The sequence below is a fragment of the Nilaparvata lugens genome, chromosome 11 (assembly GCF_014356525.2).
Source record: "Nilaparvata lugens isolate BPH chromosome 11, ASM1435652v1, whole genome shotgun sequence".
Taxonomy (NCBI): domain Eukaryota; kingdom Metazoa; phylum Arthropoda; class Insecta; order Hemiptera; family Delphacidae; genus Nilaparvata; species Nilaparvata lugens.
In genome coordinates this window covers 20,130,020-20,266,736 of record NC_052514.1, presented here as the reverse complement: position 1 = coordinate 20,266,736, position 136,717 = coordinate 20,130,020, and the positions used below count along the sequence as shown (strand labels likewise).

At 34.3% G+C, this 136,717-nt stretch overlaps 1 protein-coding gene and 1 long non-coding RNA gene across 2 annotated transcripts; both read right to left on the bottom strand.

Moving 5' to 3' along the window:
* Window positions 1-10,673: 10,673 nt before the first annotated feature.
* LOC111063650 (probable basic-leucine zipper transcription factor N) lies at window positions 10,674-11,465 on the bottom strand. The gene has a single exon (XM_022351332.2). It carries the CDS (start codon window positions 11,463-11,465, stop codon window positions 10,674-10,676), a length of 792 nt encoding a protein of 263 aa, XP_022207024.2.
* Window positions 11,466-39,406: 27,941 nt separating this feature from the next.
* Window positions 39,407-115,232, bottom strand: LOC111056338. The gene is made up of 3 exons (XR_005572479.1): window positions 114,920-115,232; window positions 76,020-76,064; window positions 39,407-39,516 (listed from the first exon to the last, which is right to left on the bottom strand). It is a non-coding gene; the product is annotated as an uncharacterized LOC111056338 (long non-coding RNA).
* Window positions 115,233-136,717: the final 21,485 nt, after the last annotated feature.

Here is a 136,717-nt window from a genome sequence, read left to right as displayed (position 1 = left end):
AATTTTATGAGTTGTTCTCTATATGTAGGCCTAAGCCATCTATCTGTCTTTCTCCTTTTTTTTTTACTTATCGTAGAGATGAACAAAATGATAACTATATGGACGGTCTCAGGCCTCAGCGTAAAAGGAAATAGGCCTAAGTCAAATTCTAGCATTTTTCAGAAAAAAAATTATTTCTTTCATCCCATGGAATATTTTTTGTTTTTTCGTGGATTAATTACTTTGTGTTGTATATTATCACACACACATATACAATCTTTGAATTAGTTTCAAAGTTTGAAATTAAATCAAACTTTGAATTAGTTTCTCTTTGCAGATGACGCTGCTGTTCTGGTTAGGGGGCCTGACTGGGAATCCGTACTGAATAGGGCAAAGAGAGACTTGGCGTCATTAAAAACATGGTTTGACCATAATTTATTGACACTCAATGTCAGTAAGACAAAGTTCATGCCGGTCTCCCTGAGAGATGCTAGCGACACCTCAGTTGAAGGGGTCAAACTGCATACATGTGGTAGAATTAACAATACCTCTTGTAACTGTGAGTCAATTGCAAGGGTAGACTCTTATAAATATCTAGGTGTGATTATTGATAATAGATTCAACTGGTCTGCACACGTTGCTTATCAGAACAGCAGACTAAGAAAAATGATTTATGTTTTTAGGAAACTTAGAGAATATTTGAACAAGAACGAAATCCTAACAATTTATTACGCATTTGTTCAATCAATTATTGAAGGAGGGATCCTAGCTTATGGAGGAGGATTCAGATCTATTTTGAATCCTCTATTCATTACACAAAAACTGATTCTAAAGGCTGCACTTGGGAGGCGTTGGGACTACTCGACTGAGGCGGTTTTCGCGGAGATGGAGGTGCTTGATGTCAGGCAATTATACATTAGAACTTTGGCAACATACATATTCAAAAGCTATTCTGACATATTCAATACTATCACTCATAATTATACAACAAGGAGAGTAAATTCATAACAATATCCAAATGCCAAGGGTAAATAAAACCATCTTCACTACTAATTCATACTACATAGCCCATGTTCTGTTAAAAAACTTACCTATAGCTGCAACAGACTTCATTAACTATAAAACATCTGCATTCAAAATAGCAATTAAAAGGTGGATTCGGGGTATCGGTAGAGGCGAGAGTTGTGAAAGATTGATTACTTCAGAGTTTAGATTCTAGGACTGGATTCAAATGAGCTAAAAAACTAATAAAATCATAAGTCTTTACACATTCTATCACCGGTCACTATTACGAATTTTAATCATTATACTGGCTATTTTTCTGAATCTCCTGATTCTCTCTTTTTGAGGTGTGTGTGTGTGTGTGTGTGTGTATGTGTGGGTGTTGGCGTTTTCACGCCTTTGTGGGTGATCTGTTTCTTCGTCTGTTTGTTGGGTTTGGATGGGGGGAACGTCACTTATGGGGGCGGGAAGGGGTTTCTTGGGTTTCTAGGGGGTGGCATAGGGATAGGGGGGAGAAATTTACATTTACATTTAATGTAGTTTCATTCTCAGGGGGGGGGTTTAGTGTCACTATTATTGAAATGTCAACAAGCTTAACCGATCTGTCAAGTACTGCGAAATATTTATATTATGCCTATTCCTACCTTAGACTCATTCTCGCACACAGGCAGTAATGCCTCTGCGAGAGTAAATATTTCTTAATATTTATTTGTATATCGCTGTTATTTCTGTGGTGCTTACATTGTCTTATTTTTATTGTAAAGTGTATTCTTATTTTATGATGTAGGCTACCACTGTGATTGCTTGTAAGACTTGTGAAATAAATAACTTTTTGAATTGAATTGAATTGAGTTGTTTCCAATTAGTTTAGTGACTTGTTCCCTTTTACACTCCACATAACTTTTCCATGACTTGATAGCTTGTTGACTTCTTACTTTTCAACAGCAACTCCTGAGGTATCAAAATGAATAATTACATAAAAAATTTAGAACCTTAATTCATGCAATCTTTGTAAAACAGGATGTAGGCCTACTTAGGTACTTGAAACTGCTTTAGCATTGAATAAAATTATTTATTAGTGTACCGTACTGAATATAACAATGTCTGGCATTTTTCAAATGCTATAAACGTCAGGAACATTATGGATTTTAGAGTTACCGGTATTGATCTTTCATGAATGTGTCATTAAAAATTTATATTCAAGTTTGCCATTAAAGTTTTTTTTTCATTTTATCGTTTTATAATTATTGTTCTTTCATGAATTTGGGTTACTAAAAGTTTATATTCAAGTTGGCCATTACTGTAATGATATCTCTCATTAAACTTAATTTTCCAATCATTCGAACAATGTAATTTCCTCATAGCTTAGTATAAACACTTCTCATATTTTTTATGTAATTTTCAACTATTCTTTACTTTCCCCTATGCCTTCACTCTGCTCTTTTTCTTCCCTTCCTCACTCACTTTTTCTTTTCCCTATTCCTTAATAATATCCCATTATTATTTTCTTGTACTGTTAAGCATTGAACACTCGGCCTCTGCGCTCAGGTTCTTCGAACCTTGCAGGGACTTTCCGTTTTTAATATACGATAACCCTATTAATGGTATTTTTATTTTTCATTTCATATTGTACGGTACTTTACTTTTTTCATTTATAACCATTTTTGTCATTGTAATTATGTTTTTGGGACAAATAAAGACTTGATTTGAATCAACTCATATTGAACTTGATAAATATAAAGATACACTAACACACACACACTTCACTTTTTTTGAAGTCCTAACCATCATCTTCTGAGTCAATAATAGGGTCCGCAATACGACCACTTGGAATGCCTGAATAAAAGTTGTGGAAAACTGGTGGTATGTATGGGAAAAGTGACAGAATGTCTTTTTTTCTTCTCACTAATGGGAAGTAAGTTTTTATAGCATGAATCAGGTTTTAGAGATGGATTGGCTCAACCACGCCGGGATACATCGATTATAATATAGAAGGGATCTCCTTGTTGAAGTGAAGTCTTGTAGAAAAATGGTGTGTTTTTATTCTGGCCTGGACATGAGTCACTGTACAGTATCACGTGCTCAATATCGTTATTTGAATCTTGCAAAAAATTGTAAACGCAAGATGAGATTTCATAAGAAGCATGAGACCTTAATATCGTCTTTCATATGTTATGAACAGTTGGGTCTTATAATTTCATAAATAAATTCAAAACATCTGGTGTGGCGCACTCACACAACTTTCCTTGCCGTATGAAAATTGATCAGCTAGTGTTCACGCGCATCTCAAGTCTACTACTATTCGAAGATCTGAGCCAGCTGGTGGCAGGACTATAACGCTGGAAGCACACGAGGTCTGCTAACTCTTCATAGTGGATGATTTAATAAAATCAACAGTTTCCAATTGAAATAATCACATTTTCTCGAATTTCGAGCTTATTTTCAATTTTAGGTGAAAATGTTACTGAACATTAATTGTAGAGATTTTCATGCTCAATCTTTCCCACTTGAAATATTCCGTTTAAATTGTATCTGAAGCCTGATAATTGGGAATCCAAAATCAAACTTTTCATAGATGGGGCGGAGATCCTGAAATTTTTAGATATGGGACTTGTGGCAGTTGATAGAGCTCATCAATGACTATTTCAGGTATGAATTTGATCAAAATCGTTGGAGCCGTTTTTGAGAAAATCGCGAAAAACCCTGTTTTTGACATCATTTTCGCCATTTTAGCAGCCATCTTGAATTGCATTTGATCGAAATTGTTCGTGTCGAATCCTTTAAAGTGTAAGGACATACAAGCACACATACATACACACACACAAAAACCACTTTTTTGGGCTCAGGGGACCTTGAAACGTATAGAAATTTACAAATTGGGGTACCTTAATTTTTTTCGGAAAGCAATACTTTCCTTACCTATGGTAGTAGGGCAAGGAATGTAAAAATTAATGACAATTCCCATAACATCCAATTCAATAACAACTATCATAAATTCAATTCAATGATAATTCCCATAATATCGAATTGGAGGATAAATCCAGTTGGATTTCTCGGGATGGAAATTGTTTATTTGTGCTTATAAATAAGTTTATTGGACATGTCTCCCAACTTTGGACAATTCATTTGACGATATTTTGGGTATTGAGAAGTTTTGTGCTGGTGCCTGTTTCTACTTACGTTACCTTAACATCATAGCTTAATAGTTCTTGATGCAATAAAAAAATGAGCATTCAAGTAACAACTATAATGCATAACTCCAATGTGGCGGTGAACTATTCTAAACAGTTCACATTTTAGTAGTTGAATGTTTATTCAACTGCATTCAGTATGTGAATTTTTATTATCAACTATATACAACATTTCTTGATAAATTATATAATTTTCTCACTCAATTGCCACTGCAAAATGGTTGCATTTCATTGTTGTTCAGGAGCTTTGTCAACCTCATTGCGTTTTCAACAGTTTTCTACTTGAATCAGTAACTTGAGGCCAGGACACACCTGACAAGCAGCGTTCCGATCCAATCACGGATGACAACGGCCTAGAATAATGCATGACACATATGTTCTGTTCTACCACTATCCTTCAACACCACAGAAAAATCGGACATGAGTCGGATCGGAATGTTGCATAACAAGTGTGTCACGGCCTTAATGCTAGCAGTTTAGTTTTTGTAGCAACTGTAGGCTAACGAAGCTTCTCACTTTGCAAATTTTTATCAAAAAGTGAGTGAATTTTAATAATTATCAAAATACACTTGCTTCTTCAGTAGAGTTTCGTTCACCAATTAACGCCAATTAACAACAGTGTTACAAGAAAATAAATAAATAATTTTTTGTTAAATAAGTGGCGTGGCTAGAAAAATAAATCTTGTGCTCTAGCCACGAGTTCAAACATTCCTCACTATATTTAACATACTTTTAGAATTAATGCAGCTCTTTATAATATAATCAAGGCCAGTACAATATGGTTCAGTTAAGTGTTTCGTCACAGAAAACAATAGCATTGCTCTTTTATTAGATCAAGACGAATGTTTGTTGAAAACAGCACTAGAAATATTCAATATAGATGTAAATAGAATATTTTAATATACATAATGTAATAAGTAATGACATTTTTAACAGTTCATGAAGGAATAGACGAGTTTCATATATTGATTTGTACAGTGTTGCTGGTTGGACGCCCAGTGAGATCGGACTCTTCAATCAGTTTTAGCCCAATCCAGATCCAGGATAGGTTTCTAAATCCAGTTGGGGATGGATCCCAGGTTGGAACTGCTGGATCAGGTATTTTTGTCTAATTTCTAGAGATGTGTGCGTTTTGATTTCATGCTCGTAATATTTCCATTCAATAACTTTGGCTAGTGTTTCCTAATGAATTAAAAGTAATATTCATATTCAAACGCAATATTCCAAAAAGTTTTTAATGGAAAAAATGAAAAATATGAATTTTGATTGTAAATCTTCTCATAACAACGTTCAACTTTAATAACCTATTTTGTTCTTTGTTTACTCTTTCCTTCATTATCTACTTTTTATGAAAAGTTTCCACAGCATGTAGATAATTATGTGCTGTAGAATTAAGTGAATTAATTAATTAAGCTGTGCTTTTTGAATTAAGTTTGTTTTCCGGTAATTCTTCAAAACTATATTTTTAATATGTGAATATTTCCTATTTTAGTTATAATAGTGTGAAATATTTCTTCTTTTATCTTTGAAGCATCCAAATTTGAAAATCTACTTTGTGAAAGAAAATTTCACTACTTGAGGACTGAAAATTTTGTGAATAATTTCTTCAAGTATTGAAGAACTACAAGGATTGAACTACTTCGGACTATGTGTTATCTAAATTTGGGAGAGGAATAGCACAAGGTTACCTCATTCCTCTCCCTATCATTTTGATAATGTACTTATTGTATAAATGAATAAAGAATATAAGATAGGTTTCTACCTTTCCAATTTGCAGTTGTTTTTGTTGATGATTCGTATTCTTCTATATTTCATTGCCTACGGAGGAGGCAATAGAATAACTTCATGTTACTTCACAGTAATAAGTCATTACTTTTAAGCCCTGCTGATAAGCACTGCTATTTTTTACTTTCCTTGCCCTATAATTACCATAGGTAAGGAAAGTATTGCTTTCCGAAAAAAATTAAGGTACCCCAATTTCTATACGTTTCAAGGTCCCCTGAGTCCAAAAAAGTGGTTTTTGGGTATTGGTCTGTATGTGTGTGTGTGTGTGTGTGGTGTGTGTGTGTGTGTGTGGTGTGTGTGTGTGTGTGTGGGTGTGTGTGTGTGTGTGGTGTGGTGTGTGTGTGGTGTGTGTGTGTGGGTGTGTGTGTGTGTGTGGTGTGTTGTGTGTGTGTGTGTGTGTGTGTGTGTGTGTGGTGTGTGTGTGTGTGTGTGGTGTGTGTGGTGTGTGTGTGTGTGTGTGTGTGTGTGTGTGTGTGTGTGTGTGGTGTGTGTGTGTGTGTGTGTGTGTGTGTGTGTGTGTGTGTGTGGTGTGTGGTGTGTGTGTGTGTGTGTGGTGTGTGTGTGTGGTGTGTGTGTGTGTGTGTGTGTGGTGTGTGTGTGTGTGTGTGTGTGTGTGTGTGTGTTGTGTGTGTGGTGTGTGGTGTGTGTGTGTGGGTGTGTGTGTGTGTGTGTGTGGTGTGTGTGTGTGTGTGTGTGTGTGTGTGTGTGTGTGTATGAGTTTATGTGCGTCTGTGTACACGATATCTCATCTCCCAATCAATGGAATGACTTGAAATTTGAAACTTAAGGACATTACACTATAAGGATCCGACACGAACAATTTCGATCAAATGCAATTCAAGATGGCTGCTAAAATGGCAAAAATGTTGTCAAAAACAGGGTTTTTCGCGATTTTCTCGAAAACGGCTCCAACGATTTCCATCAAATTCATACCTGGAAAAGGCATTTATAAGCTCTATCGACTGCCACAAGTCCCATATCTGTAAAAATTTCAGGAGTACCGCCCCATCTATGCAAAGTTTGATTTTAGAACCCCAATTATCAGGCTTCAGATACAATTCAAACAAAAAAAATTAAGTGGAAAAGATTCAGCATCAAAATCTCTACAATTTATGTTCAGTAACATTTTCACCTAAAATTGAAAATAAGCTCGAAATGCGAGAAAATAAAATTATTCAATTATTGCAAACTGTTGATTCTATTAAATCATTCACTATGAAGAGAGAGCAGACTTCGTGTGTCTGCAGCGCTTTTGTACTGTTACCAGCTATCTCAGATCTTGGAATAGTAGATTTGATATGCCAGGGAACACTAGCGTCAGTTGATCAATTTTCATAACGGCAAGGAAAGTTGTGTGAGTGCGCCACACCAGATTTTTTGGTAAAGTGATTCCTGCTCTCAATCTCCATATGGCTCCAGATTTTCATTTTTTTATGATAATACAACCAATTATTCATTCTCAAGGCTTTTTATAGAGCTCATTTTATCGTTCTAGAGTATGTATTCAATGATTGTGCTATCATTGAACTGGTGGATGTGCACTAAGTTTATAAAAAAACTTGCTTTATCACCCAGCAAAAGTTGTATAAACTCTGCTAAGAGAGCATGAACATTTAAATGAAGTGAAAATCACACAGTACCTTTTTACATCCTATTGATGAAAAAGTGAATAAATATTATCATAGAGAAAGGATAAGCGTAAGTTTACACTACTACTTTTACTACATTACTAGTACTTTACGCTACTCTTTTCACTACTTTTACTTTGCCTACTTGTTTGTCTCTGATAATATTATCATATACATTGTAGCCTATAAAATATTTAGCAAAATATGCAATAATTATTGGAATTTTTTTTCAATGATCTACAAAATAAGCTACACTTCTGAAGGTCTACGAGATGACAATAGATCTCCTATTGGGTACTAGATCCCTGTTTTTTCCACTTAATTGAAAATAATTGGTAGATGTAGGTTCAAGTTTTCATCTTGAATTTCAATGATTGATTGAACTAAAAAGTGTCCGGTTTCTTGAATAATTTTCCATTCGATAATATACTCACCTATGTAAACCATCAAATTCTTATCTTGTAATAATTTACTTAGATTGTAAAATCTGATTCAGGATGAAGAAAAGCAAAAGTACCTATTAATTGGCACATGTAGTTTTATTGATTTTCAGATTAAAAAATATACTTTCAGATTTTCACAAATTTTAACTATATAAATTTAGTCTCTTCTTTGTTGTAAAATTAACATTTCTTCAAACAATAAGGCATAAACTTATTCTACAATATTTCTTTACTTTTACCATGCAGGAAACTTCAAGGCCATTCATGATTGGAAAAATATCCTATAATATAATTATAATCAGATCACTCTCCGCAGATTAAAAAATATACTTTCAGATTTTCACAAATTTTAACTATATAAATTTAGTCTCTTCTTTGTTGTAAAATTAACATTTCTTCAAACAATAAGGCATAAACTTATTCTACAATATTTCTTTACTTTTACCATGCAGGAAACTTCAAGGCCATTCATGATTGGAAAAATATCCTATAATATAATTATAATCAGATCACTCTCCGGTTTAAGCATTGAAGATCTATTATTGTATGGCAATTGATCAAGTTATTTTAAACATGCTTTCTCATGATTCTTGTGCACATCAACTCATGTTTTGAATATCGGAAAATTCTTTAATCTACTAATTTACAAAGTCTATAAAAATTACTCATCATAGAGGTAGAAATAATATTTACAAGAGGCATAATTTATTTACATATCTAAATTACATTAATTATTGTTTAAATTTGTTCCCAAATACAATTTCGAAACATCAATTTTGTGTAAAGTGATTCAAGATAAAGAGAGGATATTCATCAATAATTAATTAAGATTGAATATTGTTCTGTCACAGTCCGTAATAAGTTCAGGATCAAGATTAATCGATGTCAAAATTAGGTGGAATTAATTCGTAAAGATAAAAAATTCAGAAATTTTAGATTTTGAAATACAGAACGGGGATAGTTTCATAAACTATAATTATAATCATAAACTATAAATTATAATCAATCATACTGGAGATGGAACAGTGGAGATGAAAATAATAATTCCTGCTATTATAACTTGAACACCAAACAATATCAAGATATAATTGAAGTTGAAAAGTTCACTAATCTTATAAATTACTACTAAATCTACTGTTAAAAATAATAGAAATTGGATAGTCCATATTCATTTAGAGAAGCTTCACATTCTACTCCTCATATTCATCTTCATACATAATTATTCGAAGAAAGTTTTAAAGCTGAGAATTTAAAAAGTAATCATTATTTTCGTGAATCTTCTTTGATGGAAAAAACATTTTTTTACAGGAGTCAAGAAGAACTTCACAAACCAGAGAATGTTTTGAAACAAAATTAAGACTAATGCTGTCATGGTAAGATGATATAATTATATTATTTTTATTTACGGATTATATAATTGAAAATCATAGTTGATAATAATTACTGTTGTTTTCCATCAATTGAAGGGTCATTCATGAATTTTGAATATAGATTTCTGAACTTAACAATAAATCATAGAGATGAAGAGGTATTACTTGCTTACAGGTGCTCACTGTATTGTAACAAATTGATTTTGAATATAAAAAAGCGGTTTGGCTCAAAATCAATGTTCACTCATAATAATAAGTATTCAATGTAATAAAGTTCACAAAAAACCGAAAAATGTAGAATCAATAACCAGCAATGATTTTCAATTATAAAAATACGTTTCACCGATGGAAATAAATTGGAAATTGCATTTGTTCAAATGCTAATCAATGAATAATTATTATTAAACGAAAATCCCAAGAGTTGGAGAGTTTTACAGCATCTAATTGGGATTCTCGTTTAATAATAATTATACTTTTTATCATTGAAAATAATTTTTCGTCAAAAATTATAGCTGGGAAAGTCCAATTCAAACTTAAATACCTACCTATTGGCTTTGAACGCTTTAGAACAAGCTGCAATTTAGTTGCCAGAACGTAGTAAACCACTGTAGTCTATATTGTTCTACGAGTGCATCCTGTGGTAAGAAAATAAAGGTCCTTCTTTGCGAGCCTCATAAGTTATTTATTACATAACATGGGAATAAGTAGAACGTAGGCTACTCATAACCTACTCTATAAGATATTAAATTTTTTAATTGAAGAGTTATTATAATCATAATGAAATAACTGCAAATTCATAAAAAAAATGTTCTGATTTTTTTATGTGTATTCTTGGGGATGAACAGTTACAGAAAAATATGATTCACTATAATTAAAATAAGTGGGTAGGATAGAATAAAATGTTATGTATTTGCTAGACTAAACGATTTTGTTCATATAGTTTTTTGGATAAATGACATTATGCAATGAAATGACAAACTAGAACTGAAGAAGGCAAGTTGTCATGGACAGTTTTAAAGTACAGTTGTAAAAGTTAGTAAAGGAGAAAAAACAAGTTTTAAAGTATAGTTGTAAGAGTTTGTAAGAAAACAAAAAACAAATGGTGGGGAATAAAGCAAAAAATGTTTAAGACACTTCAGAAGTCTTCAACAAACATCTAATTCAAATAAAGAGAAAATCGAAAGGAATAGAATCAGTCCAAATGTTTACAAGTTTGATGAGAAGGGAATTTGTGTAGGAGGCTGTTGTTGGAGAATACTACAGTCAGCGGGTTCATCAATTCTGTTTGACATAGTAAGTGTATTTACTGGCGGTCTGCTCGCTCATGGCCTTTTTCGGGTAGACACTGGTCGGCTTCTTCTCTGACTCTGAATGCTCAGTCTGGTACTGTCCCTTTGTGTAGACGGCCTTCTTCTTCTGGCTCGGATAGTTTGCTTGCTTCTGGATTTTCTGAGACGAGAAATCCTCGTAGATTTTCTGTTGGTCGGCTGCCGAAGGGGTTTGGGTGGAGACGTTACTTGCTGGCGCATGTCTTTGAACCTGCGATGATTTGTTCTGCACTGGGTACTGTTGAGTTGGGGCCACCTGTTGGGGAGTCTGCTGGTTGTATTGTTGGGGAGTTTGTTGGTTGTATTGTTGGGGAGTTTGTTGGTTGTATTGTTGGGGAGTTTGTTGGTATTGTTGGGGAGTCTGCTGATTGTATTGTTGATAAGTTTGTTGGTATTGTTGGGGAGTCTGTTGGTTATACTGTTGGTAAGTTTGTTGGGGAGTCTGCTGGTATTGGTTGTATTGCTGAGAAGTTTGTTGCTGTTGGTAAACCTGGTTGGATGGTTGCTGGTTGTGCCAGTAGTGGGAAGTCTCCAGTGGTGCCACTACGATGGGCTTCCTCTTTAGTGAGGCGTAGTCGAACTCCTTGATTGGCACGTTGAAGTTGACCGGCTTCTGGTGGAAGTTGAAGCCACCCTTGTAAGTCACGTAGTCCGACTGAGGTGTTTCTGGGTAGTATGACGAGAAGCCGTTGGGGTGCTGCTGATAGGCGTTGCGTATCCGCAGAGGTACCTGCAACATTGCAAAAGTAGATTTATTATTATTTGAGAAAAACGAGGATTGTCACTTGAAAAATTAAGTTTTTAAACAAATATTAAGATGTTTTAAGATGTCAATGAATTAAGGTAAAATAAAAGAAATATTGTCAGTTCCACATCATTTACAGTATATTACATTGAAAATAAAAAACTGGATAATCCAAGAATATTATCTTGATATCAAAATAATATAGCTTCCACTTTGAAAGTCTCTTGCAAAATATTTTTTTCACATATTGTTGTAGGATCCGTATGTTTAGAATTACGTATGTTTAGAAATCCTCGAGTGCAGCATTTATTTTATTTTTATTCTTCATTCATTTTTTTCCTCTCTTAGTATTGGGGCGCTACTCCTACTGGCGGACAATAAGTTCTCACTTATGCCAGTAGATTTCCACCAAGCAAGCGTATGCTATTTGAAGTGTTAAATAATAATGTAATGATAATCCTCAATCCATTCAGTTTTATTGTGCATTATAACTCTTACTAGTTAGGAATAGAAGTATTAATGCTATTATTGTTCAATTTATTATTTTTTAGTTAGGAATGTTATTTATATGAATTGCATTTGTGTTTTATAGTTAAATGTTTGTGCCTACTTTGTGGAAATAAATTTGAATTTGAATTTAATTGAGCAACTGACATCAATTCTTCTATTTCACTTTAATATGGAATTAATATGAAGAGATTCCACAAAATCTCTTCATAGTGTAAATTTTTCAATGAATTAATTATTGTGCTGCATTTTTAAAAGAAAATGAGTAGGAAAAAGAAATAGTAGGCTAGTAACTGAAGTGTGTTCAGTTTAATAGTGTAGTGTAGAATAGAATAGAAAGTTTGTTACAAGAAAACATACAAATACAGAAAAATATAATGTGAAAGATTAAAAAAATGTAGTATGTCGTGGTAGTGTAGTGTAGAAACAACTCACTGCAGTTAATCATTATTATTATTGGTTCATTTTTTATAGTGGTTAATCGAAAACTCGATTCTAGTTCGGTAACAATCCAACAATAGTCATGGTTCAAATGTGTATTCTCTCATTCCTAATGGCTGGCATTGTAATCTAAGTCAATCCTCATTTTAAATTTGATCAGCCGAAATTGCATGATGTAATCGCCGTTTCGCTAATGGCTTGCAAACAGAAATTATTTTCGATAAAATGACCGGCAGCTGTAATTTCATACGCAAGGTTAGGCAGCCCACTTAAAAATCTGGTTTCGAATAGTATTAGCAGAGCCAATCGATGCGCTTCACTTATAATAAGCATACAGTCAAACAGTCTTCCTCTTCTGGCAAGGTCGACTGTGCCTGTGCCCTGTGCGGCTCGGAACTGATCCTCTTATTTTGAAATTTGCGCGGGAAAAAGTACATTTGAAAGACATACAATAAGGTTATAGTGAGACTCACGTTATAGAGTCGATGGAAATAATAGGAAGTAATAGTTGCCAATTCTGTTTTCCCACCGCCTTCTATAGGCTACTGTAGATAGCTGTGATTCAAATCATCATCGTATATTTCATATAATATAAAATGTTGATTCTAGTTAATAATGATCAACTCTATCTTAAATAGATTTTATTTGTCATTAAGTTATATTCTTCATGATTTAATACTGTGATGCATTTTTATACTTGAAATGGAATAGTTTGATAGTTCATCATTTCTACAAGGGAAATATGAAAAAATTGGCAACGGTGCAGTACTAGTAAAGGAAAAAGCTATCTGCTTTCTTTAGTTACAGACTAGAATAGTGGATGACAAGTAGTAACAGGCAAGGATAACAGAGTGACTTTATGACGTGAATCATACTATAGTTATAGCATTCTATTGAATTAGCATTCTTCGTTTCTGGTATGAAGGAAGATCATATGTCTAGAAAATTATTTTGCATATCTATAGAAGTTCAATAAATTATGCTTCTACTAAAAGTGGAGGTTATCATTATTCAACCAAATAATAAATAATAACTGTTGCCAAGTATCAGCTTAAATTGGAACTATATGCACATCAACTATTCACTTGATAAACTCCTTAGATTTATTTGATATTGTTATTTTTGATTATCCTTAATGCTTATCGTTAAACTTTTCATTACTCTCATCTCGTTCTCGTTGTACAATGAACATCTTCGTACAATACATTCTCGTACAATGAACATCTCCAATGTGAAATAATAACAAGTCTACTACAAATAAAATAGAATGAAATTTACACTGTCTACAGAAATGTTGTGGAACTTCTCCCTGATTAGGTGAAAAAGTGACTACACAAATATTGTCAAAAATGTTTGTGCATTTGACAATATTAATTTGTGTAATCACTTTTTCACCTCAGAATAGAATGACTTCTCTATTTTTATTTGTTGTTGTGACGAAGATTGGACAGTAATGTCTACTCTACCACTTGACCACGTCAAATATTAAAGATTTAACCCATAAGAACTGTCAATAAAATTCTACTCCAATTATCAGATAAATCTGGAGACAGATGTTATGTATTTGATAATATTGTATGTATGTATTTGTATTTAATCGGGATTTTCGTTTAATAATAACTATTTGATGGTCTTGCATTATTCTTAATGTATACACATCCACATGCTCTGTATAAACAAAGAGCTGACGATCGCCTCTGTAATGACATGACAAGAGCAAACCGAGAGCAGCTTCAATGTCACCTTGAAGAGTGTTGCCAAGGCCAAGTTGAATGGCGTTCATCATCTTGTTCTCTTATTGTAACTCTTCCACTGCCATTCAATGCTTATTAAATATTCAAACAGATGAATCTGATGGAGTCAAATCTGATGCAATAATAATAATAATAATGTATGGATCTGTAATAATATCTTATAGTTGGGAATTTCATTGGCTGTGACGAAGTGTGAGTAGTATATCAATGATGGGTTATTATAGTGAGATCCACTTTAAAATGTCAGAATTTCTTATCAATAACATCAATGCTTTCCATTCATCCAATACTGCCAGTTTCAAGTGCAGAATCCAGAAGTAGGTACTAATAAAAACTTGATTGTGTTATGAACACATGAATAAATTAATATTGGAGTAATTAAATTTTATTGATGGGTGTTTCTTATTCATTATCCTTAGGGATAAATTCTTTTTTTTAATTTTCTCAAGTTAGGTACCAAAATCTGGGTTACTTATAATGAAGTTATCTCATATAGATAGCTTTATTTGATTTTTGATGTAATGATTCAGGAATTATTTGAGAATGTACGGTATCTTCTAGAGCCACTCTCAAAATTTGTTTAGCTATCCAGTGTAAAGGTTTTTAACTATCCTTAATGTCCCTTATTACTTATATTCTTATTGAAACGAGATGTTCCGGCTATAATACCGTTATCGAGTGTTTATTATTCAAGAAATTTTAAATCGGTACCTAAGTTCAAAAAAATGTGTTGTTGGATCAGAAAATATTCTAAAAAAATACATAGAGCAGGATTTAGTTCTAGCCAATTTATACCACTATACACTTCTGAAGAATTTCGAGCCATTTTCTAGTTATAACATCAAAATACAAGCCTAGGGCCCGGTTGCACAAAAGCCGGTAGAATCATGATTGAATTCCACGAGAACCAATCAATGAAAGTTTTTTCAAGAAAAAGGCTCATCTGATTGGTTCTCGTGGCATTTAATCGGGATTAAAAGTTAACAGACTTTTGTTCAACTGGGTGTAGAAGTGTAAAAACTACTTTTATGCCCTCAAAATAAAATGTTGTTAAAGTGTGAAAGCCACTTATTAAAGTCAGTCACAACACTTCAATTTTCTTATTTCTTGGGACTATTGTTTTTAATCTTGATTGATTTATTCGTCATCATTAATTAGCATACATCATATCAATCACTAGAAATTCTCCCATTTGATTGGTAATTTGTCCAGACTATAAAATACAAATTTAAAATACGATCAATCAAATATCTGCCACCGAGTACTGTGGTAAGCTTTCTCAATCATCGTTGATGTTCGTTCCTGGAAAAGTAGTTCGAAATGTTGGTAAGTTCATCCACATTCACACAAACATCCATGAACAAATTAATTTCATTTCTGCGAACTGTGATCATGTGTGTATATATCTTGTGATTCCAGAAACAGTAATCAATCAGTCATTTATTTAAAAAATAGAACTCACAAAATGGTCCCGCTAGGCTAAGCCCAATACTATTATTGTAAAAACTTCAGCAACTTAATTAGTTTTGAATTTAAAAAATCAATGTCCATTAGATTCTTCCCGGCTGAAATATGACAGTCCAAAGGCCGAGACCAAAGGCCATTGACGGCTCAAATGATTTATTTAGGCCAGGTGGTTCCTTCCCGCAAGGGGCTCCCCGTCCCCACCAACAATAAGCCATACGAATTTAGTGTATATATTACGGAAAAATACGTTCATTAGAGAAAAAACACCAAGAATTACGTCGAAATTAACTTATAAATTGAGTTATTTATCTAAATTTCAAATCGCAATTATCAATCCATGATTAGGCCTACACTTCTAAATAATGTAGAGGTGAAATCGAATCCATTTATTTCTTGCAAATAATTATAGGAGCATATAGCTGGAAGGTGTAATTTAAAATCAATGTGTACTCTTATCAATGGAGTTTGGTCGAAGCAATCATCCATACTAATTAGATCTGTATAGGTGATCTGCAAACTCATTCGATTCAATTATCGAAGAAAACTGTGTTCAGAAAGCGCTTTGTTAGTTTGATATATGTCGGAGTCGGAGATGGGCCGTCTTTCAATTTAACAATGCATATCAGGTTATTAAACTTCACTGTAGATTGATGGTTATTTTATGCTGGAAGGAAAGTATCCCATATCAGTGACTAGCTTCAAATTTATAATAAAAAATCAATATAATGAATGTAAAAACTTGAATGATCTCAACTACAGTATGAAACAATAATAGCATCAATAAAATTATAAAGTACTACTCTTAAAGTAAATTAATTGGAAAACTCATTAAAAAAAAAAAAAACGTCTACATATTATTCTACATTAATGCTAATGTAGCTTTTACAAAGAGTAGAGCTTCTTATTTGGAAGCAAACTTCTTCTGTGTTGAATATTGTTGAAATATTATACGTCTATTTGAAAAACTAATATTTGAATGAATCTTGGACAATAATTAGTCTGGTATGTGTTAGGCTATTGAAGGAATGAAAAATGTAATGATTGATATTGATTTCAGTCAAATTGTTTTCAAAGTGGATTGTGAAAACATGTTGAACGACTGTGATGATGAAGAAACCATTAGCGATTTCCAGAAGCACTGGATGATTGAGAGCATTCTGTATTCACCTCCGAACAATTTTATGTCTGCAGATGTTCGATTATACTAATAGCGACATGAATCGAAGAGCGATTTGCGGTAGTGTTACAACATTCACTGCCAAGAGGCGAAAGATTCATTCATGGAGCGGCCAGATGAGTCTTGAAATTATTGCTAGTCAGCCATTAAACCAGTTCGTAAAGCGGGTTCAAGTGATGGTGAGAACCATTTTCCAATCAGAAAACTGATGAACAAACACCGAGACCTTTCAGGTAGATGGTGACATACGTGAGTTACGCGAAATTCATCGTCTATTTGGAAATTCCGAGAGTATGCATGATGGTTTATTTTCATATAGGAATTGAAGCTGTTCCAAACTCATAAACGATACCAATGTATCACTAAACTTAGTAGGCCTACAAACACCATCGACAGAAACTCCAGTCATCATTGAAAATGAAAATTATCATTTACATAACCTCTAGACTGTGTATTCCAAATTAAGGTTTTAAGCAGTTTTGAGCGAATGCCTGTTGTTTTTACCTGCATTGTATATATTGTCCATGAATAAATGAAATGAAATGAAAATACACTCTCGATTATTGAAATTAGTTTGTAGGCGGGAATCGGGGAATCTGTTGGTTCATAAAAAAGTATTTAATTAAGGATATAAAGCTGTCGTTGTTGTGTGTAATATTGGTGTCATGTTTTATTGGTACAGCATCGTACCATTCAGGTAACATAAAACTAGAATTTTAGACGAAAGTTCTAATAATTCTAATTTAACTGCTTTCATTTCATGGTTAATTAGTGAAGAGCTTGAGTCTCGTTTTTGTTTGTCAATCAGGAAATGAATGGAATGGGGAGAATTGTGGCATTCACTTTTATTCCCTTCATAACATTTTCAAAAATCTCAAAGTTTTGGCTTTACCAGCTTTAAATTTGAAATTCATCCAATTACTTTATTCACATTGCTTCTTGATCCTCAATAAGTACGATCACACAGCAATCATTAGCAGCATGTCTCAGCCTCAGGAGAATGGCAACGTCTCTTAGGTAGGTTCATTCTCATTCAGATGATCTCCCGCATTAACGATTAGCAGAAACTTACAATAATAGGTCAACATTACTATTGAGAAGGATATTTTTATGGATAATTTTGAAGGCTGTAGTACATTATGCCTCTCATGTAGTTATGCTATATTTCTTTGCTCACAATAATTTAGGTAATATTATTGAAGGTCGTATGTTCAAATAACTACTTCTTATTATTTTGTATAATATCCAATGTGCTCAGAACAATAAACTAGGTTAGATTGAATACTGGAGGAATCACAGGTTGCTACTAAATAAACGCGCATAGTATCATAAATTTTAAGAAGTATAATCATAAATTTTAAGAAGTATAATCTTAGCTTTTTAGATTCCATATTCCACTTTTCTAACCTTTCTTAGAGGCTTATTATAAATGAAATTTAAATTGATAATTATCAAATTCAAATAAATCTATTAACTGAATGTCAGTTCACCACTGATTAGCTCAGTAAGTTTCTTGTCAATTTCTGGAGATAGTAGTAAAAAGTTACAATAAATGCAAAGAAGGTTGTACAATGAAGGCTATCATATATTTCTCACAATGTTGGCAAATTGATCTCTTAAATAAAAAACCGAGAAAATAGAGTAGGAAACTGTTTTAAAATACTTTGGATTTTATGTGAAAACTCGAACTCAAGTGAAATAAAGCATGAAAAGGTTACCAAGAGTTGTAAACAGGCATTTTTTTCAATTTCAACATATATTACGGGTTGGTCAGTTGGTTATATTCTGCAACATTTAACTCATATGTTACCGAGTCAAGACGATGGTAGGGAGGAGAGGTTGGGGAAGAGGCTGAAGAGGCTCAGGACTTTTAATATAGCTGATGTGGAGGAGGAGGAGATGCAGGACTTGAATATTTTCTAAATGTCAAGTTGCCAAAATTACCAAGTACTTCAATTCTCGGTCATGTCACTTACGACAGGTTAATTCATTCGTGAAATGTTTTATGATTAAACATCATCTTGTTTGACGTGGTTGCATGTATGTAAATTATAACTCAATCCAGTTCCTCAATGATCTTATTAAATGTTCAACATTTTCTGTCTTTTTTGAATGATCCACACCATTTAAAGAAGTTGTATAACTAGGACAAGCTAGATGCACAGTTTTGGCAGATGTGGATAATAATCAATTTAGTTGCATAACAATCTGGAGCAAATCGTTTTTCCGCTTTATTGGGTTTACTCATTCTCATCGAAAACGTAATTCTGAACAACCATCATGCCCAGCGAAGATCTGTGATAATCTTCTGCAGCAGTAATCGAACGATCTCCTCTTCTTCGTGAATCAAAAGCTGGATCTGATAAGTGGAAGGTTGAAGCAGTAATTGCTGCCAGGCTTGGATTTTATTCAATCAGTTCAACTAGATTGTTATCAAATAATCTTGCCTTGAATCGTAAAAGTTTATTTCAAATATTATTTTTTAGATGAAAAAGTATTAAGAATGAGATTAACTAGTGACCCCCTGGTTTGGAGAACTTGCTCATAAATTGTTGTATTGTAATCTTTGAAACCCGCAACTTTTAATTATACAGAGTTGGTGAAAATTATGGAAACATCTTAATATTTATTTCTTTTACATGAATAATTTGACAGTAGGTTTCATTGGGGATCCTATTTGAAATGAGAAATTACTCTGTTGCTTCAACATCTTTGACCCTAATATATGAATCCAAATAAATTTTTCTAAATGAGAAGGTCGTTCCCTGGTTATGTGACACATGATTTCAATACAGAGTCCTAAGAGAAAATGAATGACGAAAACCGCACATTGGTATCAGTTCGTTGATGTAAAAGTTGTAAATTATGTTGTATATTAACCAGCTGAAATTATGTGTAAGCGCTTGAAGGACTGTCTGTGTGATAGATCCCAAATAGCCTCAGCTGATGTTATGAATGAATGGAAGAACTGTAGTAACTGTATTCAATGAATTTTTCAGCGGATTGAATCACAACAATTTTTTCTCATGCACTTTCAATGTTATTTATTATATCATGAAGGACGAAGGACGAAGGAGTGAGTCAATTTTGTTGCCCAAAGAACTTGACCTGTGAAAAGGTTCAAAGAATACGTGTACAAAAATTGAAGCTGATTGATCAATTCTTTCTGAAGTTATTGTAGAACATACAAACAGACGGACAACGACTTTGGCTTTCAGTAAGTCAAAAGTGAGAACTCGCTAACGCTGGTTTAGTTAGAATTAGAGGATGATATTGGATGTTTGTAGATTGAGTATGTGACTAACTCAAATTCCAATTCCTATGTGTTCAATATAATTCTACTCTTTTCAATTCCACCTATATGAAGTACATATTGGTTAATAGAAGAAAACAGAAAACTTTTAAAAAGTGCTGCATTTGAATAATTACACTACAATTACATTGAATTATCTTCATCTCATGCTATTTCAGCTTTAAACGTCTCATTTATATATTTTTTTCTCATAAACGTTTTCGTAGTTTCAATTCCTGGTTTCAAGAGACTCAGGATTACTACTGTTTATTCATTTGCTTTCTAGAACCTGTTTTTTTATAGTCAGAAGCTTCTAAAAAATTTATATTTTATTGAGCTTGCTTTCTAATACTGACCACTAGATATTACTTATCCAGTACCTATTATACAATCCACAATAATAAAGTAGGATTAAAGTCTTGTATTATAAGGCAAGCAAGTATAACAAACTGGAAGCAAGAGGAATTGAAAACTTGACAAACTGAAAACTCGAAGAACTAAAAATAGGCCTATGACCATCCTCGGTGAATTGAGAATCTGTATGCAAAATTTCAAGTTAATCAAATCAGTTCATTAGGCCTAGTTCATTCGTATATTTTCTATCATGTACATGATTGTATTAGCCAATTCCTTTCTTTATTATATTATAGACTTCAACGTTGTGATTGTAACACAAATACGTGAGTTTATTACCTTATATTGTTAACGTGAACAGATAATCCAATAAAAGACTGTTTAAATTATGAATATTAGGAATCCATGTTATGTAGTCCTATATTGGAGTCATTTGTTAGGCAAATGCTTATCGAATTTTTCAATCAGTTTCAAATACGCTCAAAGCAATGGTATGGTGTGAAGGATTATGATTACTCTCCTAATGACTTATTTATTGCAAACGCAAGACATGTAAGGCGAAAAATGGGTTAGTGACCGGTTAACAGCCATACAAACACATAATCATGTGATTAGACCAGAATAGTGATCACAATTTACTCCGTGCAACCCATAATCAAGTCCAATTCGTGGTAGAAATATATTTGGAGCTGAGATCTGGATTAGATAAGGATGGATCTTGAGAGTTGGCTATATTCACCAATATTCAGCAATATTGGTTGCTTCAAGAAAAATAGGAAATTGGTTTGTTTTCTATCATGCTTAAATTTTCCTTCTTTCCTAATTGAAATTTTCTTCGGAATTCAATAAAAATAAGGGAAAAGAAGGGATTGGTTTTATTAGTTCTTCGCGTGTTTTTCATGAATGTAATAAGAAAAAATAATATAAACTTTGTGTTTCTTTGATGTGCTCGGATTTGAAATGTTTGTATTTATTCTAGCTTGTATCCAATATTTATTAGTTTTCGTTCTATAAAGTTTGAATTCCAAATTGCAGAGAATGTGAATAAAATCATAATGGAAGTCTATTTCAAGTTGCTTACTATCCCTTCAATAATTACAATACAAGATAATAATATTTCAAGGTTTTTGCAATCAGGAGGATGCATAAAGTGAATCTTTATCCTGAGGGTACCGTACTGTAGTTCATTGTTGCAGCAATAAACTGGTGCAGTAGATTTATTATTGAACTCAGTACTGAATAGTGGTTTTAATGAGCATCATTAAATATAAATAATATTTGAGTCGCCTTTGCTTCCCTCTATTATTAGATACAGCAATCAGCAAATTCAAAGAAATATGTTATCAAACATAGATATATAGAAAATGCTGGTAAAGAAGTTCCAAATAGTGCAATAATGGGCTGTACACAGATATCTATAGTTCATTGTTCTGTCTGTGCTGTGGTCATGTTTGAATATTTTCAAGAGTAACTCCTTTCAATGGACAATTTCAATTATCGTGTTCAGTGTAGTTTTCACTTATTGTGTTAGAAAGTAAAGTTTTGTATTGTTTTCGAAAGTAAGGTAAGAATAAACTAATGGAAACCTTGAATTATGAGGGACATGTACTCTATGGAACTTATGTCGATTTGTGCAACGAGAAATCATTATTTGGTCACAAGGTTCTTGTTATTAAACAAATTGAACTTTGAAGATGGAAGATTTATTAGAAATTGCAGTTAACCACTGCTGGAATATTATTGTTGTATAATGTTTTTTTTTTCAAATATCAAAATGAAAGCTATATAAATCGAACTGAGGACTTCTGCTGCTGCAAATATTGACCGAAGTACTAAATAGCAGAAGGAAATTTGAATAATGAAACTTTCCAAAAACTTGGCCTTGAACTTTTTCCAAAGTCAATACTTATTAGGAACTGACTAGTCCCGTATTATATTCAATAGTTCGCTCACTCAGATTCAATAACGAATGACCAGTATTCCCGTTGAACATTCAACCATTGACCATTGATCAGCACTACATACATCACGTGCTACAAAATCATTTTTTGATAACACAGTAAATAACCTATCCTCTTTGAAAAGAAAGATCTTTTGGACTTGAGCTTGTCTATGTCACCATTGTAAGTAAAGCTTACCACTCAAATGAATAAATTAATAATTATTTTTGAATGATAAAATAATTCTCAGGCCCATGATGACGACCACATGTTGATCTATGTGAAAACATCTCAGATGGAATCTAATCCCGCTATCAGAGTCATCAATCATGAACTCTCATTTCTTTGAATGTTTCATCAGACAGCCAATCTTCTGCTAATGATTCGTCTAATTATAATTCGCAACAAGCGAATTGGATTGTGGCTTACTATGTTTTCTACGATGTCTCTGTTTATCTCCACTCCTGTATTTTTTGTCTCTCTCTGTTCGCCGCCCAAAAATTGGTTTTGCAATTGGATAGAATACAGGGTGGCGTCGAAAAGGTGTGGTCCTCCAATTGACAACAAAAGACGAATGCTAAGTGGTGCAAGTGGTCCTGTCAAAATACAGTCAATCGCCCACCATTGTCACAGCAGCCGGCTGCAAGTGCACGATATCAGTTACATATCACATTACATAAAAAGTGTATGTTATTGAACCAGCCAGTTGAGGAGGTTCAATAATGTAGCACACTAATGATATGTCCAAAACTGAATGACGACTGATACTGAGCGCCTTCCGTCTTCTTTCGTCCTTTTTTATTCTTCTTATTTTTCTCTCTTTCTTCTTCTTCTTCTTTTTCTGTCCTTCTTCTCCTTCTCCTTCTCCTCCTCCTCCTACTCCTCCTCTTCCTGCTCCTCACCCCCTGTTGTTCAAGCTCCTTTTATTCCTCCTTCTCATTCTATATACTATCCTGTTTCCCTGTACTCTTTTTCCACCCTTCCTTCTTCCTCTTCAATCATTCTCTCTTTCACTCTTCACCCTACTCCTCCTCTCCTCTTCCTTTTTCTTCTCTTCTTCGTTCCTCCTTATACTTCTATTTTCCTGCTGCTCCTCCTCCTCTCTCTCAACCTCAACCTTCTCCTCTTCCTTATTATCCCTTATTATACTTGTCATTTTTTGCTCCTCGTCCTTCTCCTCCTCCTCAACCTTCCTCTTCAACTCTTCCTCCTCCCGTTCCTCCTTTTCCTTCCTTACTCGTCCTCTCTATTCTTCTTTTCTGATTGATCTCAATTTTCGTCTAGTTTACTTGATTATTCATCAATTTTCTCTTCTTTCACTTTCTACGGTTTTCCAGTTGTTTCTTTTTTCTCGTTTCCCCCTTTCTTCTCATTCTTCTACTTCGTTTTAATCTTCTCTTTCTCCGCAACTGAATCTCTCTACTGCTTTCTACTCCTCCTCCTGTCAATTATCATAATTTTTCACTTGTCATTAGTCTCCATCTTCTACTCCTTCACATTCGCCTCCTTAATCTCAAATTCATCCTTCTCTTATTCTTTTTTATTTCCTATTTGGTTTTCTTTCTTTTTTGACCTCTCGTCTGTCCGAAAATAAATCGAAGGCTGTTGGCGCAATCTTTTGTCGCAAATGAGTCTGGACAGTATGAAGTCGGTGTGATTGAATTGGTTGTCCAGTTGAACAATAAAAGCAAATCGTAACCAGTCGCTTATCTCCATACGAATTTGGAGAGATCAACTGATCCAACAATATTATAATTTGCAATGGAATTGGAAACCAAGATTGAAATAAATTATGTTTGTTTACATCTGTGTTGAAAATCAATTGTGTCTGTTCATATGAACAGCCAAAACGCTTGGCCATTAATGATGTATGTGCATGTCAATTCCCAATTAAATCTGTATTCATTGTTGTGTGGTTGAGCTTATCACAAATAAGTTATGATTAAATTTGCAATACTTGATCAAAATAAATGATGGAAACATTATTTCCATCAAAAAGAAACAAAGTTCCTTTCGATTCGATCAATAAAAACCTGTTAATTAGATTAGGCCTATTAGAAACACACAATCAGCTGTTTGTTTTATGATGATTATGAAAATTTTAAATCTTGGAATTGCTACTTTCCTTTCAGACAATTGTCTGGGAAGTTCAAACGAAAATATACACATTAATAGTTGTGAGAATTGATGATTACAGTTTTCATGTGTTTCAAAACATTTCAAAGTGATTTTGAAGCTCTGTTCTCAGTCTTCTCCTTCCTTAGGACCTCAGAACTGAGAGTACTGCAACTATCAAAGCAGAGTGCAGAGCTATCTCAGTTCTATCTTGATACGATTCTATTATTGCAGTATACATTCTTCAAACACAATTCTTTCCAAACAATTTATCGTGAATTCGTTTCTCCAACTCAGCATTTCAACCAAAAGGAAGCCGGTACATAGGGACAATGTTAACTTCCACTAGCTGTCGCGGGAACACGGAATTGGAAATGTCCAGAACTGAAAAGTACTTGACATTTACAATTCCGTGTTCCCGCAATAGCTAATGGATTCTTGGTGGAAGCTATTGTATCTTGTCAGCGTTTTTATTCCTTGAGAAACCAACAGTTTTCTAGTCTGTCCTTCATGAATTTTGTGATGCATATTAGTTATTACAAATCAAATGAGACCAATTCAAATTCGATTGTTGGTATGAAAAAGGCGCAGTAAATCATATAATGTCTTGAATTGCAGAAATGAATAATCAACCTCAGTAAGGGCCCGCACATGAATGAGCAGAGGTAGCCACATCTGTGCAGGTGACTGGACCGCCTCGAGTGGCGTCTGGACCGGCTGCTCAGAAGAGTTCATTTAGGGCCATGAAGGCGCGACGTCCTACAACCTCATCCTCCCTATGGATAACCACATCATCACACCAGAAGACCCAACATTAGCAGCCTTAAGGCACATCCTCTATGAAGCACGTGAATGTACACATATGATATGGGAGGTGTGACAAGGAAGCCAAATGAATCATGAACTTTTCCAATTAATTATAATAATTGAGAATTATTTGATTGTATTTTAAAATGTTACTTAATTCCACTCTCAGAACTGCACAAATCTCTGGAATTATTTGATTAGACTAGGCCCTTAGGACTGAGGCCCATATTAGACAGACTATGTGTATAGAGCTCCAGAGCTGAGTTTTAAATCTTTAAAAGAACGGCCGGTAACTACAGTGTAATTCAATTCAAACTGTAGGCATTTCTTTCATGCTACCCATTCAACCAATGCTGGCAGTATGAAGAGGATCTCACTATAGAAATCTTAGCTGTAGGGCGAAAACACTGGCAACTGCCGAAAAATATAGTTAATTGAAAATCCAGTTTTCCAGTGATTTCACTCATTTCTGAGAAACTGTTATTTACTTTTTATAGTAGATTAAGTTTGTCGAATCAGCGTTCATAATCTCAGGATTTTGTTTGATAAAATATAATATTGTAATTCGGATATTGTTGGTAATATTTTAGGGCGTGAACATTCTGAGAACCCAAGTACCAATTGCCGAAATCGATTCTTGATACGGTACTCAAGTTAATTGACAAGAGAGAAGGAAGATCTATGATCGAAACCGCACCCTTTTCCTATCAACGCCCGAATTAAATGATATTTGTCAACTTATGAATATTCATCAATCGAATCCAAATTAATACTATTGACATTTCCGAACAGGGAGCGACCATTTGGAATTGAATCAAGCCAAACTAAATGTTGAATCATACAAGAAGGTCGTAAACTTTCATCGATTTGAATACTTGGAACATAAATTTTTATTATTGCGAAGATGTTCGGTTTGAATTATTGACCTGATTCTTGAACGAAATTAATTTTATTGCACAATCGGTCATGATGTATGGGTATTTGGTCCATGATGTTTTGCGGTTATTCAAATACGACTCAACATTCCTCCCGCATTCACGATTCCGTGAGGCCGACGTTTTTTCTCTAATTTGAATTGAAACTTTATGCAACGTGGATAATATACGATCTGTTAAATAACACTGCCTGACATTTCGAGTCAATGGCGAAAACTCTTCTCCAGCTATGCTCTCCCACTAACCGACTTGTTTGTATTTCTCTTAACATCATTTGAAAGATGAGCGACAATTTCTCATATCCAAGAGTAAACATGAGAATTTATGTAAGTAGAACTGTGGGCGAGCTACTTGATCAGACAGAATTGAACATGCACTTTGATTCGTTCACATCTGAATAAAATTGTGTGTGAATAAATTAGTGGATGAGTATGACATGTTATGTTATGTCCAACACCTAAATAAAATAGTGTAGGAATATTATGATGGAATGGACAAAAACTTATTATTGTTGGACCATTGAAATCAGTGGCAACATAAACATCGAATAAGTAAGTAGTGGGTGTCAAGCATACTCCAATAAAAATAACAACGAATAATTGAGTTAAGCCAGTTAAATACACACATCGATTATTGGACGTTCGATTTTTTGCAGTCCTTATGAATTCTATCAGATTAAACGGAACTTGACGAACATAATCTGTTTTTGACACCATCTGTTCAATTTAATAGAATTTATAGGACGGCAAAAATGACCAAAAATCGATATGTGTGTAATTAGACTTCAATCATAGAGAAAATTTTCCCCTTTTTGTGTAGTTGAGAAGTTGATATTGTGGTAATTATTCATATTGAATGAAAAAAACTAAGAAATTGTCAAAAAACCACAGATTTATTGATACTTAGAAAGACCGGTTTCGGTTATTACACCATTGTCAATCTCTGATAAACTCTTATCAGAGTCTTAATCAGTTTATATCATAAACATTTAATCATATTGAATGAAAAAAACTAAGAAATTGTCAAAAAACCACAGATTTATTGATACTTAGAAAGACCGGTTTCGGTTATTACACCATTGTCAATCTCTGATAAACTCTTATCAGAGTCTTAATCAGTTTATATCATAAACATTCAATCATATTGAATGAAAAAAACTAAGAAATTGTCAAAAAACCACAGATTTATTGATACTTAGAAAGACCGGTTTCGGTTATTACACCATTGTCAATATCTGATAAACTCTTATCAGAGTCTTAATCAGTTTATCAGAGATTGACAATGGTGTAATAACCGAAACCGGTCTTTCTAAGTATCAATAAATCTGTGGTTTTTTGACAATTTCTTAGTCTTTTTCATTCAATAGAGAAAATTAATTATAGGTAGGGCCTACCTACTATTCACTTGGCCCGTACTATATTTTAGTCTATTCTTATTCTACGGTTCAATAATGTAGTATTTTCAAGTATAGCTGAATTTCGATGATGATTTCCGGAAATGATTCACGTTTGACAACTGAAATAGTGGTAGATAGACATTTTTAATGCCATACATTTGAAAATCTAACTAGGCTACTTGAGTGATTATAGCTTCAACGATTGTATCTCACTAGTATTTTCTAATTTCACATCCAATGTATCTAGTTTGAAGAGTATAGAGTGGATAAACTCCAAGAGTTTATATTTTTCTATGCATTAGGTTTATAACAAGAGAAGTTGGTAGATTCCTTAGTATACATGGCCATAATGTAGTATGGAGTATGGACATATTATAATATAGACGAACGTACAATTAGTACAAGGACATACTGCGTTTGGGTGTCCCTTCAGCATAAAAATTCAATCCTACAAAAACGTTATACAATCAAATTACATGTTGTTGGATATAACAATAAGGAATGTCCAAAAACAGTTATCATTGAAGATTAATCAACTCCATTCAACTCTAATTTTCAAGATCTCAAGGCTACAGTGTGTCTTAAATATTGAACTTATTGTTCAAATATGTTATCAAATCCCACAGACCTGATAGACTATGACCTTTGGCTTTACCACTATAATCTAGCTCCAGCAGATCGCATGTTTAATGATCTACCATGTTGACATGTTGTATGAACTCATAAACAGTTGTCAAATGACTAGACTTCACAATGTTCAATAGATGTATCCTTTTCCTACTCTTGATGTTTTCCACATTTGGTTTAGGCTACTTATTCTACGGTTCAATAATGTAGTATTTTCAAGTATAGCTGAATTTCGATGATGATTTCCGGAAATGATTCACGTTTGACAACTGAAATAGTGGTAGATAGACATTTTTAATGCCATACATTTGAAAATCTAACTAGGCTACTCGAGTGATTATAGCTTCAACGATTGTATCTCACTAGTATTTTCTAATTTTACATCCAATGAATCTAGTTTGAAGAGTATAGAGTGGATAAACTCCAAGAGTTTATATTTTTCTATGCATTAGGTTTATAACAAGAGAAGTTGGTAGATTCCTTAGTATACATGGCCATAATGTAGTATGGAGTAAGGATTTATTATGATATAGACGAACGAACAATTAGTACAAGGACATTGTGCGTTTGGGTGTCCCTTCAGCATAAAAATTCAATCCTACAAAAACGTTATACAATCAAATTACATGTTGTTGGATCTAACAATTATGAATGTCCAAAAACAGTTATCATTGAAGATTAATCAACTCCATTCAACTCTAATTTTCAAGATCTCAAGGCTACAGTGTGTCTTAAATATTGAACTTATTGTTCAAATATGTTATCAAATCCCACAGACCTGATAGACTATGACCTTTGGCTTTACCACTATAATCTAGCTCCAGCAGATCGCATGTTTAATGATCTACCATGTTGACATGTTGTATGAACTCATAAACAGTTGTCAAATGACTAGACTTCACAATGTTCAATAGATGTATCCTTTTCCTACTCTTGATGTTTTCCACATTTGGTTTAGGCTACTTGTTCGACTGGCAGCGATCTTGACGTTAGGCAGTTATTTGCAATCAATCGCTATTCTTTGCTCGTCTTTAAAAGGCATTGACTGATCTCAGCGACCTTTTTCCATGTATGCGAAGTCTCTCATTCTCTACCTTCACGTTCTTCTCCTTTCTGCATCTTTCGCCATCTGTCAAGTCAGATCTCAGATCCAGTAAGGAATGTGACGTTTCTTCGTGCCTCACACTTTTTCATCTCGGGAATATTTATTTATGCATCATGATCTTGCACTTATGCACCTATGGCTCCCTTACTGAGTCACTAATCAGCATTATTCCACAAAGGGCCCACACTAGGCTCATTATGACTCATTGCCCGCGTCTTCATTAAAGAGGATGTCGACCTTGAGGCAGAGTGCGGATTCCATACGTCTGCCAATGATGTCAATCCTCAATTTATTAGCATTATATCATACACTAGATAAATTTTTATGACTTCATCAGACCATAGTTGTGAGAGAGATATTATAAGGTCCTCAAGATGTAGGCAGAAAATGGTGTGACTACTAGATCATTCTAAATCAGATTATGAGATTTTATACGAAAATGACATAAAACTTGGCTCGTCAGTCTTGTTATTTACTTCCTACTAAGAACTTATCCAGATGTGGTAGGCAATAGCAGTAAAAATATTGGACTCGAGTTTATTGCTTCTTATTTAGCTGACAACCAAGTTTAATCCGAGTAAACAGCTACTTGTAGTGGAATGCTTGAATTTGAAATGAATACAAAATTATTTAATATCGAGTAGAATTTGACAAATTTTCAATTATCATTGTGTGCAGTTATGTACACACTGTTTATCATTTCCCATGAGTGAAATTTATTAATAGTAGAATTTAAATGAGTAGAATAATGTGTTTTCATAATTGTTTGATGTGCATATGTTCAATCAGATGGCAAAACTGTTCAAGAGTCACAAACTTAATTTTTATGCACATCAAAATCAAACTCCTCCACTGCTACATTTTCTCAATACTCTTCTATGGGATGGAGTCATGGACATTGACCAAGTCAACTGAAGAAAGATTCGAGGCTTTTGAGATGTGGTTGTATAGAAGAGTGTTGAGAATTTCATGGATGGACAGAGTGACCAACAAAGCTACATTGGAGCGAATGGATAAGGATTTGGAAGTGATGAACATCATCAATAGCAGGAAGCTTGCATATTTTGGCCATATCATGCGCAATGAAGAAAAATACGGCCTGCTGAAATCCGTTCTCCAAGGAAAGATCTATGGCAGAAGAGGACCAGGAAGAAGGAGAATATCATGGCTGAAAAACCTGCGTACCTGGCTCTCCAAGACTACAACAGAACTTTTCAGGATGGCTGTAAATAAGATATCCATAGTCAGGCTGATCGCCAATATTCGGAACGAATAGGCACTAGCAGAAGAAGAATAATTGTTTAAAATTATGAGTAATTTAAGTGAGAAAATAAATCAGTAGAATTTATTAATATCTTGGTATATTAATTTATAAATGGTGAATTGATATATCGTGTGCTGCTTCTATTTACTTCTGCAGAACATAAGACAATGAAATGTTGATTGGTGTTTCCCAATAACTATTGCATTCTGTAATTCTACGAATATTGGAAGTCTCTCCTGGATGTGTTTCTTTGGATCTTTTGATATTTTATAATACACATTATCCACTTTCATTTCCAATATGTAAATAAGTAAGTATGTAAATCAGTTTCTTGAGATAGAAAAGAAAATTCATTTGAATGACGGAATAATGATTGAATTTGATGGAATAAAATGATCAAGAACAATGAAGATTTAATCAAGATTACTTTGAATCAGAGTACATTGAATGATACCAGAAGAAGAGAACCCATAACCATGTTAGCTACCTCCACTGAAGAGTAGAAGAGATTCAACAAATACCTTCTACCCACTTTCTCACCCACTAGTAATGACAAATAAGTAAATGAAGCAAATTCGAGGTAAAAGTTATGTGGTCTGGATGATAAAGGATGCTCTTGTGAAAGTTTCTGAGCAAGCTTGGATTGGATAGATACAACCCATCACATGTTTTAATAGAGAAATTTGGAGACTGGATTCGGTGAAATTGCATCATAATAAATAATTGCCGTGTACATAATCTGGATCTTGTTAGATGGCGAAAATGATTGATCATTAAGAAAGGCTTGATGTCTCCATTGAAATACTGGCAACAGACGCAGGGAGGAAATGATCGTTGAACGGCGATAGGAAATGTTCAATGGTCAAATAACAAGCTTGATGTAAAGAGGCCATAATCACCTGACAATGTCATTCATTATACTTGGTGATTGGCTAGCTTTAAAATGCAAACGAGCCATTCGGAGAGTCTGGAGAGAGGAAGAGAATAGGATAGAAAGGAAGAGAGATAGAGATGGAGAATGATTGAGAGGGTCATAGTGATAGGGAGAGAGAGTGAGAGAGTAAAAAAGGTTTGTTCCGCTAACGTAATGGGTCAGTGCTAACTTGAGCAAATTAATTTCGGCATAGTAGCTCGTTCTCTAAATTCAATAGCTGGAGTAACCTCTCCCTCCGATCGAAAGTGACATTTATTAGCGAGCAGCAAAGTGATTATAGCTTCAACGATTGTATCTCACTAGTATTTTCTAATTTCACATCCAATGAATCTAGTTTGAAGAGTATAGAGTGGATAAACTCCAAGAGTTTATATTTTTCTATGCATTAGGTTTATAACAAGAGAAGTTGGTAGATTCCTTAGTATACATGGCCATAATGTAGTATGGAGTATGGACATATTATAATATAGACGAACGTACAATTAGTACAAGGACATACTGCGTTTGGGTGTCCCTTCAGCATAAAAATTCAATCCTACAAAAACGTTATACAATCAAATTACATGTTGTTGGATATAACAATAAGGAATGTCCAAAAACAGTTATCATTGAAGATTAATCAACTCCATTCAACTCTAATTTTCAAGATCTCAAGGCTACAGTGTGTCTTGAATATTGAACTTATTGTTCAAATATGTTATCAAATCCCACAGACCTGATAGACTATGACCTTTGGCTTTACCACTATAATCTAGCTCTAGCAGATCGCATGTTTAATGATCTACCATGTTGACATGTTGTATGAACTCATAAACAGTTGTCAAATGACTAGACTTCACAATGTTCAATAGATGTATCCTTTTCCTACTCTTGATGTTTTCCACATTTGGTTTAGGCTACTTGTTCGACTGGCAGCGATCTTGACGTTAGGCAGTTATTTGCAATCAATCGCTATTCTTTGCTCGTCTTTAAAAGGCATTGACTGATCTCAGCGACCTTTTTCCATGTATGCGAAGTCTCTCATTCTCTACCTTCACGTTCTTCTCCTTTCTGCATCTTTCGCCATCTGTCAAGTCAGATCTCAGATCCAGTAAGGAATGTGACGTTTCTTCGTGCCTCACACTTTTTCATCTCGGGAATATTTATTTATGCATCATGATCTTGCACTTATGCACCTATGGCTCCCTTACTGAGTCACTAATCAGCATTATTTCACAAAGGGCCCACACTAGGCTCATTATGACTCATTGCCCGCGTCTTCATTAAAGAGGATGTCGACCTTGAGGCAGAGTGCGGATTCCATACGTCTGCCAATGATGTCAATCCTCAATTTATTAGCATTATATCATACACTAGATCACTTTTTATGACTTCATCAGACCATAGTTGTGAGAGAGATATTATAAGGTCCTCAAGATGTAGGCAGAAAATGGTGTGACTACTGGATCATTCTAAATCAGATTATGAGATTTTATACGAAAATGACATAAAACTTGGCTCGTCAGTCTTGTTATTTACTTCCTACTAAGAACTTATCCAGATGTTGTAGGCAATAGTAGTAAAAATATTGGACTCGAGTTTATTGCTTCTTATTTAGCTGACAACCAAGTTTAATCCGAGTAAACAGCTACTTGTAGTGGAATGCTTGAATTTGAAATGAATACAAAATTATTTAATATCGAGTGAAATGTGAAAAATTTTCAATTATCATTGTGTGCAGTTATGTACACACTGTTTATCATTTCTCATGAGTAAAATTTATTAATAGTAGAATTTAAATGAGTAGAAAAATGTGTTTTTATAATTGTTTGATGTGCATATGTTCAATCAGATGGCAAAACTGTTCAAGAGTCACAACCTTAATATGCACATCAAAATCAAACTCCTCCACTGCTACATTTTCTCAATACTCTTCTATGGGATGGAGTCATGGACATTGACCAAGTCAACTGATAAAAGACTCGAGGCTTTTGAAATGTGGCTATATAGAAGAGTGTTGAGAATTTCATTGATGGACAGAGTGACCAACAAAGCTGTATTGGAGCGAATGAATAAGGATTTGGAAGTGATGAACATCATCAAGAGCAGGAAGCTTGCATAGTTTGGCCATATCATGCGCAATGAAGAAAAATACGGCCTGCTGAAATCCGTTCTCCAAGGAAAGATCTATGGCAGAAGAGGACCAGGAAGAAGGAGAATATCATGGCTGAAAAACCTGCGTACCCGGTTATCCATGACTACAACAGAACTTTTCAGGATGGCTGTAAATAAGATATCCATAGTCAGGCTGATCGCCAATATTCAGAACGAATAGGCACTAGCAGAAGAAGAAGAATAATTGTTTGAAATTATGAGTAATTTAAATGAGAAAATAAATATTAGTAAAATTTATTAATAAAGAATTGATATATCGTGTGCTGCTTCTATTTACTTCTGCAGAACATAAGACAATGAAATGTTGATTGGTGTTTTCCCAATAACTATTGCATTCTGTAATTCTACAAAAAATGGAAGTCTCTCCTGAATGCGCTTCCTTGGATCTCTTGATGTTGATAATACACATTATCCACTTTCATTTCCAATATGTAAATAAGTAAGTATGTAAATCAGTTTCTTGAGAGAAAAAAGAAAATTCATTTGAATGACGGAATAATGATTGAATTTGATGGAATAAAATGATCAAGAACAATGAAGATTTAATCAAGATTACTTTGAATGAGAGTACATTGAATGATACCAGAAGAAGAGAACCCATAACGATGTTAGCTACCTCCACTGAAGAGTAGAAGAGATTCAACAAATAACTTCTACCCACTTTCTCACCCACTAGTAGTGATAAATAAATAAATGAAGCAAATTCAGGGTAAAAGTTATGTGGTCTGGATGATAAAGGATGTTATTGAGAAAGTTTCAGAGCAAGCTTGGATTGGATAGATACAAGCCATCACATGTTTTAATAGAGAAATTTGGAGACTGGGTTCGGTGAAATTGCATCATAATAAATAATTGCCGTGTACATAATCTGGATCTTGTTAGATGGCGAAAATGATTGATCATTAAGAAAGGCTTGATGTCTCCATTGAGATACTGGCAATAGACGCAGGGAGGAAATGATCGTTGAACGGCGATAGGAAATGTTCAATGGTCAAATAACAAGCTTGATGTAAAGAGGCCATAATCACCCGACAATGTCATTCATTATACTTGGTGATTGGCTAGCTTTAAAATGCAAACGAGCCATTCGGAGAGTCTGGAGAGAGGAAGAGAATAGGATAGAAAGGAAGAGAGATAGAGATGGAGAATGATTGAGAGGGTCATAGTGATAGGGAGAGAGAGTGAGAGAGTAAAAAAGGTTTGTTCCGCTAACGTAATGGGTCAGTGCTAACTTGAGCAAATTAATTTCGGCATAGGAGCTCGTTCTCTAAATTCAATAGCTGGAGTAACCTCTCCCTCCGATCGAAAGTGACATTTATTAGCGAGCAGCAAAGTGATAGCACGCCTATTTATTATGATAACCCTCACTTACACAACTTACAGGTTCAACTTACAACCATGTAACGCGATTTAACTGCACTCCTAAACCTAATCCTTTTATTTTACTGCTTAGTATGGTGAGAAATTGTAGCAAGCATACATTGTGGCCACGTAATGAGATGTATCCAGTATAATCATATTTGATGAACTTTAATATCATGTTTTATTGCAATAGTAACATCTAAAAGCCAGCCGTTCGGTAATAAAACCAAGTGCTAGATGGCATCTAAGACATGACCGTGTAACTAGAGCGACTGTGTCTTAAACTGCAATAATAATGCTCTTATTATGTGTAACTATTATTCAAGTTTCATGAGTTGCCTCCTTAATTATTTTTGCAGATTGTTGACTTGACCTTTATCGACAATGTTCTGTTGTAAATCAAAATTAGGATGGAAGACTGAAGATTTATTAGGAATGAACTGAAGAAATATGACGATTCAAGGAATTTGTAATCTTGAGATGCAGTCTTGAAACAATTAGAGGGGTTATAGTTCAACTACTTGACTGATTACCTTCTTACTGTAATGATTATCTTCTATAAAAATGAAACTTTAATTTTCTTGAATTGTGTGCTTATAAAGAGAATTTAAGATTTGACTGTGAGTCAAATCTATTGACTCATATAATCCCTCCTATTGAGGGACCTTCCGTATATATTAATACTATTTTACTTTTAACTCATTTTGTTAATTATCAATTGTATTTATATAATTATAGACATGTATGCACATTGTTTTGAAGGAAAAAAACTTTTGTTTGATTAAGTCTTGAAAGAAAGGAGGAGAAAGCTAAGTTAGCAAAATCCTGAACGTTGTATGACAGATTAATAGAATATGATTTTCCATAATGTCTAAGGTGGTATGTTTTATATAGGTTGCAATCATTGTTGGCACAAGACATCAAAATATTTGGGAAATAGAGAAAGGCTTTCAAGAATTTGATCTCCATAGAATATCATGCTTGCTGGATACAAGTTCTTTTAAGTTATTTGTTGTAGTCAGATATTGTAGGTTGAAACCAAATACAAATAGACCCCATTACCTTATCCTATGTGTAAATAAATTACCTAGTATCTAGTACCCCATATTAATCATTCTCATCAAATATTAGTACTCATACTAATATTTATTCTTATTACAAAAATCATTCTCATTATCAAATTTATAATTTCTTAATATAGTAAAAATATCATTGTTATTGCTGGTTCAGCTTTGGAATTAAGTGTGACATCCTAATTATTTAGAGCTTTTCAGATTCTCTCGGCTGTTTATTACCCATGTTGGCAGCTATCGTCCTCTATGTTTTGGGACGTTTTTGTCTTGAATTAATTCCCCCTTGGAAGATACGCATACATTATTACGCAACAAGGCAAACGCCTATTAATTCAGTTTGAGTAGAAGAAGCAGACCCGATTGGGAGATGTTACCTTATCATCGTTATGGGATGTGGCAGCATGTTAGAAGAAAAACAAGAGCAAGAGAAGAAGAAGGAAAAGAATAAGAAGAAGGAGAAAAAGGAGGCTTGATGTGATGGCTAATCTTGGTGACCTACAGAGCGGTTTAAATGTCAGCTCACAGATTTCAACGGGCAGAAGAGCTCTACAGCTGTACTGCTTCGATCAAGAGCTGCTTCGCAAATGTAGAGCAATCCACGTTATGGAGAAGTGGAATAGATATAAATTCAGATATACAGTAAAAAATGTGCTCTACTGTTTCATAGATGCATACTATAATAATAAACATTGATGTACAACAAGTTGATGAGTATCTAGTACGATTTAAAAATAAAGAGCGAACATGTTCACCGTGTACATGTAAGATGATATACATATCTATGAAGTTTTTTTCAAAACTATAATAACAACTTGCAGATATGATTCATTTCATAAATAAAAACTATCTACTCACTGACTGTGGCATGCTTTCAAATCTCTCGGAATTCATTTCAATACTTATAGATATACTGCATTTATAGTTTAAAAATAGTGATGATAACGGCGAGACATGAATATACTCGTATTGGTACCTTAGTCTATAAAACTGTAGAAGAGTACAGACCCTTGGGCTATGTAGCAGAAGGCGGGCCATTCTGGAGGAAATGATATCAACACATCAGAATGATTGCATGCGATAACTGGCACAGTATCTTCATTCCTATTCGTTACCAGAATCGTAAAATATAATGAACGAGAATGATGAAAGCTGTGTTGTGGGCTACAAGGCCTTATTAAAAGACGAGACTAGAGACTTTTGAATTTTTCCAGTGATGATTCGAACATTCAATCATTATTATTGAAAAAATATTGCATTATAGAAAAAAATATTTATTTTAAAATTTTTATGTGGAATTGACATTGCCCGATAGAGTCCAGGGAGAACTATTGTACCAGGATAGATTACATTTGATGGAATGTTTCCCTCCTTTACTTCCGGGAGGTCAAAGGAAGTATAAGCACAACTTAAGTGAGATAACAAAGCAAGAAATAAATAATAAAAAAGTGCTTTATGAGAGATGGTTGAATACAAAAAAAGTTGAGGACTTGCAGAAGTATAAAGAGAAAAATAGAGAGGTTAAAAGGTTGATAGTGCAAGAAATGAACAATGAATGGGAAAAACGATGTTCACAAATAGATCAGTATATTGGAGGTGCAAGAAGCTCAGAATCCTGGAGAGTATTGAAAACCCTTCGAACCAATAGGAGAGAAAAAATCACTGTTACCAAAATCAAGCCTACAGAGTGGGAGAGATATTACAAAAATTTGCTCACAGAATCAAGGAGAGAGTTTCTTGGTGATAGGGTGATTCCTGAAGATCGAGAACAGCGAGAGACTCTAGTATTGCAGGAGGAAGTGGAGAAGGCTATACAAACTTTAAAAAACAATAAATCTGCAGGACCAGGTGGCATCAGTCCGGAACTGATCAAGTGTGGATCTAAAAAGTTGTTCAGAATCTTGACAGTGCTTTTCCAGAGAGTCATTGATGGGGAGGAGGCGCCAGGAGAATGGAAAACGGCGCATATGACTTCCATATTCAAGAAAGGCGACAGGAATAGGTGTGAAAACTACAGAGGTATCGCCGTTCTTTCAGCTATGGCCAGAGTGTATGGGAAAATTCTGAAAATAAAGCTAGAGAAGGAAATAGAAGGGAAGATTGGGTGTGAGCAGGCAGGATTTTCGGCGGGTAAATCATGCATAGACCATATATATACTCTGCAGCAGATCATTCAGAAGAAGTATGCAAAAAACAGGTCAGTGCATCTTGCTTTTGTGGACCTTAGGAAAGCCTATGATACTGTGCCGCGAAAAAGACTTTGGAAAGCGATGGAAAACCTTGAAATACCTCGATATCTCATCAATGCCACAGTGAAACTATATGACGGGAACAGGATTAGTATTAGGATTGGTAAAAGCTTGACACATCCATTTGAAACATCAAAAGGTTTGTTGCAGGGTTGCAGCTCATCTCCAACTCTGTTCAAGATCTTCTTAGAAGATACCTTGCGGACATGGAAGAGAAAGTGCCAAGGAATGGGAATACCCATCAGAGGAGAGAACCTTTTCACCCTTTGTTTCGCAGATAACCAGGTTGTGATTGCTCAGGATGAGGAAGACCTAAGCTTTATGATGAGGAAACTCAAGGAAGAGTATGAAAAGGCTGGTCTGGAAATAAATATAGACAAGACGAAAGAGTTTTGAAAAAGGGTACCGTACTATGAAATTATTTCATTAGTAATTCACAATTCAAGAGGCCTATTGAAATACTTTATTAGAAACAGATCCACTTCATTATTTTCATTATTCCACGTTTCAACAAATTGAAAAGCCTTGTTCACTCCCGTGATTTTTCCCTATCGAACACAATAATTTTTTACTAAGCTAACCTTTTTTTACTAGTTAATCGCTTCCATCAAGTATGTATCATAAAAAAAATTACTAAAATAAAGGCTTATTGATAGAGTTCAATTCGAAAAACTTATAAGTATTTATCTTCCTTATCAGTCACCCCCTCACCACTGTCCTAGCCCTATTTTTTAAATAATTACACCAAATAGTGCAGACCTATTTCTCATTAATAAGTATTGAAAGATTATATTAATATTACAGTATAATTATCAAATCATGACTTATATTATTTGCTATTGCTCTCACAAATAGAATCAATGAATTAGAAAGATTAAGAAATTGAAACAGAAAATGTTAGTTTGAAGTTCATTCGAATAGGAAAATTCAACTCTTTTATATCGAGAATTGAATTGATGAATAAAATGTTGTCAATGAAACTTACCGCTGCTAGGACGATCACAAGAGAAGACCACACCGATTTTTGTGACATAACCGCCGTAAGCCTCTGGTGAACTTGACAAGTCTCCATTATTCTGTCTTTTCTTAGTTCGTCTGCAATTAACACAAACACAAACTGTCGTTAGGATCTTCACAAGTTTCACTACAATAATATAATGTTCACTAGGTACATTCAAATTCAGTCAAATTTCAAAGTCACTAATGAGAGGAATCAAAGAACTATGCTAAAATTCAATCCAATCTAGATTTCAAAATCTTCAAATGTTTTCAGGATTTAGATTCAAAGTCGGAGCACAAAACACAATTTATGTGTTCCAAGTTTTGTTAAGCTCTTGAATGAAATGCTCGGTTCAAAAGTTTAAACTTGTTGCGGGAGAAGCGCGAGGAGGCGATTGGCCCTAGCGACGAGTTGAAATGCGTCTGAACATCATTTCTGTACATAGGTAGCGCGCACCGCACACTGGCAGGCACAGGCTAGCAGTGCAGGCGTCCCAACAAAATACAACAACGACGGAGCAGAGCAGAGCAGAGGATGACCGCTGTGTCAGACCTTGCTGTATGCTTCCCCGTGATCTAGCACTCCACTGCCACATTCACTTCAAACCGTCAGCAATGGTACAGTGTGAAGCATTGGAGTTGTTTCATAAGGTAATCTGACAGCTTGTGAGCATTTTGACAGAGGTAAGATTCACTTCATACTGGCAGGGTAGTTTGAATGGGAGGTATTGAAGCTGCTCTACAAGGAATGCTGACAACTTGCGGGCATTCGGACAGGAGCGAGATTCACGTGAGTCTGTCAGCGCTGTTTGAATGGGGAGCAGTCATGAGAAACGCTGAATTGAATCAGCAGCATGGTTGTAGCCGGCGACCTTGACTGTGTCTGGATGTGCCCACTGCCCACTCTTCGTCATCACTAATGTCGCTTCTTCTTTTTCTATAATACTTGTTTTGCGCGCGCTGCTCTCGTTTTTCATTGTTGCTTGCTTTGATTTGTTTTCAAATTCTGCGCCAGATCTTTTCAAGCTGGTGGTTTTGATGTTGTTATTCTTGCTTGCTTTGATCAATTTCTGCATTAGCCAGGGGTGCCCACAGGGAGTGCTTGGACGCAGATTGCGTTCAAGGGCATAGGAGGGATGGGCACCCCTGCATTAGCATATATTTTGAGTCCATTTCGAGTTGGGCTATTTTGAACCGCCAATAAAGTATCTTTTCAAATTCCAGCAACTCAAAACGATGGCTCATAGCCTGGCTCTTAAATCTTAGATTTTGGTTCAATATGTATTGTTGTTAGGCCTACTTTTTGCACGCAGTCCCACCTGGTCAGAGAGGAGTTGACCTGTTGATTCAGTACTCCGTAGACAGACAGATTTGTCTATCTGTCTACTAACTTTGCTCCGTAGCTATATCTGTTGATATCCATCTCTATAAAAGCATTTTTTTTGAAGATAAAAACTATTTTCATTATTAACGCTTTGTAGATACTATGTTGAACTAAATACACACATTCTCATATTGTTTCTGGAGATTGCAACTTTAATCTAGGGTCTACGTCTACCTATACTTGAGTGAAGTCAATAACTTCAAACTATACTTTGAAGTTGTATTCATTCACAGACAATGTATAAGAGAAATGTATACATACAATGTATGATCAAAACTGTCTTCTCGCTGGCTGACAGTTGCATAGAGAAATTCAAAATAGAAAGTTTTGAAACAAAAAAGTTCTTGTAAAGTAGAAAGGCTGAATAAAAAAAGAATATAGCCCAAAGTAAAATTATAGGCCTACAAATTTATCGTTTTTATTTTAAAGGGTTATGATTTTCCTTCACAGACTAAGCTTAAATTACATTTTATGAAATTCATAATCTTTGTCACTAATAAAAACTCCCTTTCATTAAAGTTTGATACTATCAGTGAAAGTTGATACACTGTAATGAACATCATTGTATCAAAAAAGAAGCCACGCAAGGCCATGCATGAATCAATCATATTCTCTCAGCACTTCTAGATAATTGAATTAAGATAGGTCGTATGAAAGAATGATAAGTCGCATCATGTATCATGCTGGTCCAACCAATTGCATCATCAGTTCTATATCTGAAATCTATCATTCTAATCACGCTCAGCGGATCTAGTGAAAGGGAGAGTCATTTATTTAATATAAATATCATCGAAGGTCATCCAAACTTGGCTGCAATTGTAGGTTTCAAAGTATTTTGAATTTGAGTTGTTTGTCGCGTTCCAGAAATTACCTATGGTCATGTGATTTATAAGGCAGTTTGCTCAATTTAGGAGACATCATGGAGTGGTCCAATTATATCACTATATCACGATTGACGGATTGACTTTCAATTTGTTATTATTGTTTTTAATTTCACAATCAAATCAATAATTATCACTTTCAATATATTTCATGCTCGAAGCATGAGTCTAATTTATATAATTCTTGAACACAATAATGAATGTATTATTAAAAAAGCTATTCTGTTCGAGAAATAATCCTATAATGGGCTCTTAGATTTCCCTGTAAGCATTCTTTCTGAATCATTTTATTCACAATCGCTCTCCAAAACCTCCTTTACTAAATATCCAATGGAAATTTATTGTGCATTCTATACTTTACTACTACCTCTTTTTCATATCAACTACGGAACTATCATAACAATGAATGAAACTATCCAGTGTTGTGGTATGATATGAAATTTATGTGAACTGAGTCACGACCAGGTGTCATGATAACTACGCATTATTGTTGTGGGATTGTATTGCTGGTTTGTTGTGATTTTTTGTGCTACGGATGTAAATAAACATGACACTGAAGCAGCCTTATCTTGGAAGAGTAAGGAAAAGAAGAAAGAGAACAACATTCTGGATGAAGGTGGATAGTGAAAGAAAGAAACAGCTTCTGGTTCTTATGTATGTCAGGAATTGAACTAGAATACAGCGTGCTGCTGTATGATAGGTCTACTTAGTACAGTACTTTACGGACAGAAACTGTCCATTGTATTCCTTTAAAGTTGTCTTATCCAACCGCATTTTCATTGTGGAGATTTTTTAGAATCTATTATCATTTTACAATGAAGTGTTTATGGGATGAACGTCCATTCAATGGATTTTCTTTCTTGAAGGGTGTGCAATTCAATCTAGCTGGATAACATTTCATGGTAATTTACGTAAACAGAGTAGAATCAATGATTATTCTTATGCATAGCTTGCTAGTTTGAGAGCAGTCTCAAACAGTCTTCACCTTCAAGAAACAATACAGGGGTGCCCACATGGGCGGGGGAGCTTGGACGCAGACTGCGTCCTTGAAATTCTTGCTCAGAATCAAATCTTGGGGGGTCACAAACAAGGTCAGCAGTGTTTAGAATGACTGCTACCAGCAATTATTTTTCAAGGGCGGGGGAATTTTTGGGTTTCTCCAAATTCAAGTCCATGGGTTTGGGGGGTTGCGCATTCCTCAAAATTCAGCAAAATCCAGCTCCAGCCCCCATTGAAATGAATAAACCCACTGTGGGGGACCCCTGATAAGAATAGCAGCTAAATATTCCAACAAAACAGACAAAAAGTATCTTCTGATTTGACAAAAAGGAATTCTGTGATCTCTTTGGTCTGTTTAAGTGATAGAATTGAACTTGGAAATAGACACTTTTAGGATAATTCAACTTTTATCCAAGTCAATCTGAGAAAGTGAAGCTGGAATGCTCTTGAAAGCAAATGGAGACGATTTTTTGGGAACCCATGTTTATCGAAAGAAGATGTCAAATTATAAATCGCAAATACCTTGACTGCACAGGATTATATCCGAACAATGAAATACAATAAGAAGGATATGTTTCCAGAAGAAGATGGGAGAGGAAAATAATAAGAGATTCCTGGGTTAAGAATCATGAGTCTCATCTCTAATCACAGAAACAATATAGTGAATCTATGAAAATGAAAATTTGATCGATTGCAGAAATTCATCATGAAAACGAGTTTATCTATTTCGCACAAAATTCCTTGCAAATCGATTCCTACACCGCTAATGAAGTAATTTTCTATAATTGTGGAAATCTTAAAGACAACTAAAAAGAAAACTTTGAAAGTCTTGTAATATTGCCCATTCGCAATTCGAAATTGTAGGGAAGAATCACTCGCCGAAATAATGAGTGTGATAATTGTCGTATTATAAAGTAAAGGTGGCTAAAAGAAGGGTAAGACACGGAGGTGTGTCTTATACGTATTTGAGTCTGATTCGGAGATGATGACTGCATTGAAAAAATAGTTACAATAAAATGACATGGAATGCGCAACTGGTGGAGCATGTCATAACGCATAATGCACAGTCAAGACACTTCATTACGAGTCAATGCTTTTAAATAAGGGGGATCAAGGTCAAGATTGGTTCTCTCCATTCCATAACTAACTTATGGGCTGGACCTCACTTATATCATCGGCTGAGTTATTAGCTTAGATGGTGCTCTCTGTCAGAAAACAATAAAACTTATAGACAAACTAATTATGTTTGAGTCTGTTGAAAATATTTTAGACAAAGATATATTGTATATTGGCAATAAGTATAGGTATATAATTCCTATATATTAGGCATATATTGATGTATACATAGATATACTAGTTGGGCAATTGGCCAGCTGACCATGATCATAATCTATGAAGCATTTCAGACAAAGAAAAAAACGGCAACAATACAAAGAAGACAACAAGAACAAGAGGCAACTCTTGTCAGTACTATTTATTTATTTATTATGCTACTACCTGTCTTGACCTGTTGAGTTCACTTTGAATTGACAATGCTAAGCACTAGCAAGTCGCTGCTACAATGGGAGACACTGCATAAATATTTTGTCGGTAGCACTGGGCTACTTATTATTTGGAGGCAAAGTCTGAATGCTGTGCAGTGGAAATGACATACATTCAGAAATACTTTGCATAAATATGCGACTGTCAACTTTAGGAGGGGGTGATCGGTGATGTCGTATGTCATTGGTGTGTTGGCTGACGTTATCGTGATATTTGTGGTGGAGTTCATCATTCCTAACTTTTATATCAAGTTCTTGATTTAGTTTATAGTTTCAGTTTGGATTATTGATAAATTTGTTTTTTCATAGCTTTTTTGGAGGGGAAGATGTGTGTCATTGGTGTGACGTGGTTCCATTATATTTATAGTGGAGTCCATCATTCCAATATGACATGAGACAAGTGAATTTAGAGTTTCAAGTTGCTAGTTCTGAATTATTGTGAGTTTCGAACAGGTAATATGAGATTGGATTATTGATTAATATTTTTTTTCATTTTGCTTGCTATTTTCATTTTGCTCTGCAACATCGTTATCAAGTATAGTCTATATTTCCATATTTTTTGCCAAAAGTCAACATGTCCAAAACCTTTTTTTTTAATCATGTGAGTGGTTGGAATGCTTTTTTTATTGATTTCAAGCTCTCGAACTCACATCTTAGTAAGTAAAATTTAGTTCAAATAATTTTAAAAAATTGCAGAATAACTGATGATTCACAAGTTTTTCACGTTCCTGAAAAAAATCAAGACTGGATATTTTGAGTTTTGAAAAAGCTCCTCTAGGAACAAATTTTGATCATAGTTGAGTTTCATTACCAAATTAATCTTTTAATCAATAACAGATAAACTCAAATTAATTTCTAAATGAATTAACATAATAAATAATAAATCAATCATAATAAATTAACATTGTAGGTACATAAACTACGATGAAAATTAAAGGAGTTTATAAAATGCAAATTAGAAATAAAATTTGAAGGAATTTGCTTGAGTTTCATTTGAAGGACGTAGCTTAGCTTGAGCTACTTGGGGTGGAAAAATTTTATACGCTGTGTAGTGTATTGGAACTTATATGTACAAAACATACTTTTACAATATGATGCTTTGCTAGGATATAATACTTGCTAGAATAGATTGGTTCAATACATATTGGAATATCATTCTTTGTCTATCCTACAAATGAAGATATATTACTGTCCGTAACATATCCCTTTTGATGATCATGAGAATTTATCAAAATTAGGAAGTATGTATTCAAATACTTACAAAAATCACCCTTTACAGAAGCGTTCCACTACCCATTGCTGATAAATGGTTGATCTGACAGCAGCGGAATCTGGTAACAACTGAATATTCCCCTGCCAGCTAACCAGTTGACTCAGAGGTAGGCGCATATCACAAGTATCATGTTCTACTTGTGCACGATAAAGTAATTTATTTGTGCGGATAATGTGTTTTTCGATTAATTCGAGTAGCAGTCCCTTTATCTTTATCATTTTATAGCTTGAGATAAGGTACGCTGATCTATGATAAAGCACCCTTTAATTATGGCTTGTCATGGAAGTTGCCCGTTATCTCTTATGTTGTACTTGTAAAATGCTCACCGTATTACTCCTGCAGATACAACAGATTACTAAACAACACGTTCAGTGCAAGTTCATCTATGTGTTGTATCAGCTGCTCTTATAAGTTTTGCTTCGATTATCTGTTGCTCTTATTATTGTTAAATATTAGTTTCCATCATTTGCCATCTAGCAAACTTGATTTAGTTTCTCAAACGAATTGGGGAATCAAACAGACAACCAATTTTCTGTAATGAAATCTAGTGTATTGCTCTTTTTATGAAGTGTGTGTAAGCCTCAAGAATGCTATCGAGAAAGTAGACCAGTTGAATGTCTCAATTCCGATTTTAAATAGCTAGCTTCCAATGCAGACTTCAGAAATTATTTTATCAAGGTTCGAATATGAGCTTGCTGTTTCACTAAAAAACAACTCCAGTACTCGATTATTTCTTCAAATATCATTCTCTAGATTCTCTATTCTATCTTCTTCTCGCGATCTTCATAGTACTGTTATATTGTATCTCTAGCTAGGATAGTTTTTCCAGTTATTTTTACGAAAAATTGTAATTCAATCTCCTCTGATTCTAAACGTTTTTAATCTGAGTTGAATTTAACTAGAAAATAACAATTCCTTTGAACCAAGTTTACATAGGTTGGAAGAATAAGACGTCGATGTTGTCAATACCACTATATTCATTCAAAATCGATTAGTCTAAAATCAAAACCAATATAGTGGTATTGACAACATCAACGTCTTGTTCTTCCAGTTATGGAAAAATACTATAACATCTATCACCATTACAATCAAATTCTACGTAGGTTGTTTTAAACCACTGTCTTCAAAATGTCTTTTGAATTGAAGTCACTAATTTCTTCACATTTTTCTTCATTAAACAAAAGAATGAATATTAAAGGCACTGAAGTTGTCTATGAGTAAACAGGAAGCCCATACTCGAAGCTTATACACTTATTACTCGGAGCAATACTAGAGCTAGCTAGCTTACTGACAACCCTCGAAACAAATTAAGATCTTATCACAATATAAGATGTTTTATTGATGATCTGATCCAATCAATAACTGTGTCAAGAAAATGGGTGGAAATCTATCTAGAGTCTAAAACCCAAAAAATGAAAAAAGAGCTGTTGTACTGCTTAACTGTCTCAGTCGTGAACATTCCATATATTATCTTTGTAGAGCATGTTCACGCTCATGTATTCGATAAAATATATGACCCGTTTAAAGTCAGAATTGGATCTGGTTTAGATTCCAATTTCAATTGCAATGTAAACCATGCGAATTAACGAACAGGTTTAAGCTGTAGCCAGTATTCTCATGTTCACTACAATTACATCTCGACTACTTAGGACAAAAGTAAGAGGGAAGTGCCGTTTCTAGTTTATAAATCTTTGGTGAAAAATAGTGTAGCCTCAATAAGTGAAATGTATGCCTACACCATTGCTTAGTTTATATGTTCAGGTTGCCGGTAGTGAAAGTTACAGACTGTATCTCTCACGTTGTCTTGTGTGATACAATCAAGATACTTGTGTTGCTAGCTTCGTTATCAGGTCGACGAAATTCGTTTGTATCGTCCACGAATTGAGGAAACAGACGCTATGTGAGAATTGCTACTTCGTTAGTGAATGCTGAGACGTACTGTACTAGTTTTACTAGAGGAATTTTTATTGTAGAATACTACAAAATAGCAAAAGCTATTTTTGTCATGTTTTAGAGTGCGAAATTATTGGCTGGGGAGGTTGATAACAAGGCTGCACAACTATTCTTCAAATATGTACAAATAAATAATCCATTTCCAAATATTCTATAACCATTCAAAATACGGATCTATATCATAAGAACTTCCAATAAAAAAATTCCCAATAAGAGGTGATGGTTTTCCTTCTGACCGTTCAAAGTCTCATAGATTTGTTTGGAAAGTTAATTATTATTCATTGGTTTGTTTGAAAAATAAGAGGGAATTTCATTAGAGTGAGCTAGAATGAGAGCGAATCACCTCTCATTGTGTCTCCCAAAATTGGAATAGACCGATTTAGACTTTTTAGAGAAATATTTATCAATGGATCTATCATGAGTTCCAATATACAATTGATGTATGAATGGATTTACTATTAAATGCCTTGAATTACCTACAGATTTCATCAATTTTTATAAGTAGATTTTGGAGAAATGTCAACACTTGTTGCACTTATTATCAGCATTCAACCATAAATTTATTAGTTCAAATAAGATGCAATCAATTCAGAAAAACAAAAGCTGGACGAAAACTGTCAAAAGTATTAAGGACCATTAAATAACAATAAGACTTTGAATCCTCCGATAAAATAAATCAATGGATCTTGAGATTAGTTCAAATCAAAATCACTCCATGCCCATATTCATGTTTGGCATTGGAGCTATTCTAATCTGCTCGGTTAAAAATTAAATTTAAGCATCACCTAACAAAGCTTATCTTTGACGCCGTCTGTCGAGACCTTTACCTTGTCTCAAACGTTACTGTAATTTAATTACCAGACCGCCACATCCTGTATTGTATGCTCGCTAATTGATTACCTGAAATAATTCATTGCGGCTACGTGAGAGCAGCTTAGAATAACAGCTCAGCTTTGAAAAGTCCATTAGAAGATTAACAGATAAGACGACGGACTTTGAAAAAATAGCGCCACGAACACGCTTAACCTGAAGGTTTTTTTAATTGTATGGTGGTGCAATTAATTATATTACAATACATCCCAGTTTAACGAGAATTTACTCGATTATTATTATTCCATACAGTACTTGAAGTTCAATTCACTTCTTAGCGTAAATCTTATTTCTGTGCCTTGCTAAGTACTCTGGATCCATTTGTCATTAACTCTCCTACATTCAAACATTCAACTTGATTTATATCTAATTAATATTTCAATTTATCACGCAAAGTGAGACACGCTTATTGGTTCTTTCCTTGCTCTGTAATCGTAAACACCGCCCATATAGAGACTTTTCAAAAGTGTTATTAGATGTGATAAATTAGAACATTCATCTTATGTGGAGCGTGACTTGATTGGTATGAGTTGGGCGTATTTTTGACGACGTAAAATATCATACAAATTATCACTAATCTCTATTCTATCGTTAATGCTCTACGGGTTTGAAATGTCCATAAAATTTCAGAAGCGACATTTTAGAAGGTGTATTGCTGATCGATCATGTTTATACAAAGTGTATGTAGGGGTAAATGTTGCATAAAGAGCACTTGGGCCTACCCTTTTCGACATAATTATAGATGGCCTTGATCAGTAATGATATTAATTACACAATATACGCTTTTCAATAATCTTTTATCTATATCAATTAATTCTTATATTAACTAGATAAAAATTTTGCAATTCGATCATGAAAAGTTTCATGTGAATAAATCAAACTTAACAAAATATTCATTTATTTGTTCAAAGTGTCTGCAACAAATCATTCAGTCAGCTTCTAGAAAACATAGTATAATATGATATTAAATGATGTTGAAATTGAACAATGATCTAGTTTAAGATTAGAATTGACTGTATCGTGTTCTTAATCAATAGTTCAAGCTCCATCTATTCCTTTCATTCGTTAGAAGTTTAATATTATTTCAAATACCTCTAAACTTCTATCAGTTTTAGGGTATGGATTGGAAGAGATTCTGTTCAATTGAGGAGATTGAGTACACATTGCATTGAGCTCATTCGTTGTTAGTATGAGCTTTGAACCTTCAAGCTTTAACGATCGTTTGAGCTTTGAACAGTTTTGAAGATTTTTCCCGACAAACAAGAATATTGATTAGGATGATTAGGTCATCTGAGATATTCCAAGAAGCTATTATCTGGTATGTAAGGCTAGTACCGTATCTAAGAGACTATTCTGAATTTTGCTAGACTATCCCATGACACTCGAAGATGATGTATTGGCTTCGACTATGAGATACTCGAAGCTACTTTTGAAATCAACCATAAAGAGTGTTTTATGGAAACATAATTCAAAATTGATACGGTTTTTGTTCGGAAAAATGACCAATTAAGTTACAAATAATTATTATCAGCATCGTCAAAACTTAAAAACCCGATTACATCGAATAATATTATCGTCTCAGTTTCCTTGCTGTGAGCAAGGAATTGGTGTAGAGCTGCTCAGGGGCTACTAATAATAAAACATAAAATAGACGATTACATTATTTTTTCATAGTCTTGAAATACAGTAGAAGTTTTGTTAGGCATTGGTTGAATTGTTGATGTATTAAAATAGCCAGAGTCAAATTTATGTGTACACCAGTGGAACAAATTATGTTGGCCATTGAGAAAAAATACAAACAGGTTTGAATATTTGATGGCTCAAGTTACACCCAACTTTTTGTGAACAACTGAATGATGTTGTAAACATTTTTAATGGTTTGAACACTTGATGTTTGTAACCGAAAAGTGCATTAACTTGTTCTGATGCACGATATCACCTGAAAACGAGAAGATATTAAAGCTTTTACACTGCTAACAACCAAGTTATATCAACAATGTGTTGTATTCAATATTTTACTTTTTAAAATCCAAGAGTAATAAAGAACGTGTAATAACTTCTCACAAATACGAGTAACCTTTCACCCAACATACGTTCATGAGTGAAATGAGTAGATGAAGTGGTGAAGCTGGAAGCCATTGCAATTCAATAAGATAGTTTATTTTTCAATGAGGTAAGTTCGATGAAGATTCAAAACTGTGGTAGGAAATTAGAAGACACTATCGAATGCCGCATTATAACCGTGTGAAACTCAAAGGCATTTCCAGTGTGTTATGAAACGAAAAAGGGGAATATAATAATTATTGATACTCGAGTAGTTTAGAGTACAGTGGATCAGATTATGATTTTAAACACCTTAGTAAAGATATAGAGAGATTTCTTATTCTATGATAACACACAGAGAAATTTAATCACGGTAAAATTTATGAATTCAATAAGGGGGCAGAAATATTAGAAAACCATGATGAATGAAAATTGTAGCAAATATTATGAAGCAACCTAATGAGAATAACCACTGGGCAAATTATCGAATATACTGGTATGGGTTTTGCTAAATGTTATTACGTTTTTCCTCTACTCAGGAAGTGAGCAGGAAAGGAAAACCGAATACGGTGGATTTTTATTAGAAAATAATGAATAAAGACCACAAAGAAAATAGTTGTAAACAACTATTTTAGAAGTGACTAAGGGCCAAAGGTTACAATGAGGAAAGGTATGTAATAATATTTTAATTTGTCGTGATTTGTATCCCGAGTACTTCCTTGATAATATCTCATGTAATTGAAACCACATACAGGAAAATGGATAGCTTTGTGGCTTCTATAAATAATTGGTTTATGAACGGTATCTACTTGAATATACATGTGAAAATTACTGGCATGAATATATGAATTGGTGGAGGTTTATGATTTTGATGTGTATCGTATATGCGCGGTCTTTCCATTTCATATGATTTTCATTTTTTTATCTTTCACAGAGAATGTTACGATTTCTTGAGAGACTGGACGGACAAGGTATAACACAATATAAATTCATTGAATATAGTATGGTGAAGGTCCACTATTATTATATTGGATATGAGATAAAGGTTTACTTAAAATAAAAACTACTTCAACCTCCGTATACAGAGGTACAACTGTGGACGAAAATACATTTTTAGAAACCCATTCAATACTATATTTGACGATAGAAATGACAAATATTCAGGAGTTTATAAGAAAAGAGTTGATTGAAAGACAGAATAAGATTGATATTGAAAAATTAGACGAGCTTTCCTCATAATAATTCGAAGCTTGCGGCTTCGTCTCATGAGAACCAACGGCGTGTCTCAGAGAAAATAGAAATTGAAAGAGTCGGAGTCTCGTGCATGATATAGATCACAGACAATAGCGAACACGTTCTTATACTTACCAGGTTACCATCTACTCCTTATGTCACGTGATTTAAACATTAGATGGCTGTTTCTCAACTCAGCCGACGCTAATGAAGACTTATGGCAGTTGGATTACTCAACTGGAAAGAATGACCAACACCTCAAGTGTATGGCAATAAAAAGGACATAAAAATTGCACAGCATTTTTGTAGGCATGCTTGTTCCGTTTATGGCTTAATGAAGAGACGATTATGTTTTATGGAAATGGTTTGATGACATAATTTGTGCCCTCTCACATGTTATTCTGTATTGAATGTGTTAGGTTGTAATACTTAAGGTGTCTCTTTAATTCTTAATACAGTACTTTCAACTTTACTGGGTCGAAAAAATTATTCCATCAATTCAGTATCCTTCTGTATCTGATTATATAGGTTAGAACTACTTTCGACGTTTCGATGCGCTTTTAAAAGGTATCAAGATTTAATAGATAGTTATCGTGAAATAGATAACGCTGTTCAAAGTGTGCTACATATATTTTATTGCAAGGAAAATTGCAAGGATAATCATAATAGTTTATAAGATTCAGTATGAACGTAATGGGAAACGTTCATTATAAATATGAGGTACAGGTTTTGCGCTTGACATTTGAAAAAACTAAGTTTAATGTGAGTTTGGATGGAATAGAAGTAGAGCACATTAAATGAGGATGATTCGAATTACATGTTTGAAAAGGCTAGAACATGAAGGATGTAAAGTACTAGTGTGTAGAGTGAAGAAGGGGAGGTTGAAAGTGAGGAAGGTTCTGATTCTTTTACAACCATGGTTTGAGGGGAGTACAAATTTGAGGTTAGTATTCATTTGAATACTCGAATGTACTGTAAATTGAACAAAATTGTATGCAAAATCTTATAAAATATTGTATTTTCAGAGTATTTGATAAGATACACAGTTTGAATGCATATTCTATCAGTATTTATAATACAGGACTCTATTGATATGACTTTATTGTCTGTATGGAGCATGCACTCTTCATGTGAGCTGATTTAATACTGTTGATGGAAAGTGTCCTGATGAAGACCTACTCCAACATTTATAAAGAATATGCATGTGAGATCAATTTCAAAAGGAGCAATTCATTCAATAATAGTTTGTCAACTCTGGAAGAGTACTCTGAATCGCGAAGTTTCAGTCCTATCTTACAAGCATTAATTGCTATGGAAACTATCAAATCTACGATTACTACTAGTTATGTTACTACTAGAAAAAAATAAAATACTGATTAATTGCTTTGAATTCGAACTTACTAAAACTGTGTATTTCGTAATCTTCAAATCATTACAGTTTTAAACATAGACACTATCATGTAGAAGTCTGACAAACTCAACTCTTGTAAACTAGATTTACAATTCAAAACATACATTTCCATAGTGAAGTATTCTACAAGATTTAGTTCTACACGTTACTGGTTCGAAATGTTGAAGAAACAAACATCAATATCTGGATAACTCAGTACTATTTTCTATCGGAGTAAGAATGGTGGATCCCAAATAATAATTCATAATGAAGTCCTCAATAGGGTCTGTGTATTGAATTCCATAAGAAGGGGCAGCTATAGGCAACATGCAACACACATTTCATCGGCATTGTTGCTTTGTTGGGTGGCATTATTTGACAGGCTCAACTTGACTTGAATAGGCAATCTTCGCAAAGCTCGGGTCGCCTAGAGTTCAATCGAAAATTTGCATTTCAAATAGTCGTACTGGATTGACGATCATCACAGCAATTGGCCGCTAGCAAATTGTCAACGGGTGTGGCTTCCAACATCAACAAAAAGCTTTTCAAATTGTAGCGGGCCGAATGTCAAGGACAGAGATAATCTCGTTTTCCTTCTTTATCTTTCATCCTTCTCATACACCCTTTTTCTCATCCATTTTATTTTCGAAATTGAACCGCATTTCTGAAAAGGCCAGACGGGAATCGATTTACAGATCCACAGTTCAAACTATCAGCCCTCCTTCTACCAACTATAAATCATGTCTAAAAGAAAAATCATACCATATCGATCAAGTGCCTCCAAATCTGCTCCTTGTAATAATAGCCTAATTGTGAACAACATGACATCGCATCTCAAGGTCCTATGATAATTTTCGAAATTCAATTACTTTCTGAGTATTTATTTATTCATTTATTCGGTGCACTTCAATAAATGGGAGTACGAATTTGGTTAGTGGATTAAATGCCGATTTCATGCTCAAGTAGCGCTGGTCAATTTGGGAAGGAAACATTCACAATAGACGATCAATAAATTGAGATTATTTGTGAACAGGTAGTAGTATATTAAACGAGGTTTTCGGGTTTCAACAGATCAAGGAGCATGATCGAAACAAGTTTAATTTATTATCATAATCAGCTTACATTTAAGCAAACTTGGCTAGTACCCTATAATTGAATCTATTTAGCATTAAAAGTCTATTAAGTGGCACTCATTGAACTTGACGTATCCAAAGCATAAAAATTCCTCGATAATTGTGGCTATATTGTGCAGATGTTGCTTTATTAATTTTCCGTAATAAATGTTTCTTTTCTGAATTCCTTACTGGATGAATGATCAATTCGCTTACTTTACATTTATCTGCATTGTTATTCCTTCCCAAAATATTTCTGATTCAGAACAATGAAAAAGTTTATTATCAATCGTAACTACAAATCCATAGTTTCCCTAAAAAGAAAGCAGGCTTCAGTTATTGAGGCCTTAAAATTTCACTTGACTGGAATCATGGAATCTAACCTGATATATAAAACAGATATATATTAATTATAATGAAAACAGTGGGATGTTGTCAAAAATATCACTAATTATTGTTAAATTACAAACATATTTCAACACAAATGGTGTCTGAAGTGATATAAATTATATTGGAATTTGCTAGATCACAAGAAAAACACCGAAACACCGTAAAGAATGTAAATCATCCCAAATTCAGGGAATTTTCCATCGTATTGTTAAATGGGAGGATTTACTTTCAATATTGGGATCTGATCATTCCTTATTAATTTGTCAAAATTCCTACTTATTTGTCTATTTGTCTAGTACTGAATTCCCTTGTATCTAACTGTGAAAATGAATAAAGAATGTATGAAGAGCTGAGATTTTTTCGAATATCGATACAGAGGGAAAAATAAAATTGCTAATACAACTGAATTATGAAAAACGTGTTTCTTATAAGTCAGGAAAGGCACATTCCTGTGTGTATGCTTGTGTAAATTATGGCTTTTGCTCACACCAAAAATAATCTGGAAGCGTGTTTTGATACTTTATGACAAGCCTGGTGCAAATACATGATGTATTCTCTGTCTGTTGAACTGCAATATGCATCTGTATTAGTATGCATCACACAGGGAGTGTCCACAGTCTTGTTTAATGCCAAGTAATACAGATTCCCATTACATATGTTGTCGACAGTAGTGAAGAAAAAACTTCAACTAAAAAGTGACTACCGCTTATTAATGATAAATTTTGGGCGCCGCCAAAACAGTATTATAAAAGATCAAGGATTCAGATGATTAGACAAGGTCGCGTGGACGATATACATATATTAACTGCTCGACTTTTTCAGCATCTCCAATACATCTCTTTTTGTATGCAGACGCACACACCTCAATACAGGTTATATATCATACATTTAGGCAGTTAATCATAAGTTGCGATAGGTCGCAATTACAAGTTTATCTCCGTCGTACCAAAAATGTCTGGCTCGAAAGATATACCGTTTCTTTTTCAGGGCAACTTATCGTTGTCTTCATCGAGAGATCAAACAAAGCCGTTGAAATTTGTTTTCACTGAATTCGTATCAGCAGGAACCTGGAAATCTTTGAGAGTTGGGGGCGTTATTCATATTTATAACATGACATTTTGATTCCGTCCACCCGCGCAAATGTAAAAAACTCAATATTTTTTATCAATGCAATAGCTTTGACAGAATAAACACCACTATATTATACTCGTATATCTAAATTTACACAGGTCATGGCTGAATCAATGATCTAAAATATTTCTTAATGTTTCAAATACGGTAATCTTCCACATGTTCTTGACTTACATGTCTATTTTTTCACTCTTTGATAGTATTCACAGATTAGCTAATGGTACGAGAATCAGAACAATGGGAATATTGAAAATATTCAGTTCTTACTGAAAATCGGACTCAAATTCAAAAGTGAATGAAGCATAACCTACTTTTCGGGCTAGTATATGAATAGAATTTTGGGAAAGGAACAGTTTTGGGCTGTGCCTGTTGGTCCATCCCAATCATTTTATTGAATTGTGTTTTGTGTATCATTGAATAAATGAATATCGTCTCAGTATAATGGAAAGTCAAGAATATTTGAAAATATGATAAATAGAGAAATCCAATAGCATAATATCATCACTCAAAACCAAACTAATTTCAATGAAAAATGACATTCTCAGTCTAAATCATAAGAGCAAACCTATACCACAGCTCTGCTTGAAAATAATTAGACATCTTCGAACGTGAGTTGTTATCAATAACGTTTTCTTACATCACACTACATAACACTTACATTGGGAACCTGATCCCAGAGCTGCTCGTTCAAAACATGTGAAACATCTTCAGGCTCTGAGTGAACTTTGACCTTGTTCAACTTTGGCTTTAGACTTGTGCCTATTGACCTCTGGCCTACTCATCACCAATTCGTATCTCCTCTCTCTTTCAATCACGCGGTAATCACCTACTCTTTCTCTCACTCTCTCTTCATCCCATTTCCTCTCTCACCTCTCACTCTCCGATTTGGAAAAATGCAATTGCATGTTTCTGAAGTTCCTAGCCTTCCGTTTAAACGTGTACAAAGGTTGTCGGAGTTGGATTCCTGCTTCCTACAAAAGGTAGGACAACGTAAGTGCACCCACGCTGCTCTCACGAACATCTCTTATTATGCAATGTTATTAACCTGTAGCATTGAAGCCGGAAGATACTTTGAATTCCTTGCAAATATGTTTTCGAATTTCAATGAATAAACAATCATGGTTATTTTTCAAGTATTGGAATTGAAGCACATTACAAAAAAATACTAAAAATCACAATGTTGTAGTAGAACGCACTCATATATTATATTTATATGAAGTTTAATGTTAATATAATCATTCATCAAACTAGGGAAGAACCTCTAATCAAGATATGTACTGGAGTAGATTGACAGTTCAGTTTGAGTTCATTGAATTTTTGTCAATTGTTAGGTGCTACGATAAATGTTTCATGAATCTATACTCATTAATTCATCATCATTTTCAATTGAAGTTAGAAAGTTTGAGCTGAATATCTTTTGGGATAAGTTCTACTTAAAAGTTGTACTTTTTAAACTTGTTCACTTAGAACTTGAAGAATTTCGATTTTCGATGTGAATTTGAAGAGCACCTCACATTCTGCATCTGCATAGAATAATATTTTTGGTATTGTTGTTTTGCCTAGATACTCTTGGCTTGCCTACATGCATTTTCATCAATTTAAGCTAGTTGATGGAATTACTTCACTAAAAATGTGTCCCACTTGAAATCGATTTTCTAGAAAAAATTAGTTTCAGCCTATAAACCACGAATGAATAATACATAAAAAGGTATATATAGAATGAGACGACTAGGGGATGAAAACATATTATCTTTATTTACCGATAGAGATTGATTTGTATTACTTGAAACGGTTATATTGAAGTCATATAATACTCACTGTTAACGTAACTGAGTACTCACTTTTACAGTATTGTAGTCAAGCCTACTGAATCGGTAAGCTCATTATTATGTATAGAATTGGAGATGTTCCAATTTGAGATACAATTTATAGAATGATACAACTTCTACCACAATTAATAAATTACTAGAATGAAGTCTAGATAAATATCGTTTTCATTATTCTATGATGATTGAACAAGTCATATTAACATTCAAATCACTATTGCCTCAGGTAATAATTCTAAATGTGTTGTGTTAATCGTCCAACTCCAGCACTAATGATGGTAATAGTAATAGTTAACGTCAAACAATTAACATTCCCATCTTGATCTTGTTCTCTGTTTTTGTCTTCTGTTTTATCCTTTCTCATTGTCAGTAATGATTCCACATCGGTGTTGTGAGAATTATGTGAGCCAATTAACTTGAGTATCTAATCTCATCCACTTCTTTTCAACAATTGAGTTTTTAAAGGGTCATTTTTAAGGCAACGTAGGGGTTGAACATAGTTGAATTTCAATTCAACGTATTTGCTCTTCTGTCTTTATGAATATTATGAACATTGAACACATCATAATCATATCAAGTTACGATAGAACTAGAAATCCAAATGGAGCTACAACTCCAAATGGATATTACAGGCAGTATTAATTTTATATATTTTCAACAGTGAGATTCTTTTGAAAAAACGATAACATTACTTCATTCAAGAATGACCGAAAGTTGAAAATGGAGGGGATGTGGGAAAATGGAGAAGATTCTTGTTATCATTCCATATCAACAAGGTAGTTGTTGATTCTTAAATCAGTTTCATATTACGTACACTTTTGAAAAATGGAAAACGTGTTTAATATTAAGTCTAGAAGACTAGATAGACTTCAAAGAAGACAAGACTCTTATGATTATGGTGAAGTCTCCATAGACTATTGATACATCATTCATTCTGCATAAACTTTCAGAAGAAATTGAATACCGATTCATTGAATTATATTTTTAAAAAGCCTTACTTATAATCATTAGCGTGTGCTTTGGATCCGGTAAGCTCTGCAATAAAAATAACAGTTGAAATTATGAAAACAAAGCTATTAAAAGGAGAGGCATCTGATTGCAAAACCAGTGGGCCTATAATTCATACGGTTATGCTTGGCTATGCAGCCACAGGAAAGTCCTCAATGATGGTTAATTGGCTTCCTGTAACCGAGGTCAAGGCTATCCTTGAGAACTGGCACCGGTCATTTATCTAGCGTTTTATCATCGGTTGAAAGCCTCTGTGCTTCACTCGGACGTTTGTTGAACTATGGACTTAACTAGGATCCTTAACTAGGTAAACACGTAAAAACCGTCTACGGTTTTGATCTACGTTGATCTACGCCTTACCTAATTCGCCAATTGCGGATTTACAGAATAGTTGTAAAGTTTGTGATTTATGGTTATTTATTCATGAGCTTCACTTCTTTACTAGTTGATTTAGGCTGGCAATAAAATTTGTTAACCAATGAGGCTACACCAATGTCAAACAGTTTCTGATTGAGTATAACACCTAATGAGACGATTGTCTCAGCAATTTCAGTAAATAGCTTTTCTCTGCTCAATGCTCATGAAAATGCTTCTCTATCAAATGCTTCCCATTATTATTCTATATATATTACATTATTATTTGCTCTGAAACTTCATTACGGTCTATTATTTGCTTCAAATCAGTTACGAGTTATCAATAACTGCACTTCATATTCAAGATCCACTGAATCTTGCTTCATATTAGCTAGTGTGACTGTCAAACTTGTGATGCATTATTTTTATTTTATGTAAATTCAATACTGTTTTGAATGTTATTGCAAATGATAAAGTGAAACAATCAAGATGATTAAAGAACATGATCTGATCTTATTACCAACTACTTTCTAAAAATTCTAAGAATTTGAAATCAAAAGTAATTGAATTTCTCCGTACCTATTATAATTATCCTACTTCTGGGAAAACTCAATCACATCAACCAACTACTAATAGAAGCTTGACATTTCCTCAAGAATGGAAAGGAAACCGTAATTATCATGATTTCAAACCATTACTGTACATAAATGCTGTATTAATTATTGGGTGAATTTTTCAAGTGATATTTTACCAAAAAACTCTATTCTGAATTCTGAGAAATTAATCACATTTCTACTAATATTACTATAAAATCATAAATTTTCCCTATTTTTCAAAGAGATTATAGACTATTTCACGAGAAAAATCGATCTTGCTTATACTGTTATTCAATTCGGCTTATTATATTTTCAAAAGGAAAATAAATAAATAACTGATCCGAGAAAAACAACTTTGCAACCTGCTTTGGAAAACCTAACTGGAAAATCATTTTACCTTATCCGTTGAAGCTACATTCACTTGAGATGAAGAAAATTTACATACATTATTGAGCGCCATTTTACAATAATTACTATTTCCTACCTGTATTGTAAGTACCGTACGTACATACCTCTCTTGCCTCTATTCTCACACCTATGTAACTTATTCATGTATGCAAGAATACGACGACATACATACGAGTTATGAACTGCATATGATGTGATGGTCGTAGGCGACATTCATCTCACTTTCAAATGAGCATGACGTAACTAATTGCATTTTTCATGATGTAAACATGAAAATAGTTTGTTTTCATCTTGATTCAAAAGGAAAAATAGTAGTTGCTCTTGCCACAAGCAGTTCGTCTTGCATTTATCAGAATTGGAGATTGGAAAGATGATCATCAAACTGTACAAAAAAACTGACTGGGAACAGTTCATTCTGCTTTAATTATTAAGTGTTCCATGAAATAATTTTCAGTTGTCTCTAAGGAATCACATTTTCTTTTCCTAGATTAAGTTTGTATCAATCGTTCAAATTCATTGGTTAGTTGATATAAAATGCACAATGAATTCCTTCCTATTCTGGGCTTTCTTGAGCCTTTACTCTGATTATAATCAGCCAAATGAATGAAGTAAATTATCTTTTTAACTCTCTCAAGCAAACCTCATAAAAAATCACTAATACTTCCCTAAAACAATTTGGAATTGCTTTTAAATGGAGCAAATTAATTATCTCACACCAAGTATAAAGACAATAAAAAGAATAGTGCTTTACTAGAATCATCAAAGATAAGAAAAGTCTTTGCTTATACTCGCTCAATTCATGCTGAAATGTACACCTGAAGAATTCAAGAAACTGTGTTTCGAATGCTACTCTTGTTACTCGATTTCATTTATGAACTTGTCTATGACAATTATTTTACTAAGATTATGTGATCAAGGGATGGATTCAAATATGGACTGAACAATCCAGAGAAAGCTGAATGCAGTTCAGTTACAATATCCGGGGTAAAACCCTTTCACATTGCTTGAAAAACATTCTTCTGGATTGAGAGACAAACAAGTTTGAGAGACAATTTATAAAGAAGTGGCCGCTATAGCATTATGGTGTGGTGAATTAACGTTCATAATCTGCACTTGTACGATGTCTTCGTGGTGCACTGATAGGAAACCATTAAATATGTTATAGGTTACACTATCGCCTCCACATGTGTGTGAGGTAGCCTTTACATAAGACACCATTGACATGTTCCATATACATAGGCCTACTTGTCGCAGCAGGTAGTGCCGAGTGCCGGCTAAAATTGATTGAACTATGTTATTGAACTTCATTTGCCTATCGCGCTGCGAATGTCAACTTTCACCGTTCTGTATATCCTGGGACTCCCCTATGATCTGAAGAAAGTGAATCGCTCTCATAGACTAAGTTAACGCCACCTAAAGCCCCAAGCCATTAATTCAAGTTACAGCTTGCGACTAGCTACTACCTTCTTAAAACAACAATATAAACAAAGTAGTGGCGTTGACAAATTTACGATAAAATGTCACTCTGTGTTACTATGTAATTGTACGGAACCGATATACTTGGTGGGTGAACTAGTTCAGTAGCTTAACTAATTGCAGGAATAATAATCTTTATTAACTGGAAAACATGTTACATATTCGCATAGAATGCTTCTCGAAGCAGATCCAAGGAGTTTGAATACATTCCTTATCAGGTACTGCATTGCATCATGGGTTTCCTTGGAAAATGTCAAGTTCCAAAAGAGTGAGCGATATCCATACAATGGAATTCACAGGTAGTGTTTATATAGCAGGTACCACATACCACAGTTGAATGAAGATTAGGGAAACAACATTTCCAACGATATAATATAAAAATAATATTTACTTTGCAAGGCAATAATAGGGAATATAATATTCCCTTGATGCTCAATAGAGTATTTTAATCTATCATGTTGTTTGAGAAAAATTGAAGCAATATCATGATATTCTCCTTCTTCCTGGTCCTCTTCTGCCATAGATCTTTCCTTGGAGAACGGATTTCGCTATGATATGGGGAGGTTGAGTGGTAGAGAGGATTTAATAGTCCTAAGTCCGCCTAATAAAGGTTTTTTCATTTTCATTTTCATATGGTTAGTTATAAAGATGAATTGGATGTAGAGAAGAAGGTAGGAAGGTTCCAAATGATTTGTGGAAGTATCAGTAGGACATTGGGGAAGAAAGCTACCACAAGCACGATAATGACATTTTATGATACAATGGCAGCTCCACTACTACTCTATGGTAGTGAATCGTGGGTAACATCAAAGTGCAGGCAGCTAAGATGAGATTTCTTCGCAGAACTAAGGGCTGTGACAGAAGAGATCAGCAATGAGGATATACGGAAGGAGCTGAATATCTTCTGCCTGAATGAGAGAGTTGCATCTTATCATCAGCAATGGAAAGAGCATGTGGAACGAATGTCAGCTGATAGGCTCCCTCACAGAATTTTCAAGTATAAATCGGTAGGCAAAAGAGACATAGGCAGGCCACGAAAAAGATGGCAATAATCATTATATTTATTATAAAATAAAAACATTAAATTGTAGTGATGCTTATGATGATAGTGATGATATTAGATTATATTATATTGATGTTATTAATTTATAGATCTTATTTATTATTATTTTTCTATTCTAATTACAAGGTGAATGTGAGTCGGAACAGGCAATAGCCTAATCCCTGTTTGAAAGAAGGAGAAGATTTTCATATGACCAAAATATGCAAGCTTCCTGCTCTTGATGATGTTCATCACTTCCAAATCCTTATTCATTCGCTCCAATACAGCTTTGTTGGTCAGTCTATCCATCTATGAAATTCTCAACACTCTCCTACACAATCACATCTCAAAAGCCTCGAGTCTTTTTTCAGTTGGAAAATTTCAAACGATCATTATATATTTCACTCATGCCCAAACCCAGAGAAACATTTCTGAGGCTGCAATCTTGAAAACAATGTATAGTAGAAGACACCTTCATTTAAAAATTTCAATTTATATGGGTATGAGTCTCCCAACTTTTCTCGAAGATGGTAGCAGAGTATTCATTATTTCTATTCATTGTTACAATAAATCGAGTTATTTATTTTTTTCAATGACACATTCGTTGAACTGCTCAGATTTCTCAAATTTTCATACAATCATAAATCTCCATAGACTTTGGAAACCCTTGAATAGCAATACAATGAATTGTCTCAATTTTGCAAGTCACATTATTTTGACGTTGCGCCATGATTTCTTCAGTATTTCAATTTTAGCAATCAGTTTCAAATTACAAACTCATCCACCCAGAAAGCAAGTTCTTCTTAAGAAACTCTGTTCCTTGGATAATAATTGAGAATCAGTATCAATCGTCTAGAAGTGAAGATCTGTTGATGTTAAGATAAGATAAGATGATAACATATGAAAAACTCGTCCTTCTCTTGTTAGAAATTGGGAACAGTTTGACCTGGTTCATTGTCTGAATTCTTGTTATCTCTGGCATTTCGAATTGAATGTTAAATATTTCGTAATTTCTCGCCTACCGAAACTGTAGGTTGAGTTTTACGGCCGTATACCAATCAAGTATCAACTTTGATGGCACTCACATACCTTCTCTATGATCATGCTTTCATGCTAGCCTAGTTTCGTTCACCATTCACCAGATGTAAGTAATAATTACTTGAAGCTTATACTCAAATGATGATTATATTTATTATAAGAATATAACTAATCCTCATTCCATATCTTATCAACCCTCAAAATTAATAGAAAAAAATCTGGTGTGGCGCACTCACACAACTTTCCTTGACGTTATGAAAATTGATTACCTGACACGCATCTCAAGTCTACTATTCAACTATTCAAAGATCCGAGCCAGCTAGTGACAGGACAATAACGCTGGAGACACACGAGGTCTGCTAGCTATCTCTTCATAGTGAATGATTCAATAGAATCAACAGTTGCCAACAGTTTGCAATTGAATAATCACATTATCTCGCATTTCGAGCTTATTTTCAATTTTTTGTGAAAATGTTACTGAACATTATTTGTAGAGATTTTCATGCTCAATCTTTTCCACTTGAATTTTTTGTTCAAAATGTATCTGAAGCCTGATAATTGGGAATCTAAAATCAAACTTTCCATTGATGGGGCGGAGCTCCTGGAATTTTTACAGATATGAGACTAGTGGCAGTTGATAGAGCTTATCAATGACTATTTTAGGTATAACTTCGATCAAAATCGTTGGAGCCGTTTTCGAGAAAATCACGGAAAACCCTGTTTTTGACAACATTTTTGCCATTTTAGCCGCCATCTTGAATTGCATTTGATCGAAATTGCTCGTGTCGGATCCTTATAGTGTAAGGACATTAAGTTCCAAATTTTAAGTCATTCTGTTGATTAGGAGATGAGATATCGTGTACACAGACGCACATACAGTACACACACACAACACACATACACACACACACACACACACACACACACACACACACACACACACCACACACACACACACACACACACCTACAGACCAATACCCAAAAACCATATTTTTGGACCCAGGGGACCTTGAAACGTATAGAAATTTAGAAATTGGGGTACCTTAATTTTTTCGGAAAGCAATACTTTCTTTACCTATGGTAAAAGGGCAAGGAAAGTAATAATATCATAGAATAATACTAGAACATAGAACTAGTTCTTCAGTCCTCAGTGATAATATCTTCATTACACTTTCAGGTAATAAAAATTACCTTTGCAAATCAGCTCTTATCACTTTTAGCAGAAGATTTCTCAGAATTCTTGTAAAATTCTCTCAACGTCTCACATGTTCCTCCACGATCAGATCGTTGGTTCTTGTTTCTATTATATCTTAGTTACTTTTTATGAACCTCGATCAGGATTCATATTATCTATCCATTTCGTCAAAACACTTTTCTTCTTATACTTCTCATTCAAACTGGGAAGTTGTTGTGATGCGAACTTAGCACTACTTTGAACATTCTATTGGACAAAATTTAGGAACAGAAGAAGTTTTGAGCTAGCGCCTGTTTTTTCATTCTGATATTGTAACTATTTATCCAATGTATAGATAAATGAAACAATTACTTTTGCTCTAATTAATTCATGAATTGGAAAAAATAAATTAATGTCAAAGCAATTTCCTGTAGTTTTAAATCGGTTTTCTCTATTCTTTTCTCATATTTATATCTCATTGAACAATTTTGTAATAACTCAATCATCGCAATAGAGTTTCCGTTGTTTCAATTCAAGTCAACAATATTTGATTTTCATGAATATTCTATACCAATTTCTCATGACATCCATTTAATTTGATACCACAAAATTACTTTTTTATATTCAATACTGAAACTTGTTACTTCTCCATAAAAATCCTGTGAAGTTCATTGGAGTATTGGAGAATAATTCCCTCCCATTCAATCACATGTAGGCGAGCAAAAACGACTTCTCATTTTTCAACATTCTATTTGGCAACAAAAGAGCTCATAACCGTAGGCCATCAGCGGTAGTGAGCATGTCCAACAGTGCTTCACAAATGAATTTCGATTCAAATGCATTCCGCAGAAGCAGACATCTTGAATAGATCACGGACTGTCACACTTACACACCTATCTAATCACAATGCATTTAGAGAGTCGGATATTTCTCCATTCAGAACTGCATGAGTTCAGAGAACATCAGATATCGATCAAGAGAAAGTCCAACCACATTCAGTTGAATGCAATCCTGGAGAAATGAATTAATTTTGAGGAATGAACGAAGGTTCATTTAGTAAGTTATTCGTCTTTCCAAGAGCATTTTTATGATCATCGTTTTTAAATATTATCAAATGTAGGTGATTGAAAATGGGTACTATACCGGGTATCGATCTAATCCTTTTATTGAAATAACATTTTCAAATAAAATTATGATATCAACAACTCTTCACGGACGGTATGAGTTGTGTGCTTGTGTCCTGATAATAAGCTTTACTCTTGTTCAACAATAATTAATGTACTCAAATAGAAATTTTACTCAATTTTTTTTTAGTTTGACTAAATGTTATGTTCCACTGTTGTTCTTCCGCTTTTTTCATGCAATTTCATTTGAATTTATTTTGATTATTAGTATTGATATTACACTGAAAATATGATAGGCCTACTTCATATTTTCAGTCAGTTCCTTTGGAGTAATTACATGAGTATCCACTCTTCTAGACTCAATGTAAATCGAGAACAGCATACCACATTTCTTCACCCTTTCTATCAAAACTGTACTCTCGTTCCCTCTATTTTTCTATCTGCGGCTTCCAGTTTTTATCAAATTATCGAAGATGTACAAGCTTATTGCAAATGGCTCATTCAGTTGTCAATTAATTGGTGAAAGCTTAATTCACATTGAAAAGTATTTTTAACAGTTTTTCCTTATGAATAGGAAATGTTTTCACTTTTTAGTTTCTTTGAAGACCTGTGGATGGGTCCTCTTCCAGATATTCACTTTTTCTTTTTCCTTCCTTGGATATTTTCCTTGTCCCTCCGCAATGCATAGTGAAACTGAAATGAAGACTAGCATCCTAGGTGTTTGATTCTGGTGACAATTTTACTTAGTTTTGTGAAAGGTTCCTTTATGGATCCCCCTAATGATTGCAAAATTGTACCCAGACAATTAATAAGCTGTTGTCATAGCATTAATATAAATTTGGAATCTATCTGGGTGTTTTTTTGTGATAGTTTATTCTATTATATTAAATATTCAGTTACTCAATAAAAAGGCTTTTACCTACTTCAGCATTCACTTGACATAATAACTAAGTTGGTAAATTTTCCATTTTTATTATGTTATCAATTAAAAATCAAGAGTTCTCTTCATTTGCCCCAATAAAATATATAAAATTTGTTCTCCAGCAATAAATGTATCGGAATGGCATATGAAGTTCAAACCAGAAACTAAGGGAATACATTTTGTGATGTAGTCAATGCTTCAAATCAAGTGATCAAAACTCTATCCTTGATTCGCTAGTGAGTGGAGAAACATTGAAATGAATCATTATCGTCAATGATATCTGTAGGAGAGTAATAAAATATGAATAACCACTACATGGCTATTTCAATAGGTTCATTAATTACAGCAGATTCAAATTACTGCATATTGCATTGATCTGTTTCATACGCGACCATAAAATATTTTTTTAGTACTACATCAAGTCCTTTTGAAGAAGCTGGCTTTCTTAGACAAGGTACTCGACCATGAACTTCAAATAAACTCACTTAAAGTATCACGGATGATATTATTAGATGCCCGTAATGTTAGTCATTGCAAGTAATTCAAGATGTGATTCGGTGTGAGGATGTGACCTTGTGGTTGGGTCACGGCAATGGCAAAAATCACTTCACACATTAATTCTTACGCTCTTATTGAAAATACGTCATCGCTGAATAGATTATCGAAGTATTAACTATATAAAGTACTGTACCACGAAATGACCCCATTCGTGGTTTGCTGCTCAGTTTATTGAATACTGACCGAGCTTGAATGTATTACTATTATCATCAGAAATCATGTTGTACGTTGTACCAAATTTGCTATTAACTATTTACTAGGTTAATATTGAAAGTTCCTTTCCACATTTTTCAGTGAATTGTAATCCTAGGATCTGTCATCAGTGATATTTTCGAATTTGAGATTTCATACTATACTGCGACTTACTTCAAACTGTCAGAATTGGATGCATGAACAACATTTATAAGGAATGCTGACTGTTTTGAATTTGATACATCCATGCAATAAGTTTTCTAGCACTCTATTGTTTATTTTTTTTTTTTGAAAGGACGGATTCAAGGATCCAAAGGTTCAAAGAACTCCACATGTCAACCGAAGCTTATTGTGTTCCCAAGTAGTGTGTTGTCAGGCAAATCAATACCTGAGTCCTTGACAAGAACCAGGAATTTCCCTATACTAACATCCATTCATCACCTGGTTGCTTGTCGCAATCCAGTGTGATATGCTTGGCAATCTCTTCAGAGCTTCAGAATGATCAGTCCTCGTGACCTACGTGAGTTCCACTCCTGGCCTACTTTGAAGGTCCTTCCGCTGAGGAAGGGGTGGCCAAGTTGCTTCAAGGGCGCCTGGCCACCCTTGACTCAGCCTCTTGACCCACATTTGTGCCTGTAGTTTCACCCATCTCTGGTCTCTTGGGTTTTTTCTTTTTGCCCCTCCGAAACTTCGCAGGGTCAAAAGCCTCACCTCTCCCAAGAAGTTTTGCCTAAATGACCGCCCTTCTTTGAGCAGTGGTGAGGTTTGGTCTCTCCACCCAAAACTCGTGATCTAATCTAGCACTCTAACTTCATATTATAATCCGCTGTTCATCACCTCTTTGAACAATTATTTGCGAATATGAAATGCTGTTAAGTAGATGGGTGTCTCAAGAAAGTGTTCCCTCTTTTCTTCTGTATTAGAGAATATGGAAAGCCCTTGCTATAAATTTAATGTACATCAAATAAATATTCTTACCATCTTCAACTTAATTTTCATACCATCATGTTCATACATGTTCTTTAGTTGGATTTCTCACATTTTTATATTTCACTCCTAATTTATGTTTCTCTCATTATGCATGCCTCATTGAATATGAAATAGCTGAAATTCCTGTCTTCCTCCAAACTTCCTCAAGACATTTTACCTGTGTGTCTACATCACAAAACCAGTTCACCTAAGTTTCCAATCTTAGAATATGAATAATTCTCAATAACTTCTGTGTCTCAACTCAACACCTCCCTTCAGTTATAATCACTCTCAGTAGGCTACCCTTCATTATAAGATTTAAAAATTTTTCTTGAAAAGTTGAAACTAGTTGTGTTATTATAGAATAGAGGTAAATTTTAATTGTGTTTCAAGGTATAGAGAGTATAAATTGTTGATTCTAAGGTCTGACATAATTATGTCTTCTATGTAAAAATATTTTCCTCTCTTCTCTTGATGTAGAAAGTATCCACATCTTTCTCAAACAGAACTGCATCACAATTTTCAAGTTGGGATTACCAAAGCGAAACGCAACATCAGATTCCACTCATAGTTTGTAAACACGCGTCCTGGATTTCTGTTTTACATTTCGGCAATGTTGAAGGGCCTGTTCATTGTCATCACGATTATCATGCAGACTTTGTTGGCCTGGTAGCGTGAAATCAAACGCTCAAGTAAGCCACAGTCGTTGCCAACGTGAAGAAAGTGATTTTGTTTAGCGTGATCTTGTCGAATAGTGCGATATTTTATTCAGAGTAGATTATAAGAAAGGATTGCGTTCAGTTCACACGCTGTCAACTCACAAAGTCACAAACTAGATCGAAGGAGTTCCTGTTCCATCATCCAACAACCGATTCAGTCTGCCCTGCTAAAGTGAGATTCACATCGATCTGTCAGCATCGGTTGAGTGGGAATCATTGAAACTATTCTCGTGGGATGCTGAAAGTTTGCAGTGAATCTGACTATCACCTTGACTCAGATCTATCAGCTTTGCATTTCTCTGTACTGCCATCGAGTCTGTGTGTAGTCTTTGACAGTGGGCTGTTACTGTATAATACTGAGAATAGTATAGGTATAATATAAATCATGACAAATGTCTTCACTCTTGTCCTGCAACTTGTAATAAAATAAAAATAAATTCGTATGGCTTTTGTTGGTGGGGAGTCCCTTGCGGGAAGGTCCCACCGCCTGAATATATAATTTAAGCCGTCAATGGGCCTTACGACTGTCATACTTCAGTCGGGACCGACAATTAACGTGCCCATCCGATACACGGGAGTTATCTGGTTAAAATCTTTTGGTATTGAGAGGGTTTGAACCCGGGATCTCTATGCTGCGACACAGGCACTCTATCCACTAGACCACGGATCACTCCGTAACTTGTAATGAAGAACGAGATTAGAATAACTTTGTTCTCCACTACTGTAAAGAGTACAAGTCATCTTGATTCAGTCAAGGGTTATAATGATTAAACTGAGATGTTGTCCATCTAGGCTTTTGCTATCATACAGGAATGATCTTGGGCTTGGGGAGTCCTTATTTGATTAGAAGACAGTTAGGCTCAACTCACACTTACACGACTCAGATCGAGAAGAGACTCGACTCTAGTGGAGAGCATGTGATCCAAATGGTGACACTCAGACCAGTCGATTCTAGTCTCCGCGACGTCACCATTTGAAATACATGCTCTCGACTAGATTCTCTTCTCTTCTCGATCTGAGTCGCGTAAGTGTCAGTTGAGCCTTAATCCTGATTTCAAGAGAACACCTTTTAGAATTGTATTGGAAATACAGTAGTATAATACTTAATACGAGCTATGAATATAACTATGAAAACTATGATAATTGAAACGGGCTCGAGAATATGTTAATTTCATAAGAAGGATGTGGTTCTCAGAATTTCATGTTGTCTGTTTTTTTATACACAGTTTTGTAATTAGAATGGTCTAATATTGTTGTAGTATTTTGCAAGAATAAGAAATGCAACACAAATAACATTATTAAGTACTTCAATTATTTTATTTAGTTATTATTAAGTACATTAATGGAATATAGGTAGACCAATTACGCACCTCTGTTATTTTGAAAGTCAGTAACGAAAACAATATATTTAAACACTAGAAAATATGTGAATGATTCACTGAAAACAATATGTTTATGATTCAATGACACTGAGGTTTCCAAGACTCTTAAGCGTTCAACAAATTCTATGTTCCTCTGGTACTCTTCATGATCTCCAATACTAGGTTGTTGGATCGTTCACAAGATCAATTTCATCTTCTTATTGGATGTTCGGATAGTTTATGTAGATTTAAAAGAACGTTCTTTTGCAACATGCAGGCCTTGAAGACAATATACTCCTTTTGAAAAAACTAGTGCACTTCAACCTGTAGTCAACTTCATGATAGAAAAATGTATTTTTATGGGAACGCCCATAGAATTACATCAATAACTTGTAAGCTCAATAGGCATTCAGAAATTATCGAATTATACTGCAATAAAGCACCTAGCTGTCAACATTTAGAAGCTCAATTTCATAAATAAAGTGAATTCTATTACTGACACTATCAAACTCCGGAACAAAGCTCGAATTCAAATTATAGTTCTGACAGTGGTAACGATATAATAGCGTGATATATATTCACGTAGCGTATCATTATAATCGTAAACTCCTGGAATTCAATCGTGGCTTTGATTGAATATTGTCTTGAAAAAATCAAAACTGGATATTATCCAGTAGTAATCGCATTTATAACCAACTCTCCTAATTTGAAAATTACATAGTCGGTGTGCAGGAATTTTTACGGGTAAATAAATGCACCACAAATCATCCATTAATACCGGTAAAGAAATGCACCAATATGGATAGAATAGTGATTACATTGGTTTTTTCTCCAGGCACTCATGATTATCCTCATTAAACTAGAGATAACAACGTGATTAGTTGGAAAATTCTTTTGGTACGTGCTTCTACTCGTGACCTTAATGTTTTTAAGAGGAGCTATTTTCATATTATGCAGATTGAGTTACTCGGTTTGTAGTTTTTATGAAAATGGGGTGATTTCAGAATAGAGTTTCCAAGTTAGGAGAGTGTTGATTGAGTTCGATTTATCAAAATTGCCATCTTGTACATTTCACTTTATTTGAGGAATATTGATTAAGCCTTTCCCACTTTTTCCAATCATACTAAAATTGATTGATTGCCAAGATTAGAACGCTTGGAATTCTTTGTCCTAATATTATTAAGACATTCTATTTGAATTGATCCACTTTTTTGAACGTTACTCAGAGTAGTCTAGTTCTCTAGTTCTACTCAAATTTTGTTTCTTTTGCATAGGAATTGTATCTAATTCTCTATAATAGATCCCAGTCTCCGATTTCCAATGAACTACATGTTTTTTGAATATTCGAAACGAAATCATAAGGTCATACTGGAATGTATTTTTAATAGCTTTTTGACAGTTTACTTCACACACACCACGTAATTATAATTAGTGTAATCTATAATATATTTATCCATCTAGTTAAATTATGTAGCCTATTATTATTAAACATATATATTATTATTGGTTATGTATTATAAAAAAGTTCGTAGGTCTATCTTATTGAACGATTAAAAACTCGCACCAAATATGCATGACAAGGGGCACTATGTAATAAATTCATAAGTCCAATATTTGGCAGGCTTATTCTCAAGTAGAAGAGAATCATGCATTTCTCAAAAAGGCCGAGAACCCTTGACTGTATTTATTCTACTTTGGACTTCATCTCGAGTAATGAAAAGTATTTACAAGTATTTAAGTAGTACAAATTTAGAGAGTGCTGGTCGTTTTTGATTTAATTTATCTTTATTAGTAAACTATAACAGATATTTAAATATAGCAATTAATTATTAAAAACGTTGGAGAATGAGTGACTATGTATTTATTATAACAATTATCATCTTGGCTTTCATGATACTCGATTTGGAATCCTATTAAAAAAATCTACAACCGAGCAAAGCTCTGACAGTCTTATTAAAAGTATTATATTAAGTCATAAAGTCTGGTATAATTTCCCATTTCCCATTCAGTAATCATGTTTAATTCTCAAAAATAGACTACGGGATACGAGAGTACAAGCCTGTGTATAAAGCTGTGTACGAGAAAGTTATTACCACAGAAGAAGGAACCTATTGATGTATGCGATGTTCTCTACTCCGTGCTATTACGTATTTGAATCCTTAACTTGCATTCTTAATAATATTTACGGTACCTAACCGGTACCTTAATATTGCTCGAGTATTGAATTTTTTCTCAAGATGTAATAACGTCACATAAACTTATTATTTGTTTCCGAACCCGTACCTTGGCTCTTAAATTGGCTCATTCCACGTTAAGCTTTCGTTTTATTATTTTTACTAAGTTTACACTTGTATCAAAATAGCTCACGTACTCTATGTATTAAACAGAATGAAGATCAGAAATATATAATCATTATAAAAAATGCTCTTGTGATCCAATTACTCAGAACCGGTCCCCATTATATTCATATGCATCTCACCTTATACGGCCAACTAATCAATTTTATCTTACTTTAATAAGACAGGTGATGCCGCATGGCTATCATATACTCTGATTCGTCCTTCTAGTTTTTTCAACTCCTGAAATTATACTAATAAATTTTTATTGTGCTCCGAGCTAGTATGAGATTCTTCATAGTTCCATCAAATACTGTAATTCAAAGTGAATTGATGGCACCAAATTGAAATAATAATTGGTGTAATTGAAGCTGAAAGGTCATTAATAATTGTTGTGGTTTGTCTATGGAATTGCAATGAAATATTTTTGTCAGACATGGGTTCTGTGCATCATCCTCAGATGATTCCGCCTTATGTAGTTACTGCATTCCATAAAGATTGCAATCTGAACAATTTATTCAACCACATTTGGTTGCGATCTCTTGCAATGCTTGGAGCAAATGGAAGTTACAATATTCAGGACTCAAATAAATGTTGAAGACTTTCATGACTCGAATTAGTTGAAGCAAGAGACTTCAGCTTTGGGGAAAGTCAATCTTTCGAAACAATTTGCTTAGATTTTTATTGTGATGTACCGGTACTTATCAGTGTAAGTTCGTCAATACTGGACACCATAGTTAGCAACATATTTTTTCATACTTTAATATTCTTATGAATAATACAAAAAATAATCTATAATCCCATTACTCTCGCACTAGGAAAATTTCGCGTATATAAGGAAAAAACTCTTGAGGAAATATTTGTGTAAATTAGGCTATGCACATTCTTGTTTACTTATTGATTCTTCCAATATTAATGAATTACCTCATAATGATCTCTGGAACGTGTGTTTATCCTCTTCGAAGAAGAGATTTTCAAGGGTTGTACAACTAGATAAAAATTCGCCTTTTTCTTCAAGTGAATTTGTTATCAATGACTGATAAGACACGATAATTACTTATATTGACGTTCATTAGAGGCTGATAGAGCTACCCATTAATGAATACAGAAAGAAAACACAATTGCATATCCTTCATCCTTCTTATTTCTCGTTGACTCTTCTCAAATCCCCATCAACAACTGCTCACAGATTGATTGAAAATCGTTTGCTAAGGAAATCTCTCACCGCAGAACACCCATGAGTGATAATAAAATGTTGCGAACTACTTGTTTTCTGAGTAGTTTACTGTCAACATGCGAACGAGTTAGACAAATTGGCCAAGACAAATCAAAGAAACCACATTTTTGTACTGCTCTTGATGGTACAGTATCGTAAAGATTGGTAGTAATAATCGAAGTTCCGGTTTTTCACTGTTTGTTTGCATATGTTTTGAATACCGTACACCGATCGTTGCATAATAACGGCACGGTTTGTAATGATGATACAAGAAGTAGGCTTTGTACAGGCTGAAGAGTTCTCGACTACTATTTTCGAATACGAATTAGAGATCAGCTGACGATACCCGCATAATTTGCTAGGAAGGCGATAACTCTTCCACTCTCTTCTCCTCTCTCACTCCTTATCTTCTATCTCTCTTCCTTTTTCGTGTTCACCAGCTTCTTCTTTGAATGATTGAATGCGTGACATGAATCGTAATGTCATGCAAGCTGTTTTTGGCTGCAGTAGGTGGATCCACTTGTAGCATTCAATACTCTCAACACCTTTTTCTCCACAGCCAAACCTTCGAACCGAAAACGTGAACATGTCAACAAGTGGATGGATACACACAACATAACCTGTAATCAAATGTTTCCACAGTTCCGAATCTAAAGACTGAATCAGGTTTCAAGGATGTGGTGTGTTCTTGTACGTGTATTTGTGGGTAATTTTGTAGTTTTCACCTGGCTTAGGTGAGACATTATCGCCTTATTAGAACGACAAGTGCTCTTCAAAGCTATCAATTTGGACAAGATTGTCCCAAAACTATTCCATCTCAATCGATCTCTGATCTCGATTTTCATCACGTGCAGAGGCACATACACCTGAATGCTATGAATTTAGTTAAATTATATGAAAATAATCAAGAAATGTCTCAATTAATCTGAAAACCTCTTCTCTGGAAATCTAATCCATTCAACTGACTTCAAATAAGAAGCTGAAGAAGAGGGAGCTGTTATATATTACATTTGGAAGACCTTTTCTTATGTCAAAAATTGATCATCAAAACTATTCTAAATAAACCTGGACTTTTCCCAACCAGTTTAACTTTTCAAGAATTCGATGTTCTCACAATTAGGCAATTATATATTTTGAATGTAGTAAAATTTATTATGAAGCATAAAACTGATTTCCCTCTTACAAATAATGCTGCCAACAGCCTGTACAACTTAAGACCTACAGCAAATAATTATTCAATTTACAATACAAACATTGAAACATCAGAAGACAACTTATATACATAAGCAGTAAAATCATTAATACAATCTCCGAACAGTATATTGAATGAGCGAAAATAACTAAACAACTAAAACAGGATATTAACACCTGGATCAAATGCAATAATTACTTCTTCTCTCTATGAGATGTTTCTCTTCAAAGTTTACTCATCTAGTAATTCATTACAGTTACTTATTTGTAATTCATCCAGTATTACATTTTTTTTAACACCTGGTTCTATCGGTTTCTTTTTTCCATCCTTCCCTTATTATTCTTCCCCCATCCCATCCTTTCATATCTACCATCTATTTACTTTTCCTGATACCTTTTTCACCTTCTCAAGGTTTCCCCAGTACATGGATATCCATAGTTGGAAAAACCCTTCAATCTTCCATCCTTTTTTTGCACCACTTTCTTTTTATTTTGTTTTAATGTGTATTGTTTTGTATGTATTCTTTTTTTTATTCTCTGTATTGAACTTGTATGTGTGTGTAAAAATAAATTGAATATTGAAAAAAATAGAAGTCAGAAGATTGATAAATATTGCTCTTGAAAATCATAACGGTTTTCTGTGGTGTGCGAATTCGAATTTGAATATTCTGAAGCTCCAGAGTGGGAATCTCAACCATATTCTGAGAATTTCGATTGTTGAAGATTTTTTTATGCGAATTTTGTGATTTTTGTATGAAGGAAAAGGTGAGTTTAACAGCATGTTACATGGTTAGAATAAAGATTGCATTGTTAATTCTATAATATGGTTGATTGAAATAATAAAACATATTGATTTAACTCATATTACTGTCTATCGTTCTACTTACCGTGGTGAGAATGAAAATATAAATAAATAGCAGACAATCAGACACCTGCAAAAAATATTGTTAGATTAATTAGGAGAATAATTCAATACAATGATAAAAATGAATAATAATAGAACTCATGAAGTTAACAAACCATCACAATGTTTAGAATGAAATGATAATAATAATAATAGAGGAATAGTACTCATGAGATCAACAAGCCAATAAATACCCTTTATTAGTAGAGATAATTTTTTCGGTTATCTCCACAAGAATTGTGTCATAGAAATCTTCATTCAAAATTAACCTTTCGAGCCAATTCATTCACATCGGTATTCAGATCACTAATGGCAAAGATGCCATAATTTATTACCAGTCTACCCTATGATATTTATCAGGAATTAAAAAAAATTACCTTGTGCAAATTTATGCAAAATATTCATTTTGTAACATCTTTGAATCCACGTAAGGTCCACTTTTTCGACAAATTAATAAGTTTTGAAGTTCCTATGAAATGACATTATATCAAGAACCTTTTTCGCAAATTTATGCAAAGTGTTCAGCCCGGGAATGTTTTGCCCCGTGATATATTTTCTCGATTCTTGTTTGATTAATTGAGTGATGATTTTATCGAAATTTGTGGTATCTCCTCCTTTTTAGCCCACTTCTAGTTGATGAAAGATCTGCTTTGTTGCTTTCTCTTTTTCTCGCATTTAACTTGTCTATTATGTAGACGCTACCTGTGTGAAGAATTCGGGAAGCAGTGATTGCAAAATAGGTACTTTGATTAAAACTAACGTTTCACTGCATATTATCATATAGCATCATCCCACAGTGTTTAACCTTTACGTAATAGGGCCTGTCGGTCACTGTGGCCTCAAACCAACGATCTTCTTCTTCCTTTGGATCTTCTTTCTTCTTCTTTGAATCTTTGAAGAATATCCTTCTTCCTTTGAATCTTCTTTATCTTCTCGTTTCAAGAATCTTCTTCTTCCTTCATGTCATGTCACGAGATGGCCTATATTGAGATTCATTGGAAATTGTCAGCATTGCTCATAAACAACAACAATAAATCTGATTCAAGCAGTGCTGATAGTCTGAAGTGAAGAAAATCCTACTATATGATTGTGTAGGCTGAGTGAATATTGAGTAACGTTTAACCGCTAATAGATATTCAACCGAACATAGCTAATTTTATATTTATTACAGCCATCAAATTTAAATTGAGATTCAAGTATCCATCATTCAATTCACGTAATAGGTACTTTTAAATCTTGGCAATTTGTCATAAATAGAAGCTATCATTGAATCTGCATACCTATGAGTTAATTTGAATAATTTCAAATCGCATATAATTTACGAATTATTGAATAACATTCAATACTTCACTATGCTATAAGGTGCATGAGGCGAATCCTCTTCATCTAATATTCAATAAAAACTATAATAATATACTAAATATACTAAGAATAATATACAAAAAATATACTACTAGTTTAAGTTCACACGTCAGTAAGGCTAGTTTCACACTCATTCGGTTCGTTTCGTTTTCGGTAAATTCCGATAAGTGTGAAACGGTAATTCGGTTTGAATTCGGTACCGAATAGAAACCGCATAGAACCGTGGGCGTTCGGTTCTATGCGGTTTCTATTCGTTGCTAGCGAGAGGCTACTTTCACACACTTTCGGTTCGGTTCGGTTCGTTTCGTTTTCGGAAAATTCCGATAAGTGTGAAACGATGATTCGGTTTGAATTCGGTACCGAATAGCAACCGCATAGCACCGAACGCCCCCTCGACACGAATAGGTTTCATCATATTCGAATCCGTTGCTAGGGAAACAGGAAAAGACAAATAATTCCTTTACACACGCTTGCCTTTTTTGTTTTTATTTAAACCTGATATCGTGATTATCCGTTTCAAAATTTTCCAAGTCAAAATCATATATGGTCAATTCATTTCTGTTAGTTCACAGGAACATTTTTTTCCCAATGAATAGTTTGCTAAATAAAAAAATAAAATAATATGAAAGATATAAATTAAAACTCAAGGAGAATTTTTATTTTTTTTGTTTTATTATTCCACGAATATTACATGATTTCATCAATGGAGAGAAGAGATGAAGTTTATATACCATGTGTCAAAACAAGGAACAAATTTTTAATTTAAAAAAATAATCTCTCTGAACATCCAAAATTAACATAAGAAACTATTCAAAAAGAAACTATTCTAGAAATTCTCAATTTTTAATTAACTTTAAAATTTTGTTGTTCAAGAAATAGCATCTTGCAATTTAACACCAGCTGTTATATTTAAATATACCAGTATGAGCTGTGAAAATCCAAACACAGCTTTGTTTGAGAAGAAAATACCTAATTAGAACCGTACGAATTAAAACCTGGCATGTATGAAAGCCTCATTCGTTTTCGGTAACGAACCGAACCGAACCGAAAACGAATCGAACCGAATGAAACCGAAAGCGTGTGGAGCTAGCCTATAAAAGTCTCTGGTACTTCTGTTTTGTTTCTTCTTGCTGAAGATTTCAAGAATCTCTTCAATCAGATCGAGTCAAGCATACAAACTATCAGGTGATCAGGTCTGCACTTCCTCACCCAAACCTCAGTGATTATTATACTATGAGTTCATCAGAATGATAGATGATGAACTAAGTTTCAAATTATGAGAAAGTATTATGATAAAACTAGAGTTCTCTATTCATCTATTTGACTGGAATAATGAAAGTTTAAGGAGAAATTTTTCAATGAAAAACAACAAAATCAGATATTCTATTAGTTAATCAACTATAATAACTATTGATATAGTTTTCATAGGTTAGTTCATAATATAATCGTTATCATTATTTCTCACGTACCAATCTTAAACTCATGTGGGAATGATAATTCCCTAACTCACGTGGTTATTCCTTGGAAAATTATACTTGAGGAATATTCATTCTCATCAGTTATTTCAAAACAGAAAAAAGATAAGTCATGAATCTGTATCAAATTTCTATCTACGTTCCATTGGCTCAACTTTCTTATATTGTTTGAAGAGTTATGCGAGGAATAAGATATAATTACGATTTAGTGGGAGAGTTAAAACTCCTAATAGGTTTTCATTGATTACTCTATTACTCTCTTCCTTATCCTCCTTCTACTGTAATAGAAGCTGGCTGCACAGTGGACTACAATATGAAATAATATCTTGAGCGTTCCCAAGCTCACCTGTGGCCTGGATCACAAAAGACAAATCACCAAAGGAACAAGCAATGAGCAAAGCAGGCCACTCTATGACTCTATTACTCTATGCTAATCGTAAAGTCAATTTGTGCCGGTTGACTTATGGAGTGGTTTGAGCACAGAAGATAATATAACATAAATAGATATATATTGTGCTATGTTATCAATGGTATACTGTGTCACAACTTAATCGATCCGCATTTGTAACATGAGCGAAGCATAATATCGGGTGGCTTCCTTAGTTGTTGCTGTTATCCATTGGAAACAAATGAAAGTAATAATTCATGTGTGGTTCCCAGGCTTTAGTCCGCTCGCAATCCTGTCGTAATACGGTACTGCCCTTTGGGAATGAACATAGTTTGCAATGAGAAAGGTGCCATATTTTAAACGCTTGTTTCAAAAGAAAGTGGCATTTGAGAGGAGGAGGAATGCTTCCTAACGCTGCCTAACTAACTAGATGTTACCTATTGCGAATGCGAGTGTCAAATAAGTCTTTGCTTTTTATCTTGATTGAGGAGAAAATATCAATGAATGTGAGGAAATAATGAATGCATACTAGAAAAATGATAATATTTGATTGAATGAATGGTGAAGGATGCATAGCACAAATGCATTTTTATCAAATTCTTGTAATTCCACGACTATTCAAAAATTTAGTTAGCCATTAGTAGATGCCACTAAAAATGGGAGAAGTTAATTTTTGAAATAATTCAGATAGAATTTTCGTTCGATTTCCACTAGTATATTAGGTTCCTACGGCATAGCAATACCTTCCCCCTACTAGGTTTAAATTTAGAAATTCACTATCATATTCTTCCTCCTCACCACTTTCCAGTTTATAATACAAGTTAACAATGAATTCGAATTTAATAAAATCCATGTCCATTAATTCTCCATCAATCATGATATTACTCATTTATACACACCTTCAAATAATAATAATAATAATAATATCGAGTGACCTGGCTGGCTCAGGTCTGGTGTCAGAGTTTTCAGGTCGCAGCTGATCAATCTCAGGGCCTCTAACATGACCTAACGACTGCTTTTTAGGCAGCCGGGACCGACGGCTTAACGTGTCCATCCGAAACACGGGAGTGGCCCGAGATAAATATCTTGCCCGGGCCGGGATTTGAACCCGGGCCTCTGAAAAATAAAGCCAGCATCTCATCCACTCGACTACGGCCACTCCTACCTTCAAATAAAGTGGTCGCTCATTCGTTCTGTCTCAATCTAGGATTTTGCATTATAATAGTGATCAAATGGCTTGACGTATTTCTTGAATAACTATGACATCCATTCATTAATTGGGAAAATTCAATCCAAATTATTCTTGAGATTATATTTTTTTCCTAATTCTCCCTAAAAAGTTTTCCTATGTCATCGTATAACCTCTCCAATTTTGAAGCTTGTGGACTGATAATCCACATAAATAAAGCTTATTAAATGAACAGTATGTTGTCCAAGAATTTTTTCAGAAATTATAAGTAGTGTACATTGAAACTGATTATTATTACAGTACTGTGTAATTTTGACAAATGATGTCGATCGTGAAAGGTCGAACAAAACAAATTTCATGTTGGGTAAAGTAATTGTAGAGTAGAATTTTTCGTGAAATTTCATCCAGTCCTGAATTGGTTTGGAGCTCAGTCTCGTGTGCACATGTTTCACCTCTATTCAATAAACTTGATCGAGATTTATATCTCAATCAGTGAGCTCGCATCCTTCTTATCGACTTCTTCACAAAATGATATTCATCTCTCAATGAGTGAGTGTGGTATACCAAAATGATCAAAAAATAATCAGATGTGAGAAGATTTTTGATACAGTCATGAAGTTATTCTCTTTATTTCAATAAGTTTTCAATTTTCAAATGCTATGTAGAAGTTGATTCTTTCATTCCATTCATTTTTCTTCATCAAATTCTATAAAATTAACTCAATTCTATATGTTATAAGTTTCTCTGTAATACTATATCTTTTAAAAGTAACCTGTCATGATTATTTGTCTCTTGCTTTTAAGTAGGACTAAAGGTGCGTACAGATTTACGTGCCGCGAACATGAGCAATTTACTTTTAATCAGCTGATGCCAAGCTTTTTATATCTGTATCTTTCCGTTTCTGTAAAAATACAGATATAGTCAGCTGATTAAAATTGAATTGCTCATGTTCGCGGCGCGTATATCTGTACGCACCTTATTATTTCATTACTGTACATGAACAGTTGACGTACCTACTGATTTAAAATGAAAATGTTGGTAACCAATTATTATTCTGATTTAAGAACACCCATAGTGAAATCTCCTCCAAGATTGACTGAAGGTGAAGTATCATAAACTAAAGCTTATAGAGACTTGAATACCTCAACAGATATAGAAATAACCTTACTTGTAGTCACAGTTCAATCGTATGGAAGTTTATACGAGTCCAATGTGATTGTAAATTCGTTGATTGCTGTACAAGCTCACGATGGAAGGATTGATTATTTTTACAAAAATTCAAGGGCAATCTACTCCTCACGAAGCATAAATTAAAGAGACACCTACATGGAGGAGGTCTAAGTGACAATGACTTGCAGAAACTTACATACCCGAGTATTGGAATTGTCAGTTCTATGGATGCATTGTTATTTTTCTCGCAATGCTTCGCGCTTACTCTGGCATCTAACAACCATGCTTCACTACCTTCCATGTAATTTATATGGCTGGGTGTCAAGATACAACAACCAATGTCCAGATTTTGCAGATAATTATGTCCGTATTTTAAAAACCCGACATCTGTTTGCCAGCATAAATCTTCAGCTCATACAAGTTTCACAACTGGAGACCACTTTTTCATTGCAGTCATTTTGACAATGAACCGTGAAAAGTGTTCCTTGTTACAGATGAGGGCGTGGCCTGACATAGGCCTAAGTCTACCTGCTGGTTAATAACGCGAAAAGGTGTTCACTTCGACAGGCCAATTACAAGGCATCATTTAAGAGTGTTGAAAAGCAATTAAAATGAGGGAATAACCACTGTATGAATGGTGAAAAATTGCTCTTTATGATTTACCGTGTAACTACTGTATGGTAGCTGCAAAGTACTTACGTTAATAGTAAATCAGCACCAAATACATCCAGCAGGACCTTTCAAGATCTCACGGAAGTGTATGAATTTGTTGATTGAGTTTTCTAACGAACTTGCTTTTAAAGTAAAATAATGGCATTTATTCGAGTAAGTTATGAATGCATGTATGAGCTGTATAAATTATTTAATTATTGGAAATCAAGTGTTTCCAATGTGAAAAATCAAGTGCTATTTATGTTAGAAATACATTGCAGAAATATTTCATGTTGAGTTGTAGGACTGCTTGCCCAGCTAAATGAATGCTGTGTTCAAACTGACAAAACATTTCATGATAAATCTTCAGAACCATTTCATTCATTTATTGTACTTCAATAAAGCATAGTAGTCTCACTCTCCATACTATCCAGATTATCTTATCTCAAAGCATCAAATCTAGTTGACATATCCCGATCAAAAAATATCCTATTTTTGGATACAGTTCTTTATTGATTCATACAACAAGTACATCATCAAAAATGATAGGGTGAGAACAAAATAAGGAAACCTTGTGCTATTCCGCTCCCAAATTTAGATAAGGTTACACATAGTCCCAAATAGTCTTGTAGTTGTTCACTTTACAAAATGTTCAGTCCTTATTTATTTTTACAAAGTAGATTTTTGAATTTAGATGCTTTACAAAGTAGATTTTTGAATTTGGATGCTTCAAAACCAAATATAGAAGAAGTATTTCACATTATTATCACTAAAATAGGAAATATTCACATATTAAAGAAATAATTTTGCAGGACAAAAAAACAAACTTGAATTCGTTATTGAAATGAATCAAAAATTAGGATTGACTTAGGGTGATAGTATGTGTTCATAGTATTCGTGTAATATATGTGTACGTTTACTGAGCAGAGGCTACTATTTATATACAAGGAGTTCTAAATTATAAATCTTTTTTTGCTTCAATATTCACTGCTCTGATGATTAATTCACGTTTTTCTCGAATTTTTTACCCTATTGCATAATATTAATGAACATGGTACCAGTATTCTATCGATACATCGTGATGTTTCGCTTGAAGAAAGTCAACATGAATAATTGTTTATCATAGGAGAAAGATCTCTGTAGGGATTCATTCGGGCTTGTAAATTTTGAATTACACATGTGCTTGTATGGGAGTCACTGATAATATGTTAGAATGCCGCGGGTGAAGCGTGCTTAGCTTCTAAGTATGCAAACGGAAGCAAGATACTCATATTAATATGTAAGTCACGTGTGGTACACTGGCACTACATTAAGTACACCGTAAATACGAAAACACCTCAGGGTTTGGCATTATAGGGGAAGCAATACTTCACTCAGTTATTTTATTCATACTGTAACTGGATAGGTCATTAGATTAGGCCTCAAGCTCGATGGTGTATGAAATGATACAGTAGTGATACCGTACTCACTTCTTGAGTTATTTCAAGTGGAAACGTAGGTAGGGGGTATTAATCTCCAATCTAACGGTGACTATTAATAGCCTAGTTGCGATTATTACTGTTACAGATTCAGACAGTACGTGATTGGACAAATTAATGATGCTGATATTTGGTTCACATTGGACGTTATTCCGATAGATAAATTGTGCTAACGATGTAGAGATTCTGAAGATCATGTCGTTGGGATCACCTTGGATGCCGGATTCACCTTTTACTTTAACGTCAGTTAATAAAAACTGCTCAGCCCTTTCAAAGTGATGTTCTTAGTAATAGAAATGCAGTCAGTGCAGGATACATAGTCGCTTCTAGTTTCATACAGGATTCAATTCAACCTTTCAGCATTAGTTGAATGGGAAGCTTCAATGTTATTGACACGGAATGCTGACAGTTCATAGTGAATCTCGCTACAGTACTCTCAGACTTGTCAATCATAGGCCGCCTGCACTAAGTAAGCGCACTTGTGTGCTAGGTAAACAAGGCTATAAAATAGCGGTTTCTCAAGTAATATTCAATGGTTGCAATTTGCTCACATTATCTGATAAAATTAACGGCTCGTGTTTTATGATGGTTGAATTTTATTCATGTGGCTTTTGAATCAAACATATAAGAATATGTCTCATTATTCTGTTGAATTTATGTAGCAAAACTTGAATGACAAGTAAGAGGAAAACTATAATAATAAGCTCATTAGTGTCGTATTATTGTAGTGGCAATAATCTTGATTTATTGGTTACGATTTGGGTCTATCGAATTGTTGTTTATGAATAATAATAATAATTATTATTATTATGTTGTTTATGAATATTCTTCATTTCTTCTTCAATTTTATAGATCTGCAGAAGTGACATCGATATTACATTATTTTGTTTCTCTAATGCTAATTAATTTCCATGTGAAATTGTTGCTAGAGTGGAGTTGATAATAATTTTGTCTGAGAGAAACAATCTTCTGTGTCCGAAAAATATTTCTTAGTTATTTTACAGTTTAAAAGCTTCTAATTGAATTGAGGTGATTCCAGCTTGGGCAAGGTAATTTTAGACCGAAAAATATTTTGAAAAGAGTTGCCTGTAGGTTTTGAAGTTGCTGAACGTTGTAAATAATTTCCAAAGCTGGAAAGCTCGTGCTGTAAACTATACCGTTCAGAAATGTCTGACTTCTCTTGTTTGGACGTCAAGATAATTGTAAGTTGACCTTGAGTTCACGTAAATTTATTGTAGTTACAATTACTCAAATTGTTAAACCATGCTCAGGTGAAGTAATGATGACGACCTTACAAATCCTTGTTCGCAAGCATTCCTGATTTTCACAGGTTTCCTCAACAATCATGTTGGATAACCTTTTAATAAGAGCTGAACCCTGACATATCTGTGATGGACCTATCATGAAGGGTCAATGTTTGAAACTTGAGAGCCACAACTATCTCTCCCTTTCCACAACAGACTGAAATGCTTCCAATGTGATGCTTTCATATTGAGTCTGATTTAATCCTGAGAAAATGCATTATAAAGAATGGCGAGATCTCAATTAGAAATCTATGGTGTTTCAAATTAGGTACCTAGTAAAATTGATATTGGAATAGCATTTCCAGTGTACGAAGTCCAAGTAAAGATCTTGAAAATAAATAACTATTGATCGAGTTGAACAGTCTCCATTTCCAGTAAATCTGACCCACATGATATCTTTAGAAAAGACATAAATTTCATCTGTATATCCCTCCTTAATAAATCTGATACTAGTAACTGCTTCAGTCCAGCTCCACTATCCGACAGTTACCAACTTCAACTTCCCGTTGACTCGTAACCCTTCTGAATTCCGACCATTCTTATCTTATCATCATCATCATTATCTTTGAACTTTCACCCAGGTACAAGCCTAGGGATGATATTGGTTTCAGCCTTAATTGAAAAAATACATTGCATGTATTGTAAAAGAATTAAATATGAAATATGATCAACTATGTGATAAAATTTATATGATCAACTATGTGTGGTAAAATCACATTTTATTCCATTCTCAAGTTCATCAGATAACTCAGATTGTAATCAACTATATTTGAGATACAATAAGCAACTGACATTATTGTTGATTTGATGTATTGTACAGCTATATGAATCAGATTTAATTATTAGACGATGATCCCTATTGGGAATGGGTTATTGTGGTTACCTGGATAACCCAGGCTGCTCAGAATTCAAGGTGATATTTGGCATTCATCTCAGTTTTTTCTGCGATGATCAATGCCTGTATAACAGTTATCATGTTTCTATTTCTGGAGTTGAAATCGATATTTTGGCAACGTTCATATAATCACTTTTACTTTTGTTCGCCCGCATTAGGCATGTCTGCCATAGAATAAATTGATAACTTTCAGCTTTGGGCAACACATTTTAGTTGGTCCCAAGGGCAAGACCGAAAAGTTCAGTATCAAATTACAGTTCTATGATGCTACAAAAATGGATGTCAGGCCACACTTCTTGTTCTCATTTGATATCTTCTGATGATTTTATCGCCGTCATAACATGAGAAACCGAATGTGATCTACACCTACTTATTTATTCCATCTTATTGCCAGACCTTTATAATAATAATACCTTTATAATGCTCCTTTTCTATATCAAATTGATTAGCTTAAAAATCTTCTAAAATATTTTTCATGAGAATGTGACATGTTTGAAAACTCTTTTTAACCTCTGAATCCAGTTGAAAATTTTAGTAAAAATATTATTAAATATTATCAGTTTATGTGAATTATTCATTGTAGTTTATGTGATGGTGTGATAGGATGGAATTGAATGAGAAATATCATGAGAATTAACATTTCTCCAAAGAAATATACTTGATTTGGGTCAGATAAATAGGTTTCTCCAATATCTCAAAACTTCTTCAATATCACAACTATACAATGCGTTAACCTCAGTTGTAATGAATCATAATAATATAGTATACAAAGTTCACACGTCTGTCTTAACATCGATTCAAAAGTAATGATAACCTTACCATTTTTGTACCTACTCGAATTACCCACCCTCTCAGAGAATCATATTACAACATTTTCAAGATGGTTGCTTAAAACTGCTAGAAACTAAGTTCTAAGTCTGAGAATTGGTGTAAACTTACAACTCCAGCTGCTAAATTATAATCATTAGAATATTATGGCATGGATGGACGTGTGAAAGTCTGATAATGCCCTAATCGCCACGAAACCCTATTATTTGCCACAAAGTACTGGTGTTGAATCTCCCAGACACCTCGGTCAGAGATTCTCTAATTTACACATAACCCTGCAATGATGGCCTCGTAACCCATTGCATATCGCTAACACTTCTACCTACCTCATAGCATATTACAAACATTATTATGCCTATCATGCCCATTCTCACGCTTATTATTTCAGAAAATTGAGTTTCTAACAAATGGAGGGAAGCAATAATGCAACTCGTCCAGCAGTGAGAAATGCATTATGTTGTTATAAGAGCTTGCACTGCATTGTAAAAGTTGCCAATTTATGTAGCTGCAAACCAGAATCATCTGTTTTACAATTGCAATGTAACTAACAATTTTTCGTCTTGCATTGTTGAAAATATTTCTTCAAATACTTATTATTTACTTCGTAATCCTACGAATACCAGTGTTTCCCTTGCGATACGAGCATAGGCCTACTCATAGCTTGAGAACATGATTTGATAATCGTAATTTATTATTTGGTATTCTCATGATTATCAACAATTACCAATCATCTAATATTGACTAAAAGTATAGCGTTGTTAAAAAAATTGTAGGAAAAAATATGTAGAGAAGAGAGAGTAAATGTTTGGTGGAGTGAAACTCTCTCTCTCTCTCTCTCTCTCTCTCTCTCTCTCTCTCTCTCGATCACTCTTTCTCTCAACAAAACTACCTTCTTTCCAGTGAATCAGTTTCTCTCAACCTACTCGTATATTATATCATTTCAGTGGCTTCTCAAACAAAGTTGATTTTCATATAAATCATAGGTAAAAATTTCAATTTTTTGTGTGATTGTCACTTGGCAAAAATGTATACTGGTCATTCAATTTGAATCAGATTTCCATTCTTTAAAATTGATCTTACATGTTTGTAAAGATTGGGATCGATACAGAATGAGTAATAGCATATTCAAGGAGGTTGATAATAGTAATTTTCATTCGTTTTTGTTCAAGGCAATTAATTGCAGAGTCCTGGGTTTGGCAACTCAAAAGTGAATTGACAATGCTATTTATGACATCTAGTTGATAAATCACTGTATTTTGTGGGTATGGCGGGCCAACTAAGTGATTTGGTATTTCCGGAGGTAGGAGGCTAGAAGGTGTTTTATCTTGTGAGCTTATTAAGGTGAATCATTCAAAGACTGTCATAAAAGTGGGTGTATCAATTATTTCTTTGTTCCACAATAACGAGTCAAACTTATGTTGGAGCTTCAAAAAAATTGTCATTAATTTCTTCTTTATCAATTGGTATCGGAATAGGGATAGAAAGTCAGCATCCAGACACTAACAATGAGTCTGTAATCAAGAGAAATTTTATGAACAAATTGTGTGCAAAAGGTAATTAGTTTGTGAAATGTGTGTATATTGAGGTTGGTACTGACTACTCAACTCTTAGGAGCTGAGGCCGGAGGTTTATCAGATGTGACCTGTAAAGTTCACAGTCTAAACTTCAAACATCAGACAGAGATATTTTCAGATAGGCTGATTAATTGCGTTCAAAATCATTAAAAATTCAAGAGCAACCTCAACCTCGATTTCTGATATTTTTTGAGGTTTTATATTTATGAACTTCAATTAGAACTATAAAAGAGGATAATTACATTTAAAGCCACTCGAAATTGAAGAGTACCCTCGATTTCTGTGGTTTCCAGCTAAATTCTGAGGTACCTACTTATAGCTTAACGGTGCTCGTCTTTCAATCTAATCGTAATCCATTAGCACTTTGAGAGAGAAGTTTCGCTTTTCATCCTTATTTAATTATGTTTCTTGATGACTAAAAAACTACCATTTCAGAGAAACAAATTATTCCAGGTTTGACAGGGACTACAAACCATCTAATTATCATCTTCCTTATTTGGACAGTTGTTCAATTAACTTATCACTTACAATTTCTACAATAACATTCATCATCCAAGATGAAATCTGCACCGTTCCATGTCAGAGCTCAGTGCTAAATCGTCTGTGATGTATATTTTCTCGACTTCTATTGTCACGATCTGGAAAGCAGACGAGACAGCCCAAGATTCTCCAGCTTTATTCAAGGTGTTTGAATCCAAATAATGCCAACAAAACGCGACTATTTGCCATCTTTTCGCGCGATGTAGGTTAAGGTGAATGAGTTCTCAGATGAGAGGAGGCTCTTCTTGATTCCATCTCGTCTGTCTTCTTATTCCTACATAAGTGGACGATTTCTTTCTCACTATTTTTTCTCGCGTACACTCACTCTTGTTCTTCTTCTTATCCTCTTCTACACCCTTCTTCCAGTCCTCTTCCTTCCTGCTCTATCTTCATCCTATTTTTATTATCAATATTTCATTGATGCATTTTTCATTTTCTTACATTCGCTCTCCTTTACCAATTCGTAGTATTCTGTGTCGACAATCTCTCATTCTCCAAGCCCTCCTTCTTCTTTTCCTTTCTTTGGTTTCCTTCCTGATCCTCCTTGCCTTTTTCAAGTCCTACTGTTGTTATTTTTCTCCTCATCTTCCTCTCCATTTATTGTTGTTCCATGATTTTCCTTTTTCTCTCCCATCACTCATTTTCCTCCTGAGCTCCTTTTCCTTTTTCTTCTTATCTATATCTCCTGCCTCTCCTTCCCTCTCATCATCTTCCTCCTGTCCTTCGTTTCGTTGCCCTCTTTATTTTTTTTCTTTTTTGCCTTCTCCTACACATTTTTGTCAGTTTCTATTCATGGTCTTCTCATTTTCTATTTCTTCAACTCTTCTATCTTCCTTCTTCCTCTTATTTTATGTACATTTGTATTTTTCTTTTCTATCTTCTTCTATTTCTAATTCTATATTTCTATTTCTTATATTATTTTTTATGCTACTTATAATTACTGATGTGGAATATTTTGATGTGCAATGGGTCTATCCAGACTTAGCACAAAATAAAAACAATCAATCAATCAAAAAAAATCAATCTACACTTAGTTTTTCTCCTTTTCCTTATCTCTCCCTCTTCCTGTTTTATGTTTCTCAACCTTATCATTATCAATCTTATACTAATGGTTTTTTTTATTTTTTCTCCTCCATTCATTTTCTCATTCTCATTTTCTCCTTCTTTTTCCTTCATCTTTTTCTTAACTTCTACTCCTCCTCCTCTTTTTCATTCTTCTTTTCCTCCTTCAACTTTTCCTCCTCCTCCTCCTCTTGCTCTTCCTCCTCCTTCTCCTCCACCCACTTCTCCTATTTCCAATTCTCTATGTTCCTCCTCCTTCATGTTGATCCTTTCTCATGCGGAAACAGGCGAGGACATGCAGTGACTGCGCTGCGCTGCGCTGCGACCTCGTGATGATCATTTGGGAACCAGCGCGGCTCAAAAATCTCATGTAAAACAAGGCTTAATGGTGACAAGAGCACACTGATAATGTAAATAGCGTTTCCATTGTTTCAGCCAGATTGGTTTGTCCTATTCGACTAGCCGCTAATTTCAACGGCATTCTTCCATTATTTATGGTGTGTTGTGTTCGCTTACCTCCTCCCTCCCTCCCTGCCACTAACACTATCTGATGGCCTTTCCTTCTCTGATGATTTATAAAAACACTGTTATATTCTCATGATAGCTGCTTGTGATCTCTTCTTGGGAGCTGAATGGTACAGTGGCCTCCCTATTGTATAATATTATATATATGTGAAGTGTGTTTCAAAGCAACTCAAAGAAAAATACGGAGTTTGAAATAGAATGAAACAAAATTGATCACAGAATTGATAACACAATAATTATCGAATATTGAAAATAATCATTGAAATACCACCTATAGAATTGTTGATTAGGTTATGGGGTCAATCTTCATTTTTTTATCATTAATCCATTCATTGAAGATTGTATTAGAAATTGCAGTTCAATACATTTGAACTCTTCAATATATACTTCCTATTGCAACTTCCTGAATAGACTTTGACTGATAGCTTTTTCCTCTTCCATCAACATACTTCCCCACTTACCTCGTAAACATATCAAAAGTCCCCACCCCTACCCCCTGTGATAAGGTGGTGGGGGTGGTTTAAAGGTACCATTTTTTGGATTCTCGCATGAAACTCAAAAACTATATATCTTGAGGACTTGACTGTCATATAACAAATGAAACCTTACTTATAATTTCCTACAATATTAATTTTAAAACATTTTTTATATCTCCTCTAGTTTCCGAGATATCCGCTCTTGAAGTTCTGACATTTTTGAAAAAAAGGTTTGCTACCAATTTTTTTCTATTTTTGCTCTCATAACTTTTACATCAAAAATCGATGGGAAATATCCATGCTGTTTATGAGCTTATAGAGCTTTAAATTCTCTTCAATTGAATGTATAACTCCACACTTTTACGGATTTCCCTACACCTTTTGCAGCAGCTTTAGTGTTGAGTGTGAAATCTCCATTTTTGCAACAATAGACCAATTATTGACAAAGGAATTTGCAGGGAATGTTTTAAACGAAATTTTTGACTTTGCAGCTTTGTTGAGACTAGTTAGGAGGAGAACAGATCAAAAGTCCTCATTCCTAACTCATGTGGTAATTAGAACCGCAATGATTGATGATTATGGAAATGTTCAAATAATCTATGTTCTGTATTACTAAAATAAAAGTCGGATAGGAAAATTATGTTTGACGCCCCATCACGACTGGACTGATCAACTTGAGATTTTGCATATAGATTCTTAATTAACCGAGGATGGTTATAGGTCTATTTTCAATTCTTAAAGATTTCATTACGTCAAGTTTTGAATTTGTCATGCTTCCAGTTGGTTATGTTTTGCTAACTTTGATTGAAAGTGGTCATAGATAAAAATAATAGTTTATTTGACGGTTCCATTTTATATCTTCTCATTCTTCTTCTATCTATCCTCTTCTCCATATTTACACTAGATACAGAGTTGATGAAAAGTATGGAGACAGCTGAGTATTTCGTTTAAAAGGGAAATTCGAGGATAGGTCTGATTGGGGATCCTATTCGAATAAAAATAACTGATTTTCTGTCGCATCGAAATTTTGGTTTGCCATTTTGAATCCAACTTCATTTTTCAAATTAGAATGTGGACATAATATGATACATGATTCCGATACAGAATTTCAAGAGAATATGAATGGTGAAAGCCGCACCTCGATATCTCAAACCGTTCAAAAATTATTCACATTCAAAGATACTTATAAATCATCTATCTATCTATCATCCATACTATGATAAAGAAAAGAACTGGCTTATACATACATGTACGTGATGGGAAATTCACGAATCATCAAGTTTGAACCACTGCACTGATTAACTTGAAATTTAGCATATAGATCCTTAATTAATCGAAGTGGCCTATTTCAAATTCTTCAAGATTGCACTCAGTCAAGTTTTCAGTTTATCAAGTTTTAAAATAGGCTTATGTGGAGCACGAGTTACCCGCTAAAAGTTGATTACAATAATAATTACTTCTGATGATTTGAAATCTATTCTTATGCGTACGCTGTATTTCAAGAGTTAATGACCGGCAAAATGTTATCCTTGTAGGTTCAGTGTGATAAGAATCGATCATTTTGAAAATTATGTGAAGAAAGTTATCTTGTTTGTTGGACACCTAACAAGGATCTATCTATTTTTCAATTAGTATCTAGTTGAGGAAAAACAAATGTTGGATGCCTTCAGGTTGATGCCAATATCCCGTTATTTATCTCCTTTCACCTCACTCGGTAATTAATTTCCTAGCTATCTTTTTTAAACACGTTGGATGGCTAACTATGAACTTCACGCTTGTCTCATTCAACTCCTTATCACTGAGAACTATTGATAGCTTCTGTCTTCATGAGAAATGTTTATGCTGCTCCTGTTGAACATTCAAGCGTTCTATTAGCCTTGAGCAATCCAGCGATCACATCAATGTCATTGTCTTAACGTGTTGGCTAGAACATTATCTGTACCATCTCACATTAACTGAATTTATCAGCGAAGGTAGAATTTCTTACAAGATTGTCTTCTGAGAGAGGAGTTCATTTGAGGTTTTAGGATAATAATAAGATTTGAAATAATTATATTTCTATCAAATTATCAGCAATGACCTTCTCTTTGTTGATTTTTGTTTGAGAACTCCAATCATCCGAATTGATGTTTGGAAAAATTTTTGTTCTCTAAATATTCAGATAATTAGAGTTTTCACAAAAAAAAATTAGAAAAAAACTGTATATTATAGTATAATTAATTTCAATTACAACCGGTTATTGTATACCAGTTATTTCATTGTATAAATTAATCTATGCTAAAAGAGACTTAATGCTTTTTGAACATATCTTAAATTCACGGTAATTAAGCCTACTTTCTTCCAAGAGCGATTCTGATAAACTGAGTTCGAATGATTGGAGTTCTACATTAGCTTCATTTTAAAATATATTGTATTTACCAACGAACTTGAAAAACAATTACAGAATATCTATTCCAATTCCACGTTGTAGACGTACATTATATTTTTGCCAAGATATTTTCCCGCTTTCAAAAGAAACCATTTTTTCCTCGCTTATGAATAATTTATTATTTGAGAGAAATTAAAATCATTATCTCTTTTTTCCTCTGCTAAAGTTGTTTCAAGGATTGTAATATTCATGAGAATGCATTATTATTTTGTTATTGGAACTTTCAAATCGTATTGATCAGTAATTAATGAAGAGATAGGAAATTGAGACTAAGAAATATGAATAAACTTTTTCAATTAATTGAAGGATGCATGCTTAAGGATTTTGGTGAAGAATCATAACATATTTCTTGCTTTATTAAGAAATAATTCTCCAAAATAAGTAATAATAGAATATATTCATATAGAACCAAGAAAGCTGTTCACCTGCTAGACTCCTAACGTCACGTTTCAAATTATTGTGGATAGTGATACAAAGAATGACCAAGAAGGTGAACAATGTTTATTGATTGATAAATGAATTTATCCCATTATGAAAATTCCTTTATCAACGTGAATGAATGTGGAGAGCTATTAAAGTTTTGAAGAGTCGCAGAGACAAGGTAATAATAAAATGGATTTTATTTTAAATACCTTCAGGCTTTTCGTTAATATTTGATTAATTAAATACCGTTCTTCTTCTATCGTAAAGGTCATGAAATCCATCCTTTTTTCTATTCATACTTTTTCATTCTTCCCAGTGATACATTTCTTATGAGCTATTCAATTCTTTCCTCTTCTTGTCACTTATTGTTCTAACAATATTGATCTCCAAAGCACTTTGGATTTGTTATTAATTTGAATCTAACTTTAACTATTTTGAGAAAGTATCTTGTTAGGAGGTAGCTTGCAAAATTCAAAAGAAATAGAAGGATTTTTTATCTGGTTGTGATGCTGTAAGAGACTGAACACGCGTCCAATTACTAATTCTCAATTGGCCAATCGCGATCTTCTTCCCAAATCGGCAGACATTCACATTCACAAAGATGTCCTTGGTTTATTATTTCGCAAAGATTACGATTTTACAGAGCAAAATACAAAATTACAAAGGATACAATTTTGAATAATATAGATTCTGCCTTTCTATGCTTTGATGCTCTCAAATTCTTCATTGGAGAGTTAATTCCTCCTATAATAACTCACTGAATCAATTACTTTACCTTCCAAGACGTGTCTTCCTATCATAATGATACAATTCAGACAGACTGTTTCTCTAGCATTGTAAAAGATGGACAGAAGAAAAAGTGGCTCTTTAACCATGAACGACATAGGCTAAGCCTATCATGTGAGGGACTGTCAGTCTATCCCTGCGTTCACAAAAAAGACCGCATTGATATTCCATATCAACGTCTTGGCATAGCATGAAACACAGCTTCGGCTGACAGCTTCGGCTTGAGATTTTACAATAAGTTGCCATTGGATATCAAATGTTGTGAAAATATTTTTATTTTAAAAAAGTTACTTTTTGAGTGGCTGGTTTTGAGACCTTTCTATTGAGTTTTTTCGATTCTACTTGATGCTATTCTACTTTGTGACTTTAAACTTAGTTACTGTTCAATTGTATAACTATGTCTTTGTCAATTACCTATACCACAGTAAAATGTATTTATTTATGACAGCCCAGGAATGTGGAGGGAGTCCGCTCCTGCGTCGTCCTATGCTCCCAGCATAGCCACAATCTCAAGACTGGGTGCATACCCTCTTAAAGTTGAGCAACTTTACTTCCGATCCATTGGTATTAATATAAAATTATTCAGTGAAACTTATTCGGGACTAGAATATGACTACAGAGGCTTAACTGTCCAGTGTTCAACAAGAGTAGGACTGGCATACTCACAGTCAAATATTACTTCAGTCTACTCATGGTGATCCATGTGGATTACAAATAGGCTGCACCCAAGGCTTCCACCTTGATCCTTCAGTATCTAGCAAAGAAATGGTTCTTATCTAAGCTTATTTATCTATTTAGTAGTTGGAAAACCAAATATACTTATAGTTGTAATAGTAACGAAAGCAAGCTGAGTTACAGCATAAAGCAACGAATATTAGCTAAACTTAAAGCAAACTTCTTCAGTAACATGAAACTTTTGAGAAACAGACTCATATTTTGTAGAAATACGAAACCAAAAATATAATATGAAAGTCCCAATCGACCTGTTGTAACGCATCGCTGTGAATCTTGGCCATCAACAAAAGAGACAAAAATCTCAGAAAGATTTATGATCCCGTTGAAGAGAGAGAAAGAAACTAATTTAAAGCTAGACACCTGGAATCTTTGATAAAGGCCGAAATAGTGTGAGATTTATAAAAGCACAACGACTCAGGTGGTTTGGATAGATGTGTAGAATGAATGAGAGCACAATGCATAAAAATATATTCAGAGAGAAGCTGGATTCAATAAATGAGAGAGAAGACCAAGAATGGGAATAGAGCGTGGAGATGAAGACCGGGAAGAGAACCGAATGACAGGGAGCAGATGACCGGGAAGAACAGCTACCTCTATTTAAATCAGAGACTGGGAGCTGTAGTGGAGGCTGCAAGAGCTCCTATTGGACTGTAGTGCTAAAAAGTACTTGGAATACGTGAATACTAGTGTCTCAGCCCTAATACTTTACTAATGATACGATAATAGTCAGCTTTCATCCGAGCCAAATAACCCTATTCCGTTTGATAATGATTCAACACAAGAACACGGCATGAATTTCCAGAATGTCAGGCAATAAACGTCAAGGTCGTTGAAGCAGTCGTCGAACGGTGCAAATGAGCTCTTAAAGATGTTCTTCACCAGTCTGATGGACCTGAATGGCAAGGTCTCAAATGAACTGCTTTTATTAGCTCAGCATCAGCATACTATTAAGGATCTTTAATTCACTTTTCAAAAGCCGACTGGTCTGATGAATATCAAGTTGGTTGACGAGTTCGAAAATTATTGTTTCACTGCTGGGTGTTAGCTGCAACTAGGTCACAGAATAATATAAGAGGTGCTTATTTTTTCTCTGTAGTTGAATTTAGATAAAAACTGGTTTGTTTCGAGTAGATCAAATTATGTCCATCCGAGCGTGAATCTTTACTTCACTCGGGTGACTTATCATTCATGTTACTTGCTTTTTATTATTTGTTGACTTGGATAACCTTGACAGTTGCGGTTTGTAATCTCAAATTAGGCACATCCATGTCAATTATTCATCCTTGTGCAGTTTGTCCGTTATTTTATCACCTTTTCAAAGTAATAACAATTTTTCATGTTCACTAGTTTCATTTTTTGTTCTGAATGTATCTACTTTTCTTTCGTCATATCTTTATTTGCTCATCTTATAAAATATTCACGGAGGTCCAGTAGTGATCTTTGAAAAGGCAACCTTTGCAAGTCATAACTTATGTTGTTGACAAGAACTAAAATTATACATTTCATCTCATAAATGTTGAACTTTGCATTTTCACTACCTCAAGAATCCAATAATGCTCACATAATTTTATGTTAGCGGAATTCTATCTTAGTTCAAATCTAACTCAGTTTTTCTACAGCCATCTCTTACTACAATGTTATCATTCTTCTTTATTGTCATGATAATTACTCTGTGATTGGTTTCATGTGAATTTTCAGTATTAAATCAATCATATTTTCTATATCGTTCACCTCTTGTGAAACAAAAAGATGAAGTCTTTCTATCTCAGTTGAGGAAGCCAGTCATTACAAAATACAGTTATTTTTGAGACAACTCCATGAATCAAACAAATGCGATATGAAGGGAAGAAAAAGCAGGCGTCCTAGTCCTAGTGCCCTAGGTAATTAGTAGTGTGCAGAGAGTGGCTTATTCACTCAATAGGGGACTTCCACCATGAGAGCCCAAAATCAGATCCACTATGGTCGGCATTCTTATTTTCCTGGGACAATACACCTCAAGCTCAAACTTCAAATGTTCCTAAATTCATATTCTTGTGAAATAAACCAACCTACACACTTCATCAACGTTCCAAACCTGTACAGAATGTGTTTCTACTCCGAGCCTTCAGTAGAGAATAACAATACCACATTCCCTCCCCAGTCATCACCCCAACTAATTCAAATTCCACTGGTTATATAACCGAGAAAACATAGAAGATCAAATCATTCATGGAAGACAGCCTGAAACGAAATTATTTTGCTATCAGACTAGCGTGATGATACCAGATAACTGCGGTACATTTCATGAAGTTGGCAACTGAGTCGGTCACGATTTGTTCGATTTGTTTCTATCGTGTCGATTGGGCAGATCAATGTTTGGATGTTCGACTAAAAGTTTTCCGAAGCTGAGAAGTGAAGAGCAGTGCACTGCACTCTGCCACTCCACGTAATTGCCTGATAGAAAGGTCTTTCTGGATCTGTGTTGTTACATTAGTTACTGGCCTGGCAACTAGTTGTTCATTATTTGTCGGCATGGTGTCGTGTTTCGTGAGTATTATTGATGGAACAGATAGATTCCTCGTTAATACTGCGAGAAAGTATGTACAGTACCTGATTCTTCCACTACATAGGTATACTGGAAGTCAAGCAGAGCTTCATTCTTTCACTATATAGGTATACAAAATGCTACTGAGTGGAGTTCTCCGTTTTATTGGCGTTATATTGCAGCAGATTGATCATTTCAGGTCATAGGTTGATCTCCTTCTATTCACAATAACTGAAGACTGAAGGCGTAGGGTGTTTGTTATCAATTTGACATTTAGTAATAATTAGACACTTTTATTATCATAGCACTCACACGTTTATTATATTATTTCCCTCGGTGATCCCCTCCAGAATCTATTGTAGGCTCACTATGTAAGCTACCATAAAATACCATGACATGATAACCACATATAACATTATTAAACGGTTACATTACATAGAGAGATGTAATAAATATATTGACTGATAATAAATTCAATGTGTTGTAAATCGATGAATTATTAATTTGTTCGCCAATGGAAGTCTTAGGCGGGGTTTACACTGGAGTGATTTTCCCTGGCAATTTGTTAGCCAAAAGTCATGATGTCATGATAGGTAGCTTGGTGTATGTTGAATAATCATAGCAATTCGATAAAATTTCAACCGATATATACTGAATTAACTTAATCTGTTAGGACACATCTCTTTCAATAGTTTTCAATAAATGAATTTGTTTATTCCAAAAATTTTCTGTAGCATATTCATCAAACAAACATAACATGTCAAACAAATTCTCAATATAATAAATTTAATATAGTGAGGAATTGAAGATAAGTAAACATTTAAGTTGATTAAACCAGTATTTATTTATTTATTTATTTATTAGATAGAGCGAACAATACAATAGTCGGAAAAGAAAAAACAGGCTATTGCCCAAAACTTCTTCAATTTCCTGATTTTGTCACAAATTGTCCAAATATTATGTAGGTTATGTTCACTTCAATTTCAACACCAAATCTTCAATATGAAACTATGAATCAGAATAAAACAAAGAATTTCAAATTTAGATAAATTGATAATGAAACTTCCGTTAAAACAAAAACCAAACTTCAAATATTCACAAAATATAGAATGAATAGTATTGAAAGAATTACAACTTTTCAATTTTAATGGACTATATCTTATAAATTGTTTTAGATCCATTCCATCTCTTCGAGATAATACAGTAATTTGATCGGCCATTGGATTTTATTAGTGAACATTACTTTCTCTAATGACGTAATAGCCAGTGAAGCTCATAAGTTCATGCTACACATTCCCAAATAAGGTGTTGTTTGTTTCTCACACGATTGATTAATTATCATTCTCATTAGGCTTATCAATCGAAAAAGAGCATCAACTACATTCTAATACCTTCTAGTCAATAATATCTCCTCTAATAACGTTTCTATATCCATCATAATGAAAGATACAGTAATCTAGACACAAATAGGTTGACTCATCTCATGTATAGATCATGAGAGGAATTTAAAGACATTTGAAATTTAATGAGGAATATGAATTGTAGTTTATAAATTTAAGTACATTGTCTCTCTTCTTCTCACAATATTTCATTCCCTCTCTTTTTTTATAGAATTAAAAAAATGCATCTTGTTTCTCATCATCAGATTGAATTCTCTATTCCTTTTCAACCAATCGAATTTGTCCACTATCTCTCTCCAATTTAAACGCACCCACTAGTGTTTAAGCAATTATTATCAGAACTGCTGTCTCATAACTCATGTCGGTTCCCAGGTATCGTCGCAATAAAAAATAATTAATAATTTTCAAGGATGGCACAGTATTACAGAGTGTTTCGTACACATTTAATTTGGACTAGCCTACCACACAGAGTGGGACAACAGTGAAAGGTAGCCTGGATTTTTAATTGAAGGAGGATCGTATTGCATTCCATAAGACTTGAACACTTCAGGATATGCTAGAGCCATATTCTGTGAGTGAAATTCGACTGTCACTTTTTGACTCTCTCTCACCCCCAAATTCGGTCAGCCCCAATAAGGTAATGGAAAGCTAATAAGCAGATGACATTATGAGATACACTGCAATTATTATATCCGTGACTAAAATACTTTCAGAAGTATTTTCGAACTCCTTAGACATCTTCTTCTTCCTCCTTGCCTTTTTCCCATTATTTGGGGTCGGCTCTTCTTGATCTAAGTCTCCAGTTCGAACGATCCTGGGTCGTCTGATTTGTCAGGTCCAACTGCTTCATATTTTTATGAACTAAACCTAGCCATGTGAGACGGGGTCTGCCTCTGCCCCTCGGCTGTGTCTCCATATCAACTTCTTAGACATCATCAATATCAATGATTGGTTCTAAGACTCTAGGGCCGGTTTCCGAGCTCGGGATCTATAAGTTCTGGACTTACAGAGTCCAGGACTTAAATAAGCTCTTGGGTCTAAATTGACTTTCTGAGTCACGATTTTATCTTCTAAACTCCGGGGTCTATTAAGTTCTCGATTTATTCGAGTCCAGGACTTTAACGCAGTAAACATGGGGGAAATTCACAATATTTTGCTGTTGTATTGTTGGCATTATAGCAAAACGGAAACAGCTGATTGCAGCGGGATAATTCAAATGAGCGTGCTCTCCAAACTATTTTGCAAAAATACGTTTCGATTTCTTTTTAGGCCTATTCAAAGCAAAACCTTTGAAAGGTGAATGAATAAACATTTCATTTTACGTTATGCTATTATTGATCATTGATCCTAACCATTGATTTTGGAATAAAAGTTTCAATAGACTATTGAGTTTGAAAACGTATTTGTTTTGAAAAAACCTGGAATAATTTATTATTGTTATATTATTATTATTATTATTATTATTATTATTATTATTAATATGTTGAATATGACATTCAGATTGAAATATAAATTCCAAGGCAATCCTTGTATTATTTTTCTTGAACATTTTTAGGTTATGTCAGTCGTAAAATAAGGTTGGCTTTTACGCATAATTCTGATACAATTTTATTCCAAAACGAACTTGCAAGCTATAAATTATAAATTTAGATGGACTAATCCAAATAATTTTAGGTATTCCATGACATCTATTTGTCTCCAAAACAATAAGCTATCTACTCCAAAACAATAACTGAATTGTGTTTGCTGAGTTAAGTCTAGAACTTGTATTTAAACCCTACCCCAGTCGAGGGTTTTAAAATCACGTTGTTTCAAGTCCTGGACTTAACGATTTTTAATAAATAAACTTTAGAGTCTATTTAAGCCCTCGACTACGTTAACGCTCTGACTCGGAAAGCCAATTTTCTGACTCCAGAGTTTAAAGCCAGTTAAAGTCTAGAACTTAGCTTAATCCCGAGCTCGGAAACCGGCCCTAAGTGTAGATTTTTGTTGCTATTCAAAATAACATGCATACTAATCAGTCTTTTTAGAAAACAATCCTATTCTAGAATTACCAGAGTCTGTTGTGGTTGAGAGTCAACTTATTCAAGGATTCTTCCATATGGGAGGGAGGGAATCGTGAAAAGTTTCAGTAAAACTTCTTCATTCCACTATTATTCGAGATTTTTAGTTTCACGTGAATAAACTTCTTTGTATGTGTAATGTAACAATTCCGACTCCGAGGATAACGCATAGACTATTATACATTGAAAATATGGATAACTCAAACCTGAAAAAGTAGGTTTCCTATGTTTAATGGAATCATTTCACTTTTATTCACTTGAAATGCTAAGTAGACCAAGTATCTCCAGACATGCATTTTCTAAGAGTGTAGTCTCATCAAAAGTTGTTACTTCACTGACTGAATTATTGCGGAAAGGTATTGAATGCATAATGGTACTTGCACTCCATGACTTGAAACGAATTCAGAAGAATCATTGAGAATTATGGATGTTCGAATTATTATAACGATGCTCAAACGTTCCAATTGAAGATCCTGGAGTGAAAGGATGATTTCAGTTTTTAGTGATGTTGTTAGCATTAACAGACTGGAAAATAGCTCACGATTTGCATCAGCTAATGGAAGAAGAGCGAAGATCTGCTCATATTTCCTATTACAAATCCTTCTGACCTTTTTTCTTTCCGTCCTTGAACAAGCTCTAGGATCCTATAGATTCTATCTGACTGATAATATACTGTGGAATGTCCGGGAAGTGAATGAGTGTGTTATTCATTTATTCTTTGATTGTTATAAACGTCGATAGTCTGACGGAGAGCAGCCGTAAAACATATGGGAATTAGTTTGAGTTTGAGCAGATCCTTGTGCAAACCACTACTGCGATTCGCTTGACAGCGACATCGAAGATTTCAACCATTTAGCGATGGCTTAAAACTTCTCCTGCTCCCGCCGCCGACATGCGAATCGCAGAGACGAATTCAAATGACCTTTCCTGTGAAAAGGTAAAGATAAAGGCGGATTTTAACATATCAGTATCACTAAATGTGTCTGTTGAGTGGAGATATACTGGTATAGTGCAGAGTGCAGATATTCTCAAGAGTTCTAATAGTGGGACTATTGCCACTCAGCTCGGCCCAGCGAGTATGAATAGTCCCATTAAAACTTATGGGAATAATAATATTCTCACTGATACTGTTGGAATGCACCTACAGACGTTGATGTTGACAATACCAATATATTTGTTTTAAATCAATTTTAATTTAAAAAAATAAATACATTCAAATATAGTGGTATTGACAACATCATCGTCTTATTCTTTAGATTATGGGGAAATACTACAACATCTTCTCCCATACAATCAAATTATCTGACAAACTCTTCAGTATTTTTCAGATATTACACAGCATAATATTGATTTTGAATTGTGAGGGAAATCTCGAACGATTTTTCAATCTTCAGATTCTCAATAAAACATAGCTGATGAATGATCGTTCATTGACTGGATTTGGGGCAACACAAAGATAAAATAATTAAATTTCATTCGTAGTTTCATTTTTATTTCCACTTTAAATTATTCGTGGATCGGGTCATGAGCATAACATAATATTCTCTTTATATTGAAATATTGAATATCCCAGCTTAATATCTGTTGTCAATAGATATTCGTTTGAATTTTTGCAGTTGACAGCTAACTCCGGGTAATCTTGTTCTATAAATTCATGGGTACAAGCCAAATTTCACTATTACTGACTGGCCTATTATAAAAAAGTATTAGGAAGTAAAGATAACAATACAGGTCTAGTAAATAAAAGCACAGTAATGGTCTGGAAAAAACATTCTAGGAGTTATTTACTGATACGAAACCTCTTTCATTCAACCACCATTGAAATCAGACAATCCTCTTTGAAAATAGAATAAAATAGTAGCTTTTTCTTCGAAGAGAGTTTAAATGATTTGAAGGATAATTCAAAATTCCACAAGTTGACTTTCTAATAAGCACTTTTCTTACTCCTCCAGTGTATAAATCTCCCTATTTTTCCAGTGTACACAATGCACAATACGGTTACTATACAGAATCAATGTCTCAACAACATGATTTATCAAGAAAACTCATTTCATCGACACTCGATAATGTTCATTTCTAGTTCTGCATTGTTCTTCAGCCTTGTGAGTGCAAAAAAGTATGAGTTTGAAATAGTTCAATTACTCTCCCAAACAATAACGAAGGATTCAACTACCTGTTATCGTGAATATTGCAAATGCGAATCTTTGTCAAAAGAAATCTTTTGTTAGAGTTTTCTTGGAGTTGTTCAGCCTTAATTTACACCAAATCGATAGTTTTCGTTCAATGACACCTTAACGATAGATTACACTATAACCTGTAACGATTACTGACAGGCCTAATATAAAAAAGTATTAGGAAGTAAAGATAACAATACAGGTGCACCCAACAAAGATGTCTAGTAAATAAAAGCACAGTGAATTGAGAATTAAAAGTGCGTGCTCATTGAAAGTAGGTTGAACGTTAAATATTTATAACCTATTCTGAGGCACAATGCCAGGTTATGTTGAGCGTGATATTGGTGCAAAATGATGTCACTCCACAAATGGGCTCGTCACGTTCGTGGCAATTGAGTCATCAATGATATGTGAGTCAGGAAGTGGGGAGAATAGCACTCATTGATTGATATATTGAGGTTTGATTGGGAAATATGGTGTTTGTTTGTGAAGTATTCACTAACTGGAGGGGAAGTATTCCTTCATCACAGTGTTCGTGAAACACTGAGAAATGATGCATGGATGAAGAATCTGATATGAAGAGTAATCATTTATCTGATATTTTTAGGGCTCTTTGATAACTTTCATCGAAATTACAAAAAATGACCATTGAAGATGCATATTGTTGAGTCCCTTGGTGGTTTAGAATATGCAAGAAGCAATACATTTTTAATATAGTTTTTATATTGTTGATTTTATTTAGTTGTCAAACATCAAATCGGCAAGAAACCGTTTTCTGATTGGATAGATCAGATTATATAGAATATTTTAACCCAATTTGGGTAGAATAAAGGAGACGGGGCCGCGCTTCCTGTGCACTGGGCTGTTGTTGTTCCAAAAAGATGCATCGACTAGCATACTTTATTGTCGTCTGATTCCGCTTCATTACTCATTAGTGGCCCCGTATGCTTTCATGAAGGCAATTCTAGCTGGTAGCTGGTAGCACCAACTCATCCATTACTTTGTACCTTACATCTGTTATTAACTTTTAAACCTGAAGTTCTGCTATGGAATTCAAAATGTGAGCTCCTTTTCTTATTTTCAGCCATTTCAATACCTGAATTCCCACTTCTACCTTCTACCACGGAATAAAGAAGAACTCTTGTTCTTCATTTCTACTTATTCAAATTGGAACAAAAATGTAATATTATATCTATAAATCAATGTACGAGAGGCATACCCAATTTATGTTGTTGTTGCGCATGATGGAATTCAAGACATAAATCTATGTATTTATAAATGTTTCTCATAAATCTATCAAGGTTTAGGTCACTGGTCAGCTGTTCGGTACACTTTTTTTATTATTTAAATTGGATAATCTTCTTCAATAATTATAATTATAAGAGTGAGAAAAAGTGCAAACTGAAATTTTTAAGTGGTCTAATAAGCGAGTTATGGGTTGTTGAAATGCTAACTTTCCAGATTCCGTTTTCTTTCCAGATCATAAACGGTTTCGAACATACTGTTAGAACTTCTCTTAAGAATTCAAAAAATGTACCTTTCCAAACTAAAACATTTTATTCCCCATATCGTTCATAAATGAAAAGTAACATTTTTTTAAATTTGATTACTTGTTTATTTTGACATAAATCGCGAAAATACCCATATTAGAACAAATCCAATGATATACTGAATGTATTGAAAAAAACTCCAATGGAAAATGCGAAACCCTTTATGATCTGGAAAGAAAACGGAGTTTAGCACTTCAACAACCCATAACTCGTTTATTAGACCACTTAAAATTTCAGTTGCCACTTTTTCTCACTCTTATAATAATCTTAACAATTATATTGAAGAATATTATCCAATTTAAATAAAAATAAAAAGGTGTACCGAACAGTCTTAACAGAAATGTTTCATCAGTTTGTATTGTTATGGCACTTCAAATATTTTTGAATTTTGTCGTTGGAGAAATTTTCAATTCCATTTCACGCGATTTCAGATGTTAAAAACCAAAGACGGTAACTGAAATTAGTCTACATACGAATGTTATCTCAATTAGATGATGTTACTCCTTTCTAGAACGCTCAATATTTAACCTATCTGATCTGCCTGTAAATTAGAAAGTAAACTCTTCCTGCATCGGCGAGTACATCTCGAGTAGATGTCATAAGTGATGCAGAGAGGTATAAAATTGATGCACCAAATAAGATATCTGGTGAAAATCTTTGGTGGTCGGCAAATGCCAGGCGGCCACTTAATAAGCGAGGCGATTGAAATCTGCTGAAAGAACGCTCCTCTGATTTGGTCCCTTCTATTGAAAGTTGGGTGAGAGGAATGTCTTTAGGATACAAACGCTAACGCTAATACAGAGACGATCAATACCCCAGGGCCCAACTCGACAAATAATATCTTACGCAATGGATAAAGAAAGCGTATTCCAGGGTCCCAAACTTATGAAAAATAATTCACTGTTGATGAGCCGGTAATGCTGTCTAGCCGCTGGCGGTACTTTTCAACTGAAAACCGACCCACGTTCTTACCATATTCATTTATCTTTTTGAGGAAGATTGTTGAAGTCAATCAACAACAGAGAAAGAAAGGATTGTCTGGGAATTTGAACAGTTATTTAGATGGGATTGTCTCGTTCTGCTGTATAAGGCGAAGGAACAATTTGTTGGTGCTCGTTCTTGATTGATTGCTGAGAGTGTTTTTGATTACGGAAGACGACAGAGGTGTGGCCAAGATTTTGTCAGTATTATGGGTCAATTTTTTTACCCAATTCAGTCTTCTGTCATTCTTGTCTTCTTCTTTTTCTTATACATAATTATCTTCACTCATATAATATTATATTTGATGAAGTTTTCGAATAAAATAATAATAATAATATCGTGTGACCTGGCTGGCTCAGGTCTGGTGTCGGAGTTTTCAGGTGGCAACTGATCAACTAAAATAGTTTTCGAATTATTGGTGTAACACGTATCAGATCGGGATTACAATGTATAACATTGAAAAGTTACATAGGTTAGAGTATACTTGGAGACATTCTCATGATAGAAGCATGAATCATTGATCAGCATGAATGTTATTGTAGCTTGAGCCATCATCAATAAAGAAGAGAAACCATTTCATAGTATCTTACTGATAATTAGTCTCTAGTTCCACATCTTCGATTTTGACTTGTAGGCCTATCTTTTATGGATTCATTTCCATGATTTCACTTCAAAACTGATGAAATTTTGAATGTTAGTCACCGTCTATTGTTGACCTATTTATATATGTGACTTCAATGAACTTGTTCGGTAAGGAAATTCCTGGGGTTCCTCTGTTTCACAGGTATATTTCTACTTATCAGTAGCATAAATTTGTTCTGTATACAGTATCCTCAATTTATTATTCTTGTCTTCCCAACGCAATCATTATGGTTCAACTCACTAAGTTTCCTATTTATTCTCGATTGATTATTGATGGTAAAAGGATCTTGCTCTGCTTACATTTCTGTTCGATTTAAATACCTAAGAATGATAAATATCAAATAGCTCTTCTTTTGACGATAGAGGATAGTTCTATCCACATTTATATTAGATTATTCATTATTTATTATTTACTATCCTCATCTATTGTTTCATATGATTATAGATTGGAAAGATCCATGCAGCTATATACATTTCATGAAATTAATATAATAATTATTAATTTACCAACTCACCCATATTTTCCATTTGATCGGTTAATTCAGTCACTGTTGTGATCTTTTAAAACTAGCGATCCAGACTCTCGAATAGACGTGATCAAATCAGATGGCAGGACCGGTTACAAAATTGTAAGTTGAAGAATAAATCACAGATCACAATATGTATGTGAAAGTAGAGTAAGGCGCATACAGGAAGGCTATTGAAAACGCGGCTGTGTGAAATCTGAAAGAGTAATCTTTGTTGCGATTCAGAAATTCCGATTCGATGCCATTGTCTGTGGTTGGATCGAAAAAAGGAATCGCCGATGACAGAAGTAATTAATTAAACGTTCAATTGCTCTCACACAAGAATAACTCACGCCTTTTACCAGCAGGATTGTCTGCCTCGCTGGTTGCTGCAATTTTACATAACGCTGAATTATTCATTGGAGTTCAATGTTCCTGTTTAATGGGATGAATCGATGGGGTCACATAGAAGAGCAGCCACTCTTTAATGGCGGCTTATTTGGTGAAAAGGCTCGTGCTAAAAGAATACCGCAACCGCTAAAATTTATTGTTTATCAATATTTATGAAGGACTCCCCAATACTGGTTGTGTGAAGCGCTCATTTCCTACTTTAGAAACTGTTGAATTATAATGAGGGCTAATGTGAAATATTATAGCCATTATTGACATGTTCACTACTGGATAATTATGTAATTCCATTGTTTTTTTTCAGGTCACCAATAGCGCTGCTTCTCAGCCCTTTTAAGGTTCAAGTCACCATCTGTGTTCACACATCTTTCAAGGTTTTGAGGAAAAATTGCCAGTTTAGTATCTACCTTCTCAATTAATCCTTATCAACTCCCTTCTGAGCAAAAATATGTGGAAGTATTCTTATAGAGCGGATTCCCACATATCAGCATCAGTAAAGAGTCAGAGTCAGTGACCATTACAGTGAGCATATAATCCCTAATCCCATAAATGAGTTCTAATGGGACTATTGCCACTCAGCCTGGCCTGGCTAGTATGAAAAGTATAATAACAACTTATGGAAATAATATTGTCACTGTACCAGAAACGTTCACTGATACTGGTATCTGGGAATTCGCCTTTAATCATCCATAGAAAAACACAATTATCAAATCTTACTTTATTCTAATAGAATAGTGAAACATATTCAATTCGAGAAGTGGTTGTCCCAATAGTTCAAGCCGTTCCTAATTGCTGTAAAAAGACTAAAAATAAACTTTTTACTCGAGATATTTTTCAAAGTTTTTTAAATTTTTTCATAAAATATCAATTTTTAGGATAGTTATTCAATTTACTAAAAATAACCAAAAATAACTTTTAGTTGAGTTATTTTTGGTTAATTGAATAACTTTTCCAAAAAATTATATCTTCAGAAAATTTTTGTTTTACTATATCAATAATACCATGAATAATCCATCCTCCAAATCTCATGGATTTATATCGTATCGAATTTTAAATGTCCCAAAAATTCAAACTTCAGTCGCTCATATCTCAAAAAGTAATGATCGGAAAAAAATGTTTTCCTGAGAAAACTTTTTCATTTAGCTAATATTTTTAGCTAATATTCATAGCTTGATGATATACAAATCGAAAAACTTTTAAAAATATCACGAGTAGAAAGTTTATTTTTAGCCTTTGCACAGCTTTTTAAGATTAGATGAGCACCATGCTTTCAGCGATCTCAGTGAAAAGAATTGATATTTGGGGACTCTGATTACTCTGCTGATAAATAGTAACCAGCATCAGAATCACATTGTGGTGCATTTGTAATGACCTTAAACATTTGTCTCTCTCATTCACTGAATTCACAAGAGTTTCATGAATACTCCATGCATTTATATAGGCCTACCATCGATAAAATGTGATCGTTTGTATTCCTAATAATAGCGTTTATCACTGGGTAATGGGAATTAATCAATGTACTGTATCTTGAATCACAGTTTAACTAGTAGCTACTAACAATCCGAAAACACAGCTTATAGAATACTTTGTACTCGTGAGTTCATCAGTTTGCACTCGAAGAATTCAAGCAGTTTACAGGCCTCACCTCTCAATAAGTCACCTGTGCCAAGAACCTTTGTTCGCGAGCTGACTGACCTATGGCTGGCTGTTTTATCACCAATTTCATAATTATGGCCAGTATAGTTCCAATGCAATGAAGACGATTCATTCGCCTTTTATTGTCCGACCCTCCACTGCACTGACACACTTACTGATTGCCAACTGTAAATCTTGCACTTCACTTGCGGCTACATAATAGTTGTTAGGTACATCTACATTGATTGATAGTCAGCATCGGTTGAATGGAAAACATTGATGTTCTATAGAAGGAATACTGCCAGTTAAAAGTTAATCTAACTTTATCAATGCACCTCTGCTTTGCCTTCCATTATGCATTCTGCCAGCATTCTTGTTCTCACGGATCGAGTGGTATGTCCGTCCGCTCAGATTGGGTAACGCACACTTATTGATAAACGCTTCATGAACTTTGAATTCCACGTCTATGTTGAGAGTAATAACCGAGTAATCGTGCCAAATATCGATTTCAAATTGACCAAGGAAATCAAGTATTACTGTGTATTGATTATGAAAAAGTTTTAATTTTCCGAGATTGTTCAGCCCTTTGGCTACAGAAATAAGTCAAGAGCTACGAAAGTGTTTAATTTTCGAAGTTGAGATGATTAGTAGTCAACACAATAACCCTAAGTAACTGTATACTGCATTAATTTGGGTTGTATAACATTATTGAGATTATAAGTTGGGAAAACTATAAATACTTAAGTGGAGTTTCTGTGTACACTACTACAAGATGACACAGAATAATGGAAATTTGAAAAAAAATCAAAAGGCATGGAAATTGTTGTGAAGGAGAAAAATAATTTCATTTAAATGTTAGAGAACTTGTTTAGCGAGGTAGGCTCTAATCACGCTCAGATTGTATAAGTGACATGCTCTCAGTATTTTTATTAATTTGGAAGCTTCCAAAAGTCTCTGTTCATCTTTCATGATTGACTATCTCACTTTTATCAATCACAGACAAACTTCTTCTATCGGCATCAACTTGAGAAAAAATGCATTAAATACAGTGTATCTGTGTGATTATTTTACTAGTGTTGAAGTGTATTAATGAAATGTTGTTTATTCACTTATGTAGTCAGTTATATAGCTTGTAGCAAATTACACTAGGTTAGCTAAAAAGCTCTCCAATGAAGCTAGCTGCATGGGAAAAGAGCAGAATCCAATGAGAGCTGCTATTTCCCTAATCACTTCATCATACAATGGAATACAGTGAATCCTAATCCAATTAATTTCAACGCACCATATCAACACAATTTGGAGTGCCTATCTCATTCCACGAATAATTCACGGGTATGTTGCAGACTAGCATACAACGTGTTTATCGAATATATTCATCTTATAGAGTGGAAATGAATGCAATTATTGATATGTATCCTTCCGTATTCTAATGATCTCTCACATGCCCAAATTATTAAAAGAAAATTAATCGCCATCATCAAAGCAAGAAAGTAATAGCCTTGTTAAGCTTCAGTTGGAAAGGTTGAATTAAAATATATTTGAGTAGCCGTTTTTATAGCGAGCTTTATTAATCGCTTGTCATTCGTAAATTTTAGCAACTCATTTACATCATTATTTAATACGCAGCGGGAGGTTTTGTTATATTTGATGTAACAAGGCTATTCTAATCCAAATTCCAGTCATGTTAACATATTTCATTAGTCAAAATTACAAATGGAAGCCGAGGTTTTGTTTAATATTTCGTAAGAGTCGATGATGAATATTTGGCACTCATATATTTTTTGTTAGAGAAGGGAAGGGCTGTTGATGACTCAAAACCCTCTATCAATATCTTAATAACATACTTTTTATATCGTACGATAATTAATATCACAGAATCAAAAGTATCTATAGTACAATAGAAAACTCGTATTGAACTCATTTTTCATCAGGAAATTTTCATGGGGGCTTCTACTAAGGAGGCTAATAATTTCAAGATTCTCTTCCTCATCCAGTTGAGTTATTCCTTTAGGTACAGAACACATTTTATTCTCTCAATGATATTAAGAAATGTTGGAAGTGGAGGATGATCAAAAGGGTAGAAAAGGAATTCTATAACTATTTTTAGGATTTTTGACCTGGGCATACTAATGTATAAATTCAAATTTATTCCACACTTATAAATACATATAAAACATAAAACAAAGCTCAACATGACAATACAATCCAATCAAAATGTAATAATAATGACGGTAAGTGAAAAAAGCCACTGGCATAAGATGACTCTTGTTCGTCAGTGGGAGTAGGAGATAAGTTTATCATACGCTTAAGCTGTTTTAAATTGAGTTAGCACAGAAGCAAATATATAAACAGAATAGAAAATAATAAAACTAAGTTTTTTATTCAATAAACGGAGTTTTTTATTTAATAAATTGATTAGTTATAGCATAAATCACAGTCTATAGACTCATGAACCTTCTATATCCTTCATGATCTTTTAGATATTTTTATGGGCATTAGTAATAGAGGGAAAACCGAGACTATGTGAATAAATTTGGTCAATAGTTAAAAGGATAGTTGAAGACATGTCTAGTCTTGCAGTCGGAGGGGATCAGGAGGTAACTGATAAACTAGCTCACAAATAGGTCTACATTTCCATCAAAGGAAAAACGCGATTTATGGTAAACATCAATCACTACCAATTAGATTAAGGTCTCCATTATTCCAATGGACTCTCAATCCAAAATGTACATTCCATCACATCTATTCTTAACTTTATGATGTTTATCTCTAGATCTACAATCTCTAATATACGAGATCATCTTGTATCCTACTTAATTCTAGTCTTCTTTCTTCTTCCTTTTTGTGAATCTTGTATCCTACTTAATTCTAGTCTTCTTTCTTCAATGATGTAATCTCGAGACAATTTTTTACTCTCAAGGTCGATTCAAATTTGTCAACATAACTGCCTCCAATTTAAAGATGCACTATTCCTCTTTGAACCAGTTACTTCGCTGCTACCTCACATTGCTTTTCACCAAATTATACAGATAATTAGTCTACTCAAATTATTCCATCTAATTGCATATCTCTTCAAAGTTTCTATTTCCAGGTCACTTCTTTGCGCGTTTTAAAACGCAACAATTTTCTTGTGTCTTCCATAATTGCCCAGACTCTTTAGTGAGATTCGCTTTAAACAGTCAGCATTTGTTGAGTGAAAATCATTTATTTCGTTTATAAGAAATTCTGACAGTATCAAGTGAATTTCACTCTGGAAACGTTTTATTTGCGGTACATTACCTATGTACACCTGCCTGAAACTATGAAAGCAGTATCTAGCATTGTGCCAACACAATTGTCTACTGATGATGGATATTAACGTTGAACTATCCATGCGCATGCGCAACATTACAACGATCCATAAGTGCAATTACAACAGATTTTCTTCGGCTCTCCAAATCATTAAATTATCTTTAACCTTCATTCATCTTCGATCTTCCTTTCTGACTGGAGAGAGAGAGAGAGAGAGAGGGAGGGAGAGCTCTTTATCCATTGACACCTCGCCGTTCACATTATTATTTTCATTGTCATCATTATCTTACATTATCTTATTGTTCGTATTATTCTCAAGTATGTTGATGTATTTTCGATAGATATAACAATAAATCGCGTATTGATGGGTTTCTGTTTCACAGATAAGGAAGAGACTCTTTAAATAGACCCAAAATTTATGTTGGTTTGAGTTTACCTTGAGGTAAGGTATTACCTTGTCTATACAGTACTATAGTAAAATATTATGAATGTATTCTTATTTCAGTTCTTTATAATTTGAAAGATTGGTGTGTTAGCTCAGTTTCCTGTAATAAAGGAATACGCTTGGTTCTCTCATGAAAGGGTGACCGCCTGTTTGTGAGCACTACAATAGTGTGAAGTTACAGTTTAATCATTACTACATTGTAGTAATCATTTGTCTCTGGCACTACCAGCTCAGTCCATAATAATATTGAATAGTGGTCTGTGAGGATAATTTTATGTGAAACAGAAAGACAATATAAGAGACCAAGATTCTCCCCCCTCCCCCTTAAACAAAAAAAAATATATATATAAACAAGTGATGAAATCCGAATATTTTTTAGACCATTTCACGATTGATTTCACGAACCAGAATTATATATTGCTGTATCGAAGCCACTGTATCTTATATGAGAGCTGATAACCGAGTTTTATAGCAGGAATACATTCAATTATTCTTAGTTTGGAAGAAAAAATAATCATTGATAGTTATTATCAAACGAAAATCCAAATTAAATGCTGTAAATCACCTCGAAGACATCTGCTACTGCAAATATTGACAACAGGGTAAACAGCTAGATGAAAATTCGATGAGCGCTACTATTCAAAAAATCTGGTGTGGCGCACTCACACAACTTTCCTTGCCGTTATGAAAATTGATCACCTGACGCTAGTGTCTCCGCGCATCACAAGTCTACTATTCAAAGATTTGAGCCAGCTGGTGACAGGGCAATAACGCTGGAGACACATGAAGTCTCCTATCTCTTCATAGTGAATCATTCAATAGAATCAACAGTTGCCAACAGTTTGCTATTGGATAATCACATTTTCTCGAATTTCGAGCTTATTTCTAATTTTAGGTGAAAATGTTACTGAACATTAATTGTAGAGATTCTGATGCTCAATCTATTCCACACGAAATTTTTCGTTTAATTTATATCTGAGACCTGATAATTGGAAATCTAAAATCAAACTTTGCATAGATGGGGCGGAGCTCCTGAAATTTTTACAGATATGGGACTTGTGGCAGTTGATAAAGCTCATCAATGACTATTTTAGGTATGAATTTGATCAAAATCGTTGGAGCCATTTTCGAGAAAATCGTGAAAAACCCTGTTTTTGACAACATTTTCGCCATTTTAGCCGCCATCTTGAATTGCATTTGATCGAAATTGTTCGTGTCGGATCCTTATATTGTAAGGACCTTGAATTCCGAATTTCAAGTCATTCCGTTAATTAATTGGGAGATGAGATATCGTGTACACATACACTCATACACAAACACACACACACACATACAGACCAATACCCAAAAACCACTTTTTTGGACTCATGGGACCTTGAAACGTATAGAAATTTAGAAATTGGGATACCTTATTTTTTTCGGAAAGCAATACTTTCCTTACCTATGGTAATAGGGCAAGGAAAGTAAAAAGAGTTTGATTGGTCTCGAACCCGAAGCCTTTCATTTATGAATCGCGCGGGCTACCAATTACGCTACGGATCCACTTGAAGAGAGCTCTGTTCGGTTGGGATTTTATCTTTGCGCGAACTTCGAATCACAATATGAGTAAATTTGTTTTAATTATTAAAATTAATTGAAATGAAAATGGACCAACATCCATCCTCGATAAATTAATATTTTTTATGCAAAATTTCAAATTTCTTCAGGGGGATGGACTTGAGGGGGTAGTCAACCCTATTTTTAATATAAGTCTACTTCTAGAAAGAGAAAAATAAGTCTACTTCTTCTACTACGGTCAGCTAGGATTATCCTTCTAGTTTACAATGACTTTGTAACCCTAGAAGGATAATCCTAGCTGATTTTCTAGTTGACCACAATTGCGAACTTTTGCGAAAAAAATGGTTGCCCGTGAGAAGAATTTTTCTCAATCCATGTCATGGATTAAAAATGAAATAATGTATTCCTCGAAACTTACCAAATGCAGTTCACAGCAATCCAATTACTGACGGTTATATTCCAGACTGCAGAGCAATAATATTGTTTACAAACCAGTCGTCACTGTACAACCATCCGGAAATCACTTGTCACGTGATAACAGAAATAACCGTACGGAAAACAAACGATTACGCGCCGTTATTCAACAACCGAAGTCGTGTGTGGATCGAAGACGGGCGGGCGAAGCGCGCCACGCGGATGCTCTAAGCTAGAAACTGGCAGACAATACGATAATCCTCGCGCTTCCAGCTGTGGGAGTCGAATGACGCAGACGCTCCGCAATCCGCAACTAACCTGGATGATAGTTTACTTGCGCTTGTTGCCGGTTGCTAGGCAACGGCGAGGAAGAGCATCAACACAAAGGGAAGGAGTGAAGAGTCCCGCTTGAAGTGGGGGTCCGTGAGATTGGTCACCTCGTGACCTATCGAGGAGTATTGGGTGATTGAGGACAGCACCATCTATCAATGTCACTAGCTTGAGGTACTTCATGGGATAGTTTCAATGAATTAGAATAGTAATAGAGTTGTAGAAGGTTGAGTGGATGAGAGCATCTTCAAGATCCGCTTGATAAAGGCTCATCTTATTTCCAATGAGTAAAATGTTATTGTATTATTGAATCCACCTGATACAGGATGCATTCATAATTAAAATGTTACTGTATTTAAAGTGTGGCACATTCGCTTTCGTGAAGTTTCAAATCCTAAACTTTATTTTCAACTAGCAGGTAACCCGTGCTCCGCAAGGATCAAATTAAAAACTTAACAAACTGAAAAAATTGTTCTTCGAATACACTATTTTACCAAGGCCCACTCTCAAGCAAAGTTAATAATGTATAACAAACTGGAAGCATGACGAATGGAAATGCTGACCTACTGAAATCTTGAAGAATTGAAAATAGGTCTACAACCATCCTTGGTAAATTAAGAATCCATAAGTAAAATTTCTAGTTGATCAGTCCTGTAGTTCAAACGTGATAATGCGTGATTCGTGAATTTCCTATCGCCTATGTGTTTAAGCCGATTCTTTCCTTTATTATATTATAGATAACTGGTTGAACATTAGACTTGTATTGTGAGTGATGGTGTGGTATTTCTCCATGATGAAAGAAAACAAAGTGAATGTTGCAAACCACAATTTTCAATTCAAACGTTTATAAACTCCACTTTTGTTTTAATTCTTATTAAATCTTTTGAATTGAAAATTGTGGTTGATAACAATCAGTATGTTTTTAGTTAAACTGCAAATTATAGTACTTGAAGTAACCATTTTCATATCAAACTTCCAGCCTGAACTTCATTATTATCAGTAACTTGGCAAACAGTAAATGCTGGAACAAAATAATTATTCTTCACATTATTGCTAGAAAGTAAGCAGTTTATATGAATTTAATTATTAAATAGGAATCCAATAGTCTAACGGTATCTTGTTCTACTTACAAAGTTAAATTGCTCTTATTCATCAAGTCTCATAGCTTGAGTTGGATGTTTTTTTTTTTTTTGTCATAAGAATAATGAACATTCTATTAAAATGTACGTTTCTCATCCCGTGTGAATAATAATGATAATAATGTTGAATCTTTGATCAACAGTAACTCACACACGAAAGTTGTGCTGATACTCAGAACAAGCAGGTAATCTTAACTCTTGAGTGTTGGCGAGTGAATATTTTCACTGATTTTTGGTTTCATCAAACTATAAAAGTCCTACACTCTCATAGTCATTGAATTCAGATTCTCATGATGAAATACAATAACTTCATGCTAACTTTGAATTGTTGTAATGGGTTGACTCCATACATATAGATTATAGAGTAAAGAATATAGAATGTAATTATTACGACTCTCTTGTTGACTCCTATTGTGAAGTATGTGTCACAATCTACCTGGACAAATAATGTGAATTTGAATTTGTCGGATCCTTCATTGAAACTCAAGTTTCCACTTGGATTCGAAAACATAATTGGCAGTCACTATTGTTACAAATCACATTAATGATAGTCAAATTATTTTTCTCTTCTAACTAACCAATTCTTGTCATTACATTTATCAAACTGATCAAATCAGAGGGTGTTCGGATAGATAATTGGCATCGAATGATTTCCTACCAGCCACCAGTTATTTATGTTAGCCTTATGCTTCAATTGTCTTGACAATACCACTACATTAATCATATTAACACGGAACTTGCTTCTGTAATAGGGCTGATCATTAATACAATTAAAGAAATATCTGGCATTATAATCCTTGTACAAGGACAAAAGGCATTATATTATTCAAATTATATCAAACCGTTATTGTTTTCATGGAATGTGAGCATACATGAGTTGACATGTAATTAGTTTATATACCGTATGTGATGTCAGTGCAGTACTAAATTCCAGTTGCATTACTCTCGAATAGCGAATTTCCATAGTAAATTGCATTGATAATAATATGGTTTGATAACTACAAGGAGCATGTAGAATGTAAGGTGCTGACATTATAATTTATTGTGAATTATTCACACGTGTGGAACTTTTTTAAATCATTGAGAGCTATATTATTCACAATCTACAATGTAATATATCGCGGTAATGATGTGGAGTGATGATTTGAAAACGGTTATAGGAATAACACAAAAAAATTTGATGAGAAGTTATTGGTTTATTCTATTCTCACTTTTCTGTCGAGAAAATTCTGTTAAATTTTCGAAGAAATAACTGAATAACTTCCTCTAATAGAATATTCTAACAATTCTCTTGTTCTTCTTGTTTTATATAACCCTTACTTTGAATTTAGGCTACTTTTGTATTTGCTTGATTTTTGACAGTCACATTAAAAAACTTCATATCAAATCTGTACTGTTTTGAATTCATAGTGATGCAGTTTTCGAAATTTGAAATAGCATTCACTGTTTCCCATGTTCGAGAGTTGGTTGGAGAATTCCAAAAAGACCAAACTATTGAAAGAGGTCTTTGGAAAAACTATTTCAGGTTCACTTCTTTTATCCTGCAATAGCAGAAGTTCTGAAACATTGGATACGGTACTAATTTACGCCATAGCATCCTACTGAAGACAACAGTAAGAAAGTTGAGCAACATATAAAATCCAAGTAAATTGTCCATGTATATTTTAAGACTTTGAAAAAGTTTATTTATTTCGAAAATATTCGTTAACATTAATCGATTCCTCAATTTATAACATATATAGCCCACAAAACCTGATTAATAATGACTCTCAAAGTCTTGAGGAATCCACTGTTCACAGATACTTTGGAACAAAATAAGCAATCTTGTGAACAAGAGTTGAATCCAGATGCCTTGTAACATTTCAGATTAGTTTTTAATTATTAGCATGCTGTCCTTAACAAACTCATTAAATTTTTATATGAACCAGATTATCTTGGCGATCAAAGTTGTGAACTAATAGAATCTTGATTGATAACTTGATATACCTCTAGACATTATAACGGCAACTTGATAGATATCTTCTCTAATCAAGCTAGGCATAATTTATTCAAATTTCACCTTTTCTGCAAGACTGTACAGCTGTTTCATAATGATATACTCTGTAGGCAAATTCATGATACTTGTGATTTACAAATCACAATATCATTCTGTCATTCTTATAAACTTAAACTCTCGTATAGAATAGGAAAGATATACCATAGTGAAAAGATAGCATGATGTATACTATAATATTGGGGAGTATATTAGCTAGCAACCCAGTATAATTTCAGCAGGAGATGGCGATTAGCTTCGACTTTTGGATTTCAAACGATACGTTAAATTTAAAATCTTCTATACTATCATACCAAATTCAACATTCACGAAACTGATTTCTCTTATCATTTTCTTCTAATTTTTTATCTACTATTTTTCTTATTAGTTTTTCGTAATATGCACATTACCAAGAGAACAACTTCGACATTTTGTAACTTGACCTCCATTTCGGTTCGGTCATGATTGGTAAAAATTCTATAATCTGGGTTCGAGATTAGAACATTTTCCAGGGTTTCAATGACTCACAGACATTTCTATAACATGCCTACCTCCCTTCTAGTGCCATATCTCTGCTACTTGATGATTGGACATTCAGAAATTTATTCTTGATCAGATCATTATATTACCTTATAGATTATCATATTACCAACATCTTGATGTCAGTTTTCAAAGATATAAGAGAAGATTCCTGTACGATTTATCATTTCAAATTGGAAGAATGCTTTGAATAATAAATTATAATATTAGGCCGATAATTGTGAACGAGAAAATATGATAAAGATTCATTCATCCATTTATGTTACAAATTAAACTGATGTAGTAACATTTATTTATTTATTTATATATTTATTCGTGGATATAATCACAAATCATATAAATATGATTAGGAAGGAACAACAGGCTTGGCCCAAATCTATTCCATTCCCAAATTTTGATAAATTAATAAAATGTCCAAAAATAGGTTATGTTTCTACTGTGAAACGTTCAAGTTCAATTTTCGTCCAAAAATATATATAAGATAAACATTTTGAATTTAGAGAAATGGATGAATAATTCTAAGGCACAGTCTAGATCATAGGCTATGTTTCTATAACTTGTTCAATGCTCAGTGCAAACACTTAGACCTAAAATAAACATTAAAATAAACAGAGGAATCAGAAACCAAATTAAACAACGAAATTACATGAATGATTATGAAAATGGAAAAATGTTTGACAATATTTGTGATGAACTTAAGATTTCTTTGATAGAAGCGAAGCCTGCATAAATATGCGGTGAGAGATTGTATATGACATTTTGGGGACATCGCTCCAAAATTGGATTCGGCTGCTTCTGTATCTGTGAGTAGTGATTTATACACATTTGTACAGCCTTGTTCCCAATGTTAATTGACCGCAATTAAACTGCTCTTTGTCTTATCCATGTGTCTTTCCACCGTAATTATCTAGCTACTTTTCAATTCAATGAGAGGAATTGTGTACTCTTAATAAAATAACATAGTAGGAATGGAAAAAGTCGGTAATTTATCAGGTGATGCATTATCCTGGTTGAATACTAACCGTATATAGATCTTACATACAGTTGTAGATATTAGATTAAACTTTGACGTGTCATATACTGCGGGATCGTTGCTCCCTTAATGCAGTTTAATAATTGTGACGAACAAGAAATGTAAAGTAAAGTATGAGAAGTTGAACACCTGAATATTTTCGATCGAAGGCAGGGTATGGATTATATTATCAGATATAGATGAACTGAAGATTATTATGATACAAGTTGGATGATTAATGTCATGTTTGCAGAGCATGAGTTTGTGTTTATGAATCATAAAAGTATATGAATTTATGCATTATAATGAGACGAAGCGTGCTTGAAGAAATCTCTAGGCTAATCGATGTGGCATTCAATTGCTTCAATTGAGTTTCTCACTAATAATAATAACTGAGAAACTTGATATCAATCCGTAGTCAGAATGTGTCTCTAATTTTAGATTATACTCGTATTACGTATTACACAATAAAACGACCGTTCAACAGAAAACTTATTTCGTAATCTCTGATAATTAAGATTATTTAAGCAGAGCTGATCTTCAAAAATGCAAATTTAATAATTTTATAATACATGAATATTAATTATTGTAGGCTCAAATGAGCTGGGTCTCTTATATGTATGACATTATTAAGTTGCGTACAGATATACGCGCCGCGAACATGAGCCATTCACTTTTAATCAGCTGACTATATCTGTATTTTTACAGAAACGGTAAGATACAGATATAAAAAGCTTGGCATCAGCTGATTAAAAGTGAATTGCTCATGTTCGCGGCGCGTATATCTGTACGCACCTTTACAGCTCTTCTATTCTACTCATAAACTGTGATATCAAACTACCCTACTTATTATTGAATCGAACTTGTCATTCCCATATCATAAGATTCTTGACTATGATTCAGGATGTCTGGAAAGTAATGAGACTATTTTTAATTCGAACAAAACATAGATGATAATAATTAATGATCTTAAACTCTCTCTTGAGTCACTTGCACTTCAAACCTATACTGATTACAACCTCTAACTATTTCAAAATAACAATTATTATTCAAGCCAAATTTATTCATTTATATAAATGAATAGATAATGATCATTACATCAGCAATATATTGGAGTTCATTTCAATTGTTAGTTGATAGATGATGATTAATAGATAATTCTGAATTAACCAAATAATAATAATGATCAATAGACAATCATTACATGAATAATATATTAAAATTCGTTTTACTTGGGGTGAAAATGAGAATTTAAACTCACTTTTAGAACAGCCAAGACGTTAAACTGACCAGTAAGCTTGTATTATGGAGTATTTTTAGCGATTTTGTGTTTAAAATACAGCATGTCAGACACTCTGATGAGCTTAGAGGTCTTATACAGTAAGTAGTATAGCCGACTACAGGAAGCTCAAGAAGCTGAAGTGAAATAGCTTAAAATCTTCATTTTGTAATCCTCTTAAGGAGAGCATCGAACTCATGAATAACATTACACTCGATATTGGAAGATGATATTTTAACATATTTTGGAAACAATCAAGAAGCTGCTGAATAATTTATTTGCTGCTGTCTTGCGGTAGAATCTCTTGATCGCTATACTCTTAGTTTTTCGATATTGAAGAGTTCTTATCGATTTGTGACTCATGAATTTGAACTTTTTTCTATCCTATGACCATGGCTAAATGACATGTTGGATATTATTCACATCTTATTCATATTGTAATCGGTTTGTTAACAGGATTTCGGAATTACGTTCCACGTCAACGTGATATATTGTGCGCTCCCTATATATACTCTCAGTATATAGTTTTACGTAACTTTCATGTTAAATCACCTTACCCAAGATATTTACAAATTGTTTTTAAAACGTGATATATCTATTCTCTGCAGATCCTGTTGAATGGATTTGAACTCCCGATTAGGGATACAGTTTTATGTGCTGTTCATGAACATTCAATAAGCTTGCTATGCTCAGGACGTAAATAACCAATGTATTTACTCAACAACTTGAAGAGTATAGTACTCTTGGCTAATAACGTCTTGGCATAAAAACTCTTATTTAACTTTAGTTGAGTTCTGATTTTATATTGGGCTTAATGGTTCAATTCCCCAATTATTGAATTAATATTCCACATATGGTATTCTCAATTTCAACGTTATACAATTCCCTTCACCATAAATAATAATTCAACGTTTTTGTTTGTTCACTAATAATAATTTTCATACATCTTTGTAAGTTGTTAACCGTAATTATATCAAGTTATGAGAATATTTTCAACCAAACTATAAATTAATTACATCCTGTTTCGGTAATAGATCTTGGTTAAGCTTTGTTTTGATTCTTATTGTAGAATTATCCACTGCTATATAAGGCGAAACCTTTGGAGATGGATAGAAAAATTACAGACTGAATTACAATCTGTGGGGACTTCATGAAATACCGCGGTTCCAATTATCTGACACAAGCAATTATAAAATAGAAGGATCCCCCTGGCCATAATGTTTTCAGATGCGTCTATAGATAGATTTCAATGTGCTTGTTGGGGAGAGATATCTATAGTGATAGATCACAGATGCATGGAAGATTCTTAGTGAAAGGAAGGCTGCAGGTAACTAACAGTCATCTTGCTCATAAAATGGCATACAGCATGGAAGAGGCAGAGCAGAGCAGAGGATTCACCTTGTGACGGTGCCGTATGCCTTTATACGGAAGAAGTCTTTTTCTGTGATCGCTGAGAGAAAAAACCACCAATGACAGACTGATTGACGCGTTTGATTCATTGGAATTTCATTTACAATTTCTGTGAGAATATGGTATTTATAAATATGTCGCAATAGAACCAGGATACGGATCCAACATTAAAAGCTACAATCCAACTTCGATGGGATTGGAATAATTAAATTATACTGATTACAATATTTCTAGTATGCCTCTTCAATTATATATCTTGTATACTCGCAAAAAATTTTATCAGTTCGTCTTAATTAAACCGCTAGTTCAGATTCGTATGCAATCTCTCAAGGCTTGAGGCTGGCAGTTATGATCTTAATTTGAGCAGTTAATTGACATTTATGAGCTTTTAAATTTATTGGTTCGATAACTACCTGAAATCATCATCCATTTTTTGTTCATTCCCGTTTCTCCTTCAATTTCATATATTTAGATTATTCGATTAATTCTTGAGATCTGTCTGTGTTTTATTTTACAAAGGGCAAGGAAAAATGATCTTGATGTTTGGAGGAGAATCAATATATGTTTCACAAAAACTGTTACACTCAAATAAAACATTGAGCATTGCTGTTCGCTGTTCCTTATTTATTGATACAGGCTGATGTAGTTCAATCAGATACAATCAGTTAAGCGCAAGTCAATGAAGAATTTAAACAAAAACCCCTTATTAGCGGTGCCCTTAAATTCAACAAATGAGCAGCGTAATAAGTACTTGAAACAACGGCGCATTGATTCAACAAATTTTATGCAGCAAATTAAAATTACGTCGTCACATATGGTACAGTTGACACAATTAAGCTGGTGCAATTTAAGACATGGTATCTCCCAAGTAGCTTCTAAATTGCTCATACTCCTTTTAACAAGTTGCTAGATGCAATCTCGTGATAGCAGAAGTTAAAGGCTACTTAACCCCGTTCGTATCATCCGACCTATCGAATAATTCGGCGGTGGGCTCGTCCTGGTTTGATAGCTTTAATTTATGGCATGCTCTCTTATATCTTCTGTGAGAACCGTGAACATGCGTGGACATCGATCGATCGCGCTTCAAGGTTTTCACTTTCATTGCAAACTCCTCCCACCAATCTGCATCCAAATAAATTGATGGGTGTCGTCATCGGGTCATCATCGTCATCATCACCATCATCATCAGAATCGAAATCATCATTGACAACGTCACAAATCATCGACATCATCATAATCAATTCAGTTCTTCGTTTGATCAACATCAGGTTTAACAGAGTTGATTGTTGACAATAAGAAAAATTTTGTTTTTCGCCTTGATGCATTCTCCATCACATTAGTTATTGTGAATTAATTTTAATGTAATTTGTCATAGAAAGAAGTTTCTTACAAACTCAAATAAATTAGTTCATTTGCCATAGAATTGCAAAACAAGTAGACGAAAGACATGAATACAATACAAGACAAGTAGACAAGTAGACAAGTAGACATGAATATAGTAGTGGTCATGATGATTCTCTCAATATGACTTATAAAGATAAGCACCTCAATCCGCAAGAATTTTCAATTTATTGGTCGCTCTCCAATCGCTGAAGATATTTCGGTATCAGTCGCTATAAGAACTGTAATGTTTAATGATCAGATTAGTTTATTTTTTCGAAATTGATTGAAAATCAAAAACTGTTCTAGAATGAATTAATCATTCATGAACTTATTGCGATGAGATTAAAACCTATAAAATGGTCTAGATTTGGATGATCATGCAGATAGACATGCATCTATCAATCGTACAGCTGAAAATTGAGAATGTGTTTTGTTCGAGGATGAAACATAACAGATTCCCCTCCACCTGTAGAAATAATCAGGGGGTGAGAATTCGTTGAGAACAGCCAGTCATCGCAAAACTTGTAGGGCTATCGCCCTATACTTTCCTTATACGCATTTTATTCCTTCTTTGCAGTTTTTCCAAAAAAAAATTCAATGTGAGCGTATTTGAAAGTTCATGATCCCCTTCTTTATTTGAAGTAACGATGAAGGGGTGAGAACTCATAGACAACCGCCAAATTTGTAGCAATGTGTGGCCCAATAGTTGTAGCAAAGTTTAGCATACTATATGAGATGATATGCTTGCCACGCCTAGGCCAAAAATCAGATCAACCGCTGCCGCTTCATTGACATGCCACGCCCAGCCCAGGACCTCCACTCCAAAAACGACACAATAATAATCTAATGTAAAGCATTTGTTGATGGTGTTAGTGCAGCTGCTATCATCTTGGAAAAGGCTGGCGACCGTGACATTTTCGCGTACAGCAGAGCAGAGGACGAGTTGCCGCTGCTTTTTGGGTGGATTCGGATTCAGGCTGCCGGTCCTAAAGATCTCTTGTCCGATCCAGGACGCTCCTTGCAACTTTTCACACACGCACGCACACATTCCCGCACTACTTTAAATTCACTAAACCATATGAGCCTACCGGAACAATGAACAATGCCGAGTTGAGTGGGTTTTACCGAAACCTATCACTCAGTGTGATTATAATCGTGTGCAGCTTGGAGACAGCAGACAGCAGTTGATGTGTTGCATGATAAATAGTCTACCATGTTGAATTTGATCGGTGTGAATCATACTGTTGTGACATCTTTCATTCGGCGAATATTTTCGGCTGCAATTTAGAATGTCGGCTGACATTTAGAGTCGTGATACTGGGATGGAATGAAAATGAATGAAGTGGGCTTACATGCTATTTTTTATTGATTCATAAGTAGCTGGTATAACTAAGTTTGCCTTTCATTGCAGGAATAGAATTGCAGCTATTACATGAATCTGGAACGTATGCGAGTGTAGGGAGGGGAGGGGTGAACATGAATAAAGAATGAATTCAATCATTATTTCTCGGTTATGGTTAAAGCAGATGAAGAGCTTTTTTCTCGCCAATATCCACTGAATGAGCATGATTATTCACGTTGCTGGAGATGAGAAATAAAATGACTGATTTTAATATTCTATTGGAATGAATTTCGTGAATTGGAAAAGCATAAGCCTTCTCTAGTTTTTCCAATATACAAGTTTTATTAATTCGAGTGGGGTTTCAACCCTTTCCAACAATCAGCTCAAATTCTCATATGAGAATCAATATTATTACAGTGATCACAAAGTATGAATTGGGTAGGCTTAACAGTCGTTCTGCCAGGAAGCTGGTCTTTCTCTCCCGATCACAACTTATGAACGAGTCTAAAGATAAATACAATACATAAAGCGTTGCAAAAAGGGGTTTATAATATTTTTCCGCCTCCATTTATAATGGGTTTCCCGTCGTGAGAGAATGATTGAATCAAATCCATCAATTTTGAACGAGGACAACACTACCAAGACTTCAACTCCCAAATTCCATTACTGTACTCTGATGTAACTTCCAAATTGGAATAGCCAATTCCATTGTTCATTGGCCTACATTGAATGTATCCTATAGGTACGTGTTGCACTAATTCGGAATTTACACCAAATAGAGCATAGAATGTTCTTCCAAAGCAATGTATATTAGCATAAAAATTTACAAATTAACATTGAAATCTGCAGTAAGTGAAAATGATTCAAATTATTCTTCAACCCTTAAACAGAGCATATTTGTCCAGAAATGCTAAACAGCCTGAAATAACTACCTCAGTAAGATAATATTGGTACTTCTCATGTAGCTTATACACACAGTTTCAGTACTTTCATTTTCAATGTACAACCTAATGAAATATATGTAATTTAGTCACTACTTCAACATTTATGAGTGTGATTTGTAGACAATTTTTGCAAGTTGAACTCAATTTAGTTTATAGTAGACTATTAAAACCAAGGACTCGCTAATTATTATGCAACATTGTGATTTATTGTGTACCGATTCCACCAGCACCTGAACGATGAGCTAATTTCTTGAATGCAAATATTATAATCACGTAGATAGTGAGTGGAAATGGATGCTGACTGCACGACTTGTGTTTGGGGGCCTTCTTCTTCCTTTCTCAACTTTATTTCCTTTTAAAATCTCACGTGTGGCCTGTACGTGTGTGAGTGGTGGAGTCCAGTTAATCTTAATGCACTCTCCACCTAATAAATCTCGGCTCTAAAAGGATTCCACTGCCTCCTCTATCTCTATCTGAGGTGTAATCGTGGTTTTCCACCAGCCACGTCCGTCCAACGGCCTTGCTATCTTGTAAGAAATGCATCTGCTATTTTTATTGCATCATACCAGTATTCCTTTCATTATAAACCTGTTAAATTGATGCTTCACTATAGTGAGGTTCACTTTTAACTGTCATTATTGGTTGAATGAAAAGCATTCATGTTGTTCATTAGGAAAGCTGACAGCTTGAAAGCTTTCTAACAGAAGTAAGACACATATCAAACTGTCAGCATTCGTTATTAGTTACATCAATACCTCCCATTCGACCAATCCTGACAGTTCAAAGTGAATCTCACCCTAGCATATTATTGAACACTGCTGTATTGATGTGCGCCAAGTGTACACTTTACGTGAAAGTCAGTCAGTCCTCTACCTCTGGTCATCTTCGCTGCGGTTTTGGACCAAATTGGCGTTCTAAATTTTAAAACGAATTGCGAAATTAGTTGGTTGATGAAACTGTTCAATCTCTCGGTCTAAGTGCATTTACCTCTCAGTAAGTGCTTTCAAATCTTGGTTTTGTGGAAGATTTTCTTGCAATTTATCGTTCAATGAGTGGAGGTGTCACAGTACCAGTGCTGACGAATTACTGTATTTACTTATTTTTGCTGGATTCTTCAATATCTTTTTCACTTGAATATTTAAAATATATTTTCCTCTAGGGCCCGTATGCTCTAAAGCAGTTGAACCCAAGTTTATTCTAATCAATAGTTGAATCAATCTATTCTCCCATTTTATGTAATGTATCACATTCGAGTTTGAACCACCTGTGTATTCATATTCAAAACCGATAAGCTACCATTGACCACAAAAGCCTGAATGAAAAACTATAATTCTCTCTCATAAATGTTGAGTAATTAGAATTTCAGTCATGTTCCAGAAGATCTGCTTCAATATTAAACCTTCTAGATATCTCAGAAAGCAAATTACTTACACCATTATTCAAAATATGATTTCCTCCCTTAGGTAGTTCAAAAATTTTGGGAAACCCCTTTTGATTCTTCTGAATTTTGGCTTTATTCCCTTTCCATACAATAACTGAGAGTCATATTGTTCATCAGAACTTGGTGATGCGATAATCTTTCACGATTCTATCGTTCATATGATAGGATAATTCTATAATATGAACACATAAATAGTAGACGGAATATTTGAAGGATCATAATATTAAAACAAAATGTAGATGATCATAAAAATCTTTTTTTGTTGTCACTTCAAAGCAATCCTTCAAAAAATATTCTCTCCAAGTGAGTCCAAAGCTATGATATAAAGAAATGGAACTACCGATTCTGAGCTATCTGTTGTCATATCATCTAACATTGTTGTTGGTCAATAGAGCAAATATCGTCATAATCTTCTCTTGGTCAGTTACTCAGATCCCACTACCGAACTACAGAGGTGTTTCAACACAACGAGATCAGGCACCAGTCATTGGTTGGTTGGTTAACGTATGAGTATGATATGGTATGGTAGAAGAATTCGTAGGATTAGACTGGAGTATACCCTCTCCCCCAAATTCCATTTAGCCACTATATACATATTGCTTGTACTCCAATACACAAGGAGTGGACAAATCAGATAACATCGTCCTCTGTCCGAAAGATTCTTTCATTTTTTCAAAGGTCACTAGAAAGTTCAGTATCTCTCACTCTCTCACTGTCCAATCGCCACATCTCTAGGTGATCCGGTGATCGTCTTTACATTATCTCTCTCTCCCTCACTCTCTCTCTCTCTCTTTCTCTCTCTCTCCCTCACTCTCTCTGTCTCTTTCTCTCTCTCTCACTTGCTCTCTCCTTATCTCTTGCTCTATCAAACCTTCTATCTCCCTCATTGAAAAATTGTGTTTAAAAATATAAAACGAAAGAGAAAAAAATTAGAAGAGTGGAGAAGGGTGCAAATTACTACGCAGAGGATGATTAAATGAAATCAAATTTTTATTATTGTCATAAACAAACATTGATTGCATCGACAAACGTAATTTGAACATAATTATTCATATATTGAATAACTCATACATGAACAAATTCATTCATTCATTCAACATTCTTACATAAAAATATACATTAGAGTTTTAACACCTCTCTAATCATTATAATCTATAGAGAGCTTGATTAGTTGATTTGCAAATTCGTTGAATTTTCTGTAACTTTGTTGTAAGAATGAGTTATTATTAGTCTTGTGAGAGTATTCAAGAGCCTCACATACTATCGCTTGCTATATATTCTTGCCTTCAAATCATTAAACAAGATCATTCTATATTTTACTGAGTTGGAAAATAAAGACAATCAAATTATTATGTTACAATATAAATAAATCTGATAATGATTTTATAAATCAATATTACAAAGAAATGACACTAACATTCATTTTGTACTCACTAGATATTAAACCCTTGATTTCAAAAAATAAATCTGTATCTCTTTGCTATTGTGGCAAATACCTCTCAAAAAAGTGGCAAATACACAACAATCATCAACATATAATCCAGACAAAAACAAAATCTTCAATGCTCTAAAGTTTTAGGGCCGGTTTCCGAGCTCGGGATTTGGCTAAGTCCTAGACTTTAAACAGCTGGAGTCAGAAAATTGGCTTTCCGAAACGAGGCGTAGTCGCAGTCATTGTCATAGTCACGTTTGAATTAAATTTCCAAAAACAAGAAAATTAAACACTTGATAAAATAAAGAGAGAATAGTGTAAAGTTTCAGCTATTTTGAGTTATTTGGAAATGTTTCATTTCGTCAAGTAAAAACGTTTCAAATTATAGAAATGAGAAAATAAAAGCTGCGACTACTGTTATAAAAGCTGCGACTACGCCCCGTTTTGGATAGATAATTTTCTGACTCCAGCTGTTTAAAGTCTAGGACTTAGCCAAATCCCGAGCTCGGAAACCGGCCCTTAAAATTAAGGCATTGAGTCGGACTAAAAACATTTTATTATTTTCTTATATTAAGTTGTGTATAAATGAACCCTCAAAGAGAAAAAATCAACATTACCATCAAGAAGAAACATGATTTCAAATAACATTCATAACAAGATTTTTGACATTGCGCGAATGCATAGAACACCCCTAATTTTTTTCAAATCATTTAGGTTTAATTTTTATTTCCCTTCTCTTTTTCGAAAAAATCTCGATGTCTCTTTTCTTTCCTAATTGATTTTTTTTATTTTCCTCAAGAATGCCCGTTTGTCTCTCCCCCATTATCCAGTATTTTCTTTTTCCACTGCAAGATTCTCCTAATTATTTTTCACAGTATACTAGACTTATATCTCACTAGTAATCTTCCTGACCAATTTCTAACAAAGCCAAAAATGTGCATTATGGCGATTAGCTTCCATTGCATAACAGTTATTATAAAATTCAATCAGCATGAACTTTTATTCTGATGGAGATGTCGTTTACAAGCAGATTAAAAAGGTGCAGAGGGTATTATCTGCTTCTTATCCGAAGCTTGACCGCTTGGCATTTTCGGCGAAGATTGTTATAAAACGAGACCATCCAGCTCATTCATTGTGGTGAGGTGTAGTCACACCGAACATGACAATATCAATATGAATATGAATTTGAATTTGAATCCAGGCTCCTTGTTCCCATTCGCCAACTTGTTTCCCAGTGGTGGTCCTTTCAAAAAGCATCCATTACGAGATTCACTTCAAACATTCAGCATTTGTTGGATGGGAAACATGTATTTTGTTTGTGAGGAATACTGACAGCTTGTGAGCTTCTGACAGAAGTGAGACTCACTTTGAACTGTCAGAATTTTTCACAAAACAACAGCAATGCTTCTCATTCAACCAATGCTGACAGATTGAAGTGAGCCTCACCAAATCTCATTGTAATCGGACCGGTTGGCAGTAGTCTCATTCCATTCCAAGTGGATGATAGTCTTAATCGGCGTGTTTTGGACATTGAGAAGAGGAGGAAGACCAGAGTGGCCAGGGAAGACTGCATTCGGATCCGGTGGGCAGTCACTTGAAAGATAATGACAAATCAGATCGTCTGGACAAACCAAATATTCTAAAACACAAACTTAAGTTCAAGCAAATTAATTATATTGCAACACACAACATAAATTCTCTCTTGCAAGTTGGAAAACTAAAGGCATTCACTGACATTTTCAAAAAACAAAAAATACTGATTTGTGCCCTACAAGAAATGCGAAACACAGATCAATACCCAAGGAAACACAAGGATTCAGAATTACAAGGGGATTCCTGGAAGAAAGGTAATGCGGGATATGCCACAGTTTGGAACAGGGTTCATAATTGATCTAAAGATTTCAGATGCTATCGTAGATTTCAGGGCAGTAAACTCTAGATTGGCGCTTTTGACAATTAGAGCTTCAAACAAGCTTTACACACTAATCAACGCACACGCCCCACCAACGATAAAAATTCAAAATTAGCCTCCAGACAAGAAACCGAAGATTACTGGAGCGAACTCGACCAAACTATTGACGGCATTCCTAAAAATCACACAAAAATTTTACTTGGTGATTTTAATGCTGAGTTAGGTAGAGAAAAGAAATTTAGAGATATAATTGGAAAATGGCCAGCACAAAAGAAAACTAATAAGAATGGCGAAAGACTTGTAGAAATTTGCAGAAACCATGAATTCATCTCCAAATCCACATATTTCATGCGAAAACCAGCAAAACTTAAAACATGGAAACATCCAAATTGGAAACAGGGTGAGTGGCAACTTGACCATGTTTGTGCAGAAAAATTTAAACATAAAGAAATTCAAAATGTAAAGGTTTTACGAGGTATAGACACAGGGTCCGATCATTACATAGTCAAAATCAAAATTAAGTTTACTCCAAATAAAACAATCAGGAACAAACAAAGAATAGCAAGAAAGTATGATCCATCCAAATTAATAGGTAACTTTACATATGTAGAAATGACCAATAATTTGAAATCCGATAATCTAAAAGAATTACAAAAAACTTGATTCAGGCTGCTACTTCTGCAGCACCACCAAATCCACGGAAGAAACATCTTTGGTGGAACGAAGAATGTGACAAAGCATATGAAAATCGTCACAAGTCTTGGCTTGAGCACCAAAGCAGAAAACAGATGAATCATACAAAAATTCATGGATATTCGCAAACAAGTCACAAAAATTTTCCGAAAAACCAAAAGACAGTTTGAAATAGAGAGAATAGATAAAATAGAAGAAAAGAAAATAGCCAAAGCCAAATTAGCAAATTCAACAGCCGGGAATTTCCTAAATTCGAACCAAATACCCTTTTACTAAAAAATTCTGAGGGAAAACTTGCACACAGTGACAGGGAAAATGTAGAGATCCTTGCTACTACCTTCAGATCTCTTCTGAACTGCGATGATCCGATCTCGACTCTTGAAATTGATACAAATACTCCAATAAAATCAATGCAATCGCAAATAGATCCACCCACACGGGAGAACTCATCAGAGCAATGTCAGAACTGAAGAATTACAAAGCCAGTGGTGAAGACACATTGACTGCAGAGATTTGGAAGAATGCCTCAGCTCAGACAATAAACGAATTGCATCACCATTTAATCAAAATTTTGGAAACTGGAAGATTGGAAGAACACTGGACAACTGCGATTATTCACCCACTGCACAAAAAGGCGACAGAAGCAATCCTGATAACTACAGGGGAATTTCGCTTCTAGATTGCACATATAAGATACTGTCGCGAATAATTTACAACAGAATTAAAGATCAGCTAGATCTAGAATTGGGAGGGAGAATACCAGGGGGGTTCCGACCGTGGCGAAGTTGCGCTGACCAAATATAATCATGCAATATTACAGGAAACGAGGCAAACAACTAGTACTCTCTTTTATTGATTTCAAAAAAGCGTATGACAGCATCCATAGGCCATCTTTACTGAAAATTTTAAGGCATTTGGGTCTCAACCCGAAGTTGATCAAAATGATTGAATTATCTTTAACAGATACAAAATCAAAAATAAAGTTCAGAGGAGAACTGTCTGAGGCATTTGAGATAAAAACCGGCTTGAGACAGGGCGATGGGCTCTCTCCAATACTCTTTAACTGTGCTCTAGAATTCATCATTAGGAAATGGAGAGAAATTAATCCTGAAACCATACAAATTGGCTATCATAAAGACAACATCAAACTTAATTGCTTGGGTTTTGCAGATGATTTGGTTTTCCTTGCAAATGGAGTAGCAGAAGCACGGCAACAAATAACATCTTGGAAGAATAGCAGGAAAAGTCGGACTGAAGATTTCTTACGAAAAAACGAAACTCATGATAATGGATCCTTTGTGTATAAATAAAATTAATATTAACGGAAGTCTTATTGATATTGTGGACAGTTTTAGATATCTAGGAGAGACGATCACATATAATCTTAGTGAGAAGGCCAGTAGTATAAATTTGCCGATTCTGGTGCACGAGTGCACCAGAATCGGCAATTCTCAAGGTCACCCCAGGTGATCAAACCTAACCTCAACCTCAAGGTCACCCCAGGTGACCTAACCTAACCTCAAGGTCATCCATGACGTCATAACCTAACCTAACCTAACCTAACCTAAAAAAAAAAAAAAAAAAAAAAAAAAAAAAATTAAAAACACATAAAATCGGGAAAAAAGGGAAAAAAAAATTCCCTCCAGATCCTGAACTGGGGTATAAAAGGAGTTGTTCTACAAGGAGTGGGACATTGTGTCTTGTACAGTCGTGTCCCAATAGTATGTGTGTTCCACCAGTACGTGTGTGTGTGATTTTAGTAAAAGAAAAAAAAATTAAATAAAAATAAAAACACATAAAATCGAAAAAAAAATAAATAAAAAACACTTAAAATTGGGAATAAATGGGAAAAAGGGAAAAAAAATTCCCTACTGATCTTGAACTGCCCGCCGGTTGCCCCCGCCGGTTGCCCACCACCGGTCGCCTGGCCGCCGCCGGTCGGCCACCGCCGGTCGTCCGGTGTCAGTGGCACTCAGAATATACTTATAGCTAAACTATATCTAAGGAGATGGTAGGTAATAAGTAAACAGTTTGGAATACAATTAGCTATTTATTGATCAATTCAACATCCATTGCATTGAAAAGTTTACTACAAGCAGCATATTTGTCCAGAAATGCTAAACAGCCTGAATAACTACCTCAGTAAGATAATATTGGTACTTCTCATGTAGCTTATACACACAGTTTCAGTACTTTCATTTTCAATGTACAACCTAATGAAATATATGTATTTAGTCACTACTCCAACATTTATGAGTGTGATTTGTAGACAATTTTTGCAAGTTGAACTCAATTTAGTTTATAGTAGACTATTAAAACCAAGGACTCGCTAATTATTATGCAACATTGTGATTTATTGTGTACCGATTCCACCAGCACCTGAACGATGAGCTAATTTCTTGAATGCAAATATTATAATCACGTAGATAGTGAGTGGAAATGGATGCTGACTGCACGACTTGTGTTTGGGGGCCTTCTTCTTCCTTTCTCAACTTTATTTCCTTTTAAAATCTCACGTGTGGCCTGTACGTGTGTGTGAGTGGTGGAGTCCAGTTAATCTTAATGCACTCTCCACCTAATAAATCTCGGCTCTAAAAGGATTCCACTGCCTCTATCTCTATCTGAGGTGTAATCGTGGTTTTCCACCAGCCACGTCCGTCCAACGGCCTTGCTATCTTGTAAGAAATGCATCTGCTATTTTTATTGCATCATACCAGTATTCCTTTCATTATAAACCTGTTAAATTGATGCTTCACTATAGTGAGGTTCACTTTTAACTGTCATTATTGGTTGAATGAAAAGCATTCATGTTGTTCATTAGGAAAGCTGACAGCTTGAAAGCTTTCTAACAGAAGTAAGACACATATACAACTGTCAGCATTCGTTATTAGTTACATCAATACCTCCCATTCGACCAATCCTGACAGTTCAAAGTGAATCTCACCCTAGCATATTATTGAACACTGCTGTATTGATGTGCGCCAAGTGTACACTTTACGTGAAAGTCAGTCAGTCCTCTACCTCTGGTCATCTTCGCTGCGGTTTTGGACCAAATTGGCGTTCTAAATTTTAAAACGAATTGCGAAATTAGTTGGTTGATGAAACTGTTCAATCTCTCGGTCTAAGTGCATTTACCTCTCAGTAAGTGCTTTCAAATCTTGGTTTTGTGGAAGATTTTCTTGCAATTTATCGTTCAATGAGTGGAGGTGTCACAGTACCAGTGCTGACGAATTACTGTATTTACTTATTTTTGCTGGATTCTTCAATATCTTTTCACTTGAATATTTAAAATATATTTTCCTCTAGGGCCCGTATGCTCTAAAGCAGTTGAACCCAAGTTTATTCTAATCAATAGTTGAATCAATCTATTCTCCCATTTTATGTAATGTATCACATTCGAGTTTGAACCACCTGTGTATTCATATTCAAAACCGATAAGCTACCATTGACCACAAAAGCCTGAATGAAAAACTATAATTCTCTCTCATAGATGTTGAGTAATTAGAATTTCAGTCATGTTCCAGAAGATCTGCTTCAATATTAAACCTTCTAGATATCTCAGAAAGCAAATTACTTACACCATTATTCAAAATATGATTTCCTCCCTTAGGTAGTTCAAAAATTTTGGGAAACCCCCTTTTGATTCTTCTGAATTTTGGCTTTATTCCCTTTCCATACAATAACTGAGAGTCATATTGTTCATCAGAACTTGGTGATGCGATAATCTTTCACGATTCTATCGTTCATATGATAGGATAATTCTATAATATGAACACATAAATAGTAGACGGAATATTTGAAGGATCATAATATTAAAACAAAATGTAGATGATCATAAAATCTTTTTTTGTTGTCACTTCAAAGCAATCCTTCAAAAATATTCTCTCCAAGTGAGTCCAAAGCTATGATATAAAGAAATGGAACTACCGATTCTGAGCTATCTGTTGTCATATCATCTAACATTGTTGTTGGTCAATAGAGCAAATCGTCATAATCTTCTCTTGGTCAGTTACTCAGATCCCACTACCGAACTACAGAGGTGTTTCAACACAACGAGATCAGGCACCAGTCATTGGTTGGTTGGTTAACGTATGAGTATGATATGGTATGGTAGAAGAATTCGTAGGATTAGACTGGAGTATACCCTCTCCCCCAAATTCCATTTAGCCACTATATACATTATTGCTTGTACTCCAATACACAAGGAGTGGACAAATCAGATAACATCGTCCTCTGTCCGAAAGATTCTTTCATTTTTTCAAAGGTCACTAGAAAGTTCAGTATCTCTCACTCTCTCACTGTCCAATCGCCACATCTCTAGGTGATCCGGTGATCGTCTTTACATTATCTCTCTCTCCCTCACTCTCTCTCTTTCTTTCTCTCTCTCTCCCTCACTCTCTTTTGATAGAGCAAGAGATAATCACATACAATCAATCTCTCTGTCTCTTTCTCTCTCTCTCACTTGCTCTCTCCTTATCTCTTGCTCTATCAAACCTTCTATCTCCCTCATTGAAAAATTGTATTTAAAAATATAAAACGAAAGAGAAAAAAATTAGAAGAGTGGAGAAGGGTGCAAATTACTACGCAGAGGATGATTAAATGAAATCAAATTTTTATTATTGTCATAAACAAACATTGATTGCATCGACAAACGTAATTTGAACATAATTATTCATATATTGAATAACTCATACATGAACAAATTCATTCATTCATTCAACATTCTTACATAAAAATATACATTAGAGTTTTAACACCTCTCTAATCATTATAATCTATAGAGAGCTTGATTAGTTGATTTGCAAATTCGTTGAATTTTCTGTAACTTTGTTGTAAGAATGAGTTATTATTAGTCTTGTGAGAGTATTCAAGAGCCTCACATACTATCGCTTGCTATATATTCTTGCCTTCAA

What these genes read in the sequence shown, in the direction of transcription:
- LOC111063650 (XM_022351332.2), bottom strand. Translation starts at nt 11,465, where the DNA reads ATGTTGCAGGTACCTCTGCGGATACGCAACGCCTATCAGCAGCACCCC.